The 144,179-nt window shown below is 38.5% G+C and overlaps 3 protein-coding genes across 5 annotated transcripts; 2 read left to right on the forward strand and 1 right to left on the reverse strand.

The window, feature by feature from the left end:
* Window positions 1-3,761: 3,761 nt before the first annotated feature.
* On the forward strand, window positions 3,762-6,871 carry LOC127101525 (receptor-like protein kinase HERK 1). Its single transcript, XM_051038966.1, has one exon. The coding sequence runs from the start codon at window positions 4,121-4,123 to the stop codon at window positions 6,647-6,649; it is 2,529 nt and encodes an 842-aa protein (XP_050894923.1). The 5' UTR covers window positions 3,762-4,120; the 3' UTR covers window positions 6,650-6,871.
* A 4,309-nt stretch (window positions 6,872-11,180) lies between these two features.
* LOC127100338 (histone H4) lies at window positions 11,181-92,034 on the reverse strand. 3 transcript variants are annotated; one of them, XM_051037468.1, is made up of 3 exons: window positions 91,899-92,034; window positions 32,059-32,097; window positions 11,181-11,549 (listed from the first exon to the last, which is right to left on the reverse strand). In XM_051037468.1, the coding sequence occupies exons 1-3, from the start codon at window positions 91,981-91,983 to the stop codon at window positions 11,362-11,364; spliced, it is 312 nt and encodes a 103-aa protein (XP_050893425.1). In that variant the 5' UTR covers window positions 91,984-92,034; the 3' UTR covers window positions 11,181-11,361. The 3 variants fall into 3 exon arrangements, with proteins under 3 accessions (XP_050893425.1, XP_050893427.1, XP_050893424.1); XM_051037470.1 differs by having other exon boundaries at window positions 32,059-32,163; window positions 91,965-92,032; XM_051037467.1 differs by lacking the exon at window positions 11,181-11,549 and having other exon boundaries at window positions 31,685-32,097; window positions 91,899-92,028.
* A 9,572-nt stretch (window positions 92,035-101,606) lies between these two features.
* Window positions 101,607-102,411, forward strand: LOC127106472 (NDR1/HIN1-like protein 10). Its single transcript, XM_051043760.1, has one exon. The coding sequence runs from the start codon at window positions 101,719-101,721 to the stop codon at window positions 102,409-102,411; it is 693 nt and encodes a 230-aa protein (XP_050899717.1). The 5' UTR covers window positions 101,607-101,718.
* The last annotated feature ends 41,768 nt before the right edge of the window (window positions 102,412-144,179 follow it).

Genomic DNA, 144,179 nt, shown 5'->3' on the forward strand with positions numbered 1-144,179 from the left:
TTTCAGAAAATAACTCTGTCAAGTTTTATAAGTCATTGATTCAAAATGACATGGAGACACAATACATGTTTCGTAACCATGAGTATTCTGGTTACGAATACATAGTGTTGTACATTGTGTTGGAACAATTTCAACAAGCTCAGAATATTCAGTCACAAGTTATTGATCCTGTGATTGATGACGAACAAGATGTTGAGCACCACGTTGAAGACGATGTGGTTGATGATGCAGAAGACGTGGTTGATGACTTGGTGAACCGTGACTCTGAAGACGAAGACCAAGTTCAAATACCTATAGCGCAACGCTACTCACCGCCTGCTCACTTCACAACCCTTAACTTGGGCGAGGATGAGCCCTCATCAGATATGTTCTACAACCCATATATGAGGTTTGATGAGGAGTTAAAGAAGGGTGACCAATTTCGGACCAAGGAAGAGTGTCTGTTAGCAATAAAGAACTGGCACTTGAAAAACTGTGTTGACTACGATGTTATCAAATCAAATCCGGAAAGATACGTTATTGTATGCAAAAATCCGGAGTGTGGGTATAGGTTGATGGCATCGTACAAGAAGAAACATAATGCGTGGGTGATAGGGTCCATTTCTCAAGCTCACACTTGCGTCAACACCAACATGAAACAGGATCATCGCAAACTTAGCCATGATATGATCTGCCATTCCATATTACCTCTAGTTGAGGCTAACCCGTCACTGAAGGTCAAAACTATTATCTCCCATTGTGTGGCTGTTTTCAAATATACACCGTCATACAGAAAGGCTTGGTTAGCGAAAACCAAGGCAATTGAACTGGTATACGGTAATTGGGAGGAATCATACAAACAACTTACGCGCTACCTGGCTGCACTACGATTGTATTCACCTGGGACGGTTTCTATAATGGAGACCTTGCCGGCACAATCCCCTGACGGAAATTGTCTAGAAGGTAATGGAATATTCCATAGACTTTTCTGGGCATTCCGTCCCTGCATCATCGGTTTCACATTCTGCAAACCACTTGTTCAAGTCGATGGAACTTGGCTGTATGGGAAATACAAAGGATCGTTACTGATGGCGGTCGCACAAGATGGAAATTCTAATATTTTCCCAATAGCCTTTGCATTGGTTGAAGGAGAAACGGCTGCTGCTTGGAGTTTCTTCCTTAAGAATCTCCGAACGCACGTGACTCCACAAGCTGGCATATGTGTGATTTTTGACAGGCACGCTTCTATAGACAGTGCATACAATAATCCAGCAAATGGTTGGCATGACCCCCCATCTACGCATGTCTACTGCATCAGGCATATTGCTCAAAATTTTGTGCGGGAGTTCAAAGATAATTTCTTGAAGCAACATTTGATAAACGCGGGGTATGCATTAAACCAACCTGGATTCCAATACTACCGCCGGGAAATAGTGTTGGCAAATTCTGATGCAGGGAGGTGGATCGATAATATCGACAAAGCGAAGTGGACTAGATCATATGACGATGGGGTAAGGTGGGGCCACATGACAACAAATCTTGTGGAATCAATGAATGGCATCTTTAAGGGCATACGTAACCTCCCGGTAACCGCTTTGGTGAGTGCGACCTATTTTCGGATGGCAACATTGTTCGTAACAAGAGGGAAGCGCTGGCATGAAGTGTTACAGACGAGTCAAGTATATAGTGATGCCTGCATAAAGTTTATGAGGCAGGAATCTGCCAAAGCCAGCAGCCATCGGGTTACGGAATTCGACCGCCATGGCCACACTTTTAGTGTCAAGGAAACAATTGACCACAACCAGGGGCTGCCGAGACAAGAGTATAGGGTCCTAATACCAGACCGTTGGTGCGACTGTGGTCAATTTCAGGCCTATCGAATGCCTTGTTCCCATGTCATTGCAGCATGTTCACACAGCCACTTCGATGCATTGTCGCTAGTGTCTCCCATCTACAAAGTTGCAACATTGCTAAATGTATACGACAATCCCTTTCCGGTGGTAGCATTGGTGGCATATTGGCCAGAGTATGACAGGGAAATTGTTTGGCACAACGAATCGATGCGGCGGAATAAAAGTGGTCGCCCAAATAGCAGACGCATTAGAACTGAAATGGACGTCGCAGAAAAAATGCAGAGGAAGTGTAGCATATGTAGACAACTAGGGCATAATAAGAACAAATGTCCATATCGTGGATCTAGTTCCACAACTTAGTTTTCATATTCATAAATCTGTGTACCAATGCTATTTATCATTAAAGTTTACTTTTTATTCCAAATAGAAGATGACACTTGAACAACAAACACAAACATCTAACATTACAACACCAATTACTAAAACAAAAACAAATACTGGAACAAAAACAAGTACTAAAACAAGAACAAGTACTAGAACAATAACAAATACAACAACAACATGACAAACAACCATTAAAATCTAAGAAATTACAACAGTTAACACTATGTCGTCTGATCCATGCGTCATTTGGATGCAATCAATGTCACTTTCAACTTCAACCCACCAACGTATCGTTTCTCCAGTTTCAAATGAGAACCTTGTTCTAAGCCTCTGAATCCTTCTGATGACTTCACCAGGTTGGTAATCTCCCTCTAACCAAGACATCAAGGACCTTTTTAGTTGGTCCAACGAACGGATGTTCCAAAATTTCATCTCCATTGGGGGTTTCAAAGGCGAGAAAATAACATGCCCATCCCTTTTTAAGATTACTGGTTCAGGATCCGGGCGCCTTGATGATGTTCGCTGCCATGACGACGGTCTTGGGGATGCCATGAACTCAACTTGATAGAGAAAGTGATAGGAAATAGTGGTGAAGAAAATGCAAGGAAATAACACTTTATTTATAGGAAAAGATCTCGGTTGTACACCAATCTACTTAACCCTAATTAGTGTCGCACTTGATTAATTAGTCTTATGGGGAATTAGGGTTTGAATTAGGTCATAACTACCAAACTCTAATTATAACCGATCAATAAACCCTAATTATAATTGATAAATTAACCTTAACATGATTAACCCTAATTCTCCCAAAAATTTATAAATAATATTAATTACTTAATAATAATTATATATATATATATATATATATATATATATATATATATATAATATATATATATATATATATATATATATATGTAAATAATTTTATTTATATATATTATTAATATATTTATAATAAATCTAAATTAAAAAATTAAAAAAAATTAAAAAAAAAATATATTAAAAAAAAAAAATTTAAGGGTAGGCGCCACTCCTAGTGGCGACTTGCCCTACCCTTTAAGGGTAGGCGCCAACTAAGGTGGCGCCCAAGTACAAAAATAGGGCAAAAAAATGTCCATTTTTGTCATTTTTTTGAAAAAATATGTATTTTTGAAATTTTTTTAAAAAATCTGGATATTAAAAAAAAAACTCTATTTTTGTCAACATGTATACAGTTCAAGCCATTAGAAAATGAGGAAAATAGCTTGTGCTTCCATGTGAGTGTTTAAAATAAATTAATCTTTGCTTATTCAAAACAATTACTACTTTAGATAAGTACACTTAAAGTAGCTGTCAAAAATAAAAAACATCAATACTAAAAAAATTCTTGATATGACAATAGTAATAGTATATATTACATTTACAGGTATGAGTATGACTTTACCAACTATTTTCCGGTTTTGATTTGATAGTCATTGCCAGCATCAAAACCAAACCTAACAAGCAACAAAATCAACCATATCTTAATACCTTAATTATATAAACAACAATAAACACTCATCCATATCCATCTGTTATTAATTTACTACTATATATTATAAATTATAATAACAGTACCATTAACTCTTGCTTTTATTGCTTCACAGTCAGTTACCAACTCACCTCTCTTCAATTTTGCACCAAAAACCCTTTCACCCTCTTTCATATTTTTTTTCCTCTAAAATAATAAAACTAGTACATACAAGAATCTAGGACTATATCAAACTTTTAAGGTTGTTTAGATCTTCCTAGCTCATGTGTTCTTATTTCTTGAGGTATAATATTCAAAGCTTTCTTCTTTCTCTATTTTTTCCACCTCTTTGTTATTGCATGTACCAGGATTCAATTGAAAGAGAAAAGAAAGTAGTTAATTCTTCTTCACTATGATGTGGAATCATAGAGAAGGTTGGTTATTTATTATATTCATCTATGTGTTGGTATTATCAATTTTTCCTTTGGTGTGTTTTTCTGCAAACTTTGTTCCTATAGATAATTACCTTATAGATTGTGGTTCACATGCAAATACTTCTATAGGTAATCTCAATTTCACTTCAGATCAATTCTATAAGAATTTTCTTTCCACACAAGATGATATTCTTGCAAATACTAGTTTAAATTCAATCAGTTCCACCACTGGTTATTCACCTCTTTATCAAACTGCAAGAATCTTCAATTCGCCTTCAAAGTATACTTTTCCTGTTAGCAAAAAGGGTAGGGTTTGGATCCGGCTTCATTTCTTTCCGTTTTTGTATCGAAATTACAATCTTAGTGCTGCGAATTTCGCTGTTGCGACTCAAGACAATGTGCTTGTTAGTAACTTTAGTGTGTTGGGAGAAAATGGTGTTATGAAGGAGTATTTAGTGAATGTGACCTTAGACGCGGTTGTTGTAACGTTTACCCCGGCGAAGAATTCAACTGCTTTTGTGAATGCGATTGAAGTTGTTTCTGTGCCGGATGACTTAATTGCCGATGATGCTATCGCGTTGAGTCCGAGGAGAAGTTATGCGGGGTTGTTGACACAGGCACTCGAGACGGTTTTTAGGGTTAACATGGGTGGTCCGAGTGTTTCTTTTGGCGTTGATCCGCTTCGTCGAACTTGGGTTCCTGATGTAAGCTTTCTTATACTACCTAACCTTGCTAGAAATTTTTCGAGTATAGGTGCTGTTAAATATGTAAAAGGGGGGCCAACAGAAAATATTGCTCCTGCTAGTGTCTATGGTACTTTAACAGAGATGAACTCGGATAGTGATCCGCGGAGCAATTTCAATGTGACGTGGAGGTTTGATGTGGAGCCGGAATTTCAATATCTTGTTCGACTTCACTTCTGTGATATTGTCAGTAAAGGTCTTAATGAACTCTATTTCAATGTTTACATTGATTCGTTGTTAGCTGAAAAGGATGTTGATCTCAGTGCAAAGACTAATAATGTTTTGGCTACTCCTTATTTTATGGATTTCGTTACACCACCGTCGGTCGACAATAAAATTCTTGTGAGTATTGGCCCTTCTGACGCAAATAGTGATTATCCTAATGCCATTTTGAATGGTCTTGAGATCATGAAAATGAACAACTCTAAGAGCAGTCTTAGTGCATCGACAGCCGTGTTTTTGACGAGTAATCATGGTTCGAACTCTAAGAAAGTTGGCGTGATAGTTGGTGTGAGTCTTGGGATACTTTGCGCGGTGGTTGGAGTTTTCTTTGTATTCTTCATGAGAAGAAGACGGTTGGCACAACAAGGGCATTCAAAGACATGGGTTCCTTTATCGATCAACGACGGAACTTCTCACACAATGGGAAGTAAATATTCAAACGCCACAACAGGAAGTGCTGCTTCGAACTTTGGGTATCGCTTCCCGTTTGTGGCAGTTCAGGAGGCCACAAACAGTTTCGATGAGAGTTGGGTTATTGGCGTAGGTGGTTTTGGTAAGGTATACAAAGGTGAACTAAACGACGGAACTAAAGTTGCTTGTAAGAGGGGGAACCCTCGGTCACATCAGGGACTTGCAGAATTCCGAACCGAAATAGAAATGTTGTCCCAGTTCCGTCATCGCCATCTGGTATCATTGATCGGATATTGTGATGAAAGGAATGAAATGATCTTGATATATGAGTACATGGAGAACGGAACTGTCAAGAGTCATCTCTATGGCTCGGGTCTGCCCAGCTTAAGCTGGAAAGAGAGGCTCGAGATATGCATCGGAGCAGCTAGGGGACTCCATTACCTTCATACCGGCTATGCTAAAGCGGTTATTCACCGCGATGTAAAATCTGCAAACATCCTTCTTGATGAGAACTTCATGGCGAAAGTTGCCGATTTTGGGCTATCAAAGATCGGACCGGAAATCGATCAGACGCACGTGAGCACAGCCGTCAAAGGGAGTTTTGGCTACCTTGACCCGGAGTATTTCAGAAGGCAACAGTTAACAGAGAAATCTGACGTGTACTCATTCGGGGTAGTTTTGTTTGAGGTTTTGTGTGCAAGACCTGTTATAGATCCATCTCTTCCTAGAGAAATGGTGAATTTGGCAGAATGGTCGATGAAATGGCAGAAAAGAGGGGAACTTGCACGAATCGTGGATCCAAATCTTGAGGGGAAAATCAGACCGGATTCCCTAAGAAAATTTGGAGAAACTGCTGAAAAATGTTTGGCTGATTTTGGTGTTGACAGGCCTTCAATGGGAGATGTATTGTGGAATCTGGAGTATGCTCTTCAACTGCAAGAGGCTGTTGTTCAAGGCGATCCCGAAGAAAACAGCACTAACATGATCGGTGAACTCTCTCCGCAAATCAATAATTTCGATCACGAAAAAAGTGTTTCGGTTGCGCAATTTGAAGCTTCGAGTCTTGATGATCTTTCCGGTGTTTCAATGAGTAAAGTATTCTCACAGTTGGTGAAGTCTGAGGGAAGGTGACATTGAATAATACATTTATATTCTGCATATTACACTACTTTTTATGGTTTTGGTGGCTTTTGTGTTCTAAACTGTAGTACTGTTATTCCTAACAATAGAGTTGTAAATAAAGACCAATTTGCTAAGTATGCAATTCTGTGAAATGGTCTTTTTCAGCATGCTGTAACTTGTTCTTTAATTACAAAACTTCATGTGCATATTTTGCTCATGATCTGTGTCAAATTTGAGAAAGGACAATTTTGCACTAGAGAGGCCAGTGAACCCTGGTCACCTTAGTTCTTGATTTTGAATCACGATTCCTCTGTTATCAAAGGGGGCTATTGTTTCCTATTTCTGCAAAATGCTAGAAAGATTTGACATGAAACTAAATGAGGGTGACATAGGATCTATATTTGTAATCCACCGTATGAACCTCGGTGAAAAAGACATAGACTACACCCTCACTTAATACTCAATTGCATCAGTTATGTCTCTCACCATTGTGCATGACGAGGAACCACAACAACTAGCAGTAATCGTAACGACGACAACGAGGCCTTAGCAGAGATGCAAGGTACTATGGAGGAATTCTGTCACTCCAACCAAGCTTTGCAGGATAAAGTCCTGATCATTCAGGGACAACATCGTGATGAAAACCCTCATGAAGACGATGAGGTCATGGATCACCATCCTTTCTCTGATGAGATCAAGAACACTCATGTACCAGAAAATTCCAAACCACAATCATTGGTGAAATTTGATGGGAAAAGCAACTCGATGAACACACTGCCACCAATAATACTCAGATGACGATGATTGTGTTGGACAAGTGACTTCAAGCACAAGAGAGATGGTGTGAATTGTGGTATTCAAAGTTCGTGATTAATTTTAAACTTTCTCGATTAAGATCGTATTAGTAAATTTTAGGTGAATAATCACATCGAAAATAAAATGTTTAAAGTAAATTGTAGAAAATAAAGAGATAAATTTAGAAGGATTGCACCAGAGATTTATATATGTTTGACTGAATGTTGGACTAATCTTGTCCCCAAGTGGTCTTCTTGAGAGTTTCATTATAGACAATGAGCTTTTAAAGATTATGCCCACGAACCTTAATACAGTCTAATCTTGAGATTTTAACAGGCTTATCCACAACCAAGTGATAGTTTTTATTCCAGGGTAAACTATCAAATTGTTTAGAGATTTATGGTAGATCTCAATAACCAAAACAAAGCTTTTTCGGACAAAGCTTAATAAACCAAGAAGAAAGATTTTATGACAAGTTGATATCAAGAACCAAACTCAATCTCTTAAAGGTATCGCATCCTTAAGAATATAAACGACTAGCACGACCACTTACAAAAATTATCTTCCTCACAAGTAAAGCTTCATTTAGTAGCACTAAGGAAATTTGAAGTGAATAAAAATATTTTCTAAAGAGAGGGAGAGAAATAAATTTTAAAGAAATATGAAAATATTGGAAAGTGGTGTGGTTTGAAATGAGGGTGAGCCTCTCTTATATAGTGGTTGGAAAATCAGAGAAAGGAAACAATTCATGGGTTGCATTGATTATCTAATAGATTGACAAAAATCTCCAATCGATTAGACAACTCATTTGCAAATGATTGGCAAGCCCAAATAGGAAGATTTTGATATAGAGTCGTTATAAGTCATTAATGTGATGTCCATATTGATTTTGTAATCGATTCACATTCTTCTAATTGATTGTCAAAATGCTCAAATCGATTGGCTGATTAGAAAAGTTTTACCAATCGATTGACACATCTTTCCAATCGATTAGATAGTTAAAATTCTTTGAAAAAAATTTTGGACAACTTTTTAATCACATAGTTTTGGCTTAGAAAATCATTTTCAGTATGTGATTTGTTTTAGTATTCTTAAGCTACTACTTTACTTTTACAAAACTTCATCCACTCAGACAGACAGACAAAACCTGACAAGCTTTCACACCTTTCTCAAAACAACTTCAAGACTTTTTGCTAGATAATTTTTGTTTGTATCGGAACTTTGATCTTCAGTCCTTTTGATGATTAATAATATACTTTCTTAGGTTATCCTATCATCATTGAGGTTGAAAGTTATTATCATGCGTTGTCGTCATCAAAACATCAGATGCAGATCTTCATCACCTGCAAGCACATAGATCCACAAATTGACACTTTTGACTCCATGAAACACAAGCTCTTGTCCAATACTTTCAAAGAGACAACTCTCAAGTGGTTCATGAACTTGTCCCATTTTCAGTGATCAGTTATCAAGATCTTTCGAAGAAACTGGTCCATCAATTTTCGACGAGTAAACACCTAAATGTTTCAACAACCTGCCTATTAAATGTCGGTTAGGGGAATACATCGTTCGGTTCAATGAGGTGGCTATAAAGGTAATACATTATGATAATTGATAGATGTTTGTGGGACAATTCTAAAATGGTTTGAAGGTCGTAGACTTTAATTTGTCTCTCGCACATAAGTCCTTTGTTTCCATGGATGAAATTATGGTGCAGACTGAGTGTTATATCAAGAAGGAAGAGTGCAACAAAAAAAATCTAAGGATGTCAAAGAGCATGTTGTCGGTGAGTCTGTCCTGTCATACTAACATCTTTAGAACCACTACACTTCACCCGTTAGGGATATGGGAACTTTCAAATGCAGTGGGAGACTCGCAGACAACTTCACGCCACCCACGACATCCCGCCTCTGCCAACTCATGGGGACCAAACCCAACAGGTGGTGAAAATACTACAAGGTTAAGAATCGTGAAACTGACGACTGCTACTAGCTCAAGAGGGAGATTAAGCGCCTTATTCAAGAAGGTCATTTGCTAAAGTATATTATAGGAAGCTCTCGATAAGTAAGGGACATTTCCATAGCCTAGGGGTGAGACCAACTCAGGAGCCCTGAGTCTAAACAAGACAAATAGGCAAAAAGAAAAGAAGAGGACAAACTTAACCCCTATACATTGAATACCATCACAGAAGGATTCACCATGACGGAGAATCTAGTTCCTCCCATAAAAGATATGTTTGTGAGGTCATGAAGGTGGAGGACTCAACCATTAAGCCAGATTCAGACCCAAAAGATGGTCTAGATCCTAAGATCACTTTCTCTCGTAAAGACGGCGTCAGGGTCCTCCCACATGAAAATGACTTTATGGTGATAAAGGTACAACTGTCAAACTGGGAAATCAAACGAGTGATAATATATGTTGGATACTTGGTTAATGTCTTATATTGGGACTCCTTTGAGAGATTAAAATTAGATCGAGACATTCTTCAATCATTCATGGGTTCCTTGGTCGGTTTCTAGGGAAAGGAAGTCCAAGTGAAAGGATATAATACTCTCAAAATGGTGTTCGGATTGAAGGAGAACACCAAAATTATAAAAGTCGGGTATTCCACCCACCAAGATGAGAACCTTCATGACAGAAGCCGGAGAAGAGAAGTTGATCACCCTACTATGAAAAATATTGATTTAGACCCCTCGGATATGTCAAGGATTAACACTAGAGTTAGATGCCATCACATGGACATAAACTCAACAATGAAGTAAGTAATGCAAAGAAAATGCAAAGTAAGGAAGGAGAAGTAAGCAGCCATTAAGGAAGAAGCTGGGAAATTAAAAAAAAATCGGTTTCATAGCTATAATTAAATGCCTAACTTGGTTGGTGAACATAGTGTTCGGTTTCATAGCTATAATTAAATGCCTAACTTGGTTGGTGAACATAGTGTTGGTTTGAAAGGCATCTCAAAAATGGTAGATGTGCATAAATTTCACTTATTTGAATCCGGCGTCCCTTAAGAACCCTTACATATTGCCAAACATTGACAGATAGATAGACGACTTATTGGAGTACAAAAGTTTGAGCTTCATGGATGCCTACTCCGACTACAACGGATCAAAATGGACCCCCTGGATGAGTTGAAAATTGCATTCATGTCAAATAACTACAACTATCATTATAAGATCACATCTTTTAGATTAAATAAAGTAGGGGCTACTTATTAAAGACTCATGCACCACATTTTTCCTAATCAAGTATGATGCAGCACATGGTCGTAAAGACCTCTAAGGAAGATAATCATTGTGGCGATCAGGAGGATATTTTGAAATCAGTCACTTAAGTCTATTAAAGAACCTAAATTATTTCAATATCATTAAAGATATCTCATTCCCGAACATCTATCCAAACCAATGACAGAATTAAAATTAGTCTTTTTGAAGCATCAAGTCAATTCAAAAACCTTTAAAATTGCAGTGTTAAATTAGGAAATATAATTGAATTAACACATGAAATTTCAGGGGACTTAATCGATAGGCTTTTACAAATTGAAGGACTAATATAGATTATCTTAAATCTGACAATTTAGCCAACGTTTTGCACTTAACTATAAGATAAAGGTGAAACAAAATTGTTTATTGAATTTGCTAAGCATGCAATTCGGTGAAATGGTTTTTTTCTATCTTCTCTGAAAATTGTTTATATGTAAGTGATAGTCAATTTCAACAGCTGAACTAAAAATACAGAAATATCATAACAGAAAACGAAATGAGCTGGTTGCAACATTAACATTATAGAAATTGGATTACAAAATGCCACAAGCAAAGTCATATCAAATTGATCTCTCCTAATGGCTGCAACATTTCAATCCCAGAATATACATAAATTGCAAAACCGACAGAAAATCGATTGAAAATGAAACCCTAACACTAACCCTAACCCCCAAATCCGTAAAGAGTTCTTCCCTGTCTCTTGAGAGCGTAAACAACATCCATAGCAGTAACAGTCTTTCTCCTAGCATGTTCAGTGTATGTAACTGCATCACGAATCACATTCTCCAAAAAGATCTTGAGAACACCGCGTGTTTCTTCATAGATCAGACCACTGATACGCTTCACTCCACCTCTGCGAGCAAGACGGCGAATAGCCGGCTTGGTAATACCTTGAATGTTATCGCGGAGAACCTTACGGTGTCGTTTTGCTCCTCCCTTTCCCAAACCCTTTCCACCTTTTCCACGCCCAGACATCTTGATTTCAGAGTGTAATTAACAAATTGATGAAGAATGATGAAGAAATGGATTTGCTGAGATTGATTATTGTGTGGGGTTTTTATTTATAGGTTTTTTATTTTTACGAGATTGTTTAGATCGTTTTAGATCGATCCGGGTGGGTTTCACGGAGCTGTTCTGGATCGTTGAGGGGAGGTTAATGTACGGTCTGGATATTAGATTAAACTGAGAACGGATCGATGACGTGGCGGAAGAAGTTAGTAATCCAATTTGCCATATTGCTACGCTCAGTGATTTTGGAATTTTTTGGCGCCTATAAAATTCCCAGCTTTTTCTTTTGTGTCATGTTTTCAGATAAATTTGTACTAATTACATTACTCATAATATATTATTCATGGTCTTATTTAGAAGAGAAATATGATTTTTTAAATTCATTGCATAATCAATGTATATAGTTCATTATACAGTTTAGTTGTATGGATTATTCAATAAATCTAAAAAAAAAATTTACTCTTATAAATAGGATCAAAGGGAGTACTTCTTTAACACTAAATTAACATCAATCAACCGTTTTAGAGATTGTTGCATTTATTGTTGGAGATGATGATACAGATTTTAAGAGGGATATTATATTTGAAAGACAGAGTGGAAGACTGAAAAGAATTAGTGAGTTTCATTCAGGTTATCTAGCGTTTTAGTATCCACTTCTATTTTCATACGGCGAATATGGTTTTAGACTTGGACTGATTTATAGGGAAACAATCCAAAAAAAGTAAGAGAGATGAATAGGTTTACCATTGGAGAATAACTTACATTAAGAATTCAAACTAGAACTAATGAAGCTCATACTTTGTTGCGGTCAAGGCAGTTGTTTCAACTATTTTTAGTTGATGGATTTACTATGACGGAGTTAGAGAAACTTAATTTGAATGAAATTGAACAGTCCGTCAACATTGAATGATCAAACAAAGGTAAAAGAGTGGTGCTATCGTCCAGTTATATTGGAAGTCGGAGGTTCATGGAACAATTTTATTTTGATGGAATGGTAATTTGTAGTCATATTGGTTTTCTAGATCTGTTTATCACATTTACTTACAATTCAAACTGACCTGAATATTCCAAGGTAAATTTATCTTCTAGGATTTAAAAATCATATTATATTTTATATTGAAGTTCAACACACACTTTTATTTGTCAAATAAAACAGGTACAAAATTGAGATGTATGTAAGCAATTGTGATGCAAAGTATCAATTTATTTTTTGGGATAATGATTGTACTACTATTATTGGTAAGACAGTCAACCGTATGCATAAGATAATGTTAGAGGTAACATTTTCTTGAATATTAAACCATTTTTTGTTAATAGCATATTGAATGTAATTCTAGATTTTAATCACCTCATTATATATATATATATATATATATATATATATATATATATATATATATATATATATATATATATATATATATATATATATATATATTATATATATATATATATATATATATATATATATATATATATATATATATATATATATATATATATATATTGAGGAAGAAAAAGATAATCATATGGTTTATCCTGATAACCTTGATAAGTAGTTAAATAAGAAAATAGCATAGAGAGTTAAGGTTAAGCTAGATTTCAATCAAGCATTTGTCAACAAGCTCTCAATGGAAGAGACATTTATTAAACAAATTGAGAATGACTTGAATATTGATGAGGTATATCAGAATAATAATTTGATTTATAATATATAATAGATTCATTTTAGTTATTTAATTTTTATAATATTGTTAGAATCAGTCTCAACTAGACACTTCAAAGGTTCTAACATGCAAGTTGAAGGTAACTTTCAGTTGACAGAAATAGAAAATGAAGATATACCATGGGAGCAAGCCACAAAAAGGAATCAACTTATAATAAGAGAGTGGTTAGCCTTTAGAATTCAATCGAGACCAAATGAGGCACAAAAAATATTGAGATCAAGAAGACTTTACCAACAACTTTTATTGATGAATTTACAATGATGGAATTTGAAAGGTTTAGGTGGCTTAGAAAGAATCAATCAAAATTAAGAGTTGAAAGTATCACATTTTTAGTGAATTTAACTCCAATGGTTAAACATAAGGTGCAAACACATGAAAGAGGATTGTGTTGCCTTCATCATGTGTTGGTAGTCGTAGATATATGGATCAACAATACTTTGACGGAATGGCAATATGCAGTTATGTTGGATTCCCTAATCTTTTCATTAGTTTCACATGTAATCCTATTTGGCCTAAAATTCAATATTTTCTTGGTCCGATGCATTTGAAAGCACATGACCGTTCATACATAATATCTAGAGTTTTTAAGATGAAATTCAATGAGTTGTTATCTGATTTGACGAAGCAATGTGCATTGAGAAAGGTGCTTGCATGTAAGTAAAGTAACTAGACTAAATGGTGAAATATTATTGTTAATGTTATGATAGTTTTTTTAATGTCTTACTCATTTGTTATTGCCAATCTTTTTACAAATATGTATATAATTGAATTTTAAAGGAGAGGGTTGCCTTATGCTCACGTTCTAATTTTTTTTCATCCATCAAATAAATATCCAACTCCAAATGATATTGATTGTATTATATCTACTGAAATTCCTAATCAAGGAACTGATCCAGGATTGTATAACTTGGTTAAACCTCACATGATTCATGGATAATATGGAAGTGCAAATCGAGTTGCACCATGTATGAAAGATGGAAAATATTCTAAAAAATTTCCAAAAAAAAATCAAACTGAAACAGTTGTTGACCAGGATCGGTATCTCATGTATAGAAGAAGGAACAATAGCCACACAATTACTAAAAATGGAAATCAAATGAATAACCGACATATTATCCCATATAATCCAAAGTTGTTGATAAAGTACCAAGCTCATATTAATAGGGAATGGTGGAAGCAAAGTACATCAATTAAGTACTTATTCAAGTACATCAACAAAGGGTATGACAGGATCACTCATACCATTGTACCAAATAAATATGGAAATTCCATTCAACAACGAGATATTGACGAGATCAAACAATACCTTGATTGTAGGTATTTTTCTCCAAATGAAACGTGTTGGAGGATATTTTCCTTTCCAATACATGGTAGAAAACCAGATGTAGAAAGACTGTTCTTTCACTATGAGGGTCAAAATTCTATATATTACACTGACTTTAAGCAAATTAATGTCGTTCTTTTGAAACCATGTGTGACTGATCAATGTTTACATCATGGTTTGAAGCAAACAAAATGTACCATGAAGCTCGAGAGTTAACTTACAACAAATTTGTTTCAAAGTTTGTGTATGTCAAGAAAAAAAGATAATGGAGACCCCATAAAAAAGGTTACATAATTGGTAGGCTAATTTGGGGTCCTTCGTGTATAAGTGAAATGTACCATCTGAGGATGATGTTAACACATGTGAAAGGACCACCAAGTTATGGTGAAATAAAAACTGTCAACAGCATCTTATATGATACATTTCAGAATGCATGTTTTGTTTTGGGATTCATAAGAGATGATAGAGAATTAATAGCAGCCATTAAAGAGGAAAATCATTGGGATTCTGGTCACTTTTTAAGGATACTATTTTCCATATGGTATTGTCAAGTAGCATGAATAGGTTAAACCATGTATGCAAGAGCACATGGCATATCTCAGCAGGTGGCATACTTTATGCTCAACAAAGAATTGCAAACAATAGAGGTATGACTAATATTCTGACATATTGTACATCTTATACTTCATTATGTTTTAATTGTACAATTATAATATCAATATTCTTATTCCATATCCTTTTGTTTAATTATAATTTTGGTTATGTGTTGCAAATGTCATAGATTTGAGGTTATCAGCTGAAGAAATTAGAAATCTAACATTGATTGAAATTGAAAGAATCTTCAAAGAAATCGCAAGAGTTTAAGGGAGTTTCCTGGAATGCCATATCCAAAAGGGTATGTCTTTGAACAGTTTGGGAACAAACTTATTTATGAAGAGTGTAAGTATGATCCAACTGAGCAACTTCAAGAATTCAATAAATTATATCAAAATCTTACAAATAGCCTTAAAGTCAATTGTTTTTACTATTTAAATTTGTTTTCTATTTTTTATGATTTCGTTTATCATCAAAGTTAATAAGTTTTTTCTTATTTTTATTATTAACAAGATAAGCAAAGAGATGTCTTCAAAAGAATAATGGAAGTGGTAAACAATAAAAAAAAAGCAGTGTGTTTTTTCTATATGGGTATGGTGGTACAAGGAAGACGCATATGTGAAGAACTTTAGCTTCTTACATATGTTAAAGAAAACATATTTGTTTGACCGTCACTTCATCTAGAATAGCATCATTGTTACTTCTGAGAGGTCGAACAACACATTTAAGTTCAATATTCCAATACCTACACTTGGGTAATTTACATGTAATATAAATAAAGAAAGTGATTGTGTTAAGCTTTTGAAATTAACCAAGTTGATAATATGGGACGAAGTTCCAATGGCTAACAAGTTTTGTCTTGAAGCATTGGATAAAACATTCAAAGACATAATGGCTGGATCCAAGACTTCAAACAAAATATTTGGAGGCAAGGTAATTGTGTTTTTATGGTGATTTTAGACAAATAGTATCATTTGTACCAAGAGGAAGCCTTTCAGATATAATTCATGTCACAATTAATACATCATACATATGAGATCACTATCAGGTGTTGAGACTTACAAAGAACATCTTCAACAAAATAGTCAGACTTCCAATGATTATGAAGTGGAACAATTTTCAAATTGGATTTTAAAAGTTGGAGATGGAAAGTTATTTAGCCTAATGATGGTTATGCAAATATTGATATACCAACTAAATTGTTAATCACTAATTTTGATGATCCACTTGAAGCCATAGTTCAAAGCACATATCCAAAATTTGACGAGAATTACAAGAATGAAAATTTCTTACAGTCTAGAGCTATTTTGGCAGGAACAATCAAGATTGTGGATGTCATCAATCAATATATTTTAGGATTAATTTCAGGTAATAGAATATTAGAAACTTTTGTATACATATAAGATTTAGTGTAAACAATAATGATAATTTCATATGTTTTGTAGGAGAGGAAAGAGAATATCTAAGCTCAGATTTTGTTGATAGATTTGAAGTTGATGGCAATGAAGCTTTTGATGTACTGATTCTAGATTTTTTAAATATATTGACAACTTCAGGGCTCCCTAATCATAAAATTAAGTTGAAGATTGGCACACCAATAATGCTCCTCATAAATATGGATCAATCATAAGGATTGTGTAATGGAACAAGACTTATAGTTATAAGATTGGCACACAATGTGATTGAAGCAAAATTCATATAAGGAAAGAACATTGGAGATATCATTTATATTCCAATAATGAATATTACTCCTACAGAGTCTTCATGGCCCTTCAAGCTAACTAGAAGACAATTTCCTATAATTTTCTGTTATGTTATAACAATTAACAAAGTTCAAGATCAGTCATTATATTATATTGAGTTATATTTACATAGGAATGTATTTAATCATGGTTAATTATATGTCTCAATACCGAAGATAAAGAGTAAAAAAGGATTCAAAATATTAATTCATGATAAAGAAAATCAAGCATTGAAGTGTACCACTAATTTTATTTTCAAATAAGTTTTTGAAAACTTATAGCATGTAAGTTATATTCTAATCTTAATTTTTCCATTAAAATTATGAGGTTATACTGCTATTATTTTTAAATAGAGATTTATCCAATATTGATATAGAATGATAATTTAGTGTAGGTTGAACTATATCCATAATAATTGGAGGATTGAAGTGACTTTTCTAATAATCTGTGTGAAATGTATGACAATATTTGAAAGAATTTTCAGCAACCATTTGGGAGTAATATAAATGATTTTTATACAAAGTCTGAAGCATTCTGTGAATCTTTTCCTCAAACTATGAAACTATTCATGATGTTTTTTTACTTTATGAAATATACTACTTTGTAAAAGAAATCGGTTGTGTTGTGCTGTATAAAAGACAAATTGGTTAGTTTTAATTGTGTTTCATCAAAATAAAATATTATTATATATTTCCAAAGTTATGTAACCATAAAATATTAAATACGAGCACAAAAAATATGTGTTTCTTATTTGTTATTAAAAATTTGTTCATCTTTTAGAAAAGTGTATTTCATAAACATATCATATTTATATAATATTAATGAATGTTAATTGATCAATTATTATTTATTAGAATGTTTCAATCCTCTAATAAAATTCTGAGAAATGCTTATACGTATTGCCAGTGCTATGCTTATTCAGAATTGAGTGGTTGACAATAATTTTTTTACAATATAATATACAGTACTTTCCGATTCCATCAAGTAAACATGCATGTAACACAAAGGTCTTTATTTTGTTCAGCACAATGCAATCTTTAAATCATTTGATACATCAGTCTTTTATTGTAATATATGTTATTATAAAGCAAAATAATTCTTGCTACATCTTCTTGCTACATCAACTTAAGCCACAATTTTAATTTTGAAATTAACATGATGAGAAAGTGTACTTATCTGTCAATCTAGTAATAAGAAGGAAAATTTCCAATATCGATCTTAAACACTGCATGACGATACACAGTCATGGATTAATTTCACTTAAACAAAAGTCTTTGGAGTTTTGGATTGATTTGTTGAGTTATGAGAATAATTGCAGATAAAGTAAACAAAGTAATTGACGGTTTAAACAAATATGAGTAATATGTTAGGGATATTGTATGATTCAATTATGTGACAACTTTGAACTCACAATGCAACAAAAGATTCTAGATAATTGATTACATGTTCTTACGAGTATTTACTCTTAAGTCCTTAGTGAGACAATTTTTAATCATTCAACCTAACTCTTATCTCCATAAAAAAGTACGAATGAAATTAAGCATTAATTTATCAAGAATAATCTGGTTCTTATATGGTATTCATAGTCCTAGGTAATATCAACTATAAAATATTCTCAAGCAGATCAAAAACAATTGCAGTCCAGCTTAATTGTTACTAATAAGTCAAACTCTGTTTTTCCGACAGAGAAAGCGTTAAAACAGTTAAGAGAATAAATCAAATATGATGAAATAAAATTGTCATTGCAAAGAGAAATTCGAGGTCATTACAGATCTGACTCAGGGACCCCCAAACATTGGGGGATTTAGCTACTTATAAAAATAAAATAAAACACGATAAAGAATGTTTCCATTACAGAAATTTTAGATGAATTGATCTTCAATCGCAAAAAGCTCCTGAAAATATGAATCCACCTTCAAAATCTGAGTTCTCCAACCTTCAAAACGTGTTTTTGCCGTCCAAAATCGTCAAACCCTCGAAAAATCAAATTTCATGATTAAATGGACATGTTTTGGGCTTCCTGAGTTTTTTTGGCCTCATTACGCGTAATGCCTTCCTGTTACTTGTAATGCCCTGTTCCAGGCATGTCATTCCGTGTAATGTCTTCTCTGTTACGCGTAATGACCTGTTCCAGACATGTCATTTCGCGTAATGCCTTACCTGTTACGTGTAATGCCATGTTCCAGGCATGTCATTCCGTGTAACGCCTTCCCTGTAACGCATAAGGGCAGAAGCTCATTTTTTCCTCCCTTCTGTTGGAACTCGCATCATACGCGTACGGGGATGAGGCAATACGCATAATGACTTGGCATTACGTGTACGAGCATACAATTACGAATAAGCCTTTGATGTCTTCATGAAAGTTGTAGCCATGGATGTTAGCTTTCATTTTTCTCTGGTTCCACGTCATTCCGAGTTACGATGCTCTAGTTATGATCAAAATACCACATGTATGTCATGCTGTAAAACATGCTAAAAAATAGACTTTTCCAATTTTTCTGAAAATTTCCCGTGTTCCTTTTCCAACCATATCATTGACTTTCTCCGACCTACAAAACACGTTAATCTTACCAAAAGATCAAAAATACCAGGAATGATTAAAACATAAATAAAGACGAAATTAAAGAAACCGACATATAAATCACTCAAACTATATGAAAAATGTGAATAACTCGCCTACTTTCACCTTTTAAAATGATAATAACTATAACATAAATGGTGACTGATCACAACCCCAAACTTTGCTTGTTGCTTGTCCTCAAGCAACTTTAAGTACAAAGAACTCATGTCACTCCCAAATAAAATAATTTTTTTTCCAGGTACCACAATACCTCTAAGATCTTCCAGTGCTCTAATTTGCTGCTACCTTCAGTTTTTTACTGGATTACCGAGCTCAATTAATTGGTCACACCTTCACTTGAAAGTACTGTTTCACCTGTCATCACAATTCACACTCTCACCAAATCTCTCGGGTGTTAATGTGTTTTACACTCAAAATTCATAGTACGCAATATCATACCATAAACTAGAATAAATTCTCTTTTTGATGACAAGGTGCACGATACACGCACTCTTTGAGGTCTTTATGGTTGTAATGGGCTAAGGTTAAGGTGCGATAATTTTGGAAAAGTAGGCTGAAGTTCAGAGTTAATATGATCGTTATCTATACTATGCTTATTCTAATGGATCAGTGCTAGAATTCTTTCTTGCACTAGTCCTTTAGGATCAATGTTATCGAGGATTTAACTGTTGGATTTGTCTTTATTTTCAATATCCGCTGACTTCTCCTTCTTTCGAGTGCCCTGATAATTATTTTTATTTTACCTTTTTCAATTTAATTTTTCAAATTTCCATCTTTTTCTTCTTCTTTTTTGTTCAATCATCAGGTGCCCTCATTTATACTAATGTTGCACAACTACCCCAAACTTAAAGGTTGTTGTCCTAACAACAACCCCAAACTTAGAATGAACATAGATCTGACAACTCACTTAAATACTATGAACATGGTGAGGAAGTGTTTGGGCCATGGGTTCATATGATGTGGTTTTTAAAATAAACAAATGGGTAAAGGCTCAAATGGGGTTGATAATGGATAATAATAAAAACGGTGGCTATAAAAGCACAGGGGTAAAAAAAACGTGCCTCAGTGTGTGTAATTATGCAACCGAAATAAGAAAAGAACGTACGCAAGTTCTTAATGATAAAGACATACCTGAATGCTCTCTTATGATATACAATGTGTTTGACTTTTTCTTCTCTCACCATGTTGGGTAAAGCTGACAACCTCCACAGTACCTCTTGCTCGATGTGGCTTCTCAATCAGTTATGGTAAACCTGCTCAACTTTCAGACCAACTTAATTAAACCAAACAAATCGTTTAGAAGTATATAAAATATATTTTGGCGAGTTAACATGCACAGAGGTCATACATGCCTTCCGTTTGGGTACTTTTCAGACAACCACTAAAGCTACCAGTATCATATTACTAGATGAAAGTAAACAACCGAAAATAAACCAACTTAAAGCAAATAAAACTTAGAAATTAATATAAAATTGAAACTATAAAATAAAAATTATGAATACTTTCCTTGGGTTGCCTCCCAAGCAACGTTATATCGTCATTAGCTTAACGCCCGTTCCCTTTTGTTATGGGGGATACTTCAGCTTCCACATCTTGTTGCTTGTCTTTTCCAAAATCAAGAAATCTTCTTTTTCATAGAAATGGGCTACTTTGTGCCACAAGTCACTTCTAACTTCAATATCCTTACCTCGACATTGCTTTCTCTTCTCTCTCATGGCTTTTGGAATGGAAATAAGAGCTTTTCCGCTCAGGGTTGCTAATGGAGGTGATACCAGTTGAGATGGCCTTTTTGAGACTTTTTCTGAAGTTGGCATGTTACTTTTGCCTTTCACATTTGTCCTAATCATGCCTACTTGATAGTGATTTTCTTTTTCTACCTCTAGCTTCCTCTTTTCAAGCACATTCAAGGTTATTTCATCATCATAAACTTTTAAAGTCAGTACCGTGTTCTATGTTGAAATTGCATTGACTTGTCTGCATCAATGGTAGACCCAAAATGATAGGTGTCTCTTCATCCTTAGATATGTCCATGATCACAAAATCAACAGGAAAGCTAAATTCCTCTATTGTCACCAGTACATTTTCCGTTATCCCATATGCATTCTTTATGGAGTGATACGCAAATTTCAAATTTGTCCATGTATCGCTGACTTTTCCAATACCAAGCCTTTGATAGATTGACAATGGCATCAGACTCACACTAGCTCCTGAATCAATAAGTAATTTTTTGAAAATCCTGTCTTTTATAGTGCATGGGGTTGTGACAGGTCCAAGATCATTCTGCTTGATTGGGATTCTCCTACTCTGTGATATTGCATTACATTTTTCATTAACGGTTACCGACCTATCTCCTATTCATCTCTTTCTAGAGATTACCTCTTTCATGAATTTTTGGTACATGGGTACTTGCTCGAGTGCTTCAAAAAAGGCATATTGATCTCTAACTTTTTGAACATTATGATGAATTTCTCAAAGTCTTCCTCTTTTGTATCCTTCTTTTTCACTCTCTGAGGGTAAGGTAACTTAATCACCGGTTTAGCCTTATTTTTATTTTTCTCTTCAATTGTCTTTAAGGTGTCTAACTTCTTCTGGTTCTTTTTTATTCTCCCTCACTTCCAGATCTACCTCTATGACATGGTCATGATTTGTTCTCTTCTTCATCTTTAGCAACCTTCTGACTTCTCGTTGTGACAATATTAACATTCTCATGATGTCTTAGATTTTGTATTGTTGCACTCTGAAGGGTGCCTTGAGCTTTATTTGTGAGTTATTGTGTTATCTGACCCATCTGAACTTCAAGATTTTTGATTGAAGCGGTAGTGTTCCTCTTATTATTTCTTGTTTCTTCTTGGAACTGGGAATTTTGAGCAGTCATATTTTCAATGGCAAGTTCCCAAATGGCCTTTTGGGGTGCTTGTTGTTGATATTGTTGTTGTTGTGGTGGATACTATTGTTGTTATTGATATTATTGTGGTTGGTTCTAATATTGAATGGGACCCTGCTTTTGAATATTCCCCTGTTAATCTTTCCAGGAGAAATTTGGATGATTCTTCCAGCCTGGATTATAAGTGTTAGAATAAGGGTTATTTTGCTTCAGAAATTTGATCTCTTCAATTTGTTGTGCGGTTGCAACACACTACATGGAAAAATGGGGTCCCCCACAGATCTCACAAATAACAGCTTGAACAGACTTGGGCTACTTATCGAGTACCTATATTCATAACCTTAAGTCTTCTCACAAATTTATCAACAACTTGGTCTTCCGTCTTCACACCCTGATTTTCAACTTTCAAACCAATCACACCTGGTTTACTCACACTTCGGTCATATAACTCTAGATGTTCATTTGCATCAATGGCTTCTATGATCTTATTGATATTAGTGGTTGTTGTAAAGTTGACTGAGCCATCGACAACTGTATTAATAAGTTGCTTAGTCTTCAATCTGAGGCCATTTATAAACATTTTCATATGTTCAATCTGATCCAAATTATGAGTCGGGCACGCAACCAGTAACCTTCAAAATCTCTTGTATGCATCACCCAGTGATTCCCCCTCCTTCTGCTTAAAATTCACACTATCATATCTTTTTCGAATATAAACCGAAGCAAGAAAGTACTCATTCAGAAAAGTTGTTTCCATTTGTTCCCACGTAGTAATACCTCCAATTGACAATGAATAAAACCATTCTTCGGTGTCTTCAACTAGAGTGAACGGAAACATTCAAAGTAGTGCTCATAGTAAGAAACCTTCGCAGATATTTAATTGCATCTTCATTTATTTTCCCTGTAAAAGGCCTCTTCTAAAGCTGACAGATAGTTGTTGGGTGCAACTGAAAATTTGGAACATTCACTAGTTGATTCACTATAGTAAAACGTCCCAATGGGGAATTTGCTCCTCAATAATCTCCAAGAAGTATTTCTTGTTGTTCAGCCATAATTGGATCTTCTCTCTCTCTGTCGGATTCTTTATCTGAGTGCTCATAAATTTCTGCTTCGGAGGCGGCCATCCTTTCTTTCCTAGCTTGTCGGAGCCTGGCGTGCAAAGTTCTTTCAGGTTCTGCGTCAAAAGTAAAGTCATTTGAGGGCTTTCCTCGCATAACAGGACTAGACAAATATTAGTAATAACAAAAAGTAGCCACAAAAATAAAGATAAAAATAAAAATTGAAAATAAAAAATTTAGCTGCAGAGCAATAAAATTTTAATTGAAATATATCTATGAACTCTATTATCTTTGGCAGTCCCCGACAACGGCGCCAAAAACAAGTGTACTAATCTGCCAATGTAGCAATAAGAGGGGAAATCCCCAGTATCGATCTCAAGGACTGCTTGATGATACATAGTTCTGGATTAATTTTAGTTAAACAAAAGTCTTTGGAGTTTTGGATTGATCGGTTGAGTTGTGAGAATAACTGCAGATAAAGTAAACAAAGTAATTGACGATTTAGACAAATATGAGTAATATGTTAGAGATAGTGTATGATTCAATTCTGTGACGACTCTGAACTCACAATGCAACAACAGATTCCAGATGATTGATTATCGGTTCTTATGAGTGTTTACTCCTAAGTCCTTGGTGAGAAAACATTTAATCATTCAACTTAACTCCTATGTCCATGGAAAAGTATGAATAAAATTAGGCATTAACTTATCAAGAATAATTCGGCTCTTATAGGTTATTCCTAGTCCTAGGTAATATCTACTATAAAATATTCTCAAGCAGATCATAAACAATTGTGGTCCAGCTTAATTGTTACTCATAAATCAAACTTTGTTTTTCCGACAAAGAAAGTGTTAAAACAATCAAGAGAATAAATCAAATATGATAAAATAAAATTGTCATTGCAAAGAGAAATTTGAGGTCATTACAAATCTGAATCAGGGACACCCCCATAGTATTGAGGAATTTAGCTACTCAGAAAAATAAAATAAAACATGATAAAGAATGTTTCAATTACAAAAAAATTAGATTAATTGATCTTCAATCGAAAAAAGCTCCTGAAAATATGAATTCACCTTCAAAATCTGAGTTCTCCAGCCTTTAAAACATGTTTTTGCCTTCCAAAATCGTCCAACCCTCGAAAAATCGTGTCTCCAGGTTAAATAGACATGTTTTGGACTTCATGAGTTTTTTTGGCCTCATTACGCGTAACGCCTTCCTGTTACGCGTAATGCCCTGTTCCAGGCATGTCATTCCATGTAATGCCTTTCTTGTTACGTGTAATGCCTTGTTCGAGGCATGTCATTTCGCGTAATGCCTTCCCTGTTACGCGTAAGGGTATAAGCTCATTTTTTCCTTCCTTCCGTTGGTACTCGTATCATACGCATATGAGGATAAGGCAATACACATAATGTCTTAGCATTACGCGTACGAACATACAATTATAAATTAGCCTTTGAGATCTTCATGAAAGTTGTAGCCGTGAATGTTAGCTTTCATTTTCCGCTGGTCCTACGTCATTCCGAGTTATGACGCTCATGTTATAATCAAAATACCACATGTATATCATGCTGTAAAACATGTTGAAAAATAGACTTTTCCAATTTTTCTGAAAATTCTCCGTGTTCCTTTTCCAACCATGTCATTGACTTCCTCCGACCTACAAAACACGTTAATCTCCCCAAAAAGATCAAAAATATCAGGAATGATTAAAACATAGATAAATACGAAATTAAAGAAACAGACATATAAATCACTCAAACTATATGAAAAATGCGAATAACTCGTCTACTTTCACCTGTTAAAATGATAATAACTAAAGCACAAATTGTGACTGATAAGTAGTCTATTTGGACTTCAAAAGAATATATGCAATAAGTGAAAAATTAAAACTGGTTAAATATGAATCACAATCAATTAAATTTTTAGACGTTATTACAATCCTTGTATGTATATTATTATAAGTAAGTTGGAGTGTAAGAATTATTTTTTATATGCTCTTTTTTGCAGACTTTAAACATTGATTTTGTTCAATACATCAGATGTTCAGTCTAAAGTGAGGTTGTATTGTATGTTGGAAATTCACAAAAATCTATGGAGAATTCCGCTGCAATCTTGATGAACAATATCCAATCACACTTATTGAATTCCTCTTGTTCTTTAATCTCCACTCGAGTGAATTAACCAACATTGATTGCAAGATTATTCTTGCTGCACATTTGTTAATGGAAGAAGAAAGAAAATATAAGTTTGGAGAAGAAATAAATTAGAGTTTAAGAAAAATAGGGGAAGAAGAAAATATTTTCTGCAGAGCTTCTCTCTACTCTCAAAGTGAGATTTTATTTTTTGCAACTACAAGTTATTCAATTGTATACAACGATAAAGGTTACTCCCTATTTATACATTTGGGTTTGCTTTCTCCTCAAGTAAAGCCCAAAATACGTAATTCTACTAACACTATAAAATTAGACCTAAGTTGAAATTCCTATTGAGGTACGCTTGTTCGATGTTTCGACATTTACACAGTTAGACATTTCCTTGCTTCTGTCGAGCAATATGCTTCGACGCAAGGAATTACAATTCAATACACCACATAATTCACCGTGTCTAAATTATCTATATTCATCATGGACCTTAGCTTTTTAAACACTTCGACCTGCATTCCTTTCGTCATAATATTTGCAATCTGATTCTCAATTTTGCAGTATTCCAAGTTCAGTTTTTCTCCTGCTAATTGCTCTCGAAGATAGTGTAACCTCATTTCGATGTGCTTGCTTCGTCCATGCCCTATCGGGTTCTTTGTCAGATTGATAACAGACATGTTGTCAATATTCATGGTAATTGCTCCATAATTCTTCCTTGTAATGTCTTCGACCAAATTCACCATCCATGTTGCTTGACATGCACAGAGAGAAGCATATATGTATTCTGATTTACATAACGACAATGTTATTATTGGTTCCTTTCTTGAACTCTAAGCAACTGGTGCACCACCTAGCATAAACACATAACTAACTGTGGATTTTCTATCCTCAACATCACTACACCAACTTGAGTTGGTGTATCCCACTAACTTGTATTTTTGCCTTCATCAGCTGAAGGATACAAAATGTCATAGTCGAGAGTTCCTTTCAGATACCTTAGTATCCTCTCTCTCACTGCTAGGTGTGATACATTTGGTTTCTGCATGAATCTACTCATCATACATACACTGTATGCTAGATCAGACCTTGTGTGACAAAGGTATCAAAGTGATCCAATGAGTCTTTTGTAATGCATTGGATCGACATCATCTTCATTTGTGTCTTTCGAAATTTACAATCTTGGCTCAGTTGGGTTGCAATCTTGCATCTAAAATCTCTTAAGTATTTCTCCTGCAAATCTTCTTTGGTGCATCATCAAGCCTCTACCACTCTTGTAGAATTCGATGCCAAGGAAATGTGAGAGATTTCCCAAGTCTGACATTTCAAACTCCTCACTTAGGTCATGTTTGAAATCTTCGATCTCCTTCTTGCAACTTACTGTTATCAACAGGTCATCGGTATAGAGACATAGTATAAGCAACTCACTATTGTTTCTTCTTACATATACTATATGCTAAGTTGTGAACTTCACAAATTAATCTCCCTTAGGAAATTGTCTATCTTCTTATTCCAAGCTCTTGGAGCTTGCTTAAGTCCATATAGGGTTTATGCATCCTATAGACTTTGTTTTCTTTGCCATGTTTCACAAACTCAGCTGGTTGTGCAACATACACTTCTTTATCTAAGGGACCATTCAGGAATGCACATTTCACACCCATCTGACATATGTACTAGTTGTTCATGTTTGCTAGACCAACAACCAACCTAGTTGTTGCGATCCTAGCAACAGGTGCAAAAACTTCGTCAAAGTCGATTCCTTCCTTGTGTCGAGTTTCTTCACCTTTGGGATTCAACTTTACCTTGTATACCCACTTTACATTGATTTCCTTATTGCATTGAGGAAATGTGACAAGTGACTAAGTGTTGTTCACTTTGATGTACTCGAGTTCCTCATTCATTGGTTTCACCCACTTCAAATCTCCAATGCTTCAACTGCATTGACTGGTTTAACATCTACATAGAAAGCATAGTGTATCAGCTCACCTTCATTATCGACCACATCATCTGATGTAATCATACATTATTGCAACCTTACATACATGTGTCTTGTGCTTTGAGGTCTGCTTGTGCCTGCTTGACCTCCGACTTCTTCTTGTTGAATTTCTCTTTCAACTTCACTTGTTAGTTCTTCACATAAGATTCTCATTGAATCTTTCTTGACATTTTCAGCCCAATCCCATTCCTTAAGCTCATCAATGATCACATCCTTGTTGATCAATACTTGCTTGTTCCCTAGGTCGAATAACTTGTAACCTCCAATTCAATGATATCTTATTAGGATCATCTGACTCAACTTGTCATCAAGTTTTCTTCTCAACTGATATGGAATATGTGTATGTGTTATTGATCCAAATACTTTCAGATGACTCAAGCTAGGCTTGATACCAGACCAACATTTTTCTAGCATGATTCCATCTAGCTTCTTCGTTGGACATTTTTTCAAAATATATGTTGTTGTGACACATATTCTCCCTATAATTATTTGGGTAGATGATTTCCTTTCAACACACTTTTTACCATATTCATGATGGTTCTATTCTTCCTTTCTGCAGTTCCATAATGTCGTGGAGTGTAGGGTGGCACCACCTCATGCATTGTCCCTTCTTTCTCACATAACATGTCGAAGTCTTTCGAAACATATTCTCCACCACCATCAGTCCTTAGAATCTTGAGCTTTCGACCACTTTGTCTTTTCAACATAGATTTTAACTTGGAAAATACCTCGATCACTTCATTTTTCTTCTTGATCAGGTAAATCCATATTTTTCGACTGAAATCGTCTATGAAAGTGTAAAGTATTTGTTACCTTCAATCAAATCCACCTGGATAGGTCCACAGACATCAAAGTATATGACTTCAAGGATTGCCTTCGACTTGCTTCTTGCATCCTTGTTGAAGTTGTTCTTGTGTTGTTTTGCCTGCACACATTCCTCACACATTTCATTTGGAATGTTGATTTCCGATAACTCTGAAACCATATTTCTTCTTTTTAGATCTCTAATGTCTTTGAAATTAAGATGTCCAAGTCTATAGTGTCATATTCATTCATCCATGCTAGTTGCAGTTGTAAGGAACATGTGCTCCAGCATATTAAGTTCAATCTTGAAGGTTCTATTCTGAGACATTAGACCCTTCAAGATTAGCCTTCCACCCGAGTTGAGAACTCTCACCATCTTGTTTTCAATCGACACTTTGTAGTTCTTTTCGACCAATTGCCCTATGCTAAGCAAATTATTTTTCATGTTTAGTATATACAATACAATAGAAATTACTGACCTCCTGTCATCTTTCCTCATAATCAGAACATCACCAATACCTTCAGTTGCTAGAGTATTATCATTTTCAAATTTTACCATGTTCTTCATTGAGGGTTTCATGTTGATAAACCAATCTTTCCTACCAGCCATGTGTGATGAGCATCCTGAGTCCAAGTACCATTGATCCTGAAATCTTTCTTCAAATCTTGTTGTGAGCATCAACAACGTCTCTTTTTCTTCATGCTTTGCAAACTTTGCATCAGTTTCCTGATTCTTTTGTTTTTCAAGACAATCACTTTAGTAGTGATCATACTTCAGACAATTGAAACATTGAATGCAAGTTTTGTCAGCTTTTTAACTATCACCTTTTCCTCTACCTGCAACACCACCTCTTTGGTTGCTTTGGTATGGGGACTTTCTCTGATTTTATCACCCTTCTTCTTGTTGATTTCGAACAATCGAATTGTTGTAGCCTCATCTACCTTTGTTATCGAGCCACTTTTCTTTACCTTTCTTTTCTCTTGCTAATTGCGCATGCGGCTCTTTCAGTCACCCTTTGTTCATGTGATTCAAGCATCCATTGAAGCTCTTCTTTTGTCAATGTTGACAAATCTTTCGACTCTTATATGGATACTACCACATGGTCGAACTTTGGAGTTAATGACCTCAAGATCTTTGCAACAACGGATCTTGATGTCAACATTTCTCAACATACCTTGATTTGATTCACCAGTTTTGTAACCCTAGTGAAAAAATCATGTATTCCTTCATTGTCTTCCATATGAAGCAATTCATACGTTCTTTTGTGAGTTTGTGACCTCACTTACTTTACCTTTTTTGCGCCTCCAAATGATTTTTCCATAATTTCCCATGCTTCTTTCGCTGATTCAACATTATTAACCTTTTCGAATTTGTTTGCATCAACGCATCGATGGATCATAAAGAGAGGTTTATAATCTTTCTTCTTCAATTCTTTATGTGCAACATTTTCTTCATCTGTCACGTTTGTTGTAAGCGGCGTCACTCCCTCCTTCACAAGATCCTAAAGATCGTGATAAAAAAAGACAACATTTATCTGCTTGCACAAATTCTCAAAATTATGATTCTTCATAATTTGGAGACTCGCCGAAAAATGCATGTTCAGATGATTCATCACCATTGTGTTTTGCTTTGCACGAATCGCTCAACCAGTGCTCTAGATACGATATATTGGAAATTCACCAAAATCTATGGAGAATTCCGTTGCAATCTTAATAAATAAGATTCAATCACACCTATCGAATTCCTCTTGTTCTTCACTCTTCACTCGAGTGAATCAACCAACATTGGTTGCAAGATTATTCTCGCTGCACAATTGTTAATGGAAGAAGAAAGGAAAGATAAAATTGGAGAAGAAAGAAATTAAGGTTTGAGAAAAATAAGGGAAGAAGAAAATGTTTTCTGCAGAGCTTCTCTCTACTCTCAAACTGAGATTTTATTCTTTACAACTGCAAGTTATTCAATTGTATATAATATATGACTTACTCTCTATTTATACATTTGAGTTTGTTTGCTTCTCAAGCAAAACTCAAAATACATAAATTTGCTAACATTGCAAAATTAAACCTAAATAAAAATTTCTATTGAGATATACTCCTTCAACGATTCGAGATAATAACTTGTTTCGACATAAAAAATTACAATTAAACACTATATGGCTCTCAAAGAGATGGAGTATGATGTACTATTTCAAAATGGAAATAAAAACAAACAAACAAACGAAGATCGGAAGAGAATGGATGTTTTTGTGTAGCATAAACAACCTTCGTTGAAAACTTTTATGTCCAATTTATTCGTAATCAAGTATTTTGTTTCTAATCTTTTCTTATTAAATGTATTTTTATTTACTTAGTACAGTATCAATATTTAATAAAACATAACAATCTATAAAACAATTAAATTATTAAAAAATAATAATTAATTTTTTTTAATAAAAAACACACTGAAAAAAATTGCTTAGTCATAATAATAAAAATTATAAAAATTTAAAAAAATATCAATTTTTTTTAATAAAGTGACAAATTAATATATAATATTTATTATAGATAATTTAAAATTAATATAAAAAATAGGATAATTTTATTAATATAATTAAAAATATATTTTATTATAATTCCTTTCTCTTCTCCCCTCCAAAAAAGTCTCAATTTTAAATGAATCAAAAAAAAATTCAAGAAAAATTTAGATTAACCTTCACTTCTCTCCTCATAAAAAATTATTGAATAAAATATATTTAATTGAAAATATTTTTTCTCCATTTTAATTTTTTAATAATTCATTCTACTTTGACTTCTGTGCAAGAACATTCTACCTATACTGTGTAGATACGGTGTATGGAAATGCATTTTAGGAATAGCACATCTCAAAACAAAACAAAAAACACTCCAACAAAACGTACCCTAAGTGGACCATTGTGATACGTAAAGGGAAGTAGAAAAATACAATTCGGTACCTACCCAACAAAATTGAAGTATGTCATTATGCTCATCATCATCTAAACTCATTCATTTATAATTTTCTCCAACTATCTTTTGTTGGTGTTCATTATATTTAAAAAGCTAAAAAATAAATACAGAAACAATGATACAGATCCGAAATTCATAGCTAGAATAAAACCATAACTAGAAAATATAGAGCAAAAATATATGGTTGCAATACTGGAATTATAATTAACAGATTACAGAATTGTTGAAAGCAAAATAATAACTTACCTATCCTACACAAACTATTTTCCCAGACTGCTGTAATATTTCAATCCCATAATAATTAACAGCTTTTACAACCAACAGCAAACAGATCAAAACAGAAGGCCTAACCCTAACCCCCAAATCCGTAGAGAGTTCTTCCCTGTCTCTTGAGAGCGTAAACAACATCCATGGCAGTAACAGTCTTTCTCCTAGCATGTTCAGTGTAAGTAACTGCGTCACGAATCACATTCTCCAAGAAGATCTTGAGAACACCGCGTGTTTCTTCGTAGATCAGACCACTGATACGCTTCACTCCACCTCTGCGAGCAAGACGGCGAATCGCCGGCTTGGTAATACCTTGAATGTTATCGCGGAGAACCTTACGGTGTCGTTTTGCTCCTCCTTTTCCCAAACCCTTTCCACCTTTTCCACGCCCAGACATCTTGATTTCAGACTGTAATTAACAAATTGATGAAGAATGATGAAGAAATGGATTTGCTGTGATTGTTTATTGTGTGGGGTTTTTATTTATAGGTTTTTTAATTTTACGAGATTATTTAGATCGTTTTAGATCTAGTTGGTGGATTGGGGGAGAATGTATATTTTGGATCGTTGATGGGAGGTTAATGTACGGTCTGGATATTAGATTAAACTGAGAACGGATCGATGACGTGGCGGAAGAATTTAGTAATCCAATTTGCCACATTGTTTGGGCGCTCGTGAGTCGTGATTTTGGAAATTTTGGCGGGTTGGGGTTTTCAGGGTTTTCTTTTCTTTCTGTTGTGTTTTATTGCCCAAAGAAATAGAAATGAGAGCTATGGTGAATAAAAAAATATAAAAATAAGTGATTTGTTTGATTCAATTTTAATTATTTTTTTTAAAAACTGTTTTATAAATTAGTTTTAAGAATTATTTTTAGAATGAAAAAAAAAGTAAAAATTCATTTGGAAATTGTATTTTGTAAAACTATTTTTGAGATGATAAAAGAAAAAATTCGTTAATTGATTTATTTTTAAACTAATAAATAGTGTAATTATAAGTAAATGATAAATAATTATCTATATTAAATAATAATAGTAATCACAAAATAAATACACAAAAGAATAATAATTATATTTTATTAAAAAATAAAAAATAGACAAATATATAATTTACATGTTATAGACATGAAGATATTTAACCAATTAAAATGTGTTCACTTATGTAAACACAATATTTTCCATTTGTTGAATTCTTCATAAACACAACAAAAACATATTTTCTATTACAAATTCATATTTAACAAATCAATATAATTATAAGCATATCATTAATAAAAATTTACAATTTCCCACGTGTTTTCAGTTTTGGTGTTTTAGAAATTCAAAAGCAAAACAGCTTTTACAAGCTTTAATTTTTAAAACTAAAAAACAAAAACAGTTTTCAATATCACTCTTTTAAAAACTATTTATCAAATAATTTTTTAATTTTCAAAAATTAAAAAACTATTTTTATAAAGGGAATCAATCATGCCTTAAATATCTTTTTTTCCGTCTTCATAGCACTTTGTAATCTATAGAAAAAAATGATGCATGTTAACAAATATTCAAATCATTTCCTCTAGTACATTTTAAAACTTATTTATGCTCGCCTTTTCTAAGTATTCCATTTGTTCCTTTTTAAATATATTTTTTAATTTTTTACAAATATCAAGAAGAGTTAATTATTATTATTACTTTTTAAATAATAATTCTTTTTTTATCTATAATATCCTTCATTATTTATTACATTTATTTTATTTTTTATCTAAAAATGAACGGATGGAGTATATATCAAAATTTATTAGTCAAATTTGGGCAATGACATTTTCAAAACTCTATGTATCGAAGATAATTATGCATGTCTCGTACTCAACACATGTTTTTTTAGAGATAGAGCAAATGACAAGTTTTACTAGTACTTACAAAGTCTAAATTAGAGTATTCAACGAAAATACAATACAATGCATCTCTTTAAGATATTATAAACTCATGTGTTGTATGATAATAAGGTACTTCATGATATGTTTGATCGCATAGTGGTTTGATTCTTTAGGATTCGCTTGAAAATGTTAACACGTGCAAAAATAAATAAATAAGATATTAAAATGACTAACATTAGGATAAAAGAAACAATTGTTCATACTTATGTACTTGTTTTATTATAACGATTTGATTCCCTCATATTTGTCTAGGTAATAGAAAGTGCTCATGCAAGTTGATATATATTCTACATTTTGCATTCTACGTCTTTTGAGAAGCTTTTTGTCTTATTTTAATTCATTTATTCAAAAAAAAATCTTTGTTTGATGAATTTCTAGATTAAGTAAATAAAGAAGCTCATTCATCATAGAAATTTTAAATTCATTTTGCATGATGTTAAAAAAAATCTTACAAAAATTCATTAGAAACAACAAAGATGATATCATACTGATATAGTTGAACAAGAAGAATATCATACTTATATTTTTTACATTTTCATCTTTCAAAATTGTTTCTAGAAGATATTTTCTCAAATGATCATGCCTACTGAATGAGGATTGCATTGCTAAGGCAAGTTATAGCTTACGACTTTAGCTCATTATAAGAAAGTGAATAAGGGATGAAATCTAAACTCCAAGGGCTACAAGAAAGTTTTAGAGCAGGACGAAGCTCTATTAACGCCGACAAGAAAATCCTATCATTTGTGAAGAATTAAAACTTTATTCTTCGACGTGTTTTTGAGGAAAATGTGAGTGTAACTTTCTGTTAGATATATTTTGTATGATGTCAAAATTAGGATACTTTAGCATTTATGTATATTGGACGGTATCCTCTGATTCTTAATGTGCATCTTAACATTAGGAAGCATAAAAATATTTTGAAATGAGTTAGAAAAGGTTGCATGCATTAAAATAAGTTTTTATGAGGAAAACAGTGTACAGGTCGATGCATACGTGTTATAGGTCGGCACATAGAAGAAAACAATTCCTATGTGTCAACACATATGAGTTACAGGTCGACACATGTACCTCGTTTTTAAAGCATGTAGCTTCTGTTTGATGTGTTGCCTTCATAGGTCGACATATGACTTGTACAGGTCGACACATGCATCGAATCTAAGTATTTCTAAGCTTGATTCTATTAATGAATTATCTTATTCTCAATTACAAAAAGCTTTTGAAAATCTACAGAGAGAATCCGTATATGCTTTTAAGAGGTTAACTTCACACAAAAGAATATTTTCAGACTTAGAAGCTAAAGTTTTAGAAACCAAAAATAAGATGGAAGCTCTTAAGAAATCTATGGTAGATATTCAAAAAGACATGAATGAGGATGAAAAACTTTTATGGTTTGGTTGTGAAACTTGTCACATTTGATAAAAAGAGGTATGAACAGAATTATCTTATTCTCACATTTGGACAAAGCATTAAACCCAAATATTGAATTTGCTATTGATCCATCAAAGTACGAACGGTCTTTGAACCCTTCATATAAAAAGTATAAAAATGTTCAAAAGGACTCAAATAGCAAAAGTACATCTCATCGTAACTTTTCTTGTCACTATTGTTGCAAGAAAAGTCATACTATTGAAAAATACAAGTTTAGGAGATTGTTTGTTCCTAAAGGTGTTGTTCAATTGTTGCCTAAATGCAACTTTGATTTCAATCACTCTTAAGGATTCAATAAAAATTAGGTACCTATTTCTCTTGTTTGATTCTATAGGTTGAATGTCTTGACTGTACAGAGAAAATGTGGTTTCTCGATAATGGATGCTCAAGACATATGACGGGTGACATGTCTTTATTCATTGACTTTGTGAAATTCTAGTTATCAGACTTTGGATGTCACACTGGTTGTTATGACATCCAATTCTGCACAGACAGGGATTATGCAGATCTTAACAGTAAGTGCAGTAAATAACACACGTAATTGTTCATCCAGTTCAATCCAACATGACCTACGTCTGGGGGCTACCAAGCCAGGGAGGAAATCCACTATTAGTAGTATCAATTCAAAGCTAAACTCACCCGTTTACAACTTATCACTTAATCCCTACCCAATGCAATTTCAATCTTACTCTAAGATCAGAGTTCCTACTCACTCCCTCTCAATCACCTCAGTGATTACTATCTTTAAACAATATTAAAGACAAGTTGAAGTCACACTTCAAACAACTCTTGATTGTGCTTCACAGATTTAATCAAGATACACATCACTCACGCTTAAAAGCTTTGAGTGACACAACACTTACAACTCAATGAACACCCTATGCCAAAGCTATCATCTACTTGATAATGACTTGGCTTACAAGATACGTCTAATACAAGACTCACAAAAATACAGCAGTGAAGTATGATGGACACACAAAATCTTCACGCCTCAAAATCCCTGAAACTGAATGAAGGAACGCCTTCCTTTTATATTGCAGTATCCTGGGCTTTTGCACCTGTATTCTCCTGAATTTAAGGTCACACAAGTTCCCATAAATTCAACATTTAGGTTACTAACAAATAGGCTATTTGTTAGGTTCATTGAATGTAGATTGGTTGTTGATTTCCTGGTTTTTCTCTAAGCTGTTGACTTCCTGAAGAATAGCCTGAGAAAAAGCTGAAACAGAAAACTGAACAACCTACAATATAGCATATGCTGTCAGGCATGAATGTCACGACATTCAGCTTGACATCAAGGTCCATATGCTGAGTCTGTTTTTCCAGAAAACAGACTGTACAATTTTGCTGACCTGTACATGATCAAAATGACCATACTACAGTGAAAGCTTACATTAATAAATGTCAAAGTGTCCAACTTAACATTTACACAATTGGCCTTAAGTTAGTTCTGTTATTCTTTTGAAGAACAAACTAAGTTACATGCTGAAGTATAGCAGAACCCCACTCTGTCTAATCTTCAGCAGCTGCTGTCAATGATGAATGTCATAACATCCAGTTTGACATTCAGTCAGTAGGCCTTATGCCAGGTCTGGTCTTCCCTTGATAACCAGACTGGAAATAGATACTACATTCTAACAGAACACCTGCTGTTCTATTCCTTAGTATCCGTTGACAGGTATGAATGTCACAACATCCAGTTTGACATTCAATAAATCCTGTGTTAGCTAGTCCTGCAGTAACTACATTGTAGTCACACATACATGTCATGACATCAGTCAAGACATTAGTAACCATCTAGTGTTTTACCATATAATGCAGCCAATTAAACACCTACAAACTCCCCCTTTGGCAAATTTTTGGCTAAAACACTTTGATCCCCATAACAGAGTTCACAGCAGCGGAATCACACACCTAGCAGGAAATAATACTAGCTAATACACTCAGAGTGGCAGCACACTCACACACATACAGAAGTTAAATAAAAACTTCACACAGCAGCACACACATACAGAAGTTAAGTAAAAACTTCACACACAATAACTGCAGGGGAGGAATCTGTCGTCCTGAGAGTCTGTTGTAGAGACCCATGAGTGTCTGTTGAAGAGACACCCACTTTGTTTGTTCAGGGGTTACTCCCCCTTTTTGTCAAAAATGTTGCCAAAGCCAACAACATAACCAGAGACTAACGACAGAGTTACAGACTTGGTTTTACTTCACAGTTTCAACCAAGTTACCATCCACTTGATCTTGCTTCACAGCTTTGATCAAGTAATCACCCACTTTTGCTTTACAGTAGGTACCACCATATCAGATGCCATGATGTTGTTTCTGACATCCATAACCACTCCTGCATGAACAGCATCCTTGAACTCCTGCAGATACCTTGGCCTTCTCACAGTAGGGTGTCTCCTTGCCCTCCTGTAACCACCCTTGTTGCAGGTAGCATAGCTATGATTTGGTGACCAATCATAGCCTAGTACAAATTGTTTAATAGGCAGAGATATCAAACAATTTATCCCAAACATCAGTGGTTGCTATAAGGCCTCAGAGAGACATATTCCCAGTTTGCTCCTTAAGTTTTCAAACTGAGCAGCATCCAGAGCCTTTGTAAATATGTCAGCCAGTTGAAGCTCCGTGGCTACATGTTCCAAAGTGATCACCTTGTCTTCCACCAGATCTCTGATGAAGTGGTGCCTAATGTCAATATGTTTGGTCCTGCTGTGTTGGATGGGATTCTTGGAGATATTGATGGCACTGAGATTATCACAGAACAATGTCATGACATTTTGAGTGACATTGTACTCAGTGAGCATCTGTTTCATCCAAACCAGTTGGGAACAACTGCTTCCAGCTGCTATGTATTCAGCCTCTGCAGTGGACAGAGAGACACAGTTCTGCTTCTTACTGAACCAAGATATGAGGTTGTCTCCTAAGAAGAAGCATCCACCTGATGTGCTTTTTCTGTCATCAGCACTCCCAGCCCAGTCTGCATCACAATACCCAGATAGGACCGGCTCAGACCCATGTGAGTACAGCATCCCATAGTCACATGTCCCATTGATGTACTTGAGGATCCGTTTGACTTGATTCAAGTGGCTCACCTTAGGCTCTGCTTGATATCTGGCACACACTCCAACTGCATAAGAAATGTCAGGTCTACTTGCAGTTAGGTACAGCAGGCTACCTATCATGCTTCTATACAGGCATTGATCAACACTAGGCCCTCCATCATCTTTGGTTAACTTCAGATGAGTGGGAGCAGGAGTCCTCTTGTGCCTAGCATTATCCATACCAAACTTCTTAACTATGTTCTTGGCATACTTGCCTTGGGAGAGAAACATAGAGTCCTCCATTTGGTTTACTTGCATTCCAAGGAAATAGGTCAGTTCTCCCACTAGACTCATTTCAAACTCAGACTGCATCTGGTGAACAAATTGTTGAACCATTTGTTCTGACATTCCACCAAAGACTATATCATCAACATAGATTTGAGCTATCATGATTTTGCCTTCTTCATCCTTCACAAACAAGGTTTTATCTATGCCACCCTTTCTGTATCCATTTGAGGTCAGAAATTCGGTTAACCTTTCATACCATGCTCTAGGTGCTTGTTTCAACCCATACAAGGCTTTCCTCAACTTGTATACATGCTCAGGTTGGTTAGGATCACAGAACCCTTTAGGTTGTTCCACATAGACTTCTTCATTCAGGTAGCCATTCAAGAATGCACTCTTCACATCCATTTGGAATAGCTTAAACTTCAGGATGCATGCTACCCCCAACAGCAATCTGATGGACTCAAGTCTAGCCACAGGAGCAAATGTCTCATCAAAATCTACCCCTTCTACTTGAGTATATCCTTGAGCTACTAGTCTTGCTTTATTCCTAGTAATTACTCCTTTCTCATCAGATTTGTTTTTGTAGATCCACTTGGTACCAATGATGTTGGTCCCTTCAGGTCTTGGAACTAGCTCCCAGACTTCATTCCTTTTGAACTGCTCAAGTTCCTCTTGCATGGCAGTGATCCAGTATTCATCAGTCAGGGCTTCCTTCACATTCTTTGGTTCAACCTTGGATACAAAGCAGGAATTTGAGTTTATTCCTCTTGACCTGGTAGTTACACCACTGGTGGGATCCCCTATGATAAGATCCTTAGGGTGGTCTTTCTGAATTCTGATAGATGGCACTTTGGTGGTTGCATCTACTTCACATTCAGGAGGAGGTTCCTGTACTTCTTCAGACTTGACTGGACTGTCAGTTGAACTGTCAAGGAATGTTTCAACATCCTCCATGACATCGGTTCCTTCCTCTTTATCGTCCACAATAACATTTATGGATTCCATCAGGACATTGGTCCTGTAGTTGAACACTCTGTAGGCTCTGCTGTTTGTGGAGTATCCCAAAAATATACCTTCATCACTTTTGGGATCTAGCTTCCTTCTCTGTTCACGATCTGTGAGAATGTAGCATTTACTTCCAAAGATATGAAAGTACTTCACAGTGGGTTTTCTGCCTTTCCATATTTCATATAGAGTGGAGGAGGTTCCTTTTCTCAAGGTGACTCTGTTGTGAACATAGCATGCGGTGTTCATTGCTTCAGCCCAGAAGTGCATGGGGAGCTTCTTTGCATGAATCATTGCTCTGACAGATTCCTGAATAGTTCTATTTTTTCTTTCAACTATTCCATTCTGCTGAGGAGTTATAGGTGAGGAGAACTCATGACTTATTCCTTCAGACGAGCAAAACTCATCAAACTTGGAATTCTTGAACTCCGTACCATGATCACTTCTAATCCGGACCACACAACTGTCCTTTTCCCTTTGAAGTCTTATGCACGGGTCTTTGAAGACATCAAATGTATCTGACTTCTCCCTGATGAAGCTTATCCACGTGTATCTGGAATGGTCATCCACCACCACGTATGCATATTTCTTCCCACCAAGACTTTCAACCTGCATAGGTCCCATTAGGTCCATGTGCAACAGTTCCAGAACTCTGGAGGTTGTGGGATGTCCCAGCTTTGGATGTGACATCTTGGTTTGCTTGCCCACCTGGAATTCTCCACAGACTCTTCCTTCAGCAATCAGGAGCTTTGGAATTCCTCTGACAGCTTCCTTGGATATTATCTTCTTCATTCCCCGTAAGTGAAGATGTCCAAGACGTCTATGCCACAACTTCACATCCTGTTCTTCCTTGGCTGAGGAGCATGTTGTGGAAAGGTTTGAGACTTCAGGTTCCCACAGGTAGCAGTTATCTTTGGACCTGGTTCCTCTCATAACTTCATGATTGTCACCATTTGTCACAATGCATAGCTCCTTAGTAAACTGAACATGAAACCCTTGATCACACAGCTGACTTATGCTGATGAGGTTTGCAGTTAGTCCTCTTACTAACAGCACATTATTCAGTTTTGGCACTCCAGAACAATCCAGTTTGCCCACACCTTTTATCTTTCCTTTGGCACCATCACCAAAGGTCACATAGCTGGTAGTGTGAGGTTGAATATCTACCAGTAGATTTTCCATACCAGTCATGTGTCTTGAGCATCCACTGTCAAAGTACCAGTCTTCTCTGGAAGAGGCCCTTAGAGCAGTGTGTGCTATCCTAGCATACCATTGTTGCTTCTTAATGGAAGTATAGGGCTTATGTGTTTTATGCTTAGGCTTAACATGCAAGGCTTGGTTGGGGAAACCTTGAATCCAGTAGCAGAAGGCTTTTATATGACCAAGCCTACCACAGTGGTGACACCTCCACTCCTGGTATTTCCTCTTCTGATGATCATTCATCCTAGTTCCTCGATGTTGAGACATTGGCTTTGACTTCCGCTTGAACTTCTGAACTTTAGCCTTTGGGCGTTTGTGTTCAGTTGAGGATCTTTTCCCAAATCCAAGGCCAGATTTGGTTCCACACTGCTGTCCCACCTTTAGAATCTCCTCCAAGGTGTCAGTTCCCTTATTCATCATTCTGATGGATTTAGTCATCTGATCCAGCTTGGAGGTCAGCAGGGTTATCTCACCATTTAGACCCTCTATGACAGATAGTTGCATCTGTCTCTCATCTTCCAGTTCCTTGATGAGTTTCTTTTGCTTTTTTCCTTGTGCACGCACTTCTGCACTGGTGGAACACAACTTCTTATAGGCTGCAGCAAGTTCATCAAAGGTCAGTTCATCTACACTTGAGTCATCTTCAGAGGCACATACACTGGTTAGTGCAGTGACATGTTTGGCAGATTCTCCTTCAGATTCACTTTCAGAGTCTCCTTCAGACCATGTGATAGCTAACCCCTTATTTTGCAATTTGAGGTAAGTAGGGCATTCAGCTCTGACGTGTCCATACCCTTCACAACCATGACATTGGATTCCCTTGCCGTGATTGAACTTCTCATCAAAAGTTGATCTTTTCTTAATGTCAGACGGGATGTTCTTGACATTGGGTCTACCTCTTTGATCAATCTTCTTCACGAACTTGTTGAACTGTCTCCCAAGCATGGCTAAGGCTTCTGATATACTTTCATCACCTCCAGTATATCCTGCTTCTGACTCCTCTTCAGCATTAGATACAAAAGCTATGCTTTTGTTCTTCTTCTCAGCATACTCACCCAAGCCCATTTCAAAGGTTTGGAGGGAACCAATGAGTTCATCCACCTTCATGTTGCAGATGTCCTGCGCCTCCTCTATGGTTGTGACCTTCATAGCAAATCTCTTAGGCAAGGACCTGAGAATCTTTCTTACAAGTTTCTCTTCAGCCATTTTCTCACCTAGTCCACCAGAGGTGTTTGCAACTTCAAGAATATTCATGTGAACGTCATGAATAGTCTCATCCTCTTTCATCCTCAGATTTTCAAACTTGGTGGTCAGCATCTGAAGTTTGGACATCTTCACCTTGGAAGTACCTTCATGAGTTACCTTGAGGGTATCCCAAACTTCCTTAGCTAGTTCACAGTGGTGTACCAGCCTGAAGATGTTCTTGCTGATTCCATTGAACAATGCATTCAAGGCCTTGGAATTTCCAAGAGCTAATGCCTCTTGCTCCTTGTCCCACTCTTCTTCAGGAATCTGCACACTGACTCCATCTTCACCTGTCCTCATTGGATGTTCCCATCCTTTGTTGACAGCTCTCCAGACTTTGCTGTCTAGAGACCTTAAGAAGGCTATCATACGAGGCTTCCAGTCATCATAATTAGAGCCATCCAACATGGGTGGTCTGTTTGAGTGTCCTAACTCCTTGTCCATGGTACTAGAAAGTAACTTCCCTAGATCTCACCCAGAAGTTCACAGGCAGGGTGCCTGCTCTGATGCCAATTGAAATTCTAGTTATCAGACTTTGGATGTCACACTGGTTGTTATGACATCCAATTCTGCACAGACAGGGATTATGCAGATCTTAACAGTAAGTGCAGTAAATAACACACGTAATTGTTCACCCAGTTCAGTCCAACATGACCTACGTCTGGGGGCTACCAAGCCAGGGAGGAAATCCACTATTAGTAGTATCAATTCAAAGCTAAACTCACCCGTTTACAACTTATCACTTAATCCCTACCCAATGCAATTTCAATCTTACTCTAAGATCAGAGTTCCTACTCACTCCCCCTCAATCACCTCAGTGATTACTATCTTTAAACAATATTAAAGACAAGTTGAAGTCACACTTCAAACAACTCTTGATTGTGTTTCACAGCTTTAATCAAGATACACAGCACTCACGCTTAAAAGCTTTGAGTGACACAACACTTACAACTCAATGAACACCCTATGCCAAAGCTATCATCTACTTGATAATGACTTGGCTTACAAGATACGTCTAATACAAGACTCACAAAAATACAGCAGTGAAGTATGATGGACACACAAAATCTTCACGCCTCAAAATCCCTGAAACTGAATGAAGGAACGCCTTCCTTTTATATTGCAGTATCCTGGGCTTTTGCACCTGTATTCTCCTGAATTTAAGGTCACACAAGTTCCCATAAATTCAACATTTAGGTTACTAACAAATAGGCTATTTGTTAGGTTCATTGAATGTAGATTGGTTGTTGATTTCCTGGTTTTTCTCTAAGCTGTTGACTTCCTGAAGAATAGCCTGAGAAAAAGCTGAAACAGAAAACTGAACAACCTACAATATAGCATATGCTGTCAGGCATGAATGTCACGACATTCAGCTTGACATCAAGGTCCATATGCTGAGTCTGTTTTTCCAGAAAACAGACTGTACAATTTTGCTGACCTGTACATGATCAAAATGACCATACTACAGTGAAAGCTTACATTAATAAATGTCAAAGTGTCCAACTTAACATTTACACAATTGGCCTTAAGTTAGTTCTGTTATTCTTTTGAAGAACAAACTAAGTTACATGTTGAAGTATAGCAGAACCCCACTCTGTCTAATCTTCAGCAGCTGCTGTCAATGATGAATGTCATAACATCCAGTTTGACATTCAGTCAGTAGGCCTTATGCCAGGTCTGGTCTTCCCTTGATAACCAGACTGGAAATAGATACTACATTCTAACAGAACACCTGCTGTTCTATTCCTTAGTATCTGTTGACAGGTATGAATGTCACAGCATCCAGTTTGACATTCAATAAATCCTGTGTTAGCTAGTCCTGCAGTAACTACACTGTAGTCACACATACATGTCATGACATCAATCAAGACATTAGTAACCATCTAGTGTTTTACCATATAATGCAGCCAATTAAACACCTACACTTTGTGCCAAAGAATAAGGGTTTTTTACTTATGGAGACAAGACAAGGGAGAAATACTTGGAAAAGGTAGTTTAGGTAATCCCCCATCTACTACTATCTCTGATGTTATGTTAGTTGATGGTCTTAAACATAAACTCCTTAGCATTAGTCAACTATGCAACAAGGGCTTTAAAGTTACTTTTACAAATACTTGTTGCTTGTTTGAACGTAATGAAAAGAAGGATTGTAATAACACCTATAATCTTAACTTAGATGACATATCCTTGGTAGGAACTAAATGTCTAGTGACCATGAGTGAAGACTCTTAGTTATGGCATAGACGCCTAGCTCATGTCAACTTTGATTTACTAAACAAAGTGACTTCAAAAGATTTAGTAATCAGTCTACCAAAAATAAAGTTTTCAAAAGATCATCTATGTTATGCATGTCAAATGGGTAAGCAAACAAGAGTCTCATTTAAATCGAAAAACATTGTTTCAACTTTGAGACCTCTTGAGATTCTTCATATGGATCTCTTAAGTCCCTCAAGGACTAAAAGCATAAGTGGTCATTACTATGTTTTTATGATAGTAGACGATTACTCAAGATTTTTTTGGGAAAATATTTTTGTATAGTAAATATGAGACTTTTTCAACTTCCAAACAATTTGCAAGATTATCCCAAAATAAGATGAATTTGAAAATTGTTATTATCTGAATCGATCATGAAGGAGAATTTGAAAATTGCCTCTTTGAGAAGTATTGTGATAAACATGGAAGTGAGAATAATTCCTCCGCTCCAAGAACTCCACAATAAAACGGTGTTATGGAGCGCAAAAAGCATGTTTTAGAGGAGTTGGCTAAAACTATGCTCAATGAGGGTAATCTACCTAAGTATTTCTAGGTCGATGCCATTAGCATGGCATGCTTTGTCTTAAATAGGATACTAATACATTCTATTTTAGACAAAAATCCTTATGAACTACTAAAGGGTAGAAAACCTAATCTATCACATATTCACATTTTCTGGTGCAAATATTTTGTTTTAAATAATGGAAAGGATAATCTTGGTAAGTTTGATGTGAAAGCTGATGAAGATATCTTCCTTGGATACTCTCAATTTAACAAAGCTTATAGTGTTTATAACAAAAGATTATTTATTGTTGAAGAGTGGGTACATGTCACTTTTCATGAATCTTATCCGAGAAATGTCGGGAAAGGTGTTTACTTTTATGATGTAGGTGTATCTTCATAAAACATTCTCAAAGAACTTGAAGAAGGAATTGGTCAACCTAAAACGGTGGAACATGAGAAAGAAGAAGATAGCAATTATGAAGAGGAGAAAATTGAAAGTCCAACTTCAATGGACGATCTACCTTTATCTTGGAGAACCTCCAAAAATCATCCTATCCACAATATACTTGGAGACATCACCAAAGGAGTGACAACACGCTCCAAGATAAGTAATTTTTATTCTAACTTTGCATTCGTTTCACAAGTTGAACCTAAAAACGCCAAAGATGCATTACTTGATGAGCATTGACTTATGACCATGCAAGATAAATTAAACTAGTTTAAAATAAACAAAGTTTGGGACATTGTTCCTCATCCGAGAACTCATCAAGTTATTGGCACCAAATGTATTTTTAGAAATAAATTCGACAAAAACAGAGTGATAACTAGGAACAAAGCCTAGCTAGTGGCTCAAGGTTATAATCAAAAGGAGAGAGTCGATTATGAGAAAACTTATACTCTGATTACTTGCCTCGAGGCTATACACCTTTTCCTAGCTTATTCCTGCTCCAAAGATTTCACGTTATTTCAAATAGATGTGAAAAGTTCTTTCCTTAATGGATATATTAATGAGGAAGTGTATGTTGCTCAACCTCCCGATTTTGAGAATCATGAGTATCCTGACCATATTTACAAACTAAAACGAGCTTTGTATGGTCTCAAACAAGCACTTATGGCTTGGTATGAGCGACTTAGTAAGTTTTTAAGCGATCAAGGATACTCTAGGGTAAGGTAGATACTACACTTTTCATTAAACGTCAAGGAAAACATACTCTTCCAGTTCAAGTTTCTGTCGATGATATCATTTTTGGTTCAACAAACATGTAACTTATAAAGGAGTTTTCTAAGCTTATGCAGGGTGAGTTTGAGATGAGTTTCATGAGGGAGTTGAATTACTTCATTGGTCTTCAAATCAAGAAACTCAACAAAGGGACATTTGTGTGTCAAATAAAATGTTACAACGAATTGCTAATGAGATTTAGTATGGAAGATGCAAAATCAATTGAGACTCCAATGCCCACAAATGGAAACTTGGAAAGAAATGAAAGTGGTAAGGATGTTAATGTCAAAAATTATAAATATATGATTGGTTCTCTTATATATCTTACTGCATCTAGGCCAAAAATTATGTTTAGCATGTGTATGTGCGCTCGTTATCAATCGACTACTAAGGATTCACATTTAAACGCCGTAAAACGCATTCTTAGATACTGTCATACGGTGAACTGGACCTTATTGGATTTGTAATCGCAATGTCGCGGTTAGCAAGAGTCGCCACCGACTTTTCTTTTATCCCATAAGGAAAGGCGGAAAAGAACAGGAAAGACCTTAATTTAGATTCTTAGGTTCGGGAGGTACTTTATACAAAGGGAAGGGGTAAGCACCCTTTGTATCCATGGTTATCCATGGGCTCTTAATTGCTCAATCATTTATGTTTTTTTAGTTTGAAAAAGGTGGTTGAAAAATGTATAAAAAGGTTTTGAAAATGAGAATTTAACTTTGTAATGATTCTAGCATGAATGTATACAAAGTGATTATCTCGTTTAATTTTGCAAATAGTTTAGAAAAATATAACTTGGCAATGATCCTAGTACGGATGTATGCTAAGTGGTGATTTTCTAAAAAAGGATGTTTGAAATGTGTGAGGTGTGAATAGTATATTTTTTTTGTTATGAATGAGCAATTAAGGGTTGTACCTGTCCGAGGTCTTTCCGGGCATTTCCTATTCTTATGAGGGTAAAACTGTCCTTACTATTGAGAAGTAAGTAGTTTTATCCTGGGGATGTAGAAGGGTCATCGTAGGGTCATCGGCTGGTCATTGAAGGCAACAGTTGTGAGGATACCTTAGCATTCGAAGGGACTATCATCATTTAACCGTAGGCTACACCGAAGGGTCATCGAGGAACAAAATCGTGCTTTCGAAGGCAACGTCCGAGGGACTATGATGATTTTACCGAAGGGTCTTTGCTAAGGATATCCCCATATTCGCGGGACATGACCGTAATATTGTAATCGTGGGGTAATAAAGAGAGGTCCGATATCATTTATTTAAAGTCCATGTTTTAAGTTCATTAGGTAATTATGGTGATACCGCGTTAAATCGATACATTAAAATCAACACATTAAGGATCACTACATTAAAATTAATTAGGCAATCAATATGAATTTTCACATTCAAGTGAAATAATTTAGAATCCCTCTCCATGAAGGCTTCCCATGCATAAAGCGGAGTACCTAGCCGGCTATTTCTTCGGAAGTATGCTAGCCCTTACACCATGAACACACGGATTAAAGCATCGAGGTAAAATACAATTGGAAATTGCACCATAAGATAAATATAACAGCCAGGACTTTAAGCCAAATAATGCAGAATCATCATCAGGTAAACATGAACTGGGCAGCAAAAAGGCAAAGCAGCCCCTGGCCCGGTCGCCTCTGCTTCGCCTAGCGAAGGCTCAGCGAAGGCTCGCTGCGGGCTCGCCTAGCGATGAGCTAGCGAGCGGCCACGGGTTTGAAATTTGAGAATATGACCTCAACCTGCAGCATGGCTTATGGCATCCAACACATAATTATATGGTTCAATTTCACAATATTCAAGCACATTTAAATTCTCATGCAAAACTTCAAAAGGTTTATGAATTCAATTATAATATCCTCCACAAATTAAGAACATGGAGTGGTACCATATGCCAAATGAGAGTACAAAACGATATCACATGCAAATTAAGGCACTAAAGCGGTACCACATGCAAAATAAGAACACCAAGTGATAATCATATGTAGATTAAGACCCTAAAATGATATCATATGCCAATTAAGAAACTAAAGCGATAATAATGATGCAAACCTGTTTGCAAATCGAGTTGCAACCTTGAATTGGCGAGCCGGATTGAGTTGGGCGGCGGTAGCTTCGGAGCGGGTAAGCGGCCTTCAGGGTTTCCGCCTTCTGAACTCTTTGAATCAGCAGGGTTTCGGTGCTAGGGTTTCCTCCGGGTCTCTGTGTGAGTGTCTCCGTGTGGGTGAGTCCCTCTCTGTCTCCCCTTTTTCGTGGCAGAAGAGCAGGTATTTATAGTAGTGGTAGTAGTGACCTAATGGGCTTAAAATGAGGTCCAAAAATTCAAATTCTCGCAAGCTTCGCTAGGCGAAGGAATTGCTCGCCTAGCGAGCAAGCTAGGTTTGGGCTTTTTCTGGACCTGATGCTTCGCTGGGCGAGTGGCATGCTGAGATATTCGCTAGGCGAAGGGAATGCTCGCCTAGCGAGCAAGCTATTTTGGGCCGCTTGTGGATTAGGCCTGTTGTGAGCTGGGCTTTTGTCCATTTGATATCAGTGCCTTGCAGATCAAGTCAGAGGGTCTTGGAAAATGCTTTGTAATACCAACGGGCAAATTTTGGGGTATGACAGCTGCCCCTGTTCAATATTCTTGAACCGAGAGAATAGAATGGTATGTGCTGTTCGTGATCTGGAGGTGAAAGATTATTGAACACTAGAATGCCCCAAAAATTTGCGCTTGTCCATTAGGAGCTAGTCTTGATGGAGATGGGCTTAGAGATGCCATCCGGGAAACTTGATGAGGAGATTACCAGATTGCGTCGTACGTTAGACGATATCTGGAGACATGGGTGTCACACCGGGTCGTACATCAGACCGTATAGTGAATCATCTATCCTGCTGTTGACTTCGTTGGGGAGTCAGAGTATGTTATATACTGCTGGGGATAAGGGATCAGAATGGACCGTATATTAGACCGTGTCTGAATGCCAGAGTGAGTTATTCATTAGGCGGATGACTTTGCTGGGGATGAAAGATCGGAATGGATCGTACGCTAGATCGTATCTGAGTTGCAGAATGAGCCGTACGTTAGGCTGAAGCTGCTGAAAAGGGAGTAGTCGTATACTAGACTACCATTCAGAAATGTACCTGTCCGAAGGTAGCATCTGAGGGGATGAAGGTCTAACTTGGTCGTACATTAAACCATATCTGAGCAGAATGAGCCGTCAGTTAGGCTGAATTTGCTGAAAAGGGAGTAGTCGTATACTAGACTACCATTCAGGAATGTACCTGTCCGAAGGTAGCACCTGAGCAAGGGAGTAGCCATATACCAGACTACCATTCAGGAATGTACCTGTCCGAAGGTAGCACCTGAGCAAGGGAGTAGCCGTATACCAGACTACCATTCAGGAATGTACCTGTCCGAAGGTAGCACCTGAGCAAGGGAGTAGCCGTATACCGGACTACCATTCAGGAATGTACCTGTCCGAAGGTAGCACCTGAGCAAGAGAGTAGCCGTATACCCGACTACTATTCAGGAATGTACCTGTCCGAAGGTAGCACCTGAGTAAGGGAGCAGCCGTATACCAGACTACCATTCAGAAATGTACCTGTCCGAAGGTAGCATCTGAGGAGGGAGTAGTCGTATACCAGACCACCATTCAGAAATGTACCCGTCCGAAGGTAGCATCTGAGGAAATGAAGGTCAGAATGGATCGTACGCTAGATCGTATCTGAGTTGAAGGAGTCATATGTTGGGCTGAATCAGAATGAACCGTACGCTAGGCTATATCTGATAGTATTTGTGTATGCTGTATTTGCAATAAATGTCTGGGATGGGCTTATAGATGCCATCGTTAGGAGGATGTCTGAATGAATGTTGTCATGGAGTGTATCTGAAAGATGTATCTGAAGAAGAAAGTAGTCGTACGCTAGACTGCACCTCGGAATATACCGTACGCTAGGCAGTATCTGAGGGATATAGTTAAATCTTGCATGTAATGGATAAAGATGCCCGTCTGAATGGACCTTTGTTTTGACTGTGTCAGGAGGATAACTGACCTGAAAAATAAAGTTAGCTTCATGCCGTGTCATGATGCATGAGATGCAAATGTTGTATGCATGCGTGGGCTGTGAAATGATGTAATGAGTGAATTATGCGTCTGGAATGAATGAGAGCATTGTATACATGTATATGTTATGAAATGATGTAATGTATATGATGCGGAACGAAAATTGTATGTAGGTATGTGATGTGAAATGATGTAATGAATGCACTATGTGTCTGAAACGTTCTTCCAGGGGACTCTACTGGGGAAACAAATCTCAGTCTTCGGGTCGGAGATATTTGTATTGATGACCCTGTCTCAGCTGGGGGATTCTTGATTTCTGTCTGATGGTAGAAATGTTCAACAGAAGCCTGGATGGGGGATAGAAGAGATGCCCAATATGTCTGATGATGCCGACCTCTGCTGGGAAATAGCTGGTTCTTGTTGGGGAATAGAATGATCAACGGATCCATTGGAAAGCGTGATTAGACCTTCTCCTCGATCCTAAAGTCTTTTCGTAATTGCTATTGCCATTTTAGGCATGCATTTTTTTGTAAACATTGATCATATTCAAATGCATATATCAATTCAAGTTAAATCAATGGACGTTTACGCAAACAAAACAGAGAAAGTAAAACAAAAGCATCTTTTTGGAATGAAATTGTATTGATTTTGAAAGAGGGCCTATAAATAGGCAATCTGTGTACAAAGAGACAGAAATCCTAATAAGAGGAAATTGTCAAAACAACAAAGAGACAGCTATGCAGAAAAAGTCCTATTGATTTTAATTCCACTACTATCATTATGTCTTCAAGCATCTCATCTCCTGCTGTCGGATAGAGGTGATTGGCTTGTTCAGTCCCTTGAACTTGGTTGAAGCTGACAGAGAACGGGACATAGTCATACGCTTGAATCCCTACTTTTTGCCTGGACCGCCTTTTCAGGTTTTCAGTCCACCAGGATACCCTTTTTTGCCCAAGCCGCCTTTTCAGGTTTTCGACTTGCCGGGTGTACATTTTTTTTTTATATATCCCTAATTTTTGCCCGAACCCTTTTGGTTCGCCGGGATGCCCTTACTTTTGCCTAGCTACGTCGATCTAGCGGGTCTCTTTTATGCGTAGTATTTTTTAACTGTGTCCGCGTTCACGGGATGTGGGAAGTCTTCACCATCCATTGTAGCGAGTATCATGGCTCCACCAGAGAATACCTTCTTAACCACAAATGGCCCTTCGTACGTGGGAGTCCACTTGCCTCTGGGATCCCCTTGTGGTAGAATGATACGCTTGATCACCAAGTCACCAACTTGATACACCTGTCTCTTGACTCTTTTGTTAAATGCCTGGGTCATGCGCTTCTGATATATCTGTCCGTGACAAACAGCCGCAAGTCTCTTCTCATCAATCAAGTTTATCTGATCGAGTCGAGTCTGAATCCATTCGTCTTCATCTAAGCCCGCCTCTTTCATGATCCTTAGAGAGGGAATCTGAACTTCCACTGGTGAAACGGCTTCCATTCCGTAGACTAAAGAGAAAGGAGTTGCCCCTGTCGAAGTTCGCACGGAAGTACGATAACCATGAAGAGCAAATGGTAACATCTCGTGCCAGTCTTTGTACGTTACCGTCATCTTTTGTATGATCTTCTTAATGTTCTTATTAGCAGCCTCCACGGTGCCATTCATCTTTGGCCGGTACGGAGAAGAGTTATGGTGCTTAATTTTGAACTGCGTGCAGAGTTCAGTAATCATCTTGTTGTTCAAATTAGTACCATTGTCAGTGATAATCCTTTCAGGGATGCCGTATCGACAAATAAGGCTATTCTTGACGAACCGTGCCACCACATTCTTGGTGACAGAAGCGAATGAGGCTGCCTCTACCCACTTGGTGAAGTAATCAATAGCGACGAGGATGAAGCGATGTCCATTAGAAGCCGTAGGTTTAATTTCTCCAATCATATCGATGCCCCACATTGCAAAGGGCCAAGGAGCTGTCAACACGTTCAATGGAGCAGGAGGCACATGTACTTTGTCCGCATAGATCTGACACTTGTGACAGGTTCTGGAGTGATGGTGGCAATCAGCTTCCATGGTAGACCAATAATACCCTGACCTCAGAATCTTCTTGGCCATTGTATGTCCATTAGAATGAGTCCCAAAAATACCGTCATGCATGTCTTCCATAATCCTTTCTGCTTCCTTTTTATCCACACAGCGAAGCAGAGTCGAGTCATGATTACGTTTGTATAATACTCCATTACTCAGAAAGAATTTAGCGGAGAACTTCCTCAGGAATTTTCTGTCATTGATGGATGCCCCTTCAGGGTATTCCTGAGCTCCTAAATATCTTTTTACGTCGTGGAACCAAGGTTTCCCCTGTACCCTTTCAGTGTGAAGTTCATAACAGCGTGCTGGTTCATCTAATCGTTCGATGGTGATCCTGGGAGCTTCACCGTCCCATCTGACTCTGAGCATAGATGACATGGTAGCTAATGCGTCTGCCAACTGATTTTCTTCCCGTGGAATATGTTCAAATGTAATCTCTTCAAAGTATGGGATTAATATCATCACCCGCTCTCGATAAGGGATGAGATTCGGATGTTTGGTGTCCCACTCTCCTTTGATCTGACTGATTACTAATGCTGAGTCTCCGTACACACTCAAAAACTTGATTCGCCAATCTATAGCAGTTTTGAGTCCAAAAATACATGCTTCATACTCAGCCATATTATTGGTACAATGAAAACATAGTCTAGCCGTGAAAGGCGTATGGTAACCCTCGGGAGAAATGAGTACAACCCCAACACCATGGCCCAGTGCATTAGAAGATCCATCGAAGACCATAGTCCATCGGGATCCCCATTCAGATCCTTCATCTGGTTCAGGCTTTTCGTAATCCGTAACAAGCATGACATCCTCATCTGGGAACTCAAAATTCATAGATTGATAATCGTCCACCGCTTGATGAGCCAAATGATCAGCGAGCACGCTTCCTTTGATGGCTTTCTGGGTAGTATACTGGATGTCGTATTCTGTTAAGATCATCTGCCATCTCGCTATTCTTCCGGAGAGGGCAGGCTTCTCGAACATGTATTTGATGGGATCCATCCTAGAAATCAACAAAGTGGTATGATTCAACATATACTGTCTTAGTCGGCGAGCAGCCCAGGCCAAAGCACAGCAAGTTCTCTCGAGCAGTGAGTATCTTGTTTCACAGTCGGTGAACTTTTTGCTCAGGTAGTATATGGCATGCTCTTTTCGACCAGACTCGTCATGTTGCCCCAACACGCACCCCATTGAACCTTCTAGCACGGTCAAATACATGATCAGAGGTCTTCCTTCAACTGGTGGTATCAGAATTGGAGGTTCCTGGAGATATTTCTTGATTTTGTCAAAAGCTTCTTGGCATTCGTCATTCCATATCATCGCTTGATTCTTCCTCAGTAATTTGAAGATGGGTTTGCAGGTGGCGGTCAAGTGGGAGATAAATCGGGCAATGTAGTTCAAGCGTCCCAAGAAACCTCTGACCTCTTTCTCCGTATGGGGAACTGGCATTTCTTGAATAGCTCTTACTTTAGCTGGGTCAACCTCGATTCCTTTACCACTGACAATAAAGCCCAAGAGTTTACCGGATCTTACCCCAAAGGTGCATTTGTTCGGATTCAATCTCAACTTGTACTTCTTCAACCTCTCGAACAGTTTGTATAAATGATCGAGATGTTCCTCTTCAGTATGAGATCTGGCTATCATGTCATCCACATATACTTCTATCTCATGATGAATCATGTCATGGAACAAAACCACCATAGCACGCTGGTACGTTGCCCCGGCGTTCTTTAGACCGAATGGCATTACTTTGTAACAGAAAGTGCCCCATTGCGTCACAAACGTAGTTTTCTCCATGTCCTCAGGTGCCATCTTAATCTGATTATAACCCGAGAATCCATCCATGAATGAGAATACTTTGTGTTGAGCGGTGTTATCTACCAGAACGTCAATGTGCGGGAGTGGAAAGTCATCTTTGGGACTCGCTTTATTCAAATCTCTGTAATCTACGCACATTCGCACCTTACCATCCTTCTTTGGCACTGGCACCACATTAGCAACCCATTGAGGATAAGAAGTAACGGCTAGGAAACCGGCATTGAATTGTTTCATAACCTCGGCTTTGATTTTCTCAGACATTTCAGGACGCATGCGGCGAACCTTTTGCTTGACGGGACGACAGTCTTCCTTCATGGGCAGACGATGCACTACTATGTCAGTATCCAATCCGGGCATGTCTTCATAAGACCAGGCGAAAACCTCTACATAGTCATGTAACATCCGAATCAATCTTTCTTTGACACTGTTTTCCAATCCTGCTCCTATTCTGACTTCTTTTCTTTCCACTCCAGTACCTAGGTTTACGACGTCGAGTGACTCTTCATGCGGCTGTATAGTCCTTTCCTCTTGCAGTAATAGTCTGGCAAGCTCTCCAGGGACTTCACAATCTTCCTCACTTCCATCTTCGGCTTGGTAGATCGGATTTTCAAAGTCATAATGAACAGTAGCGGAATTATTGTCAATAGGATCCAGAGTGGATACGGATCTGCGCTTTGTGACGTGAGTGTGTGTAAGAATGCATAGCTTGTTTGAAAGACAACAGGAAAAATAAAGAGCGCAAAAAAAGTCCATTGATTTATTGAATATGAATATGCTTATGAAATGACAAAACCCTTAACAAATTAGCTATTGTGCCCCGGGCGTAGACACAATGCCTTAAGAAGTTCAATTGAAAAATTAAAATTTGCAATACTAAATGGATAATAACAATTACTCCTGACTAAAGGAGATCGGGATAGTGTCTTCAGCCCTCCAATTATTGAGTCCGTCGCCAATTGTTGGGTAGATCCAGCTATCCAGGTCGCAATCACTGTCAGCATCCTCTACAGCATTGATTTGATCTTTGACCATCTTTTCAGAGCTAAATCCCAGACCAGATTTATCAGACTTGTAGGGTATGTTGATCAGTTGACCCCAGCCAGTACAGCCACCATCTTCAACCACAGCTTGAGCGTCCTTCAGGGAAACCATGGCAGGAGAAGCTCGAATAACCTCAGGCACAAGGGAAGTCGGCTTAAGGACAGGATTGGGCGGAGGAACCACTTCAAATGACTGAGACGGAGTCTCGAAGAATTCACCATCCATCTCGACATATCTGAAGGTATGCACACTACTGACAATGTATTCTTCTTCCCCACACACAGTGACAATCTTTCCCTCTATTGGATATCTCAGCTTTTGATGGAGAGACGAAGCTACAGCACCTGCCCCATGAATCCAGGGGCGTCCCAGCAAGCAGGAATAGGCGGGGCGAATGTTCATTACATGAAAGGTAGTGTTGAAGACTTGAGGTCCTATCTTGATAGGGAGAACAACTTCACCGTGGACAACACTCTTTGCACCATCGTAAGCACGCACCACAATGTCACTAGGCTTCAATTCAATGCCTTTACAGTCAAGTTTATCGAGCATGACTTTCGGTAGCACATTCAAGGAAGAGCCATTATCGATCAACACATGAGCCAAAGTGATTCCCTTACACTCAATAGAAATATGCAGGGCCTTATTGTGGTTCTTTCCTGCTGGTGTCAGGTCAGCATTGGAAAAACCTAGGCCGTCGTCAACAGTCAGGTTAGCAACATAGTTTTCGAACTGATCGACGGAGGTCTCTTGAGGTACATGAGCAGTCTTCAAGAATCTTATCAAGGCATGGGCATGAGATTCAGAGGATAACAACAAGGACAACATCGAGATTTTAGACGGGGTATGCCCCAACTGTTCTACCACATCAAAATCACTCTTGCGGATGATTTTCAGCACTTCTTCCATTTCTCGTTTGGCAACGTCTTCAGTAGTAGCTTCGATCGGTGTCTCTGACTGAGAAGGGTTGACTGGTTCCTTTCCTCGGTTTTCGGGAACCGGATGTGAGATCTCTGGAGAGAAGATCCTTCCGCTTCGAGTAACTTTACTAGTCCCAACAATGTCATTAGGATTAGCAGGATCACCAACTTGCTTTACGCCATGGACATACACATCACCTCCATAATTCCACGGAATAGCTTTGCTTGAGGAATACGGGATCGGGCCAGGTGCAGTAATGATCAGGGGAGCTACTCTGGGCTCAGCAATAATCTTCACAGGTATTCTGGGAGCAGTAATCTTCACTGGCACCTTGGACCTTGCAATCACAGATACTTCTTCAACAGGGTTTTCCGTCTTAGAAACCCTTTCAAAGAGAATTGTACGATCGTCCATCAGCTGTTGAATACCATTCCTCAACTTCAGACAGTCCTCGGGCCGGAGTATGCAGAGATTGCAATCTTCAGTACAACCTGGAAATAAACCAGCTCGCAATAAATTCCTCTTTATGATCGGGAGAGGAGATGTTAAGTCCGCTATAGTAGTGATGAGAGAATCGTCATCGAGAGCATTAACAGCCTTGTCATGATTAGGCATAGGAGCAGTGATGACATTAGGAGTCTCCGGAGGCTCGAACTCAATTTCCCCAGCGTCGATCATGTCCTGAATTTTATTCTTTAACAGCCAACAATCGTTTGTATCATGCCCGGGGCTATCGGAGTGATATGCACACCTGGCATTGGGATTATAACGAGGCGAAGCAGTGTTGACATTTGCAGGAGGACCTCTGAGAGTGATTAAATTTACCTTCAGCATGCTTTGCAGTGCTTGTGCTAAAGTCATATTGAGCTTGGTAAACTGCCTTCTTGGTCTGTCTTGTCTTTGCTGGAAGTTTTGAGCTGGCGGGGCTGCGATTGTCACTGCTCCAACGGCATGGTCACCATTTTTCTTACTATGATTCTTTTGACCATACACAGCGTTCAATTCATTCTTCCCATGGTAGGACTTTTTACCGCTTGTAGAAGTAGCCGCCTGTAACTTTCCACTTCGAATGCCGCTCTCCACCCGTTCACCTGTCAGTATAAGTTCAGTGAAGCCTGATGAAGAACTCCCCAGTAGGTGGCTGTAGAATGGGCCAGTCAGGGTACCCATGAACAGGTCTACTAATTCTCGGTCAGTCATAGGGGGTTTGACCCTGCCGGCCAAATCTCTCCATTTCTGGGCATACTCTTTGAAACTTTCTTTAGATCCCATAGCCATATTCTGCAACTGTAGCCGAGTAGGTGCTAATTCAGAATTGTACTGGTACTGCTTATAGAAAGCCGTTGCTAAGTCAGTCCAGGTGCGGATGTCAGAGCTCTCGAGCTGATAATACCATTCCAACTGAGTGCCAGACAGGCTCTCTTGGAAGAAATGAATCCATAGTTTCTTATCAGTGGTATGCGGCTGGATCTTTCTCACATAAGCCCTTAGATGCATCTGAGGACAAGATGCACCATCGTACTTAGTGAAAGTGGGGATTTTGAATTTGCGAGGAATGGTCACATCGGAGACCAGACCCAAACTTTCGAAATCCAGACCAGGTGTCTTCTGACCCTCCATGGCTAGCATGCGTTCTTCCAGCAGTTTGTACTTATCATCTCTTGGAGAGTACTGTTCATTTTCATACTCTTCATCCTCATCCTCAGGGTTAGAGAAATCAGCATTCTCCTCCTCTGAATCATTTTCCGCCCCCTCTTCTGGACCATTCAGGATTCCAAATTTGATTCCCGTAGCCTGTCCTTTACGCCTTCTGCCCGGGTTAATGAAGCTCACAGCTTTCTTGTCCTTCTTCTTTTCGGCCAAAAGAGCCTTCAGTTCCTCCTGCCCCTTGGATAAGCTCAGCATCATCTCCTTGAATTGAGCATTCTGAGTCTGGAGATCTTTGACAGTCTGTTCGAGATCCATTTTTCTGTTTAAGAGGCAGACCGTGAGAATATGGTCCTTTGGAATACCTGTTATGCAATGTTATGTTATGCGATGCAATGCATGAAATGTTTTCAAGGACTTTTGGAATTTAACTTTGCGTAAATCACCAGCAAGGGAGAAATATTTATTGCTAAATTTTTTTTTGTTGATCAATGTTCATTACAAAAGGAATAATAATAAAATACAATGAAAGCTCAAGTCTCCCAGGGGCGACTTCCTTTTGGGCGAAGATATGCATTGAGTCTTCGTTCCTCATTAAGCTGACTGGTGAGCTCTAGTACTTTCTTCCTTTCTGCATTGAACTGAGCTTCGAAAGTGTCTCTCTCCTCTCTCAACTGGGTCCAGGATCTTTTCAATTCCTCAGCATCAGTAGGCATGTCTGGATAAGGAATGATCTGGGAAGTACCTCCTTCGACCTCTGATTCAACAATCAATGGTCCGACTGCAAGATATGGCATGACAAGTTCGCGAGCTCTGGCGCGCACCCATCTGAGATAAGGTTCCAAAGGAATAGAATTTTTCTTCCCTAAATTGCTTCTTTTCACCATGCCCCAAGCTCGTACAAACTTTTGGCGGAGACCTTGAGGGTCATTGTCATAATCGAACGCTGTACCTTGAATAATCATTTCATGTGGACCATCCCTTCGAGCATACCCAAACTGACGTAGGGCTAAGGCAGGATTATAAGTAATACCTCCTCTTATCCCCATGAGTGGTACATTAGGGAATTCTCCACAACGGTCGATGATGATACCATTTTCTCTGAGGTTAGAACACCACCGGATGTCTGAATGGGAGAGTGCCATTATCCTTTGAGACCACTTCAGATTTTGATCATTCTTGAAGACTGATTGAGGAAGGTGCGAAATAAACCACCTAGACAATAGAGGTATGCAACACATGAGAGTCCCTTGCCTCTTCATAGTACGAGTGTGAAGGGAATGCAAAATATCTCCAAGCACGGTAGGCACAGGGTTATGAGTGAGGAATATCTTAATAGCATTCACATCTATGAATTGGTCCGGATTAGGGAATAGCACCAAACCATAGATCAACAATGCTATAACATCTTCAAAAGCATGGGCATTCATAACTTTTAGGAATTCTCGGGCCTTACTTATCAGAAATTTGGCCAGTAAACCTTTCATTCCACTCCTTGTTACCCAATTAGCTTCAATGTCGGACTTCGTCATGTGTAAAGCTGCGGCAACTTCTTCAGATTTTGGCATCTTTTCCAGACCACTGAAAGGTATTTGATCCAGGATAGGTATCCCAAGCAGCTGGGAGAATTCTTCTAATGTGGGTACCAACTGATAATCTGGGAAAGTGAAGCAATGATGTTTAGGATCGAAGAACTGGAATAGGACTCTCATCATATCTTCCTTGAAACCAGTGGTAACTAAGTTGAGAAGATGACCATGTTTCTTGTTGAACTGAGCATGATCGGGGAGTTCTGACACCAAATCCTTGAGTTAAGGAGAGATTGCTACAAGATTGATCCGGATAGTCTTCCTGGAAGCCATAACCTGTTCAACAGAGCAAAGCTAAATCCCTAAGTCCTTGAAATGGTTAGTATGATGATGCTATGATGTCATGATGTTATGCAAGCACAAGCATGTCACACAACAATTCCTCCTAGGTTTTAAGGCTTGCATGAGTTCCATAGGTAAGTACCCTCCCCACTGAAGTTTGGTTGGTTCAACCTGTCCTAGAATAGTAACCGGGTTCTAGAAGGATCTCAGATCATCGACCTTTCTTTAGGTCCACTTCAGTGCAACACCAAGTGGTTGACCGAAGCTTTCCTAAAGTCCAATCTCAAAGAGTGTAGTATCGAGTATCAACCAACCTCAGTCGGAACCGAAGTCAGTTATCTCACTACTTTCTAATGGCTAGGATGAGTCAATTAGGGTTCTAAAGGTCTGGTTAATGCTTTGATGACACCACGCGGAAGCCAAATTTTTCCTCAAGTAACATGAGGAACATCAGGACAACCAAAGTGTCGCATTAACCGTAGCTATCATTTTAACCATTCCAGTATACGCCGGATAGTCGCGATGATCTATTGCTACTTACCTAAGGTACACTAGATCCGGGTGTAGGATCTTTCACTCAAAGCCCCCCTTAAAAGAAGGAATAATAAAACATAAATGATATTTTTTTTTTAAGATGGACCTCTCTTTTTATTCCCCAGCAGAGTCGCCAGTTCTGTCATACGGTGAACTGGACCTTATTGGATTTGTAATCGCAATGTCGCGGTTAGCAAGAGTCGCCACCGACTTTTCTTTTATCCCATAAGGAAAGGCGGAAAAGAACAGGAAAGACCTTAATTTAGATTCTTAGGTTCGGGAGGTACTTTATACAAAGGGAAGGGGTAAGCACCCTTTGTATCCATGGTTATCCATGGGCTCTTAATTGCTCAATCATTTATGTTTTTTTAGTTTGAAAAAGGTGGTTGAAAAATGTATAAAAAGGTTTTGAAAATGAGAATTTAACTTTGTAATGATTCTAGCATGAATGTATACAAAGTGATTATCTCGTTTAATTTTGCAAATAGTTTAGAAAAATATAACTTGGCAATGATCCTAGTACGGATGTATGCTAAGTGGTGATTTTCTAAAAAAGGATGTTTGAAATGTGTGAGGTGTGAATAGTATATTTTTTTTGTTATGAATGAGCAATTAAGGGTTGTACCTGTCCGAGGTCTTTCCGGGCATTTCCTATTCTTATGAGGGTAAAACTGTCCTTACTATTGAGAAGTAAGTAGTTTTATCCTGGGGATGTAGAAGGGTCATCGTAGGGTCATCGGCTGGTCATTGAAGGCAACAGTTGTGAGGATACCTTAGCATTCGAAGGGACTATCATCATTTAACCGTAGGCTACACCGAAGGGTCATCGAGGAACAAAATCGTGCTTTCGAAGGCAACGTCCGAGGGACTATGATGATTTTACCGAAGGGTCTTTGCTAAGGATATCCCCATATTCGCGGGACATGACCGTAATGAAGGTGAGAAAAACAAGAAAGGGGGGGTTTGAATTGTTTGAAAAATAAGCGCTTTTGCAAATTGAAATCACACAATGATTTTATACTGGTTCGCTTATAACACAAAGCTACTCCAGTCCACCCGGCCAAGGTGATTTCGCCTTCAACAAGGACTTAATCCACTAATCTTGAAAGATTACAAACAACCCCTAAGAGAGAAGAAAATCTCTTAGTCCTCTCAAGTCTACAGACTACAAAGAGTCACTTGAGGAAATCAAATAAAAATTAGATACAAGATGTGTAATCTAGAGTGCTTCTAAGAAAGCAAATATTACAAACTTAAGAACAAATTTTTCACTTGATAAGCAAAAGCTTAGTGAAATTCTTTGAAGAACAAAGATGTTTTTCTTGAGCGTGATATAATTTCAGTATAGTTTTGGCTGGTGATCTCTTGTTTTCTGAATGTTGATTTCTTCTCTATTTATAGGAGTTGAAGTAGAGTTGAAGTAGCGTTGAATCTGTTGGATATTGAGATGTAGTTACGCCATTCCATTAATAGCTTCTGCAGTAGACTTTTTCTCTTAGAAGTGACTACTTACCACAAGTAGTATCTTCTCTCTTGGAAATGGAGATTAACGTCTCTTTCTAATTGAGGAAATCCATTTGCAGAACTTTAACTTGGCTTAAACGTTACTTCATCATGATTAACAATTCTGATTAGAGTCTTTGTGTATCTGGAGAAACTTGCTTCTGATGTTATCTCTTGAAAGTTCAGATGGCGCTGATAACTTCAGAATTTACAGAGGGCATTAGTTCAGATTCAGAGCTTCTAGACTTTACTTCATGTTCAGATGCTTCTGATACTTGAGATTTTGCATCTGATCTTGTTTTGCATCTGATGACATCATCAGATTTATTTCTTCTTTCTTTAGAACCCTGCACACTTAGAAACTTTTCGTTAGGGTGCCATTTTTGGTTTCATCCTTTGTTATCATCAAAATCATGGAATCTATTGTAGAACTATTTTTGTTCTTACAATCTCCCCCTTTTTGATGATGACAAAACAAACAAAATTATCATATGAAACATGAAAAATATTAGATCAGATAGACAAAAGCTCCCCCTGAGTTAGCGCTAGGGAGTTCAGAAGTTCTTACCAGAGCTTTCCAAGCAATAAGATTTCTGAAAACTTTCTGCAATTTCTTAATTTTAATGTTAGAGTTATTTAATCAGAGCTATTATTTAATCAGAGCTATTTATATAATTGTTGCAGAATGCTTAAGGTTTTAGACATAATTTTCATCAGAGCTATTTAATAATTTCTCCCCCTTTTTGGCATAATCAAAAAGGCATAAAAAGAATAATAAAGAGAAAAACACTTCATTAAAAAGCACAAAGGCAAACAACAGTCAAAAACATCAGATTCAAGGACAAATATCAGAGCTAAAAAGAAGTCAGAAGCAAAAACACTAGGCAAGCAAACAAAATAAATCCTAAGTGCCTAAGGGTTTGGAGGTTGAGGAAGTCTCTGAAGCAACATGGCAAACATGTTCTGGATGTTTTCATTCAAAGCATCTTGCTTGTCCATCCTGGCACGAAGCTCATTCTGATCTTTCTTGATCTCTTGCTGATCTTGCTTTATCTCTTTCAGAGTGTTAAGAATCAGAGGGATCGCAGAGGAAGACTCCCCCTGAATCAGAGCCTGCTGAGCTTCAGCTTCAGCAGCAGCTTGGGCTTCTGCATCTGCCTGAGCCTTGGCTTCAGCTTCCTTAATCCTTAGAAGTTCTGCTTCCTTTGCCAGTCGTTCTTCTTCCAACCTCTTTGCTTCTTCCTCAGCTTCCTTAGCCAATCTTTCTTCCTCTAATCTCTTGGCCTCAGCTTCTCTAGCCAGTCTCTCTTGGAGTCTTTCCTCAGAGTCTCTGATGTAGCCATTTCTGACTTGTTCAGAGATACTCTTCAGCCTATAAGACTCAGAGGTCATCCAACTAATGACTCTGTTCCAGTGTGTCCTAACAGATTTAGGATCATCACTAACTTCAGAGTTTTTAGCCAGAGACTTGATCTTCTGGACTGAGGCTTCTGCAACCTGTATAATGGCCTCCTCAAGGGTAGGTATGGTAAGTTCAGGTTCAGGTTCAGGTGAATGAGGTGGAGAGTTTTGAGGGCTGAGATTTAGAGGTTGAGGTTCAGTTTGTTGAGGTTCAGATTCTGCTTGAAGTTCAGAATCTGCGTCTGGTTGAAGACTAGGAGATGAAGCATATAGTGGATTTAGGTCTAAAGGGTCAGAGTCTGGTCCAGGTACAGCGGGAATAAATGGTGGAGTGATATTAGAGGTGATGGGATCAGATGGTTGAGTTTCAGAGGGTAAGGTTGTTGTTTGTTGTGGTGGAAGTGAAGTTTGGAGGGGTGAGGTTACTTCAGATTGTTGTGTGGGTTGTGGAGCGAAATTTTTAGCATAAATTTCAGCTATTGTTGGGGAGTTAGGGTCAGAGTGTTCTTGGTCAGAGGACTCTTGTTCAGAGAACTCTTGATCAGAAGAAGGGGAAAGGTAAGGGGGTGATTCATATTCAGAGGATGAGGAAGAGCTGTGGTGATATAGTTGATTAGGGTCAGAGGTTGTTGTGAAATTACGAGCAATTTTTAGAACAGGTGGAGGTTGAGAGGTTCTGATGGTTGAAGGAGGGATTTCAGAGGTTGTAAATATGGGAGGTGTTGGGAGAGGAGTAGAAGAGGCCATCATAGGTATTACAGAAGTAACAGGAGGAATAGACTTACCAGAAGAAGAGATTTTCAGAGGAGCTTTGGTTCCAGAAGATTCTCCAAGTCTGGGTTTCTTTGCCTTCCTTGCTTCCTCAGCTATCTTCTTCTCAGAAAGACCTCTTTTGTATCTGACCAAATCTTCTACAGAGTCCAGACAGTCTTCAAGGCGGAAATCAGAAATATCAATGCCTTCATCCAGACGATCCTGAAGGTAGATAGCAATGGCATCTCTGGGTTCATTCTTGAAGAACCTTTCAAGGCCATGAGGCATCTTCCTCTGATCTTTCAGAGCTTCCCAGGTCACATCCATAGTGGGCTTGACTCTAATGTCTTTGATGATTCCCATGCTCCTCAGGTTTTTGGCATTCAGAGGCTTTCCAACGTCAATTGCCAGATCATCCATACATCTGGTCTTCTCCAGAGCATCTACCAGCCCATGCTCAATGAAGATGTCAGAGAGCAATCTACCCAGAGGAATGTAAGATCTGGGCTTCATGTTATTCCTGGTTTCTCTGACTGAATCCCTCAGATATCTGAAGAGGAGAACAGGGAGGTTGATCTGGATACCCTTCTGAATACAGTAAAGGATGCATTTCTGATCAGCATTTATGTAATCTGAAGAGTTGGAGGCTGGACGATGATGGATTGTTCCCAGAATAATCTTCAGCCAAACTCGGAGGTTCTGATGAAGCTCCTTGTTCTTAGAGGGGTTTCCTTCAGCGTTTGCTTTGAAGATTGTAGGGTTAATGACTTCTGTGATGCGCTTGGACCTTAGAGGAATATTGTAAATCCTTTTACCTCCAGCTTTCTCCATGTTTAGCAAGGAAGCAATTGATGCTTCAGTGATGACAATCTTCACACCCAGAACAAACGAGACAATGAACTGGTCATCAGCATCTGCACATCTCCAGAATTCCTTCACCAGAAGAGGATAGATTGGACCATAAAGCCTGTCGAAGTAGGTTTCCCAACCTTGTTGACGAAATTCCCTAGTGAGATCAACGCCATTTCTTCTTAAATTCTCAAAATCTACCAGCGATTCACACAGTACATCTAAACCTTCAAAGGGGGTTGAAAGGTTTATGTGTTGTTCACGTTCAAGAATGTGAGGTTCTTTGTAGACTGGGGTCGTGGTGACGCCTATAACCATGGGTGTTTGAGTGTTTGAGGTTTGGGGATTAGAAGCGGCTTCCATTTGTTGGGAGAAGTTAAAAACTTCTTGCTCTTGAGGATTCATGAAGAAAATTGATGAAGAAGATGAAGAACTGAAGGAGTTGCAGAGAAAACTTCGAGAGAGGGTTTAGGGTTTAAGAGTGAGTGAGAGTGATAAGTGTGTGAAATGTGAGAAAAGTGTTTATATACCTAAGTAAAAAACGCATGCAAAACGACACACATACCAGCGTTAGACACAAAACTCAAAAAGGCACGCTTGGGGGAAAAATGATTACAGCTCATAAATGAATGTCTAATCCCACAGTTTGCACACTGCTCGAGGAAAAACTCAAACGTCTGCCTTTTGAATTTCTTGACAGCTGTCTAGAATTTCTAAGGTTTGACGCTTCAGAGTTCCACGTGTTGATGTATCTGATCTTCAGGAATACCAAGAGATTGGTTCTGAAGATTTCTAACTCAGATATCTTCTTAACAATGTAGAAGTATCAGAGTCAGAGGCAGAAGTGTATTTGTTTTTATCAGAGTCTTATTTTACATGTTCAGAGCCATATTTTACTCAGGGCAATTTTTAATGTTCAGATTTTCTAATATAAAACGAAATCTATCTTCAGCCAGAGGCTTAGTAAAGATATCTGCCCATTGATGTTCTGTATCAATGAACTTCAGCGTTACTATTCCTTTCTGAACATAGTCTCTAATAAAATGATGTTTAATTTCTATGTGTTTGGCTCTGGAATGTAAAATAGGATTCTTACTCAAACAAATAGCAGCAGTATTATCACAAAGGATAGGAATGTTACTCTCAAAGATTTGAAGATCTTCTAGCTGATGTTTCATCCAGAGCATCTGAGTTGTGCACAGTGATGCTGAGATATATTCTGCTTCTGCAGTTGATAGAGCGATAGTTGACTGTCTTTTGCTAGCCCAGGAGATTAGATTGTTTCCCAGAAGCTGGCAATTTCCAGATGTGCTTTTTCGTTCTATTCTATCTCCTGCATAATCTGCATCACAATAACCAGAAAGCCTATACTCTGATGTTTTCTCATACATCAGGCCCAGGTTAGGAGTTCCTTTCAGATACTTAAGAATTCTCTTAACAGCTGTTAAATGAGATTCTCTAGGATCTGATTGGAATCTGGCACAAAGACAGACGCTAAAGAGAATATCAGGACGAGTAGCAGTCAGATAGAGAAGAGAGCCTATCATACCTCGATAGAGCTTCTGACAAACCTTGTTGCTTACCTCTTCCTTTTCCAGAATGCAAGTTGGGTGCATAGGAGTTTTTGCAGAGTTGCATTCAGACATATCAAACTTCTTCAGAACGTCTTTAATGTACTTGCTTTGATGAATGTATGTGACTTCTGGAGTTTGATTAATTTGAATTCCCAGAAAGAACTTTAATTCTTGCATTAAACTCATTTCAAATTCTGCCTGCATTAACTTAGAAAATTCTTGGCAAACAGAGATATTAGCAGAACCAAAAATAATGTCATCAACATAAATTTGGCATATCATGAGATCATTTTTATGATTTTTACAGAAGAGTGTAGAATCAACTTTCCCTCTGATAAAATTTTGTTTCAGAAGAAAATTGCTCAGACGTTCATACCAAGCTCTGGGAGCTTGTTTAAGTCCATATAGAGATTTTTTAAGTTTGAAAACATGTTCTGGAAAGTTTGAATTTTCAAAACCTGGAGGTTGATTTACATACACTTCTTCTGAAATATAACCATTTAGAAATGCACTCTTGACATCCATTTGGTATAATTTTATAGAGTGATTAATAGCAAATGATACAAGAAGACGAATAGACTCTAACCTTGCGACTGGAGCAAAAGTTTCATTATAATCAATACCTTCTTGTTGACTATAACCTTGAGCTACCAGTCGTGCTTTGTTTCTGACAACTTCTCCTTTCTCGTTCAGTTTGTTTCTGAAAACCCATCTGGTTCCAATGACATGAGTGCCTCTGGGTTTAGGAACGAGATCCCAGACATCATTCTTGGAGAATTGATCTAACTCTTCTTGCATAGCTGCCACCCAATCATTATCTTGAAGAGCTTCATCACAGGACGTAGGCTCAATCAGAGACACTAGTCCCAGAGGAATATCTTCAGAAGTTCTGAAGGTAGATCTGGTTCTAACAGGTTCATCTTTGTTTCCCAAAATCAAATCTTCAGATACGTTGCTACGACTCTTGACTTTCCTTGGAATTTCTGGAGATTTAATTTCTTCAGAGTCTGGAGTGACAGTTGCTTCTGGAGTTTTCTCAGATTCTACCAGAGTGATCTCTAAATCTGCAAACTTTTCAACTAGCTTTGACTTTTCAGGGTCAAGCTTATCATCAAATCTAACATGAATTGATTCCTCCACAATTTTGGTTTCTGTGTTGTATACTCTGTAGCCTTTAGAGCGTTCTGAGTATCCTAACATAATACCTTTTTGTGCTTTGGAATCAAACTTGTTCAGATGTTCTTTAGTATTTAATATAAAGCAAATGCATCCAAAAGGATGAAAATATGAGATGTTGGGTTTTCTTCCCTTACACAGTTCATAGGGAGTCTTATCCAGAATAGGTCTAATAGAGATTCTATTCTGAATGTAACACGCTGTATTTACAGCTTCTGCCCAAAAGTGCTTTGCTACATTTGTTTCATTGATCATGGTTCTGGCCATCTCCTGGAGTGTCCTATTCTTCCTCTCTACAACTCCATTTTGTTGTGGAGTTCTAGGGCAGGAGAAATCATGGGATATTCCATTAGAATCAAATAATTCTTCAAAATCTTTATTTTCAAATTCTCCACCATGATCACTTCTGACTCTAACAATTTTAGAGTCAAATTCTTTTTGCACTTTAGAACAGAAACTGGTGAATACAGAGTGAGACTCACTCTTGTGCTTTAGGAATTTTACCCATGTCCAGCGGCTGTAATCATCAACGATTACTAGTCCATACTTCTTTCCATTGACTGATGCTGTTTTCACAGGACCAAATAAGTCAATGTGAAGAAGCTCCAGAGGCTTAGAGGTAGAAACAACATTTTTCTTTTTAAAAGATGTTTTTGAAAACTTTCCTTTCTGACAAGCTTCACACAGAGCATCTGAAGAAAACTTCAGTTTAGGCAGGCCTCTGACTAACTCAAGTTTAGTTAGCTGAGAAAGTTTCCTCATGCTAATGTGGCCTAAGCGTCTATGCCATACCCATTGCTCTTCGTGAACTGACATTAAACATTTAACATTTTGATCTTTTAAATCAGAAAGATTTATTTTATAAATGTTGTTTTTCCTCTTGCCTGTGAAAAGGACAGAGCCATCGTTCTGATTAATGGCTTTACACGTTTTTTGATTAAAGATTACATCATAACCGTTATCACTTAATTGACTTATGGATAACAAGTTATGCATTAATCCTTCTACATAAAGAACATCAGATATAGAGGGAAGAGTACCGTTACCAATAGTTCCGGAGCCTCTGATCCTTCCTTTCTGATCTCCTCCAAAGCCTACGAAGCCAGCGTCTTTAAGTTCCAGGCTTTGGAACATAGACTTTCTTCCCGTCATATGTCGCGAGCATCCAGAGTCCAGGTACCATGACTGGTGTCTGAACTTTGCTGCATAGGATATCTGCAACATAGATAATCTTATCTTTCGGTACCCAGAATCTCTTGGGTCCTTTCAGATTAGTTTTCCCAGAGTTTCTTACAACTTTGGGTCTTCTAGCATTTTTAAATTTGTGTTCTTGTGTGTGTGTGTAGTGGTATGAAAAAGGCGATTTAATTTGGTTACTGGTAGAGGTTTGATTTTCCTCAGAATCATACCCAATTCCCCTTTTATTATTCTGACCTACTCCATAAATCATGGATGCCATAATACTCCTATTTATCCCATTCTTCAGAAATTGTTGAAAGGCTTCTTCATATTTATAAATAATTTCATTTGAAGTTTGTGGTGCTTGAGACAACACTTCTTCTAATTCTAAGCTTTTCGTTTTAGCTTCATCTCTTTCTAACGTTAAAGATATGATTGTATCATCTCTTGCTAGAATTGTTGTCTCAAGTTTACTACACTCTTCAGATTTTGCTTTAAGAAGGCCTTTAATGTTTTTAACTTTTTGTTTTAATTTCTGAAGAGAGGTAAGAGTTTCTGATAAACATGATTCTAAGTCAGATCTAGAAAGTTCAGAAAATACCTCTTCAGATTCTTCATCTGAGCTGCTGGATGTGGTAGCCATAAGAGCTACGTTGGCCTGTTCATCAGAGTCAGATTCTGATGATTCGGATTCACTATCGTCCCAGGTGGCCATTAATCCCTTCTTTGTTCTGAAGGCATTTTTCTTGAAGCTTTCTTTCTTAGAGTTATCTTTCTTCAGCTTGGGGCATTCATTTCTATAATGACCTGTTTCTTTACATTCAAAACAGGTAATATCTTTATTAGGTTTACCTTTTGAAGTTGACTCTGATCTATCCCCTCTGGGTCTTGATCTTCTGAAGTTGTTGTTGTTCCTTCTTTTCCAGAGTTGCTTAACTCTTCTGGTTAGTAAGGACAGTTCTTCTTCATCATCAGAGTCTTCAGGTTCAGAGTCGTCAGTATCTGCAGTTTCTGCCTGGAGAGCTTTGGTTCTGTCTGACTTCCGTCTTTCAGGTCTGGACTTCAGCGCCACTGACTTGTTCCTTTTCTGAGGCTCATCCTCCTCTAGTTCTATCTCATGGCTTCTGAGAGAACTAACAAGTTCTTCAAGGCTGATACTGTTCAGATCCTTTGATAACTTCAGAGCAGTAACCATAGGTCTCCATTTCTTTGGCAGACTTCTGACAATCTTCTTAACATGATCTGCAGTCGTGTATCCTTTGTCTAGCACTTTAAGACCTGCAATAAGAGTTTGGAATCTGGAAAACATAGCTTCTATAGCTTCGTCATCTTCCATCTTGAAGGCTTCATATTTCTGGATCAACGCCAGAGCCTTCGTCTCCTTGACTTGGGAGTTTCCTTCATGGGTCATCCTCAGAGAGTCAAGTATATCTTTAGCCGTCTCTCTGTTGGTGATCTTTTCGTATTCGTTGTATGATATAGCATTTAGAAGTATTGTTCTGGCCTTGTGGTGATTCTTGAAAACACGTTTCTGATCTTCTGACATTTTGCTTCTGGGAACTTCAGCTCCATTTAAGGTTGGAGGTTTGTATCCATCTGTGACAATGTCCCAGAGGTCAGCATCATAACCCAGAAAGAAACTTTCGATTCTATCTTTCCAGTAATCAAACTTTTCTCCATCAAAAACAGGAGGCTTGGCATTGTAAGAATCTTTCTCATTTGAGTGGGCCATTTGTTTTTCTCGCACTGGATCTCTCTACACGGTTAAGTGTTTGATTTGAAAATCAATAACAGAGCCGGAGCTCTGATACCAATTGAAGGTGAGAAAAACAAGAAAGGGGGGGTTTGAATTGTTTGAAAAATAAGCGCTTTTGCAAATTGAAATCACACAATGATTTTATACTGGTTCGCTTATAACACAAAGCTACTCCAGTCCACCCGGCCAAGGTGATTTCGCCTTCAACAAGGACTTAATCCACTAATCTTGAAAGATTACAAACAACCCCTAAGAGAGAAGAAAATCTCTTAGTCCTCTCAAGTCTACAGACTACAAAGAGTCACTTGAGGAAATCAAATAAAAATTAGATACAAGATGTGTAATCTAGAGTGCTTCTAAGAAAGCAAATATTACAAACTTAAGAACAAATTTTTCACTTGATAAGCAAAAGCTTAGTGAAATTCTTTGAAGAACAAAGATGTTTTTCTTGAGCGTGATATAATTTCAGTATAGTTTTGGCTGGTGATCTCTTGTTTTCTGAATGTTGATTTCTTCTCTATTTATAGGAGTTGAAGTAGAGTTGAAGTAGCGTTGAATCTGTTGGATATTGAGATGTAGTTACGCCATTCCATTAATAGCTTCTGCAGTAGACTTTTTCTCTTAGAAGTGACTACTTACCACAAGTAGTATCTTCTCTCTTGGAAATGGAGATTAACGTCTCTTTCTAATTGAGGAAATCCATTTGCAGAACTTTAACTTGGCTTAAACGTTACTTCATCATGATTAACAATTCTAATTAGAGTCTTTGTGTATCTGGAGAAACTTGCTTCTGATGTTATCTCTTGAAAGTTCAGATGGCGCTGATAACTTCAGAATTTACAGAGGGCATTAGTTCAGATTCAGAGCTTCTAGACTTTACTTCATGTTCAGATGCTTCTGATACTTGAGATTTTGCATCTGATCTTGTTTTGCATCTGATGACATCATCAGATTTATTTCTTCTTTCTTTAGAACCCTGCACACTTAGAAACTTTTCGTTAGGGTGCCATTTTTGGTTTCATCCTTTGTTATCATCAAAATCATGGAATCTATTGTAGAACTATTTTTGTTCTTACACGTAATATTGTAATCGTGGGGTAATAAAGAGAGGTCCGATATCATTTATTTAAAGTCCATGTTTTAAGTTCATTAGGTAATTATGGTGATACCGCGTTAAATCGATACATTAAAATCAACACATTAAGGATCACTACATTAAAATTAATTAGGCAATCAATATGAATCTTCACATTCAAGTGAAATAATTTAGAATCCCTCTCCATGAAGGCTTCCCATGCATAAAGCGGAGTACCTAGCCGGCTATTTCTTCGGAAGTATGCTAGCCCTTACACCATGAACACACGGATTAAAGCATCGAGGTAAAATACAATTGGAAATTGCACCATAAGATAAATATAACAGCCAGGACTTTAAGCCAAATAATGCAGAATCATCATCAGGTAAACATGAACTGGGCAGCAAAAAGGCAAAGCAGCCCCTGGCCCGGTCGCCTCTGCTTCGCCTAGCGAAGGCTCAGCGAAGGCTCGCTGCGGGCTCGCCTAGCGATGAGCTAGCGAGCGGCCACGGGTTTGAAATTTGAGAATATGACCTCAACCTGCAGCATGGCTTATGGCATCCAACACATAATTATATGGTTCAATTTCACAATATTCAAGCACATTTAAATTCTCATGCAAAACTTCAAAAGGTTTATGAATTCAATTATAATATCCTCCACAAATTAAGAACATGGAGTGGTACCATATGCCAAATGAGAGTACAAAACGATATCACATGCAAATTAAGGCACTAAAGCGGTACCACATGCAAAATAAGAACACCAAGTGATAATCATATGTAGATTAAGACCCTAAAGTGATATCATATGCCAATTAAGAAACTAAAGCGATAATAATGATGCAAACCTGTTTGCAAATCGAGTTGCAACCTTGAATTGGCGAGCCGGATTGAGTTGGGCGGCGGTAGCTTCGGAGCGGGTAAGCGGCCTTCAGGGTTTCCGCCTTCTGAACTCTTTGAATCAGCAGGGTTTCGGTGCTAGGGTTTCCTTCGGGTCTCTGTGTGAGTGTCTCCGTGTGGGTGAGTCCCTCTCTGTCTCCCCTTTTTCGTGGCAGAAGAGCAGGTATTTATAGTAGTGGTAGTAGTGACCTAATGGGCTTAAAATGAGGTCCAAAAATTCAAATTCTCGCAAGCTTCGCTAGGCGAAGGAATTGCTCGCCTAGCGAGCAAGCTAGGTTTGGGCTTTTTCTGGACCTGATGCTTCGCTGGGCGAGTGGCATGCTGAGATATTCGCTAGGCGAAGGGAATGCTCGCCTAGCGAGCAAGCTATTTTGGGCCGCTTGTGGATTAGGCCTGTTGTGAGCTGGGCTTTTGTCCATTTGATATCAGTGCCTTGCAGATCAAGTCAGAGGGTCTTGGAAAATGCTTTGTAATACCAACGGGAAAATTTTGGGGTATGACAGCTGCCCCTGTTCAATATTCTTGAACCGAGAGAATAGAATGGTATGTGCTGTTCGTGATCTGGAGGTGAAAGATTATTGAACACTAGAATGCCCCAAAAATTGCGCTTGTCCATTAGGAGCTAGTCTTGATGGAGATGGGCTTAGAGATGCCATCCGGGAAACTTGATGAGGAGATTACCAGATTGCGTCGTACGTTAGACGATATCTGGAGACATGGGTGTCACACCGGGTCGTACATCAGACCGTATAGTGAATCATCTATCCTGCTGTTGACTTCGTTGGGGAGTCAGAGTATGTTATATACTGCTGGGGATAAGGGATCAGAATGGACCGTATATTAGACCGTGTCTGAATGCCAGAGTGAGTTATTCATTAGGCGGATGACTTTGCTGGGGATGAAAGATCGGAATGGATCGTACGCTAGATCGTATCTGAGTTGCAGAATGAGCCGTACGTTAGGCTGAAGCTGCTGAAAAGGGAGTAGTCGTATACTAGACTACCATTCAGAAATGTACCTGTCCGAAGGTAGCATCTGAGGGGATGAAGGTCTAACTTGGTCGTACATTAAACTATATCTGAGCAGAATGAGCCGTCAGTTAGGCTGAATTTGCTGAAAAGGGAGTAGTCGTATACTAGACTACCATTCAGGAATGTACCTGTCCGAAGGTAGCACCTGAGCAAGGGAGTAGCCATATACCAGACTACCATTCAGGAATGTACCTGTCCGAAGGTAGCACCTGAGCAAGGGAGTAGCCGTATACCAGACTACCATTCAGGAATGTACCTGTCCGAAGGTAGCACCTGAGCAAGGGAGTAGCCGTATACCGGACTACCATTCAGGAATGTACCTGTCCGAAGGTAGCACCTGAGCAAGAGAGTAGCCATATACCCGACTACTATTCAGGAATGTACCTGTCCGAAGGTAGCACCTGAGTAAGGGAGCAGCCGTATACCAGACTACCATTCAGAAATGTACCTGTCCGAAGGTAGCATCTGAGGAGGGAGTAGCCGTATACCAGACCACCATTCAGAAATGTACCCGTCCGAAGGTAGCATCTGAGGAAATGAAGGTCAGAACGGATCGTACGCTAGATCGTATCTGAGTTGAAGGAGTCATATGTTGGGCTGAATCAGAATGAACCGTACGCTAGGCTATATCTGATAGTATTTGTGTATGCTGTATTTGCAATAAATGTCTGGGATGGGCTTATAGATGCCATCGTTAGGAGGATGTCTGAATGAATGTTGTCATGGAGTGTATCTGAAAGATGTATCTGAAGAAGAAAGTAGTCGTACGCTAGACTGCACCTCGGAATATACCGTACGCTAGGCAGTATCTGAGGGATATAGTTAAATCTTGCATGTAATGGATAAAGATGCCCGTCTGAATGGACCTTTGTTTTGACTGTGTCAGGAGGATAACTGACCTGAAAAATAAAGTTAGCTTCATGCCGTGTCATGATGCATGAGATGCAAATGTTGTATGCATGCGTGGGCTGTGAAATGATGTAATGAGTGAATTATGCGTCTGGAATGAATGAGAGCATTGTATACATGTATATGTTATGAAATGATGTAATGTATATGATGCGGAACGAAAATTGTATGTAGGTATGTGATGTGAAATGATGTAATGAATGCACTATGTGTCTGAAACGTTCTTCCAGGGGACTCTACTGGGGAAACAAATCTCAGTCTTCGGGTCGGAGATATTTGTATTGATGACCCTGTCTCAGCTGGGGGATTCTTGATTTCTGTCTGATGGTAGAAATGTTCAACAGAAGCCTGGATGGGGGATAGAAGAGATGCCCAATATGTCTGATGATGCCGACCTCTGCTGGGAAATAGCTGGTTCTTGTTGGGGAATAGAATGATCAACGGATCCATTGGAAAGCGTGATTAGACCTTCTCCTCGATCCTAAAGTCTTTTCGTAATTGCTATTGCCATTTTAGGCATGCATTTTTTTGTAAACATTGATCATATTCAAATGCATATATCAATTCAAGTTAAATCAATGGACGTTTACGCAAACAAAACAGAGAAAGTAAAACAAAAGCATCTTTTTGGAATGAAATTGTATTGATTTTGAAAGAGGGCCTATAAATAGGCAATCTGTGTACAAAGAGACAGAAATCCTAATAAGAGGAAATTGTCAAAACAACAAAGAGACAGCTATGCAGAAAAAGTCCTATTGATTTTAATTCCACTACTATCATTATGTCTTCAAGCATCTCATCTCCTGCTGTCGGATAGAGGTGATTGGCTTGTTCAGTCCCTTGAACTTGGTTGAAGCTGACAGAGAACGGGACATAGTCATACGCTTGAATCCCTACTTTTTGCCTGGACCGCCTTTTCAGGTTTTCAGTCCACCAGGATACCCTTTTTTGCCCAAGCCGCCTTTTCAGGTTTTCGACTTGCCGGGTGTACATTTTTTTTTTTATATATCCCTAATTTTTGCCCGAACCCTTTTGGTTCGCCGGGATGCCCTTACTTTTGCCTAGCTACGTCGATCTAGCGGGTCTCTTTTATGCGTAGTATTTTTTAACTGTGTCCGCGTTCACGGGATGTGGGAAGTCTTCACCATCCATTGTAGCGAGTATCATGGCTCCACCAGAGAATACCTTCTTAACCACAAATGGCCCTTCGTACGTGGGAGTCCACTTGCCTCTGGGATCCCCTTGTGGTAGAATGATACGCTTGATCACCAAGTCACCAACTTGATACACCTGTCTCTTGACTCTTTTGTTAAATGCCTGGGTCATGCGCTTCTGATATATCTGTCCGTGACAAACAGCCGCAAGTCTCTTCTCATCAATCAAGTTTATCTGATCGAGTCGAGTCTGAATCCATTCGTCTTCATCTAAGCCCGCCTCTTTCATGATCCTTAGAGAGGGAATCTGAACTTCCACTGGTGAAACGGCTTCCATTCCGTAGACTAAAGAGAAAGGAGTTGCCCCTGTCGAAGTTCGCACGGAAGTACGATAACCATGAAGAGCAAATGGTAACATCTCGTGCCAGTCTTTGTACGTTACCGTCATCTTTTGTATGATCTTCTTAATGTTCTTATTAGCAGCCTCCACGGCGCCATTCATCTTTGGCCGGTACGGAGAAGAGTTATGGTGCTTAATTTTGAACTGCGTGCAGAGTTCAGTAATCATCTTGTTGTTCAAATTAGTACCATTGTCAGTGATAATCCTTTCAGGGATGCCGTATCGACAAATAAGGCTATTCTTGACGAACCGTGCCACCACATTCTTGGTGACAGAAGCGAATGAGGCTGCCTCTACCCACTTGGTGAAGTAATCAATAGCGACGAGGATGAAGCGATGTCCATTAGAAGCCGTAGGTTTAATTTCTCCAATCATATCGATGCCCCACATTGCAAAGGGCCAAGGAGCTGTCAACACGTTCAATGGAGCAGGAGGCACATGTACTTTGTCCGCATAGATCTGACACTTGTGACAGGTTCTGGAGTGATGGTGGCAATCAGCTTCCATGGTAGACCAATAATACCCTGACCTCAGAATCTTCTTGGCCATTGTATGTCCATTAGAATGAGTCCCAAAAATACCGTCATGCATGTCTTCCATAATCCTTTCTGCTTCCTTTTTATCCACACAGCGAAGCAGAGTCGAGTCATGATTACGTTTGTATAATACTCCATTACTCAGAAAGAATTTAGCGGAGAACTTCCTCAGGAATTTTCTGTCATTGATGGATGCCCCTTCAGGGTATTCCTGAGCTCCTAAATATCTTTTTACGTCGTGGAACCAAGGTTTCCCCTGTACCCTTTCAGTGTGAAGTTCATAACAGCGTGCTGGTTCATCTAATCGTTCGATGGTGATCCTGGGAGCTTCACCGTCCCATCTGACTCTGAGCATAGATGACATGGTAGCTAATGCGTCTGCCAACTGATTTTCTTCCCGTGGAATATGTTCAAATGTAATCTCTTCAAAGTATGGGATTAATATCATCACCCGCTCTCGATAAGGGATGAGATTCGGATGTTTGGTGTCCCACTCTCCTTTGATCTGACTGATTACTAATGCTGAGTCTCCGTACACACTCAAAAACTTGATTCGCCAATCTATAGCAGTTTTGAGTCCAAAAATACATGCTTCATACTCAGCCATATTATTGGTACAATGAAAACATAGTCTAGCCGTGAAAGGCGTATGGTAACCCTCGGGAGAAATGAGTACAACCCCAACACCATGGCCCAGTGCATTAGAAGATCCATCGAAGACCATAGTCCATCGGGATCCCCATTCAGATCCTTCATCTGGTTCAGGCTTTTCGTAATCCGTAACAAGCATGACATCCTCATCTGGGAACTCAAAATTCATAGATTGATAATCGTCCACCGCTTGATGAGCCAAATGATCAGCGAGCACGCTTCCTTTGATGGCTTTCTGGGTAGTATACTGGATGTCGTATTCTGTTAAGATCATCTGCCATCTCGCTATTCTTCCGGAGAGGGCAGGCTTCTCGAACATGTATTTGATGGGATCCATCCTAGAAATCAACAAAGTGGTATGATTCAACATATACTGTCTTAGTCGGCGAGCAGCCCAGGCCAAAGCACAGCAAGTTCTCTCGAGCAGTGAGTATCTTGTTTCACAGTCGGTGAACTTTTTGCTCAGGTAGTATATGGCATGCTCTTTTCGACCAGACTCGTCATGTTGCCCCAACACGCACCCCATTGAACCTTCTAGCACGGTCAAATACATGATCAGAGGTCTTCCTTCAACTGGTGGTATCAGAATTGGAGGTTCCTGGAGATATTTCTTGATTTTGTCAAAAGCTTCTTGGCATTCGTCATTCCATATCATCGCTTGATTCTTCCTCAGTAATTTGAAGATGGGTTTGCAGGTGGCGGTCAAGTGGGAGATAAATCGGGCAATGTAGTTCAAGCGTCCCAAGAAACCTCTGACCTCTTTCTCCGTATGGGGAACTGGCATTTCTTGAATAGCTCTTACTTTAGCTGGGTCAACCTCGATTCCTTTACCACTGACAATAAAGCCCAAGAGTTTACCGGATCTTACCCCAAAGGTGCATTTGTTCGGATTCAATCTCAACTTGTACTTCTTCAACCTCTCGAACAGTTTGTATAAATGATCGAGATGTTCCTCTTCAGTATGAGATCTGGCTATCATGTCATCCACATATACTTCTATCTCATGATGAATCATGTCATGGAACAAAACCACCATAGCACGCTGGTACGTTGCCCCGGCGTTCTTTAGACCGAATGGCATTACTTTGTAACAGAAAGTGCCCCATTGCGTCACAAACGTAGTTTTCTCCATGTCCTCAGGTGCCATCTTAATCTGATTATAACCCGAGAATCCATCCATGAATGAGAATACTTTGTGTTGAGCGGTGTTATCTACCAGAACGTCAATGTGCGGGAGTGGAAAGTCATCTTTGGGACTCGCTTTATTCAAATCTCTGTAATCTACGCACATTCGCACCTTACCATCCTTCTTTGGCACTGGCACCACATTAGCAACCCATTGAGGATAAGAAGTAACGGCTAGGAAACCGGCATTGAATTGTTTCATAACCTCGGCTTTGATTTTCTCAGACATTTCAGGACGCATGCGGCGAACCTTTTGCTTGACGGGACGACAGTCTTCCTTCATGGGCAGACGATGCACTACTATGTCAGTATCCAATCCGGGCATGTCTTCATAAGACCAGGCGAAAACCTCTACATAGTCATGTAACATCCGAATCAATCTTTCTTTGACACTGTTTTCCAATCCTGCTCCTATTCTGACTTCTTTTCTTTCCACTCCAGTACCTAGGTTTACGACGTCGAGTGACTCTTCATGCGGCTGTATAGTCCTTTCCTCTTGCAGTAATAGTCTGGCAAGCTCTCCAGGGACTTCACAATCTTCCTCACTTCCATCTTCGGCTTGGTAGATCGGATTTTCAAAGTCATAATGAACAGTAGCGGAATTATTGTCAATAGGATCCAGAGTGGATACGGATCTGCGCTTTGTAACGTGAGTGTGTGTAAGAATGCATAGCTTGTTTGAAAGACGACAGGAAAAATAAAGAGCGCAAAAAAAGTCCATTGATTTATTGAATATGAATATGCTTATGAAATGACAAAACCCTTAACAAATTAGCTATTGTGCCCCGGGCGTAGACACAATGCCTTAAGAAGTTCAATTGAAAAATTAAAATTTGCAATACTAAATGGATAATAACAATTACTCCTGACTAAAGGAGATCGGGATAGTGTCTCCAGCCCTCCAATTATTGAGTCCGTCGCCAATTGTTGGGTAGATCCAGCTATCCAGGTCGCAATCACTGTCAGCATCCTCTACAGCATTGATTTGATCTTTGACCATCTTTTCAGAGCTAAATCCCAGACCAGATTTATCAGACTTGTAGGGTATGTTGATCAGTTGACCCCAGCCAGTACAGCCACCATCTTCAACCACAGCTTGAGCGTCCTTCAGGGAAACCATGGCAGGAGAAGCTCGAATAACCTCAGGCACAAGGGAAGTCGGCTTAAGGACAGGATTGGGCGGAGGAACCACTTCAAATGACTGAGACGGAGTCTCGAAGAATTCACCATCCATCTCGACATATCTGAAGGTATGCACACTACTGACAATGTATTCTTCTTCCCCACACACAGTGACAATCTTTCCCTCTATTGGATATCTCAGCTTTTGATGGAGAGACGAAGCTACAGCACCTGCCCCATGAATCCAGGGGCGTCCCAGCAAGCAGGAATAGGCGGGGCGAATGTTCATTACATGAAAGGTAGTGTTGAAGACTTGAGGTCCTATCTTGATAGGGAGAACAACTTCACCGTGGACAACACTCTTTGCACCATCGTAAGCACGCACCACAATGTCACTAGGCTTCAATTCAATGCCTTTACAGTCAAGTTTATCGAGCATGACTTTCGGTAGCACATTCAAGGAAGAGCCATTATCGATCAACACATGAGCCAAAGTGATTCCCTTACACTCAATAGAAATATGCAGGGCCTTATTGTGGTTCTTTCCTGCTGGTGTCAGGTCAGCATTGGAAAAACCTAGGCCGTCGTCAACAGTCAGGTTAGCAACATAGTTTTCGAACTGATCGACGGAGGTCTCTTGAGGTACATGAGCAGTCTTCAAGAATCTTATCAAGGCATGGGCATGAGATTCAGAGGATAACAACAAGGACAACATCGAGATTTTAGACGGGGTATGCCCCAACTGTTCTACCACATCAAAATCACTCTTGCGGATGATTTTCAGCACTTCTTCCATTTCTCGTTTGGCAACGTCTTCAGTAGTAGCTTCGATCGGTGTCTCTGACTGAGAAGGGTTGACTGGTTCCTTTCCTCGGTTTTCGGGAACCGGATGTGAGATCTCTGGAGAGAAGATCCTTCCGCTTCGAGTAACTTTACTAGTCCCAACAATGTCATTAGGATTAGCAGGATCACCAACTTGCTTTACGCCATGGACATACACATCACCTCCATAATTCCACGGAATAGCTTTGCTTGAGGAATACGGGATCGGGCCAGGTGCAGTAATGATCAGGGGAGCTACTCTGGGCTCAGCAATAATCTTCACAGGTATTCTGGGAGCAGTAATCTTCACTGGCACCTTGGACCTTGCAATCACAGATACTTCTTCAATAGGGTTTTCCGTCTTAGAAACCCTTTCAAAGAGAATTGTACGATCGTCCATCAGCTGTTGAATACCATTCCTCAACTTCAGACAGTCCTCGGGCCGGAGTATGCAGAGATTGCAATCTTCAGTACAACCTGGAAATAAACCAGCTCGCAATAAATTCCTCTTTATGATCGGGAGAGGAGATGTTAAGTCCGCTATAGTAGTGATGAGAGAATCGTCATCGAGAGCATTAACAGCCTTGTCATGATTAGGCATAGGAGCAGTGATGACATTAGGAGTCTCCGGAGGCTCGAACTCAATTTCCCCAGCGTCGATCATGTCCTGAATTTTATTCTTTAACAGCCAACAATCGTTTGTATCATGCCCGGGGCTATCGGAGTGATATGCACACCTGGCATTGGGATTATAACGAGGCGAAGCAGTGTTGACATTTGCAGGAGGACCTCTGAGAGTGATTAAATTTACCTTCAGCATGCTTTGCAGTGCTTGTGCTAAAGTCATATTGAGCTTGGTAAACTGCCTTCTTGGTCTGTCTTGTCTTTGCTGGAAGTTTTGAGCTGGCGGGGCTGCGATTGTCACTGCTCCAACGGCATGGTCACCATTTTTCTTACTATGATTCTTTTGACCATACACAGCGTTCAATTCATTCTTCCCATGGTAGGACTTTTTACCGCTTGTAGAAGTAGCCGCCTGTAACTTTCCACTTCGAATGCCGCTCTCCACCCGTTCACCTGTCAGTATAAGTTCAGTGAAGCCTGATGAAGAACTCCCCAGTAGGTGGCTGTAGAATGGGCCAGTCAGGGTACCCATGAACAGGTCTACTAATTCTCGGTCAGTCATAGGGGGTTTGACCCTGCCGACCAAATCTCTCCATTTCTGGGCATACTCTTTGAAACTTTCTTTAGATCCCATAGCCATATTCTGCAACTGTAGCCGAGTAGGTGCTAATTCAGAATTGTACTGGTACTGCTTATAGAAAGCCGTTGCTAAGTCAGTCCAGGTGCGGATGTCAGAGCTCTCGAGCTGATAATACCATTCCAACTGAGTGCCAGACAGGCTCTCTTGGAAGAAATGAATCCATAGTTTCTTATCAGTGGTATGCGGCTGGATCTTTCTCACATAAGCCCTTAGATGCATCTGAGGACAAGATGCACCATCGTACTTAGTGAAAGTGGGGATTTTGAATTTGCGAGGAATGGTCACATCGGAGACCAGACCCAAACTTTCGAAATCCAGACCAGGTGTCTTCTGACCCTCCATGGCTAGCATGCGTTCTTCCAGCAGTTTGTACTTATCATCTCTTGGAGAGTACTGTTCATTTTCATACTCTTCATCCTCATCCTCAGGGTTAGAGAAATCAGCATTCTCCTCCTCTGAATCATTTTCCGCCCCCTCTTCTGGACCATTCAGGATTCCAAATTTGATTCCCGTAGCCTGTCCTTTACGCCTTCTGCCCGGGTTAATGAAGCTCACAGCTTTCTTGTCCTTCTTCTTTTCGGCCAAAAGAGCCTTCAGTTCCTCCTGCCCCTTGGATAAGCTCAGCATCATCTCCTTGAATTGAGCATTCTGAGTCTGGAGATCTTTGACAGTCTGTTCGAGATCCATTTTTCTGTTTAAGAGGCAGACCGTGAGAATATGGTCCTTTGGAATACCTGTTATGCAATGTTATGTTATGCGATGCAATGCATGAAATGTTTTCAAGGACTTTTGGAATTTAACTTTGCGTCAATCACCAGCAAGGGAGAAATATTTATTGCTAAATTTTTTTTTGTTGATCAATGTTCATTACAAAAGGAATAATAATAAAATACAATGAAAGCTCAAGTCTCCCAGGGGCGACTTCCTTTTGGGCGAAGATATGCATTGAGTCTTCGTTCCTCATTAAGCTGACTGGTGAGCTCTAGTACTTTCTTCCTTTCTGCATTGAACTGAGCTTCGAAAGTGTCTCTCTCCTCTCTCAACTGGGTCCAGGATCTTTTCAATTCCTCAGCATCAGTAGGCATGTCTGGATAAGGAATGATCTGGGAAGTACCTCCTTCGACCTCTGATTCAACAATCAATGGTCCGACTGCAAGATATGGCATGACAAGTTCGCGAGCTCTGGCGCGCACCCATCTGAGATAAGGTTCCAAAGGAATAGAATTTTTCTTCCCTAAATTGCTTCTTTTCACCATGCCCCAAGCTCGTACAAACTTTTGGCGGAGACCTTGAGGGTCATTGTCATAATCGAACGCTGTACCTTGAATAATCATTTCATGTGGACCATCCCTTCGAGCATACCCAAACTGACGTAGGGCTAAGGCAGGATTATAAGTAATACCTCCTCTTATCCCCATGAGTGGTACATTAGGGAATTCTCCACAACGGTCGATGATGATACCATTTTCTCTGAGGTTAGAACACCACCGGATGTCTGAATGGGAGAGTGCCATTATCCTTTGAGACCACTTCAGATTTTGATCATTCTTGAAGACTGATTGAGGAAGGTGCGAAATAAACCACCTAGACAATAGAGGTATGCAGCACATGAGAGTCCCTTGCCTCTTCATAGTACGAGTGTGAAGGGAATGCAAAATATCTCCAAGCACGGTAGGCACAGGGTTATGAGTGAGGAATATCTTAATAGCATTCACATCTATGAATTGGTCCGGATTAGGGAATAGCACCAAACCATAGATCAGCAATGCTAGAACATCTTCAAAAGCATGGGCATTCATAACTTTTAGGAATTCTCGGGCCTTACTTATCAGAAATTTGGCCAGTAAACCTTTCATTCCACTCCTTGTTACCCAATTAGCTTCAATGTCGGACTTCGTCATGTGTAAAGCTGCGGCAACTTCTTCAGATTTTGGCATCTTTTCCAGACCACTGAAAGGTATTTGATCCAGGATAGGTATCCCAAGCAGCTGGGAGAATTCTTCTAATGTGGGTACCAACTGATAATCTGGGAAAGTGAAGCAATGATGTTTAGGATCGAAGAACTGGAATAGAACTCTCATCATATCTTCCTTGAAACCAGTGGTAACTAAGTTGAGAAGATGACCATGTTTCTTGTTGAACTGAGCATGATCGGGGAGTTCTGACACCAAATCCTTGAGTTAAGGAGAGATTGCTACAAGATTGATCCGGATAGTCTTCCTGGAAGCCATAACCTGTTCAACAGAGCAAAGCTAAATCCCTAAGTCCTTGAAATGGTTAGTATGATGATGCTATGATGTCATGATGTTATGCAAGCGCAAGCATGTCACACAACAATTCCTCCTAGGTTTTAAGGCTTGCATGAGTTCCATAGGTAAGTACCCTCCCCACTGAAGTTTGGTTGGTTCAACCTGTCCTAGAATAGTAACCGGGTTCTAGAAGGATCTCAGATCATCGACCTTTCTTTAGGTCCACTTCAGTGCAACACCAAGTGGTTGACCGAAGCTTTCCTAAAGTCCAATCTCAAAGAGTGTAGTATCGAGTATCAACCAACCTCAGTCGGAACCGAAGTCAGTTATCTCACTACTTTCTAATGGCTAGGATGAGTCAATTAGGGTTCTAAAGGTCTGGTTAATGCTTTGATGACACCACGCGGAAGCCAAATTTTTCCTCAAGTAACATGAGGAACATCAGGACAACCAAAGTGTCGCATTAACCGTAGCTATCATTTTAACCATTCCAGTATACGCCGGATAGTCGCGATGATCTATTGCTACTTACCTAAGGTACACTAGATCCGGGTGTAGGATCTTTCACTCAAAGCCCCCCTTAAAAGAAGGAATAATAAAACATAAATGATATTTTTTTTTTAAGATGGACCTCTCTTTTTATTCCCCAGCAGAGTCGCCAGTTCTGTCATACGGTGAACTGGACCTTATTGGATTTGTAATCGCAATGTCGCGGTTAGCAAGAGTCGCCACCGACTTTTCTTTTATCCCATAAGGAAAGGCGGAAAAGAACAGGAAAGACCTTAATTTAGATTCTTAGGTTCGGGAGGTACTTTATACAAAGGGAAGGGGTAAGCACCCTTTGTATCCATGGTTATCCATGGGCTCTTAATTGCTCAATCATTTATGTTTTTTTAGTTTGAAAAAGGTGGTTGAAAAATGTATAAAAAGGTTTTGAAAATGAGAATTTAACTTTGTAATGATTCTAGCATGAATGTATACAAAGTGATTATCTCGTTTAATTTTGCAAATAGTTTAGAAAAATATAACTTGGCAATGATCCTAGTACGGATGTATGCTAAGTGGTGATTTTCTAAAAAAGGATGTTTGAAATGTGTGAGGTGTGAATAGTATATTTTTTTTGTTATGAATGAGCAATTAAGGGTTGTACCTGTCCGAGGTCTTTCCGGGCATTTCCTATTCTTATGAGGGTAAAACTGTCCTTACTATTGAGAAGTAAGTAGTTTTATCCTGGGGATGTAGAAGGGTCATCGTAGGGTCATCGGCTGGTCATTGAAGGCAACAGTTGTGAGGATACCTTAGCATTCGAAGGGACTATCATCATTTAACCGTAGGCTACACCGAAGGGTCATCGAGGAACAAAATCGTGCTTTCGAAGGCAACGTCCGAGGGACTATGATGATTTTACCGAAGGGTCTTTGCTAAGGATATCCCCATATTCGCGGGACATGACCGTAATATTGTAATCGTGGGGTAATAAAGAGAGGTCCGATATCATTTATTTAAAGTCCATGTTTTAAGTTCATTAGGTAATTATGGTGATACCGCGTTAAATCGATACATTAAAATCAACACATTAAGGATCACTACATTAAAATTAATTAGGCAATCAATATGAATCTTCACATTCAAGTGAAATAATTTAGAATCCCTCTCCATGAAGGCTTCCCATGCATAAAGCGGAGTACCTAGCCGGCTATTTCTTCGGAAGTATGCTAGCCCTTACACCATGAACACACGGATTAAAGCATCGAGGTAAAATACAATTGGAAATTGCACCATAAGATAAATATAACAGCCAGGACTTTAAGCCAAATAATGCAGAATCATCATCAGGTAAACATGAACTGGGCAGCAAAAAGGCAAAGCAGCCCCTGGCCCGGTCGCCTCTGCTTCGCCTAGCGAAGGCTCAGCGAAGGCTCGCTGCGGGCTCGCCTAGCGATGAGCTAGCGAGCGGCCACGGGTTTGAAATTTGAGAATATGACCTCAACCTGCAGCATGGCTTATGGCATCCAACACATAATTATATGGTTCAATTTCACAATATTCAAGCACATTTAAATTCTCATGCAAAACTTCAAAAGGTTTATGAATTCAATTATAATATCCTCCACAAATTAAGAACATGGAGTGGTACCATATGCCAAATGAGAGTACAAAACGATATCACATGCAAATTAAGGCACTAAAGCGGTACCACATGCAAAATAAGAACACCAAGTGATAATCATATGTAGATTAAGACCCTAAAGTGATATCATATGCCAATTAAGAAACTAAAGCGATAATAATGATGCAAACCTGTTTGCAAATCGAGTTGCAACCTTGAATTGGCGAGCCGGATTGAGTTGGGCGGCGGTAGCTTCGGAGCGGGTAAGCGGCCTTCAGGGTTTCCGCCTTCTGAACTCTTTGAATCAGCAGGGTTTCGGTGCTAGGGTTTCCTCCGGGTCTCTGTGTGAGTGTCTCCGTGTGGGTGAGTCCCTCTCTGTCTCCCCTTTTTCGTGGCAGAAGAGCAGGTATTTATAGTAGTGGTAGTAGTGACCTAATGGGCTTAAAATGAGGTCCAAAAATTCAAATTCTCGCAAGCTTCGCTAGGCGAAGGAATTGCTCGCCTAGCGAGCAAGCTAGGTTTGGGCTTTTTCTGGACCTGATGCTTCGCTGGGCGAGTGGCATGCTGAGATATTCGCTAGGCGAAGGGAATGCTCGCCTAGCGAGCAAGCTATTTTGGGCTGCTTGTGGATTAGGCCTGTTGTGAGCTGGGCTTTTGTCCATTTGATATCAGTGCCTTGCAGATCAAGTCAGAGGGTCTTGGAAAATGCTTTGTAATACCAACGGGCAAATTTTGGGGTATGACAGATACCTTCACGGTCCATCTAAGTATGGGCTTTGGTATTCCAAGGGAATCAATTGTAATTTGGTTGGTTATACCAATTCTAATTTTGCTGGTTGCAATTCGGATAGGAAAAGTACTAGTGGAACTTGGCACATGTTTTTAAACTCCTTAGTAAGTTGGCATAGCAAGAAGATGTTTTCCGTTGATTTGTCAACTACCGAGAAGGAATATGTAGCATCTAGTAGTTGTTGTGATCAAATTTTGTGGCTGAAACAACAATTACTTGATTTTGATAATAAACTATAATGTATTCCTATTATGTGTGACAACACTGGTGCTATTAATCTAATCAAAAATTCGGTGTTACACTATCGCACTAAACATATTAATATGCATCACCACTTCCTAAGTGACCATGTTGAAAAATGAGACGTTGTATTTGAACATGTTTATAGAAAAAATCAACTTACAGATATATTTACAAAACCTCTTGCGATTGAACCGTTTTTCAAATTCAAAGGGAAATGGGCATTCTGATCATCTCAAATCGTGCCTAAATATGATTTGTTGCATGCATTTTATATACTTTTGGTTTAACTTTCCTTGGAAGTTCAATAATATATGAGTGCATCCATCATCAATTCATACGCGATGTAATATTGTTATATTTTCCCGCTTTGAAAGTAAGTCTTTTACTTATGCATGTTGTTTATGTTCCAAATGCTGGATATGCTCGATGCACGAACTAATTCATGAACGTTCACATATAAAAATTTCAATTGATATATATTAATTTATATGCTTATGGTGACTTCATGGTATTCTTCTTCCATAATTGAAATACGTTGTTACTGTATAAGCTTGGTATCTATTATTAATTCTTGCATGATGTATATGAGATTACTGTTTATCTATTCCAGCATGAAATATGTTTGAACATGTTATAATTTAAATTTGTTGTGTGTCATGGTTATGATAACATTTCTGTTTTAGGTTTGAGTGGTAATAAATCATATTTTCGTCTTGCTAGAGCACATGCGTGTGCATCATTCAGAAGCACCAACGGTATATGTCACATGAACATATCTCTTTTGTAGTAACTCGAGAGTTTTTTTATTGCATTTTACCATTCATCTTTCATGTTTATTATATATGTTATTTGGCATGAATTATGGCAACTATGTTATATTATTTCTTTAATTGCTTTTATATATGTTTAGGCATTTTCAATATTTACATCATTCTTCGTGAGTGATGTTTTATTGATGATCTTATCTTCGTAAATGATTTTGTGTGGTATATTGGTATATGTGTGATATAAGATACTTATCAAGGATTATTGTGTCTCTTTTTGATGCTGTTAAAGGGGGAGAAGCATTTGCAAGATGAAGTTGGGATGCATACATTCAGGGGGAACCTTCAAGAAGACACGAAACACATCATCTCAAGTTTTGCCATCATCAAAAAGGGGGAGTATGTGAGTGCAACTTTCTGTTAGATGTATTTTGTATGATGTCAAAACTAGGATACTTTAGCATTTATGTATATTGGACTATATCATTTGAGTTTTAATGTGCTTTTTAGCATTAGAAAGCATACAAACATTTCAAATTGTGTTAGAAAAGGTTCCATGCATTAAAAACAAGTTTTTATGGGAAAAACAATGTACATGTCGACGCATACATGCTATAGGTCGACATATAGAAGAAAATTTGTCGTATGTGTCGACACATACGAGTTACAGGTCGACACATGTACCTATGTTTAAAGCATGTAGCTTATGTTTGATGTGCCACCTCCATAGGTCGACACATGACCTATATTGGTCGTCACATGTATCGAACAGGTCTACACATGACTTACATAGGTCGACACATGCATTAAAAATCTTAAAATTTGCATTCCTTTTCAAATACTTTGCATTCCTTTTTGCTTCCAACTTGCCTCTACAATTCGACAAAATCTAGGCAACACATCATGAGCATGATTTAACTGTGTCTGCTCCTCTAGTATCTCCGGATGAGTTAGCATTGGTGGATCTCCTGGAGTTGCACCATATATGGATGTGACACCCTGAAGAACCACCTGATGTACCCGTCGACATAGCTACAGTCGCTCTCAGCTTTTGGTACTATGTGCCTCCTCCGATACCAGATGACTAATATAATCATCAAACATGACATTCATATCTCTACGTGTCATGGTAGGAGGAGTAGAGACAACAAGGTGTGTGCGAATAGTTTGGGTGTAGTCGAACTGCCACATGACCCGCTCAGACATATGAGGAAATGTTAGACGTGAATTGTAAGTTAACCATCTGAATATAACACCATGTCGTCAAATGGTCGCGTCTCACGGTGATCGACATAACTGTTAAAGTGCATATCCTCGACTACCAAGCGATTAAGATACACTTAAAATAGATCTATCGTTCGGTTCCCTCTGAGCGGGAAAAATTTAGAAGCACACGACATATCCTCAATATAGGTCGGTACATACAACCAGTCGAAGATGCTTGGGAAAGGCTGGAGGATCCAAGTCTGAAAAGTGTTAGAACATATGAATCATCAGTAAGGGTGTTGAAAAATATAATGAAAATGACACACAAAAACTAAAATACCAATAAATATTACTATCAAAAGTGTGATGTTACCTATCACATGCTTCGTCTTCCACCTACAACCATCAGATAACTTCGAGTACATGTAGACAAAACATCTGGCCCCTTAGTTGTACTCATGGATCCGATCAAAGTTCTCAAAGTATTGTAGGTAGACGACATCCACATAAGTGGCACTATTGTCCATAAAAAAACATAGTGCCAACCAAATATAACAGGTATGCTCTCATAGCATACGCTCTATGCAGCCCCACTTGCTCGTCATCATCTCTAGTCTACTCTGCTCTAAGGAACTCATATGTATATACCTTTTTCAGGAATTCAAACCTAGCATGATCCCCTCTGATTTTTTCCATCTCCCTCAAGGCAACCTCTGGGTCAACTCCTAGATGGTCTACCATTAACTCGAGTGTCTTATCTTTGCTAATTGTCCCATGATCTAAAAGCTCCCTCCTAATCAGAATATGCAACAGACACGATACATCATCGAGTGTGATAGACATCTCACCAAGTGATAAATGAAATGATGAGGTCCCAATGTGCCATCTATCCACGAATGCATTAAGCATCTTGTGGTTCACTGTAACATAACATGTATTGCACAAGTCCTTCATCCCATATAGGGACAAAGCAGCATGAAACCACTCGTCATTAGGCTGATGTAAGCCAATAATCTTCCACCCATGGTTAATGAATTTCAGCGGATCACGATCCTATAGAAAAATAAATCATCGTCAAAAACTTGTAATATAATAATAAACGTAATTTAAAAAAATCAATCCAACTAATTTTACCTCACTGTCTCAGATATGTCTGGCAGTATGGTTCGGGTAAAGTGACAGCAATGACAACTCTAACGGGCCTCCTCCAAATATGTGAGATGGCACTGGCTCATCAGCCTCATTAGACTGAGGTGGCAATGGATCATCATCATGAGGTCCCTCCGATGCCTGGGATGACACTGGTGACTCGGGTATCTCTGGCGCTTAAATAGGTGAGACATGTCGCCTACGGAAAGATGGGGGCAGTGATGCGTCACTAGGTGACACCTGTCTTATACGGGAAGAAGAAGGTGAAGAAACATAAGCCCCAAAAGTTGACGCATCTGCATGAACCGGGTTAGAGGGAGCATGAGCCTCTAGAACTTGACTTTTTTCCCTCAGGACAGATGTATGTTGTACAATCCTCTCGTGCCTCAGTCTGTCGTATTTATCAGTCATAATGTTTGTAAGTAAACCAGACAAGTGTCACACGTTACTACAAGCAACCCTATAAGCAAGAAAAGAAAAAAATAGACAGATAAATTATGGATATGCATCTCCGTTTCCTAGGAATTTAAACGTTGAAAAATCATGAAGATACATCTCCGAAATTTCTTGCAACTTTCTTCTTCGTCAATGGCAGCAATGCATAACTCCAAACCCCCCAAAAATAATGCACGGATTGTTACTTTTAACTAGGGGTGACAAACGGGCATGCCCGCCCCGTTTAGGCCCGCCCCGCAAAAGCCCGCAAAAAAACGGGGCGCGGCGCGGCGCTCATAGTTAAGGATGCGGGCTTAAAACTTAGACCCGCCCCGCAAAAAAGTGAGGGCGGGGCGGGGAAAGCCCGCGGGCACTGCACTCTTTAAGCCTAAAAATGCAAAAAAATTATGTAAATACATGTGCCCGCAAAAGTCCGCGAAAAAAACGGGGCGGGACAGACACATTTGAGGGTGAGGGCCTAAATCCTTGACCCGCCCCGTACAAAAACGCGGGCAAAACGGGCTCGGCCCGCGGGCCGAACCCGTTTTGCCACCCCTACTTTTAACCATCAAACACGTTTCTCATTATGTGCAAAATATCAATCATGTAGAAACTATCTATTTCATAACCTAATCATCAATTTATACAAAAACTCAAAAGTTTACAAAAATAAAAATCTTACAAATTGAATTTACTTCAGTGTTGTATGATCTATTTGTTGTACTTGATGTTGGTGGAAGAAACTTTGAATTTAGTTTATTGATTCTGAGAGAATGTGAGTTGGGAGTTTAAGAAAGGTTTAGAGTTATTTTTTTAGAAGTGAAGAATGAGAATGGGTTCTGACACATTTTAGAACAAATAAATTAAGTCAAAATTTTAGAAGCGAAATATTGAAAAAATCACAAAGATATATCTCCCTAAATTTTAAATTAAGTCAAAAATTTATTTATTAACTCATAGTCAAACGTGGACTATAAATTTCTACTTAACTCTTATAGTTTACTAAACTAGTTTTGGGACAAGTTAGCTAAGTGTGTAACAATCATAACTAGCTTAAGCTAACAATATCATAGTTTCATATAGACAACAAATAACAGATAAATGAAATAAAATCATATTCACTAAGATGGGTTGCCTTATGAATATAATACGCCCTCACTCTTCACTCTGAGAATCAATATCAAGTACTTCATTTTTCATTCAAAAAATACTTCCTTCATTTATAACAATTATGCATAACTATTTTACATGGCAATGTTCTTCATGTATCTCAGGACAACAAATAAAATAGCCTTCCTTAACAATAACAGCCTCGTTGATGATATCTTAACCTCCATAATTTTGTTTGAATACAATTTACTCTATAATTAACAACTTATATTACTGAAATTCAAGATTCTTAAAAGAAAATCATAGAACTGAGTTACTCAAATTTCAAAATCAGAAATAATAATAAATATCCAAAATTCAGTTAGATGGTTGTAACACTAGCATTATAATGAACTGATAACACGATCATTTCCAATCAATACTACACATTCTCTCTTTTCTCCTAAATTGCTGTCAGAATAATCATCAATTACAACCAACAGAAAACCAAAAAGAAACCCTAACCCTAACCCTAACCCCCAAATCCGTAGAGAGTTCTTCCCTGTCTCTTAAGAGCATAAACAACATCCATGGCAGTAACAGTCTTTCTCCTAGCATGTTCAGTGTAAGTAACAGCATCACGAATCACATTCTCCAAAAAGATCTTGAGAACACCACGTGTTTCTTCGTAGATCAGACCACTGATACGCTTCACTCCACCTCTGCGAGCAAGACGGCGAATCGCCGGCTTTGTAATACCTTGAATGTTATCCCGGAGAACTTTACGGTGCCGTTTTGCTCCTCCCTTTCCCAAACCTTTTCCACCTTTACCACGGCCTGACATTTTTTTCCTTTTTCAATGCGTGATTCGAAAGTTTCTTGAAGAAGATTGACTTGTGTGTGGTTTATTTATGGGTCTTGTTTGGGGTTTGATGAGAGTGCGTGCCCGGGTGAGTTTCGATGGGTGTTTTAGACCGTTGATGGGATACTAAGCTACAGTTGAGATATCAGATTAGACTGTTAACGGATCGATGACGTGGCGCCTTTGAAATTTTAGAAAATGTGATTTTTGAATTTTTGGCGCCTTTGAAATTTTTGAGATGGTATCGCGCCTACTAAAAATACTAATGTCATTTGTCCCAAAATAAAAAATGGAGAAAGAAATTCCGAATAATTTTGTTTGCTGAAAATAATTTGTAATCCAGGGAACATTAAAATGCTAATAACATCCTAGTCATTGTTTTCAGAATTTATGATAAAAAATACTAGTAGAATGAAGATCCCTTTTACTTCATAATTTTTTTTGTGAAATTCAATTTAATCATTAACAAACTTAAATTAACTTTTAATATTTGACAAAACTAAATTAGAACAATTTAACGTTTCTACGTTTATATTCTATTTTTGGTGATGAATGGAAGGGAAAAAAAGAGTTTATGAAAAGAATAATTATTGTTGTGAAATAAATTTTTATTTTGTAATAATTATTGATTATTAATAATATTTTATTTTTATTCTATCTATTTTTTTTAAAAAATTATTCTGAATTGGAAATGCGAGAATAATATATTATTTCTAGATTTTCTTTTTTTTCTCTTACAATTCGATTGAATAATTTAATTCTTTTGTTAGATAATACTCCCTCTGTTTCTTTTTAAGTATCATTTTTTTACTTTTTACACATACTAAGAAAGTTAATCATTATTGTTATTTTTCACACAATAATTATTCTTTTACCTATAATACCCTTAATTATATATTACATTTATTTTACTTTTTCTCTCTGTAATAATTACCTAGGGTAATTTTAACAAAAGAGCAATTAATACTACTTTGAATTTTGCAAGTGACAATTAAAAAGAAATATTTTTTTCTCAAGAAAATGACACTTATAAAAGAACGAAGGGAATAATAAAGATTTATCACATAAATTATTAACTCGCTCACCTCCATTTGAATCACTTCGAATAGCAAGGATATGCCAACTATCTTCAAACAATGAAAAAATAGTTACATGTTCATAATATTTAGAGTCAATGTTCTATTTGATAAATATGTACTCATTAAGAATTTTAGAGAGAAAATAATATTTTTTGTTCAGTTTATTGCAACATAAAGAGAGCATACAGTTGGGAAATGGTGTATTGCAAGGTTTTAAAGTGTTAGTGGATGGCACGGAAAAAATAAAGGTCTTAGGTTGAGTTAGAATTTTGATTGGTTATTAATGGGATTCAATTGGTAGATCTGTATATTCTCAAGAAGAAATCATCTCGGCTAAATTTGTCAAATTTCACAAAAATATGCTTCACGTGTTCATGAAAAGAAATATTAGATTTGACCGTGAAGGTTATGGATTTGGCTATGAAGCTTTTTAGGTTTAAACATGAAGATGTTTTTTGTTTAAATTAAATTAATTTAGGATTTTTGCGTCTATTTAAAAATGAATAAAATGTTTTATTTTAGAAAACAAATCAATTAATATCAAAACAAATTTTTAGAAAGGAGTTGTTTTAATTATTTTTAAGATTATTTCTATAATATTGATTGAAATGTTTTAAAATTTAAGTATAATTTATAATTAATATTAAGTGGTGTGGAATCACTTGCTTCCATGAATCTAGGTGGGGCCGGACAAAAAATCGAATAAAAAAAACAAAACAAAGACATTTTGGGTGGGTTCACGCGGGCCTTTGATTTATTGGGTTACAAAAATGATTTGTAGCATGTTTAGTTTGATTTTTGGAAGAGTCAAAAACAATTATAGAGATGTAGAATCGTCACTAGAGTGATTTTGAAGTATTTAATTTTCTAAACATATAATTGATTTCTCCTATAGAATTTATTTTATTTAAAACTATAATTTAAAAATTTTTAATTTAAAACTTTTTTTTACATTAAAACTTATTGTTTAACTTATTTTTATATAAAAATATTGTTGGGAAAGGTAACACAAAAACAAACGCCTAAAACAAGGTCGGCGGATAAATGATTATCCCTGGATCAAACTTTCCCACTATAATAACTATATAACAATAACAATGGAACAACAAGTATATCTCCTGTTTAAAATGAATAATAACACAATGATTATTACAACTCTCACCAACAAATATGGTGGATAAACTCTCTTTTGGATATGTATCTCAAAAAAAAACTTTTCACTCTCTGATATTAGAAAATGAAATAAAATGAAATATTTATAATGAATATGCATGCTACAATGGTTGGCTATAATATCAAGAGAAAATTTCTCTTTCTTCCATCCATAAGTTCACCAAAAAATACTCACGTACTTTCAATTCTATTTTCTATAATTGTTAATGTTTCTCCTTCTTTCTCTCTCCAACTAAAGAGGAATTCCTTTCAATCTCCCCCTTCCGATTTAGGTGAAGGGCTCCATCAATCCAGCAGCTCTCCTGCAGAACTCGTACTTGTCCTTGGGTAAGGACTTGGTCATCATATCTGAGCAATTGTCATCAGTATGGATTTTCTCAAGCTGCAGTTGCTTGGAATCCAACATATCACGTATCCAGTGATATCTCACATCAATATGCTTTGACCTTGAGTGAAAACTTGAATTCTTGCTTAAGTGGATTGCGCTCTGACTATCACAATGCACGACATACTTCTGTTGTTCTTGTCCTAATTCATGCAAGAACTGCTTCATCCATAACATTTCCTTGCAAGCTTCTGTTGTTGCAATGAACTCTGCCTCTGTGGTAGACAAAGCAACACACTTTTGTAGCTTTGACTGCCATGATACAGCTCCCCCTGAAAATGTAATCAAGAATCCAGAAGTTGATTTCCTAGAATCAATATCTCCCGCCATATCTGCATCTGTATAGCCAATTAGTTCAGGTTCTCTACTTCCAAAACACAAACTCATTTTGGAAGTTCCTCTTAGATATCGCAAGATCCACTTCACAGCATTCCAATGCTCCTTTCCTGGATTTGCCAAGAATCTACTAACAACACCAACCGCGTGTGTTATATCTGCTCGTGTACATACCATTGCATACATCAAGCTTCCAACAGCTGAGGCATATGGCACTTTTCTCATATCCCGCCTTTCAATTTCATTTAGCGGACTCTGCTTTGAACTAAGACAAAAATGACTAGCAAGTGGAGTAGCAACTGGATTTGCCTTTTCCATGTGGAACCGCTCCAACACCTTCTCGATATATTTTTCTTGTGATAGCCACAACTTCCGTTCCTTCCGATCACGACGGATGGACATACCAAGAATATATTTTGCAGGTCCCAAGTCTTTCATTGAAAAATACTTCTTCATTTCATTCTTCAATGTGCTTATCTTCTCACTATTTTGTCCTACGATCAACATATCATCAACATACAAGAGTAATATGATGAACTCACCATCATCAAATCTCTTCACAAACACACAATGATCAGAATTAGTTCTTCGGTATCCATGATCAATCATGAATGCATCAAACTTCTTGTACCATTGACGTGGTGCCTGCTTAAGTCCGTATAAACTCTTTTTCAGCTGACATACCAAGTTTTCTTTACCTTTGACTTTGAATCCCTCTGGCTGCTCCATGTAAATTTCTTCTTCTAAATCACCATGAAGAAATGCAGTCTTCACATCTAGTTGTTCCACTTCTAGATTAAGACTAGCAGCCAAACCAAGCACTACCCGGATTGATGACATCTTAACCACGGGTGAAAAAATCTCTTCAAAGTCAATGCCTTTCTTTTGACTAAATCCTTTCACGACTAACCTCGCCTTGTATCTAGGTCGTGAGTTATTCTCATCAGACTTTAACTTGTACACCCATTTATTTTTGAGTGCCCTTTTACCTTTCGGTAAATCTACCAACTTATAAGTCATGTTCTCATGCAAGGATTGCATTTCTTCCTGCATGGCTTTCAACCACTCTCCTTTGTGGTTATCCATCATGGCTTCTTCATAAGACTCTGGTTCTCCCCCATCAGTAAGTAACACAAATTCTGTTTCAGGATATTTGGTTTGCGGTTTTGGAATCCTGGATGACCTTCTTAATTGGGGCTCTTCAACCATATCTTCATTTTCATCATCAACTGCTATTTCTTCAGCTGGATCATTATCAACTGGAGGTTCATTCTCTGCATCTCCAATATCTTCTATTTCTTCTCCCTCGTAATCTTCCAAAGGAGGAGTCATATCTAAGTTGATTGGATGTTCTTCAGAAATAACAGGCTTAACTCCCTTCTGAATATCTTCAATATTCTGGTCTTCTAAGAAGATAACATCTCTGCTTCTGATAATCTTTTTCTCTACAGGATCCCATAACCTGTACCCGAATGCTTCATTACCATATCCCAAGAAGATGCATTCCTTCGACTTCGAGTCGAGTTTCGATCTCTCATCTTTTGGAATATGAACAAACGCTCTACAACCGAACACCTTCAAATGGTTGTAGGATACATCTTTACATGTCCAAAAACTATTTGGAACATCACCGTTCAATGGAGCTGAAGGGGATAGGTTGATTAAATCAACTGCAGTCATCAGAGCCTCACCCCAAAAACTCTTGGGTAACTTAGCATGAGATAACATTGTTCTCACTCTTTCAACAATAGTCCTGTTCATTCTCTCAGCCACTCCATTGTGCTGAGGCGTCTTCGGGACAGATCTTTCATGCCGAATTCCATTACTAATACAATAATGTTTGAAATCTCCCATAAACTCTCCTCCATTGTCAGTGCGAACACATTTTAACTTCTTTCCAGTTTCTCGCTCAACGCTAGCATGGAACTGTTTGAATACTACAAACACCTGATCTTTTATTTTGAGTGGATACACCCAAACCTTCCTGGAGTGGTCATCAATAAAGGTAACAAAATACCTTGCACCTCCATGAGTACTAGTGCTCATTGGACCACAAACATCAGAATGCACCAAATCTAAAACATTTGGTCTTCTTTGTGGAGCCTTATATTGAAATGAAGCTCTATGTTGCTTTCCAGCCAAACAATGTGTACATGGCTTAAGCGACATTTCCAATCCTTTCATACCGGCCAAAATACCTCTTTTGGCTAGGATTTGAAGTCCCTTCTCACTCATATGTCCGAGCCGTTTATGCCATAGCTCGACCGAGGAGTCTTCTTTGAGAGCATTAACACACCCATTATTGACTTTGGCTTCTATCACATAAAGGGTGTTTTCTTTCTTGCCTCGGGCTATTACCAAGGAACTTTTTGACAACTTCCATTTCCTATCTCCGAACACACTAGTATAACCTTCTTCGTCTAGAAGTCCGGTTGATATTAGATTGAGACGCATGTCAGGAACATGTCTCACATCTTTCAACGTTACGCGAAAACCGCTGTTTGTTTCTAGGCAAACATCACCTTTGCCCACAATCTTGGATTTATCATCATTCCCCATCTTCACACAGCCAAAATCACCGCTTGTATAGGAATAAAAGAAATCCCTTTGTGAGGTTACATGGAATGATGCACCAGAATCCACAATCCAACATGTATCTTGTGATGTCAAATTAACATGACCGTCATCAGCAACAAAGATTACCTCATTGCCTTGAAAGATGGTAGCGGCTCTGTTACTCGCATCACCATTTTCTTGTTGCTCTCTTTTGAGCTTTCTACATTCTTTCTTCATGTGACCTTTCTCGTGACAATAAAAACATTCTATGTCTTTTCTTGTCCACGACCTACCCCTGAACTTATCTCCAGAATTTCCCCTTGACTTGTCTCTAGTATTGAACTTCTTGTGGATACTTCTTCCACGATACTCAGTAACAAGCGCCTCAGACTCAGTCGTCAATCCTTGTTCCTTCCTTCTAGATTCTTCATTGAACATGCTATCTTTTACTATGTCCAATGTTAGAACACCTTGTGGTGCTGAGTTACTCAATGAAACCACAAGCGTATCCCAACTATCAGGCAAGGAACTTAGTAATAATAATGCTTGCAATTCATCTTCAAGCACCATCTTCATATTGGTGAGTTGATTTATCAATCTTTGAAAATCGCTCAAGTGTTCAGAAACACTCCTAGTTTCTCTATACTTGAGGTTCACCAATCTTCGAATAGTAGAGGCTTTATTCTGGGCTGTCTTTCTCTCGTACAAAGCTTCTAGTTTCTTCCATAATGTGTACGCAACTGTTTCTTGCGCAACATGATGAAAAACGCTTTGATCGATCCATTGTCGAATTTGTCCGACAGTTTTCCTGTTCATGATATTCCAGTCTTCATCAGACTTTCCGGTAGGCTTCGTCCCCTCATTTTGCAAAGGTTGATACAACTCTTTGCAATAGAGTATGTCTTCCATTCTGGGTTTCCAAATGGAGTAATTTGAAGAAGTTAACTTGATCATTGTTGATGATCCCACAGAGGTTGACTCGTCCATTGTAATAATAAAAGTTAAAATGTGTGGTGAGCCGAAGCTCTGATACCACTTGTTGGGAAAGGTAACACAAAAACAAACGCCTAAAACAAGGTCGGCGGATAAATGATTATCCCTGGATCAAACTTTCCCACTATAATAACTATATAACAATAACAATGGAACAACAAGTATATCTCCTGTTTAAAATGAATAATAACACAATGATTATTACAACTCTCACCAACAAATATGGTGGATAAACTCTCTTTTGGATATGTATCTCAAAAAAAAACTTTTCACTCTCTGATATTAGAAAATGAAATAAAATGAAATATTTATAATGAATATGCATGCTACAATGGTTGGCTATAATATCAAGAGAAAATTTCTCTTTCTTCCATCCATAAGTTCACCAAAAAATACTCACGTACTTTCAATTCTATTTTCTATAATTGTTAATGTTTCTCCTTCTTTCTCTCTCCAACTAAAGAGGAATTCCTTTCAAATATAAATCAATTAATCAATTATGAGAAACTTAAGATACTCCGAATATTTGTGTTGTTGTGGGGTAAAATTGCGAAACGACTAAGATTTTGAATATTTTACCATAGTGAACATGCACTTGATTGCAATGTTTATCCAAATGCCTCATAAATTGAAAATGACAATCACAAATAAAAACAAAAGGTATATGTTATTATTCCCTGTGTATAATTCTTATTTTCACGGTCTTGATCTTGTATAATTCTTAAATAATAAATGGTGATGGTCAAATTAAAAAGGATTATATGTATAAGGACTAAATTGAAAACCATCTTAATTTGAGGATAAAATAAAAAATGAGAAATAACAATTTTCTACTAAAGAATTATTTCCTCAAAAGATAATATCCTCTTAGGAAATTTATAATTCACCCTTCGCCCAAATTAACAATCTCACTTAAATTAAAAAATACTCTCGAAATACTATAATTAAATATATGTGAAAAAATGAGAGATTTAAAGAAATGAAGAGAGAAATGAAAAAAGAGATTTAAACTCGTGTTTTGGATGCGAAAAGTGATAGAGAAGTTTTCTATTTATAGGCTAAGGCGTGGTTGGAAACAATTCACGAGTCTATCCAATGTCATAACCGATTAGGATAATATATTAGACACCCTAAATAATAGATTGTTAAGGCCACAAAGGAAAGATTTTGATATAAAACTGTTACCAATCACTAAGAGATTTCCCTAATCAATTTTATACTCAACCAAGCATTATCTAATTGATTAGGTAATTAGTCTAATTGATTATTCAATTAGAACATGTCTTCCAATCAATTAGACATTCTCCTAATCAACTAGTTAGGTCTTAAAATATTTTAGGTGGTTTAAATAAATATGAGAGGCTTCTTAAATATTTTTAGTGTGCGTAATTTACAAAATATTGGTCACTCACACAGATACGACCAAACGAGCTTTCAGACTTTCTCTCTTTCACAACTCTGAAATTTCAAGTCTTGAAATATTTCTCTATCTTTGTTGATGTAAAAATCAATTAAAACATTATATTTCTGTTAAAAAAAACATCATCTGGCAATTTGCTTGTGTTCGTATTGAAATATGACTGCTAAGGTAAATACAAACATATTTTTTATATTTGTTTGAAATTAGTTATTAAGATTTACCTATTTCGAATAAAATATAATTTGGATGTTAAATTTGATTTCAATTTGGAAATTAGGATTATGCTTGAATTATTTTATGTATATTGACAACCCTTCTAAAAGACTTGAAAGCTCTTTAGCTCTAGTTTCATCTGGCAATAAATATGTGAGAATTTTCCTCTGTCATGAATGAAAACCTATGTGTTTGATCAAAATACAAAGTAAGTTCTCACATATAAACCGAAATCATATTCATATACTTTTTTTCCTACGTAGTTAGACGTGTTATCGATTGCACCGATTGAACATCCAATTGTGGAATCATGGTGTATAGTGGAGCTCCGTTATGCAATAGTCTGGTGCGGTTGTCTTTAACGGTACGACAGTGAAGCAGAAATCGCGCTCGATGAAATTGGATCCTCACGCGTCACTAGAGGGAAGGGAAAGATAACCTAGAATAATTTCGTACTATTTCTGACGACCAGTAATCTCCGGCTAGATTTTGCTTTTACGCCTAAGTTAAGAACTTACATGTATGTTCAAGTGAGTTTTGTTATCCTAAGATTTTAATTGTTAGAAAAATAAATAAATAAATAAATTTGATTTTTTTTAATCTCAAATATATTAGTTGATAAATTTATCTAGTTACGATGAAAAATAAATTAGTTAAGTAAAATTGTCATTTTAATTGCAATTAATTTTGCAAATAAAAATCATTATAAATTATCATCTCATTTAAATTTAAATAAAAATTATTTTTAATTTGTAAATTATTATTAACTTAATAAATGACTGATATACAATAACTAAAAGTTTCATATAAAAAAGGACTCGTTATAAATTTTCTGAAGTATAACTCCGATGGCATCAGCTGATATTTTATTGGCTAATTAAAGTGATTTCACTAAAATAAAATAAAAAAAGTCAAGTGTGTGGCTTCATATAATCTCAATAGGTGAATGTTGAATGTCCAAAGAGTGTAACCCAAGTTCCCTCAGGTTTGTCTTTGGTTGCCTCACCTTTCTTACTATTCTTACTAGATTCAAGAATTTCCATAGGTTGTTTACCGATGGAGCAGGCATTAGGTTAACAGTTACAATGTTGTATGTATTAAAATCATGATATCATTAAAAAAAACACTTATTCCGTCTCTTATCAACTATGCATAAAACATATTTATAAACTATACCCATGTTTTGACAAAATCAAATGTCAAAGTATTGTAATAATCATCATATCAGCAGTCATTAACGAAGAGGAGGCCACAATACCAACTAATATATTTTTAGGACTCTCGTCAATCTGCCATTGATCTTTTCCTTAGCCGACAGCTTTTTATTCAATTATTAAATCTTAACTACCTCGTTCTTATGCATGCATACATTCATGTCTTCCCTTTCTGTCTCTCTCTATATATGCACACACCATATATTTCTTCTTCATCTCACAATTCACAACAATATCTCTTCTCTTCCTTAATTTCTCTGTCCCTCTCCTTTGAAAACAAAACAAAAATTCTTCATCACATTCACATCACATACATATACCTCGTGTTCGGTTTACTCATTAGCAAGTATGGCCGATAACCAACCTCAGTTGAACGATTCTTACTATGGACCTGCGATTCCGGCTGCACGAGGGCGATCCAGCACCCGCCACAACCGTAGCAGTAGCGGTTGTTGTTCTCTCTTTAGTTTTCTATGGAAACTTCTAGTTGTACTTATTGTCCTCTTCGGCCTCATAATCCTTATCTTCTATCTCATTGTTCAACCCCAGGCCTTCAAGTTTTATGTCACGAAAGCCGAATTAACGCAATTCGACTATACCGACAGCACACTGCACTACAATATGGTGCTCAATTTTACGGCCCACAATCCAAACAAAAAACTTGGTATCTATTACGATAAAGTTGAGGCTCAAACGTTCTATGAAGGGGCAAGGTTTGCAACCGTCGATGTGATCACACGCATGAACTCTTTCCGCCAAGACAAGAAAAGCAGTGACCCTATGAGTGGTGTTTTCTTAGGACAACAGTTGTTGGTGCTCCATGATGATCAAGTCTCTGAATTCAACAGAGACAAGAGTGTTGGAGTTTATAATATCAAAGTGAAACTCTACTTTACGATTAGATTCAGACTTGGAGACTCCATATCCAGAAAGTACAAACCTAAGGTCAAGTGCGACCTCACTGTTTCTTTTGGTAACAACAATGGAACTGGATTTACCTTTATTCGACTTATACCCACCAAGTGCAATGTTGAGTTCTAGATTCTAAGCTTGTAATTTCTTGTAATTGTTTTTGGATTTGATTTGATTTGATTTACTTTATTTATTTTGTTTTTTATGATTTTAATATTTATTAAGAGTTTTTTTCTCAATGTTTGAACTCTGAACCACAATATTGGTGCTCATGTGTAATTGGATTCTTAGTAAGATTAATCGCGGAAACGTTGTCAATTAGGAGTGTAACAGCCTCACCCTCAATGCTGCCTAGCTCCTCTAATAAATTCATAAGCCATACGGCTTGATACGCACATAACGAAGCGACAATGTACTCAGTCTCACAAAACGAGAGTGCAAGTAGCGGTTCCTTATTCGAACACAATGGTGTTCCACCGAACATAAAGATGTATTCAGTTGTAGACTTTCGACCATCTTTATCTCCGCACAATTTGAAATCGATAAAATTGAGCAAATTGCATTTTCTGCCTGTATCCGTTGCGAGAAAGAGAATTTTGCAACCAACACAACATTTAACACATCTTAGGACCCTCTTGATGCTGTCAAATGAGACACCTTCGATCTCCCCCATGAAACTACTCACAACACCGACATTAAACGCCAAGTCTAGTGGCGTATTGCATAAATAATACAAGGATCCAATCAACTTCCTATATTGAGTTGGATCAACATCTTGCTCATCCTCATTCTTTGACAATTTTAGTCTTGGTTCAACATGAGTAATGACAGTGTTATAATGCTCCATTTCAAACTTATTCAATATCTCAAACACATATCTTCTTTGGTGCATGAGCAGTCCCCTTTTGGACTTGTGGAATTCAATGCCAAGGAAGTATGTCATGAGGCCAAGGTCGGTCATCTCAAATTTTGTCATAAGTTCACTCTTGAACTTAGAAATACACTTTTCGTTGCTGTCTGTTATCAACAAGTCATCTACATATAGACAAAGGATAATCATTCATTCACTTGTATCAGTCTTCACATACACTTCATGCTCGGTGTTTACGCTAAAATTTCATAAACAACCGCTAGTCTCTTAATTAAAGGTTACATGCAGGATCGACTAGTGAATCCTAGGACACGGGGCTAAAGTTTTTACCTTTTAATTTTCTTTGAAAAAAGAGATGATTTTGACTGGGTCGAAAGAGTTTTAAAGAACGCATAGAGATGTAATCTCGACAAAGATAAAGCAAAATGTTATAGTAAAACAAAAGTAAAAGAAAATGATAATGATGTATGGATGAAAGTAACTGGACAAACAATGTAAATTGAATTGAAAGAGGCTTTGCATTAAAGTAAAAGAATGGTGTTTCATGGTTCATACATTCTCTCCATGAAAACTCTTTTCTCTTAGCGTTGGTACTTCGAGTGTAAGTGAGATCTTGTAATAAAATGAACACCCCGAATTCTACAAATGAAATTCTTATATATACTAGTAGGAAATAACTACTTTTAATGTTCACATCTTCAACTTTCGCCACGTAGAAGCATGCATGCCCTTCACTTTGCATTTTCTCCTTGTGTCCTTCAAAAGGCAACTTAAAAGTAGTTATCCATATTTGGACGTGGTATTTGCGTGCCCAAATAACCGCTTCTTCAACGCACTTGATGCTGTTGAGAATTTTGTTGTAGAAATGTTTCCACAATATTCCCCAAAAAATACTAAGTCTCGATTTCTCTTCGCTTGAGACTTAAAACCGTGTACACGTAATCAAAAGTCAATATGTCTCTAACTTTGACCTGTTTGCTGAGGTATTTTTCCTTGTCAAAAATCCCAGCTAACGAATTGACCCCAAAAGACCTTTTTCGACGAACTAGGAGATAAAGGCTTTTTTGACATTATTCAGCTAGTAATATGACATCATAATCATCATAACCTTTCCATCATATGTCACCTTGAAAACATGTATTTTCCACCATCCCATAACTTTCATCGTCATGACTCCACTTTCGTAGGGTGGCGTGGCTACGTGCATCAGATCGCTTCGATCCTTCCTCTAAGGAAATGACACTTGCCACCCACTTCACGCCATTTCTCAAGTGTAAAGACTGAAGAGTCTTTTTATTCTTCACTATAAATATCACTTTTTATTCTCTTTTCCTTCATTGTCTTCAGAACTTCCATTTCAAAGCTTTCTTCTTCTAAAACAAGATTTCTCAAAAATCTCAAGATCACAACAATGGCATCCAAATCCAAGAACACTAAAGCTACCAAGGATTCTCTCCCAATGAATAACATACTCCTCTGTGTTAATGTGATTGGGAACCAAGAGTATGTTCCTGAACCTCCCAACTATGAGGAAAAACTACGCATTTACAAATCTCAGGTAATAATTCCATACCCTATCTCTGAGAAAACTCACGCACTAGTGGGTCATATGTATGATCCTTATGCAGACCTTACCAATATCAAGGATTACTTCCCTTCCTACCATAGGACAAAAAACATAATTAGTATTATAGGCCCTTTAAACTTATAGTACATGACCACTTCTTTACGTGTCTTTCGTTCAGCTCCCCCACTAAGAAAAATGAGGATTACACCCTCATGCTGAACAAGATTGAGGGAAAAAAGAGTGAATTCTGGAAGGAAAGAGGTATTTTCGACCTTATCCAATTGCCGAGAGTTGGTCTCGCCTATTGCCAAAATATATTGGTCGTTTCTCTGAACTTTTGAGAAATCACAACTAATACTTTTCAACTCCCTTGTGGGATGCTGACACCATACTTTTTGATGTGGTGGCCATCATTGGCCTTCGCCCAACTGGTGAAACCTTCGACCCAAACGAGAGTGACCAAGAAACCATAAACTTCGATGATAATTATACCAATTTTAGCCGATATATTGAGGATTACCATGTCACTAACGACGACGAAGTTTCGAATGAAAAGCACATCGCATTTCTTTCGTTGGGGTTGTCGAGGTGTATTTTCTGCTGTGGGTCTTTAAAAGTGGTGAAAAGGTATATCACCCTAGCCAACAAGATACACGAAGGCAAAGACGTTACCTTATCTAGTTGATCCTAGGATCCCTTTTATGAATCCCTAAGGTTAGCAACTGAAGCCTTAAGGAACATCCAACCTAAATATGGCTCAATGTTATTTGGATCTTTCTGGATATTCAACTCTGGCTCAACACCACTTTTAGGCTTTCTCTATATGTTAAACCTCCTAATGAAGCCGAAAAAGCCATTAAGGAACGTCGCGTCGAAGGAACTCAGTTGAACATACTGACTCCGACTGATAAGAATAGATCAGATTGAGAAGCCTTTGTGTCTTATTTCTTGATGTTCACCAATCTATGCCACTTCAATGCAACAATGGCTCTTTTTTCTAAAAGGACACATGGGCCTGAATGGTTCATCTGTGAGTTCCCATCAACCAGCGAACGTGAAGTTGAATCGAAGAAAATATGGGCGGCTTTTTTGACTCCTAGACTTCTTTCTACCCGACTTGGGTCTTCTAAGGAGGTTGTGAAGATTCTATGTTACCAACCTAACTTGGTGTCGCACCAGTTTGGGATCAGTCAAACCAAATCCAAATCCTTTTTCAGTCGAAAAAGTGACTTGTGCCTCTGTATGATCGACTACTCTGAAAATGACTACCTTCGACGGATCACTCAACATACCAGCGATCGCCCCAAGCTGACCCTATTTTCCTTCCAACTGTCCTTCTACTATACTCCAAAAATCAACACCTGGTAGAAGGCATATCATGAATATTCTCATCATCTTTCATCTTTAGATTCTCAAATCTGGTAATGAGAAGATGAAGTCTAGACATCTTCACTTTGGATGTGCCTTCATGAGTAGTTCTGAGGATTTTCCAGCTTCTTTAGCTACAGTACACGTATTAATCATCCTGAATATATTTTTGTCCACCCCATTGAATAAGGCATTCAAGGCTTTGGAGTTTCCAAGAGCCACTTCATCTTCTTCCTTGGACTAGTCCTCTTCAGGTTTCAGTTCAGTAGTAGCCTTGTCATCCTTTCCATTCACAACAGGATGTTCCTATCCTCTAATGACAGCTTTCCATGTCCTGTTATCCATGGATTTTAAGAAATCCACCATCATTGTCTTCCAGTAGTCATAGTTGGATCCATCTAAGATAGGGGGTCTGTTGATAAATCCTCCTTCCTTATCCATGGAGCCAAAAAGTATCTTCCCTGAATCTCACCCAGAAAATAGAGCAAGATGCCTGCTCTGATACCAATTGAAATTCTGGAAAGCAGATCACTTATGTCGTACACGATGTCACGACCTCAGGGTCTGCATATTACCATACCACAAATAATAGCAGGATAAATATAACAATATAACAGTAAATAACACAATCAATTGTTAACATAGTTCGGTGCAACATCACCTACATCTAGGGGCTACCAAGCCAGGAAGGAAGTCCACTATCACATAATTAATTTGAAGTCCTAAACAACCTTAGGTTTTAAAGACTTCTCACCTAATCTTTACTTGTGGACGTTTCTATCTAGGACACACTGTTAGGGACCAATTAGTACTACTTTTTATATAATTTTATTGGTCCCTTTTACCAATTTTTGATGTAATTACACACTTTTATTCTCACTATTTTGTATAAATGCAATTAGGTTTAATTGATGTTGTTTTGAGTAGTTATTTCACATATTTGTTAGTTTTGTAGATGTCATACCCCAAAATTTACCGGTTAATTTTTATGTTAAATTGATTCATGCATGACATTCATTTCACATTTGCATTCATTCATTAACATACATTCTCATATAAATTATAAATTTTAATTTATTTATTATGTGATACAGATATAAAAAATAATAATAATTTTGGTTATCTGTATGATATAAATAAATTATATATAGATATAAATAAAATAGTTTTAATTTAATGATAAATAAAAATAGATTTGAATTTTAATTGTATAACTAAAATTTTAAATTAATTTTATTTTTTAAAGCTCATTAAATTATAATAACTATTTTTTATAATTTAGTGACTCATGTTTCATTTATTCATTATTTATAAATAGTATTTATTTAGTAATTCACGTTTTTTACTTAATAAAATTTATTTACAAGAGTAACATTTTTTTAAGCCCATAAATTATAAAATAATTTTTGGTTGATATAAGTAAGAATAATTTTGATTTTTTTTAAATGATGAAAGTAAAAATAGAAATAGGTTTAAATTTTAATTCAATTATGTAACTAAAATTTAAATTAATTTTTATTTAAATTATTCATTATTTATAATAATATTTGTATTTAATAAATATTTAGCAAGGTTAAACCCTAACTCTCCTAAAGTATAGGAAGGATCCAAATATTTAGCAAGGTTAAACCCTAACTCTCCTAAAGTATAGGAAGGGATCCAAATATTTAGCAAGGTTAAACCCTAAAGTATAGGAAGGGATCCAAATATTTAGCAAGGTTAAACCCTAATCCACACAATTTATAAATACTTCATATGGCTGCAGCGAGGAAAAGAGACGGAAAAAGAGGAGAGATACAACAGAAGAAGATACACAAGGCAAGGCATAAGCAAGAAGATACACAAGGCAAGGCAGAAGCAAGAAGATTCACGGGCAGGGAAAAGAGAAGCAACCATAAAGCACTCATAGCCTGAATAAGAACAACACACATACAGTGAGCAAGCTAGAAGAATCAAATCCCCAGTAAGTGTTCATTAGGGAATTTGCATCCAGCATGATTACCTTGCAATACTCCTTAATTCATGCATGAATAATATATATATATATTGAGATGATGTATTCATGGTTTGGTGGATGTTGATATTGCTTTATTCAAGTATGCATCTGTTCTTGATATGTCATAGCATGTTGGAGAAATTCTGTTTGCATGATTAAAGAATTATATCTGCCATTTAATTATTATTATATGAGTGTTGTTTCTAGCATGATTATGTTTATTTCACATGCTGTTATTACATAATAATGATGATGATATAATGGTGATAATATAAATCCTTGGTTGTCTTTAACATGTATGTGTAGGGTTTGTTTTTATCATTATCACTTGCAGTAAAGAGAACTAATACATGAGTAAAATAATATAAGCCTCTTGATTTGTGCATGACTATTTTTATTATTGCATGATGATTACAAAAGATCTTATTTTATGTGTGTGGTTTGATATAAGATGAAGTTACAGATTTGTTGTATTCACATGAAAGAAACAGCATGAGAAAAAAATAAAATAGCTTGCCGTAAGAGAGAAAGTTGTAACATGCATGGTGGTGTTGCGTCAAAATGGAAAAATCCATGTAGAATTAATATATATTTTAATGAAGGCGAATAAATAACGAATGGACCAACATGGCTCGTTGGTAGCTCTTTTAAGTGTTTTTACTATGTTTACTCCCATTCCACTATAATTAATTCACCACTATTTTTCTATTATTAAAATAAAACCCATTAATTAATTTTCTAATTAATATATTATATTAGTTATTTAAACTAGGATATAATTTAATCTAGTTTATTAATTAAATTTTCATATATCACTTAATTAATTAAAATGGGCTATTTTGAATAATAAAAATCTAATTATATATATATATATATATATATATATATATATATATATATATATATATATATATATATATATATTTTATTTCTTTCTTTTTAGTTTAATTAGGTTTTATTATTTTGTATGCCCTTTTAATTTTGTACTCGTTAATTAAGATTTAGATATTTTATATCCCCTTTTAAATTATGTACCCCATCCCGAAACCATGTAATAACGTAGTCTTATTTTTCGCACTTTAATTTTTCCATACTATGAATATAACTGTCTACATGTATGCTAATAGGATTGCATGGAAAGATAAATAATCGAACTTAGATAAATTAATTCAAGATAATATATCCGAATCCAATCATTTCCACACTTGCACCTCTAGGGTAACCCTCTCTTTGTTGCCTTACGATATTACGGTCATGTGCCGCGAATGTGGGGATACCCTTAGCAAAGACCCTTTCGATTAAATCATCATCATCCCTAAACAGATAAGTCATAGTCCCTTCGATCAAAAGGTCAATGTCCCTATAATTTTCTAATTAATATATTATATTAGTTATTTAAACTAGGATATAATTTAATCTAGTTTATTAATTGAATTTCCATATATCACTTAATTAATTAAAATGGGCTATTTTGAATAATAACAATCTAATTATATATATATATATATATATATATATATATATATATATATATATATATATATATATATATATATATATATATATATATAATATATATATATATATATATATATATATATATATATATATATATATATATATATATATTATTTCTTTCTTTTTAGTTTAATTAGGTTTTATTATTTTGTATGCCCTTTTAATTTTGTACTCGTTAATTAAGATTTAGATATTTTATATCCCCTTTTAAATTATGTACCCCATCCCGAAGCCATGTAATAACGTAGTCTTATTTTTCGCACTTTAATTTTTCCATACTGTGAATATAACTGTCTACATGTATGCTAATAGGATTGCATGGAAAGATAAATAATCGAACTTAGATAAATTAATTCAAGATAATATATCTGAATCCAATCATTTCCACACTTGCACCTCTAGGGTAACCCTCTCTTTGTTACCTTACGATATTACGGTCATGTCCCGCGAATGTGGGGATACCCTTAGCAAAGACCCTTTCAATTAAATCATCATCATCCCTAAACAGATAAGTCATAGTCCCTTCGATCAAAAGGTCAATGTCCCTACAAGATAAATCATAGTCCCTCGAACGTTGCCTTCGAATATATGACCTTGTCCCTCGAACGTTGCCTTCGAATATATGACTTTGTCCCTCGATGACCCTTCGTTGTAGCCTACGATTAAATGATGATTGTCCCTTCGAATGCTAAGGTATCCTTACAAATGTTGCCTTCAATGACCAATCGACGACCCCACGATGTCCCTTTACATCCAAAGGATAAGACTACTTACTTCTCAATAGTAAGGACAGTTTTACCCTCATAAGGATAGGAAATACCTATAAAGACCTTGGTTAGGTATAACTCTTAAATGCTTGCTCACAGCTTAAAATACTTTTCACACCTCACACTTTTCATAACATCTTTTAGAAAATCACCACTTGGTATACATTCGCACCAGAATCATCGCCGAGTTATATTTTTCTAAACATCTTTCAAAATCAAACGAGATAAACACTTTGTATACATTCGTACAAGAATCATTACAAAGTTAAACTCTCCTTTCAAAATATTTTCTAAACACACCATATTTCTCAAACACTTTCTCAAACAAGGAAAACATAAGTGAGTTAAGCAATTAAGAGCCCATGGATAACCATGGATACAAAGGGTGCTAACACCTTCCCTTTGTATAATGTACCTCCCGAACTCAAAATCTAATCAAGGTCTTTCCTGTTCTTTTCCGCCTTTCCTTATTGGATAAAAGAAAAGTCGGTGGCGACTCTTGCTATCCGCAACATTGCTTTTCAAAGCAAAAACACAAAGTCAGTTCACCGTATCACAGAACTGGCGACTATGTTGGGGAATCTTAAAAAGAGAGGTTACCTTAAAGATAAGATCACTTATGTTTTCGAATTGTTTCTTTGTCTGATTTACTTTTAAGGGATTGTTTGGGTATTCTATGCTTGAGTGAAAGATCCTACACCCGGATCTAGTGTACCTTAGGTAAGTAGCAAGAGATCATCGCGACTGTCCGGCGTATACTGGAATGGTTAAAATGATGGCTACGGTTAATGTGACACTTTGGATGTCCTGATGTTTCTCATGTTTACTTGAGGAAAAATTTGGCGTCTGCGTGGTGTCATCAAAGCATTTACCAGACCTTTAGAACCCTAATTGACTCATCCTAGCCATTAGAAAGTAGTGAGATAACTGACTTCGGTTCCGACTGGGGTTGGTTGATACTCGATACTACACTCTTTGAGATTGGACTTTAGGGAAATTTTGGTCAACCGTTTGGTGTTGCACTGAAGTGGACTTAAGGAAAGGTCAATGATTTGAGATCCTTCTAGAACCCGGTTACTATTCTAGGACAGGTTGAACCAACCAAACTTCAGTGGGGAGGGTACTTACCTATGGAACTCATGCAAGCCTTAAAACCTAGGAATGATTGTGGTGTGACTTGTTTGTGCTTATTACTTACTTGACATCATAACATCATAACATCATGACATCATGGCATTGTACTAACCATTTCAAGGACTTAGGGATTTAACTTTGCTCTGTTTTGTAGGGCTATGGCTTCCAGGAAGACCATCCAGATCAATTTTGTAGCGACCTCTCCTCAACTCAAGGATTTAGTGTCGGAACTGCCCGGTCATGCTCAGTTCATCAAGAAACATGGTTATCTCCTCAATTTAGTTACCACCGGTTTCAAGGAAGATATGATGAGTTCTATTCCAGTTCTTCGATCCTAAACATCATTGCTTCACCTTCCCAGATTATCAGTTGGTACCCACATTAGAAGAATTTTCCAGGTTTCTTGGGATACCTATCCTTGATCAAACACCTTTCAGTGGTTTAGAAAAGATTCCGAGGTCTGAAGAGGTTGCCGCGGCTTTCCACATGACAAAGTCCGACATTGAAACTAATTGGGTAACAAGAAGTGAAGTTAAGGGTTTACTTGCCAAATTTCTGATAAATAAGGCCCGAGAATTCCTAAAAGCTATGAGTGTCCACGCTTTCGAAGATGTTCTAGCATTACTAATCTATGGTTTGGTTCTATTTCCCAATCCGGATCAGTTCATAGACATGAATATTGTTAAGATATTTCTCACTCATAACCCTGTGCCCACCTTGCTTGGAGACATTTTGCATTCCCTTCACACTCGTACTATGAAAAGGCAAGGGACTCTCATGTGCTGCGTACCTTTATTATCTAGGTGGTTTATTTCGCACCTTCCTCAATCAGTCTTGAAGAATGAGCAAAATTTGAAATGGTCTCAAAGGATAATGTCGCTCTCCCATTCAGACATCCATTGGTGTCCCCAACCCAAAGAAAATGTTATCATCATTGACCGTTGTGGAGAATTCTCTAACGTACCACTCCTGGGGATAAGAGGAGGTATTACTTATAATCCTGCTTTAGCCCTACGTCAGTTTGGTTATGCTCGAAGAGATGGTCCACATGAAATAATTATCCAAGGCACTATGTTTGACTATGACAATGATTCTCAAGGTCTCCGTCAAAGGTTTGTACGAGCTTGGGGCATGGTGAAAAGAAGTACTTTAGGATAGAAAAACTCTATTCCTATGGAACCTTATCTCAGATGGGTACGCGCCAGAGCTCGTGAGCTTATCATGCCATATCTTGCAATCGGACCTATGATCGTGGAACTAAAAGCTGAAGGAGGTACCCCTCAGATCATTCCTTATCCAGATATACCTACCAATGTTGAAGAATTGAAGAAATCTTGGATCCAGTTGAGAGAGGAAAGGGATACTTTTGAAGCTCAATTCTGTGCTGAAAGGAAGAAAGTATTAGAGCTCACCAGCCAGCTTAATGAGGAACGAAGTCTCAATGCATATCTCCGACCAAAAAGAAGTCGTCCCTGGGAGACTTGAGCTTTCATTTTTTCTTGTAATGAACATTGATTAAAGAAATTATTAATAAAAGTTCCCCTTCTTGGTGGTTTACGCAAAGTTAAATTCCAAAAGTCCTTGAAAACATTTCATACATTGCATAACATAACATAACATTGCATAACAGGTACTCTAAAGGATCAATGTTATCACGGTCTTCTTCTCAAACAGAAAAATGGCCCTTGAACAAACTGTCAAGGATCTCCAGGCTCAGAATGCTCAATTCCAGGAGATGATCTTGAACTTATTCAAGGGGCAGGAGGAATTGAAGACTCTATTGCTCGAGAAGAAGAAGGACAAGAAATCTGTGAGTTACATTAACCCGGGAAGAAGGCTTAAAGGACAGGCTCCAGGAGTCAATATTGGAATTCCGAAGGATAAAGAAGATGAGACAGAAAATGATTCGGAAGATGAGAATGTTGATCCCTTCAACCCTGAGGACGACTATGAAAATTATGAAAATGAAAAGTACTATCCGAATGATGATAAGTATAAGTTGTTGGAAGAACGTATGCTAGCTATGTGGGGTCAGAAGGCGCCCGTATGGATTTCGAAAGCTTAGGTCTGGTCTCTGATATGGTCATTCCTCGAAAAATTCAAGGTCCCCGCTTTCACTAAGTATGATGGTGCGTCTTATCCTCAGATGCATCTGAGAGCTTATGTGAGAAAGATCCAGCCGTATACCACTGATAGGAAGCTATGGATTCATTTCTTCCAAGAGAGTCTATCTGGCACACAGTTAGAGTGGTATTATCAGCTCGAGAGCTCTAACATCCGCACCTGGACTGATTTAGCGACAACTTTCTATAAGCACTACCAGTATAATTCTGAATTAGCCCCTACTCGGCTACAGCTACAGAATATGACTATGGGCTCTAAAGAAAGCTTCAAAGAATATGCTCAAAAATGGAGAGACTTGGCTGGCAGAGTCAAACCCCCTATGACTGATCGAGAATTAGTGGACATGTTCATGGGTACACTGACTGGCCCATTCTACAGCCATCTATTGGGAAGTTCCTCATCGGGTTTCACTGAACTTATATTGACGGGTGAACGTGTTGAAAGCGGCATTCGAAGTGGAAAGATACAGGCGGCTACCTCTGCAAGCACCAAAAAGTCCTATCAGGGGAAGAATGAATCAAATGTTGTGTACGGTCAAAGGGGTCATAACAAGAAAAATCGTGACCATACTGTTGGAGCAGTTACGATTGCAGCACCGCCATCTCAAAACTTCCAACACAGACAAGACAGGCCAAGAAGGCAGTTTACCAAGATCAATATGACTTTAGCACAAGCACTGCAGGGTATGCTAAAAGCAAATTTAATTACCCTCAGAGATCCTCCTGCAAATCCCAACACTACTTCTCCTCGTTATAATCCCAATGCCAGGTGTGCATATCACTCTGATAGCCCCGGGCATGATACAAACGATTGTTGGTTGTTGAAGAATAAGATTCAGGATATGATCGACGCTGGAGAAATTGAATTTGATCCTCCGGAGACTCCTAATGTCATCACTGCTCCTATGCCTAATCATGACAAGACTGTTAATGCTGTGGATGACAATTCTCACATTACTAATGTAGCTGACTTAGCATCTCCTCTCCTGATCATCAAGAAGAATTTATTGCAAGCTGGTTTATTTCCAGGTTGTGCTGAAAATTGCGATCTCTGTATACTCCGACCCAATGATTGCTTGAAGTTGAGGAATGGTATTCAACGGCTGATGGATGATCGTACAATTCTCTTTGAAAAGATTCATAAGGTGGAAAACCCTATTGAAGAAATATCTGTGATTGCTAGGTCCAAAGTTCCAGTGAAGATTACCACTACTAGAGTGCCTGTGAAGATTACTGCTGAGCCCAAGGTAGCTCCCCTAATTATTACTGCACCTGGCCCAGTACCGTATTCCTCAAGCAAAGCCATTCCGTGGAATTATGGAGGTGATGTTTACATCCACGGCATAAAGCAAGATGATAATTCTGCTAATCCTAATGACGTTGACATTGTTGGGACTAGTAAAATTACTCGAAGTGGAAGGATCTTCTCTCCAGAAATCTCACCTCCCGCCCCTGAAATTCGAGGAAAGGGACCAGTAATCAATCCTTCTCAGTCAAAGACACCAGTCGAAGTTACTACCGAAGATGTTGCCAAGCAGGAAATGGAAGAAATGCTGAAAATCATCCGTAAGAGTGATTTTGATGTGGTAGAACAGCTGGGGCATACTCCGTCTAAAATTTCGATGTTATCCTTGTTGTTATCTTCTGAATCTCATGCCAGTGCGTTGATAAAATTCTTGAAGACCGCTCATGTACCTCAGGAGACATCTGTCGATCAGTTAGAAAATTATGTTGCTAACTTGGCTGTTGATAATGGCATAGGCTTTTCTGATGCTGACCTGACACCAGCAGGAAAGAATCACAATAAAGCTCTGCATATCTCCATTGAGTGTAAGGGGATCACCTTGTCTCATGTGTTGATCGACAATGGCTCTTCTTTGAATGTGCTACCGAAAGCTATGCTCGATAAGCTTGACTGTAAAAGCATTGAACTGAAACCTAGTGACGTTGTGGTGCGTGCTTACGATGGTGCGAAGAGTGTTGTCCATGGTGAAGTGGTTCTCCCTATCAAGATAGGACCTCAAGTCTTCAACACTACCTGTTACGTAATGAACATTCGTCCTGCCTATTCCTGCTTGCTGGGACGCCCTTGGATCCATGGGGTAAGTGATGTAGCTTCGTCTCTCCATCAAAAGCTGAGGTATCCAATAGAGGGCAAGATTGTCACTGTGTGTGGAGAAGAAGAGTATATTGTCAGTAGTGTGCATACCTTCAGATACGTCGAGATGGATGGTGAATTCTTTGAGACTCCTTCTCAGTCATTTGAAGTAGTTCCTCCGACCAGTCCTGTCCTTAAGCCAACTTCCCGTGTGCCCAAGGTTATTCGTGCTCCTCCTGCTATGATTTCTCTGAAAGATGCTCAAGCCGTGGTTGAAGATGGTGGTCGTACTGGCTGGGGTCAACTGATCGATGTACCGTACAAGTCTGATAAATTTGGCCTGGGGTTTAGCTCTGAAAAGATAGTCAAAGATCAGATTAATATTGTAGAAGATGCTGATAGCGATTGCGACTTGGATAGCTGGATTTTCCCAACAATTGGTGACGGACTCAATAATTGGAAGGCTGAAGACACTATCCCGATTTCCTTTAGTCAGAGTAATTGTTATTGCTTATTTTAGTGTTTCAAATTTTGTAATTTTTATTATGAACAATTGAACTTCTTAAAGCATTGTGTCTATGCCCGGGGCACAATAGCTAATTTGTTAAGGGTTTTGTCATTTTCATAAGCATATTCACATTCAATAAATCAATGGACTTTTTGCATTCAAATATTGCGCTCTTTATCTTTCCTGTCATCTTTCAAATAAGCTATGTTTTCTTACACACACTCACGTAACAAATTGCAGATCCATATCCACTCTGGATCCTGTTGATAATAATTCTGCTACTGTTAATTATGGCTTTAAAAATCCGATCTACCAAGCCGAGGATGGAAGTGAGGAAGATTGCGAAGTGCCTGGAGAGCTTGCCAGACTGTTACTGCAAGAAGAAAAGACTATACAGCCGCATGAGGAATCAATTGAAATTGTAAATCTGGGTACTGAAGTAGACAAGAAAGAAGTCAAAATAGGAGCAGGCTTGGAAAACAGTGTCAAAGAAAGATTGATTCAGATGTTACATGACTATGTAGAGATTTTTGCTTGGTCTTATGAAGACATGCCAGGACTGGATACTGATATAGTAGTACATCGTTTGCCGATGAAGGAAGATTGTCATCCTGTTAAGCAAAAGGTTCGTCGCATGCGTCCTGAAATGTCTGAGAAAATCAAAGTCGAGGTTATGAAACAATTTAATGCAGGTTTTCTAGTTGTTACTTCTTATCCTCAATGGGTTGCTAATGTGGTACCAGTGCCAAAGAAGGATGGTAAGGTGCGAATGTGTGTAGATTACAGAGATTTGAATAAAGCAAGTCCCAAAGATGACTTTCCACTTCCGCACATTGATGTTCTGGTAGATAACACCGCTCAACACAAGGTATTCTCATTCATGGATGGATTCTCAGGTTATAACCAGATTAAGATGGCACCTGAAGACATGGAGAAAACTACGTTTGTGACGCAATGGGGCACTTTCTGTTACAAAGTAATGCCATTCGGTTTAAAGAATGCAGGGGCAACATACCAGCGTGCTATGGTGGTTTTGTTCCATGATATGATCCATCATGAAATAGAGGTATATGTGGATGACATGATAGCCAGATCTCATACTGAAGAAGAACATCTCGATCATTTATACAAACTGTTTGAGAGGTTGAAGAAATACAAGTTGAGATTGAACCCGAACAAATGCACCTTTGGAGTAAGATCCGGTAAACTCTTGGGCTTTATTGTCAGTGGTAAAGGAATTGAGGTTGACCCGGCTAAGGTGAGAGCTATTCAAGAAATGCCAGTTCCCCGTACAGATAAAGAAGTCAGAGGTTTCTTGGGACGTTTGAATTACATTGCCCGATTTATCTCCCATTTGACTGCTACTTGCAAACCCATCTTCAAATTACTGAGGAAAAATCAAGAGATAATATGGAATGATGAATGTCAAGAAGCTTTTGACAAAATCAAGAAGTATCTCCAAGAACCTCCAATTCTGATGCCACCAGTTGAAGGAAGACCTCTAATCATGTATTTGACCGTGTTAGAAAATTCAATGGTGTATGTGCTGGGGCAACATAACGAGTCTGGTCGAAAAGAGCATGCAATATACTACCTTAGCAAAAAGTTTACCGACTGTGAAACAAGATACTCACTGCTTGAGAAAACTTGTTGTGCTTTGGCTTGGGCTGCTCGCCGACTAAGACAGTATATGTTGAATCATACCACTTTATTGATTTCTAAGATGGATCCTATCAAATATATATTTGAGAAACCTGCTCTCTCCGGAAGAATAGCAAGATGGCAGATGATTTTAACAGAGTATGATATCCAGTATACTACCCAGAAAGCAATCAAAGGAAGCGTGTTAGCTGATCATTTGGCTCATCAAGCAGTTGATGATTACCAATCTATGAATTTTGAGTTCCCTGATGAGGATGTTATGCTTGTTACTGATTATGAAGAACCTGGACCGGATGAAGGACCCGAACTGGGATCCCGATGGACTATGGTTTTTGATGGATCTTCTAATGCATTGGGTAATGGTGTTGGTGTTGTAAGTATTTCTCCCAAGGGTTGCCATATGCCTTTCACTGCAAGACTATGTTTTGATTGTACCAATAATATGGCTGAGTATGAAGCATGTATTTTGGGACTCAGAGCTGCTATAGACCTGAGAATCAAGTTTTTGAGTGTGTACGGAGACTCAGCCTTAGTAATCAGTCAGATCAAAGGAGAATGGGACACTAAACATCCGAATCTCATCCCTTATCGAGAGCGGGTGTTGACATCAATCCCATACTTTGAAGAGATTACATTCGAACATATTCCACGAGAAGAGAATCAGTTGGCAGACGCATTGGCTACCATGTCATCTATGTTCAGAGTCAGATGGGACAATGAAGCTCCCATGATCACCATTGAACGATTAGATGAACCAACATATTGTTATGAACTTAATGCTGATGAAGTAGAAGAGAAACCTTGGTTCCACGAAGTAAAAAGATATTTAGAAACTCAGGAATACCCTGAAGGGGCATCCATCAATGACGGAAAATTTCTGAGGAAGTTCTCCACTAAATTCTTTTTGAGTAATGGAGTATTATACAAACATAATCATGATTCGACTTTGCTTCGCTGTGTGGATAAAAAGAAAGCAGAAAAGATTATGGAAGACATGCATGACGGTATTTTTGGGACTCATTCTAGTGGACATACGATGGCCAAGAAGATTATGAGATCAGGGTATTATTGGTCTACCATGGAAGCTGATTGCCACCATCACTCCAGAACTTGTCACAAGTGCCAGATCTATGCGGACAAAGTGCATGTACCTCCTGCTCCATTGAACGTTTTGACAGCCCCTTGGCCCTTTGCAATGTGGGGCATTGATATGATTGGAGAGATTAAACCTACTGCTTCTAATGTACACCATTTCATTCTTGTTGCTATTGATTACTTTACGAAGTGGGTAGAGGCAGCCTCATTTGCTTCTGTCACCAAGAATGTGGTGGCACGGTTCATCAAGAATAGTCTTATTTGTCGGTATGGCATCCCTGAAAGAGTTATCACTGATAATGGTACTAATTTGAACAACAAGATGATTACTGAACTCTACACGCAGTTCAAAATAAAACACCATAACTCTTCTCCGTACCGGCCAAAGATGAATGGCGCTGTAGAAGCTGCTAATAAGAATATTAAGAAGATTATACAAAAGATGACAGTAACATACAAAGACTGGCATGAGATGTTACCATTTGCTCTTCATGGTTATCGCACTTCAGTACGCACTTCGACAGGGGCAACTCCTTTCTCTTTAGTCTACGGAATGGGAGCCGTTTTACCAGTGGAAGTTCAGATTCCCTCTCTAAGAATTATGAAAGATGCAAGCTTAGATGAAGATGAATGGATTCAGACTCGACTCGATCAAATAAATTTGATTGATGAAAAGAGACTTGCGGTTGTTTGTCATGGACAGATATATCAGAAGCGCATGACCCAAGCATTTAATAAAAAACTCAAGAGACAGGTGTATCAAATTGGCGACGTGGTGATAAAGCGCATCATTCTACCACAAGGTGATCCTAGAGGCAAATGGACCCCCACATACGAAGGGCCATTTGTAGTTAAGAAGGTATTCTCTAGTGGAGCCATGACGCTTGCTACAATGGATGACGAAGATTTCCCGCATCCTGTGAACGCGGACATAGTTAAAAAATACTACGTATAAAAGAGACCAGCTAGGTCGACATATCTAGGCAAAAGTAAGGGCATCTCGGCGAACCAAAAGGGTTCGGGCAAAAATTAGGGATAAACATACAAAAATGTACACCTGGCAAGTCGAAAACCTGAAAAGGTGGCTTGGGCAAAAAAGGGTATCCTGGTGGACTGAAAACCTGAAAAGGCGGTCCAGGCACAAATTAGGGATTAAAGCGTATGACTATGTCCCGTTCTCGGTCAGCTTCACCAAAGTCAAAGAGACTGAACAAGCCAATCACTTCCATCCGACAGCAAGAGATGAGATGCTTGAAGACATAATAGCAGTAGTAGAATTAAAATCAATAGGACTTTTTTTTCATAGCTGTTTTTTCTTTGCTTTCTTGACAATTTCCTCTTACTAGGATTTCTGTCTCCTTGTATTAAAATTGCTTGTTTATAGGCCCTCTTTCAAAATCAATACAATTTTATTTCCAAAAAGATACTTTTGTTTTACTTTCTCCGTTTTGTTTGCATAAACGTCCATTGATTTAATTCGAATTAATATATGCATTTGAATATGATTGATGTTTACCGAAAATACATGCATAAAATAGAAATAACAATTACTAAAAGACTTTAGGATCAAGGATAAGGTTTAACCATGCGTTCTAACAAATCCGGTTGCAAATCCTGTTCCCCAGCAAAACCAGTTATTCCCAGAAGAAATTGGCACTACTAGACAGACTGGTCATCTCTTTTATCCCAGTCAGGTTCTGTTGAATATTTCTACCATCAGACAGAAATCAAATATCCCCAGCTAAGAAAGGGTCATCAATACAAATATCTCCAACTAGAATATCGGGATTTATTTTCCCATGGCAAAAAAATTCAGACGCATAATTCATTCATGCATCATTTCACAGCATATACATGCATGCAATGTTCGCATTTATTTTCAAGAGCATAAAACATCTCATGCATCATGACATGGCATGAGGCTAACTCTTTTATTTCCAAGTTAATTATCCTCCTGATACAGTCAAAATAAAGATTCATTCAGACGGATATCTTTATCGATTACATTCGAGATTCAGATACATCTTTCAAATATAATCCATATGAATATTCATTCTGACAAGCATTCTGGTATCCTCCTAATGATGGCATCTTTAAGCCCATCCCAGACATTTATTGCAAATACAACATATACAAATATTATCAGATATAGCCTAACGTACGGCTCATTTTGATTCAGCCTAACGTATGGTTCCTTCAACTGTTCCAATACGGTCTAGCGTACGACCCATTTGGATATTCATCCCCTCAGATGCTACTTAGTGTACGGTACATTTTGAAATGTAGTTTAGCGTATGACTACCCCTTTTATCATCAGATACAGCCTAAATGACGGCTCATTCTGCTACTCAGATACGATCTAACGTATGATCTATTCTGATTTTTTATCCTCAGATACAGCCTAATGGACGACTCATTCTGCAACTCAGATACAATCTAGTGTACGACCCGGTCTGGCTCTTCTCATCAGATACTACCTAGCGTATGGTGCATTCTGAAATGTAGTCTAGCGTACGACTACTTTTTATCGCCAGATACAGCCTAGCGGACGACTCATTCTACTACTCAGATACGATCTAGCGTACGATCCATTATGATCTCTATTTCTCCAGATACATCCTAACGGACGGCTCACTCTGCTACTCAGATACGGTCTAGCGTATGACCCATTCTGATCCTTATCTCATCAGGTTCGGCTCACCCTAATATCACCTAATGGATGACTCATTATACGGTCTAGCGTACGACCCAGTGTGACACCCATGTCTTCAGATATGGTCTAATGTACGACGCACTCTGAAGCTCTCATCATCAAACTTTCTGGATGGCATCTTTAAGCCCATCTCCATCAAGACTATCTTTTAATTAACAAGTGCAAATTTTTGGGGCATTCTAAGTGTTCAATAATCTTCCACCTCCAGATCACGAATGGCGTACATACCATTCTAATTCTCTCGGTTTAAGAATATTGAACACGGGCAGCTGTCATACCCCAAAATTTGCCTGTTAATTTTTATGACAAATTGATTCATGCATGACATTCATTTCACATTTGCATTCATTCATTAGCATACATTCTCATATAAATTATAAATTTTAATTTATTTATTATGTGATACAGATATAAAAAATAATAATAATTTTGGTTATCTGTATGATATAAATAAATTTTATATATATAAATAAAATATTTTTAATTTAATGATAAATAAAAATAGATTTGAATTTTAATTGTATAATTAAAATTTTAAATTAATTTTATTTGTTAAAGCTCATTAAATTATAATAACTATTTTTTATAATTTAGTGACTCATGTTCCATTTATTCATTATTTATAAATAGTATTTATTTAGTAATTCACGTTTTTTACTTAATAAAATTTATTTATAAGAGTAACAATTTTTTAAGCCCATAAATTATAAAATAATTTTTGGTTGATATAAGTAAGAATAATTTTGATTTTTTTTAAATGATGAAAGTAAAAATAGAAATAGGTTTAAATTTTAATTCAATTATGTAACTAAAATTTAAATTAATTTTTATTTAAATTATTCATTATTTATAATAATATTTGTATTTAATAAATATTTAGCAAGGTTAAACCCTAAATCTCCTAAAGTATAGGAAGGGATCCAAATATTTAGAAAGGTTAAACCCTAAAGTATAGGAAGGGATTCAAATATTTAGCAAGGTTAAACCCTAATTCACACCATTTATAAATACTTCATATGGCTACAGCGAGGAAAGAAGACGGAAAAAGAGGAGAGATACAGCAGAAGAAGATACACAAGGCAAGGCAGAAGCAAAAAGATACACAAGGCAAGGCAGAAGCAAGAAGATTCACGGGCAGGGAAAAGAGAAGCAACCATAAAGCACTCATAGCCTGAATAAGAACAACACACATACAGTGAGCAAGCTAGAAGAATCAAATCCCCAATAAGTGTTCATTAGGGAATTTGCATCCAGCATGATTACCTTGTAATACTCCTTAATTCATGCATGAATAATATTGGTTTAATATATATATTGAGATGATATATTCATGGTTTGGTGGATGTTGATATTGCTTTATTCAATTATGCATCTGTTCTTGATATGTCATAGCATGTTGGAGAAATTATGTTTGCATGATTAAAGAATTATATCTGCCATTTAATTATTATTATATAAGTGTTGTTTCTAGCATGATTATGTTTATTTCACATGCTGTTATTACATAATAATGATGATGATGATATAATGGTGATAATATAAATCCTTGGTTGTCTTTAACATGTATGTGTAGGGTTTGTTTTATCATTATCACTTGCAGTAAAGAGAACTAATACATGAGTAAAATAATATAAGCTTCTTGATTTGTGCATGGCTATTTTTATTATTGCATGATGATTACATATGATCTTATTTTACGTGTGTGGTTTGATATAAGATGAAGTTACAGGTTTGTTGTATTCACATGAAAGAAACAACATGAGAAAAAATAAAGTAGCTTGCCGTAAGAGAGAAAGCTGTAACATGCATGGTGGTGTTGCGTCAAAATGGAAAAATCCATGTAGAATTAATATATATTTTAATGAAGGCGAATAAATAACGAATGGACCAACATGGCTCGTTGGTAGTTCCCCCTCACTGCAACGTAGAGGTCTTGGGGGTTCGGTCCCCCAGGACCTATTTTTTAACTTTTCAGTGTTTTTACTATGTTTACTCCCTTTCCACTATAATTAATTCACCACTATTTTTCTATTATTAAAATAAAACCTATTAATTAATTTTCTAATTAATATATTATATTAGTTATTTAAACTAGGATATAATTTAATCTAGTTTATTAATTAAATTTTCATATATCACTTAATTAATTAAAATTGGCTATTTTGAATAATAAAAATCTAATTATATATATATATATTTTTTTTTTATTTCTTTCTTTTTAGTTTAATTAGGTTTTATTATTTTGTATGCCCTTTTAATTTTATACTCGTTAATTAAGATTTAGATATTTTATATCCCCTTTTAAATTATGTACCCCCCATCCCGAAGCCATGTAATAACGTAGTCTTATTTTTCGCACTTTAATTTTTCCATACTGTGAATATAACTGTCTACGTGTATGCTAATAGGATTGCATGGAAATATAAATAATCGAACTTAGATAAATTAATTCAAGATAATATATCTGAATCCAATCATTTCCACACTTGCATCTCTAGGGTAACCCTCTCTTTGTTGCCTTACGATATTACGATCATGTCCCGCGAATGTGGGGATACCTTTAGCAAAGACCCTTTCGATTAAATAATCATCATCCCTAAACAGATAAGTCATAGCCCCTTCGATCAAAAGGTCAATGTCCCTACAAGATAAATCATAGTCCCTCGAACGTTGCCTTCGAATATATGACCTTGTCCCTCGAACGTTGCCTTCGAATATATGACTTTGTCCCTCGATGACCCTTCGTTGTAGCCTACGATTAAATGATGATCGTCCCTTCGAATGCTAAGGTATCCTTACAAATGTTGCCTTCAATGACCAATCGACGACCCCACGATGTCCCTTTACATCCAAAGGATAAGACTACTTACTTCTCAATAGTAAGGACAGTTTTACCCTCCTAAGGATAGGAAATACTGTCGCTCCCTAGGATTTCCCGAATCCAGGTACAAACGCGAAAAAGAGTGGCGACAAACAAAAAGGGTAGAGTCGCCAGCTATGTACTTTTATCCCAATAGGAGGTAAAGGTAGTACTGCATAACCTAGAGGGAACGAATAAAACGAAGTCTCGAACCAAAGAAACTGAGTAAGGGGGCCGGTTACGTGAAGGGAAGGTTATCGCACCCCTTCACGTCTGTGGTACTCCACAGGATCCACGATTGCTATTTATGTCTAAAGTGTGTGTAAAAGTCCTACATGCAATGCGAAAGAGAGAAAATCAAAGTAGGGAAAATAAAGAGTTATTGCTCGCACAGGCCCTACCCTGCTGCATACGTATCTCAAGAAGGATTGAGAATCAGAGCACCGTAGCTCGGCTAACCTATTTCTGTTTGTTTTGTGTTTTTTAGGTGAACGACGCTACTACGCAATCTACCGGATGCTCGACCTTGGGAGACTTACTCGCCTGTAGTAGAAGGAGTCAACGTGTCCTTAAGAGAAGATAGAGTTTGTTTGTCTTTTAGGAATGCTCATGCAAAAAGGAAGTCCTAGTCGAAGGAACCGTGCTACCTCAATTGACATGCAAACGAGAGACTGTACGAAGTCTAGCAATCCTATGGGGAGGCGATCACACCATACAAAAACATAAGGCATAGAGTAAACACATCAACAAGGGGGCTCAAACATACAAGGGTAAGGCTTTAGTCAAGAGGGGTCATATCAACCTCGACAAACAAGCCAGAATGCAAAGGTAAACAGGAGCTCTTAACCACTGACATTGAACGTCAGGGTGAGCAGATCAAATGGTACTGAGGATGAGACCTCATGCTCTTAACCCTGGCCTGGGTGAGCTCAAATCAAAGAAGGCATGGGGATCCAGAAAGAGGGACCCTATTCCACTTGACTGACTCTATACAAGATCTTGGGTGTTTATTCAAAAGCATCAGCACGTAATGCGAGCATAATGAAAGACTCAACTGAATAACAGGGGATTGATTGCAAATCCCTTCTATATGTCAATTGCCTCTTCACTTAGGAGGACTTAACAAGTAACATGCCTCACTTGGAGGTCTTTAGCACAAATGTAAACATACACAATCATGGCCTCTTAAGGAGGACTTCAGCCAAATGCTTGCCAAAAAGGTGACAGGACTTCCAGACTACATGGAGAAAGAGAGTGGTTACCTAAGTGGTATACCAACCACAAACCAAAGCAAAACTCAAGCAAGAGCTAAAAGCGACTAATGTACCTGTACAAAAGCCAAACAGTCAATATCTCAGACAGAAAAAACCAACAGGCAATAACAGTGGAACTTTCCAATATCTACACAATGCAAGTCACAAATGCAAGCACTCAAGTGAGTTCATCACATCAATGGACCTACAACACAACAAGAGTTAGTGATCAAAGCAAATGGCATCTCATGTAATGAGATCACATCAACCATTAGTGTTAAATGCTCAAGCCTGAAACACAAAACACAATTGGTAAGTACAAACCACTAGTACAAAGACTAGGGTCAAAGGCAAGTCAAATAGTCAAAACAGAAGTCAATATTTCACATGAAGCACATTCAATCAAACAAGAAAGAGTCCTCAAAAGGACCAAAGCCAATTCATAATGCAAATCCATCACATGAACAAGATAAGGCAAAGGCAAGCAATGCGATTAAAATTGGACATCAAAAATAGAAAATCCAAATTAAAATAGAAATGTATCCAATGATCATGAATTTTTTTATGTGAATTCAACATGTTAAGAACAAGCATCATACCAAATATTAGGTCCAAAAGAGCTCAATTGACATGTAAATGAAAATGCACAAGTGTAAGGCACAAAATGTTACACCAAATGTCATAACATATGTTCATGTGTCCAAAACAGTGGTATCAAATGATAAAAATGCCAAACAAAAGCCAAAACATCATGTCACATGTTATGATCAAGCATGTCAAATTTCAAAGCAATTGGATTAAAGATGAGCATTTCACAAAACAATTTGCACAACTTAGCAAATTGGCATGAGGTTCAAACAATCAAGCACAATTAAAAATCCAGAAGCACAAAAATCATGAGATTAACATAAAAAAATAATAGACATCAACACAAGCACGTGGAAAAAATTTTGGACCAAATTGGACATGTTTACTATTTTTTATGATTTTTGGAAGTTGATGAAAATAATAGGAAATAATATGAAAATGATATGGAAAATGAAATAAAATGAAAATCAGCAACATTCATCATCCAGGATCGAACTCAGGTAAGGCAAGGTAAATGAGAAAACAACAATTAAATTCAGAAGTACACAGGCCAAGTATCGAACCCACGCTGGCCAGGATAAAGTGCGCTCAAGTAAAAAACAATTGGAAATCAGAAAAATGCGCAAGCCAGGTTTCGAACTCAGGTACGCACGGTCCAAGAAGCGCTCAATTGGAATTTTAAAACAAAATATACAAACGAAGGTTCGAACCCGCGCCAGCTAGGGTCAAAAACACCAAAACGCAGCGTTTGAAACACAAACCCTAAGCCACCAAACCAGACGCCGGAACAGTAATTCCGGTCGTCTTCTCCGACCGTGTCCACGACGGAGGTTAAATTTTTTTCTCCAGAATTCATCATGCTATACACCATTGGAACCGTCTTGCAACGTAGATCACAAATATCCTAATCATTTCGCCTAATTCCTAATGAATCAACCGGATCGATCAAAAACATGTGGAACATCAAAACTTCATTTTCACATATCTCACTCGATTCTTAACCAAATCAAATTCTAAAACTATCAGCATCATCAGCACAAAAGGATCTATCTAATCATGTACATGAAAAGGCAAAACGTGAGGATCGAATTTCACTTACTTGGAACTTGCAGTGATGGAATTCGCGTGTTCAAGGCTCCAAAACGTCCAGATCTTCTCCTCTACTTGTATCTTGAAGCTTTGTGTATGAAGAAGCACTTGAAATCCACTAGATCTTGTTCAATTTCAATCTTCCATCAATGTATGAATGTTCATGAACTAGCTCAAATCTCACTCAATTCTCCAAACCAGGCGTGTATTCCTACTCAAAACTCCATGATTAACCAAAATATGCAAAGAAATTGAGGACTTGTGTGAAGAAATTTGAAGTTTGAAGTGAGAGAAAAAATGGAGGGAAGCTTGAATATCATATCTAGAATGTGTTGTTATGAGCAAATTCTGTTATGATTAGGCTTATATATGGTGTGTTAATGACTTTGCTAATCCCACTTAAGCCTTGGCTAAACATGATTAGGGAAAATTGAAGTGAAGTGCAAAAATGAAAATGAGGTTATGCATGGCCATGTGTACGTGAACAGTGCATGCAATGGCTTAAATCTCACTTAAAACCAACCAATAAACATGATGGAATGATCAAATGGCTTGCATAATCAACCAAATTCAAATTATGGATTTTCCCTCCAAAAAGCACATGTATGAACACATGGTCATATGAACTTTTTTCAAGCAAGGCAATGATTCATTTGGAATCTCTTGGTCACAAGGAGCATTTTGCAAAAAGAGTGGACCAATTTGGAGTTTTGAAGCAAAAGTTATGCCATGTTAAACTTCCATGCATACTTTGTGATCATTTGGCCATAACTTCTCAACCATTCATCAGATGATCATGATCTTGGACTTTTTGAAAAGAGGAGAGAAAGGTCTTCAACTTTCATGTTCACCAAAAATCCATTTGAAGCTTATTTGATGTTGAAAAGTCAAGTTGAATGTGTACCAAAAACTTGCCATTTTTGGAAACTTTCAATTACAGGTCACTTTCCATTTTGGGAAACTTTTGCCATGACTTCAAAATCTTCAAGATAGATGTTTAGAATGACAAATGGACCTCTTTTGAACATGATTGAGGTGTCTCAACTCATTTCCCCACCTCATAGCCCTCAGTTGACTGCACAGTTGACTTTCTAGGGTCCTCAGATGCCCTTGACATGCTCTGATCAGCTTGAGCCTCTACCACTTGGGGAAATGGCTCAGAAATGAAACCCTAGCTCATGTAAGCTCCTCATGATAACCATGTGATCTCCATCTCAATATAATGCCTCATCTCCTTGAGAAACCCTGGTTGAAAGAATGCAATTGATTAGGGTTGACCAGAGGTCAAAACCCTAATCCAAAGGAACTTGAGAATGAACAATGAAGCCCTTGAGGATGATAGAACCATGATGATGATAATATACCCTTGCAAAAAAGATAATGCTCAAGACCTTTGAAGGATCAGAAAACCCTAATTGAAGTACAAACCCCTCAGATGGTTGATCACCAATTCATAGCAACCCTCATGCTTGAATCATGCACCTTCTCCATCTTCTGAAAAGACTTTGGAGGATGGCTTTCTTATTTTCATATGATATGCAAAAATGCAAATGCCTAATTTCCTAAAATATGAAATGCAATGTGTCAAACTAGTCCCAAGAAGAGGAAGACAAATTTTGAGGTGTTACAGCTGCCCCTATTCAATCCATTGTGAACTTGTCGATATGAACAACCTCGACTTTCAGATGATCAGCGTGAAGAGTGGTTGAATACCAAAAACAGACGAACAATTTGCGCTCCGCTGGGAATTATTATCTCTTTTTTTTCTTGAACCCCAAAACTTCTTGATTGATTTTTTTTTTGCTTTTCTTGAACCCCAGAATTTTTTGCGCGAGTGATCCCGGATCACCGCATTTGAATCCCGACAACTTCGTCACTCTTGCTGCCAAACAAGAACCCCGTTCTCCATTTTCCCATGCTAATTCTGTTGGCAACGCCGGAAATAACACCAACCACCACTCTGATGGCGACATATCAGAGGGTACACCTTCACAACAGGAAGGTAATCATGTGCATTTCTTCCCTCGAAGACACCCATAACGACTTCTCTGGGCCTCGCTAAAGTCTAAGGTGACACATGATCTGAAGACAATCCCGAGGACCTCATCCCGGATACAATCTTCAACTCCACTCTCCAGTTGAACCCCGTTCTCCAGAAAATGCCCCGCACTTCCTTTTCTCCATTTGAACCTCGTTCTCCAGAAAATGCCCAGCACTTCCTTTTCTCCATTTGAACCTCGTTCTCCAGAAAATGCCCCGCACTTCCTTTTCTCCATTTGAACCTCGCTCTCCAGAAAATGCCCCGCACTTCCTTTTCTCCATTTGAACCTCGCTCTTGAGTCGCGCTGCTCGCGTAACGTCCTCCAACTTCCATCTCCGTATGACGGAACTTCTTCCTCCAATATCGCACTACTGGGGAATATTGTTGATTCAACGTCATAATGCTAAACTCCTCAGAATAACATCTTCCAACTTCCATCTCCGCACGACAGAAATCTTCCTCCAATATCGCACTACTGGGGAATACCGTTGACCCAACGTCACGATGCTAAGCTCCTCAGAGTAACATCCTCACCAACTAGCTAAACCAATTCTCAAACGGTAACCACGGCTTGAGACTAGCTTATGCTTGCAATGCTGATGCATGAGTTTTTTCTTTTTTACAGCGTAATGCTCCATAACCATGGAAATGCTACGCAATGAGTTATGCAATATGCTATGCTTCTCTAAATGATGAATGCATAAAAAGTATCCCCCTCAGGGGACTCTACTGGGGAGCTCGAGGCACTCGATATCGCTCTAATCTCCAATCCTGCTTGGGAATAGCACTGTTGCTGGGGAAAGGATAATCCTCACTGGGGATGACCTCCACTAAACCTGATCCGCTTGGGGACTTCGCTGGGGAAACGGCTACCAACGCACATCTCCGCTGGGGAAACAACAACCTTCCGACTTACTGGGGATATAACAATCTCACCCTGCCAGGGGAGATAACCAACCTTAGGCCTGGCTGTCGAGGAAATACCGATCTCGAACCTGCTGGGGAGATAAAAATCCCGACCTTGCTAGGGGAGATACGGAAAATTTGACACAGAACGCCTGTCGACTCGTCGAACAAGGGTATTCACCATCTAACCCTAGTGTCAATTTTCCATTCTTGAGACTTTGAAGAGTCTTCTTGATTCACCACCTTGTATTCTCGACTTCTCTCTACTCCGAGACAATCGATCTCCTCAGATTCGGGCCAACTCTCCAGTCCTCAGACTTTGAAGAGTCTTCTTGATTAATCCTCCAGGATCGTCGCAATTCTCTCGCCGTCTTTACACCATCCTTCAACTTCTTGTCCCTGATTGGACCTCCAAGGATTCTTTTGTCAAAAAGACTTCACATCACGACCTGCAAGTGAGTGAAAATATCTAACAGCACCTGCAAAAGAGATCGTTAGATAAAAACGCGCCCCAGGCGTGCCAAAATTTCAACACCTGGGTCACTCTACCTTCCGAATAAGATTTCAAATTCTCAATCCTATAAACATGTATTGGAAGGGACCCCTATGTCTCAAAATGCAAAGATTCTTATCAAAATAAACGGATGTTTTTGCAATCAAAGCGGTAATGAAAACAAAAACAAAACTATTTGACTGAATATGCATTTTATTGATTGAAAAGGGTGGCTCATAACCGAGCAATACACAGGAAGCAATTCCTGAAAAGAGGTAATTGCGCACAAAAAGAAAATCTATCCTAATGGCAATGTGAACCCGTGATCTCATCGAGTTCCAACTCGGTTACACCCCATATGTCCTCAAGACTCTCTGCACTTTCTGCCTTCTGAACAAGACGCTTCCGACCGATCCCTGTCGGGGATTATCCACGTGTCTTAACCAAAACACAAACGATCATGCTAGACGCAGTTGTTCGTTTCACTCCCTCTTTTCCCTGGACCTCCCTTTCGGGTTTTCAGTCCACCGGGATACCCTTTTTAGCCCAAGCCGCCCTTGTGGGGTTTTCGACTTGCCGGGTGTACAATTTTTCCTTTTTATCCCTAATTTTTGCCCGAACCTTTTTCATTTTTTTTTGGTTCGCCGGGATGCCCCTTTTTGCCTGGACTATTTTATTCTTTTCGTCTAGCGGGTCTCTTATACGAAATATTTTTTTAACTGCGTCCGCATTCACAGGGGATGGAAAATCCTCACCATCCATGGTCGTCAACAACAAGGCTCCACCAGAGAAAACCTTCTTGACCACGAATGGACCTTCATAATTGGGTGTCCACTTGCCCCGACGATCGTTCTGAGGAGGAAGGATCCTTTTCAACACCATGTCTCCCACATGATACACGCGAGGTCGCACCTTTCGGTCAAAAGCACGTTTCATTCGCTGCTGGTACAACTGCCCATGACAAATGGCTGCCAGCCTTTTTTCCTCAATCAGGCTCAACTCTTCATACCGAGTCCTTACCCATTCAGCCTCTTCCAGTTTCACATCCATCAGGACTCTCAACGACGGAATCTGGACCTCAACCGGTAGCACGACTTCCATTCCATACACAAGCGAAAAAGGCGTTGCCCCAGTAGATGTACGCACCGAGGTTCGATACCCATGCAATGCAAACGGCAACATCTCGTGCCAATCTTTATAGGTCACGACCATTTTCTGTACAATCTTCTTAATATTCTTATTGGCTGCCTCGACCGCCCCATTCATCTTAGGACGATAAGGAGAAGAATTGTGATGTTCGATCTTGAACTCCCGACACAGTTCTGCCATCATCTTATTGTTGAGATTAGAACCATTATCAGTAATGATTCTTTCGGGAACCCCATATCTGCAAATGATGTCTCTCTTCAGGAACCTGGCAACAACCTGTTTCGTCACATTTGCATAAGACGCTGCTTCCACCCACTTGGTGAAGTAATCGATAGCCACTAATATGAACCAGTGCCCATTCGAAGCCGTAGGCTCGATCTTTCCAATCATACCGATGCCCCACATAGCAAACGGCCACGGAGATGACATTAAACTCAACGGGTTTGGAGGCACGTGCACCTTGTCAGCATAAATCTGGCACTTATGACACTTCCGCACGAAGTTGAAACATTGAGCCTCCATTGTCATCCAATAATAACCAGCCCTTAACAATTTCTTCACCATCGCATTCCCACTGGCATGGGTACCAAACGACCCCTCGTGCACTTCTTTCATCAATTGGCTTGCTTCTTTGTCATCGACACACCTAAGCAAAACCCAATCGAAATTCCGCTTGTACAAAACCCCATCCTTGTTCAGATAAAATACCATGACCAACCTCCTCAGAGTCTTTCGATCCTTTTTAGACGTTCCCTCGGGATACTCTTGGGTTTCCAGATAGCGCTTGATATCATAATACCACGGCTTTTCATCATCAGGCGCTGCTTCAACAGCAAACACATAAGCCGGTCTATCCAGACGTCCCACCTCAACACTAGGGAACTGATTCCACCACTGCACCTTAATCAAGGCAGCCAGCGTAGCCAAAGCATCTGCCAAAGGATTTTCTTCTCTCGGCACATGGTGTAATTCCACCTTGGTGAAGAACGTCAACAATCTCCTCGTATAATCCCGGTATGGAATTAAGTGAGATTGATGCGTATACCATTTCCCGTTAACCTGGTTTACCACCAAAGCTGAATCTCCATAAATGACAAGGTTTTTGATCCGCAAATCAATCGCCTCTTCAATACCCAAGATACAAGCTTCGTATTCAGCCACATTGTTGGTGCATTCAAATGTTAGCCGGGCAGCAAAAGGAATGTGGGATCCCTTCGGCGTAACCAAAACAGCACCAACTCCACTACCATTCACGTTAACGGCCCCATCAAACATCAAAATCCATTCGGATTCAGGGTCAGGCCCCTCCTCCGGGATAGGTTCCTCACAATCTTTCGATTTGAGAAACATGATGTCCTCATCAGGGAACTCAAACTTCATCGGTTGATAATCCTCAATGGGTTGCTGTGCGAGGTAATCAGACAATACACTCCCCTTGATTGCTTTCTGAGAAGTATACTGAATATCGTACTCAGTCAAAATCATTTGCCATCTCGCAACCCGTCCGGTCAATGCTGGCTTCTCAAATATATACTTGATCGGATCCATCTTGGAAATCAATAAAGTGGTATGAACCAGCATATACTGTCTTAGTCGGCGAGCAACCCATGTCAAAGCACAACAAGTTTTCTCGAGCAGTGAATATCTTGTTTCACAGTCGGTAAACTTTTTGCTAAGGTAGTAAATTGCATGCTCTTTTCGACCAAACTCGTCATGTTGCCCCAATACACACCCCATAGACCCCTCGAGGACTGTCAAGTACAGGATTAACGGTCGTCCCTCCACAGGAGGCATCAGAATCGGAGGCTCCTGCAAATATTCTTTTATCTTTTCAAATGCCGCTCGACAATCATTATTCCACCTGACCGTTTGATCTTTTCTCAACAACTTGAATATAGGTTCACATGTGGCTGTTAGATGAGATATGAACCGTGAAATATAGTTCAATCTACCTAAGAAACCACGAACCTCTTTCTCTGTTCTCTGTTCAGGCATTTCTTGTATCGCTTTTACTTTAGCAGGATCAACCTCGATTCCTCTTTCGCTTATAACAAACCCTAGCAACTTACCGGACCGCACTCCGAAAGTGCACTTATTCGGATTCAACCTCAATCTGAATTGTCTCAACCGGTCGAACAACTTGGCCAAATCCGTCAAATGCCCCTCTTCTGTTTGGGACTTTGCTATCACATCAACATAGCATTCAATTTCATGATGAATCATATCATGAAACAAAGTCACCATAGCTCTTTGATACGTGGCACCGGCGTTCTTGAGACCGAATGACATCACCTTATAACAAAAAGTGCCCCACGATGTGATGAACATTGTTTTCTCCATATCATCTGGCGACATTTTAATTTGATTATAGCCAGAAAAGCCATCCATGAAGGAAAACACCGAGAATTGAGTTGTATTGTCTACCAACACATCAATGTGAGGTAATGGGAAATCATCCTTCGGGCTAGCTCTGTTCAAATCCCGGTAGTCCATACATATCCTTACCTTTCCATCCTTCTTCGGCACCGGCACAATGTTCGCGACCCAAGGCGGATAATTAGTGACAGCTAGGAAACCAACATCCAACTGCTTCTGTACTTCCTCTTTAATTTTCATGGCCATCTCGGGTCGAGTTCTGCGCAACTTCTGCTTCACTGAAGGACAATCTGCTCTCAATGGCAACCTGTGCACAACAATATCGGTATCCAACCCTGGCATATCCTGATAGGACTAGGCGAAGATATCAACATACTCTTTCAATAGTGCTACCATTCTGCTCTTGACATTCACCTCCAAAGCAGCCCCAACCTTTACTTCTTTTCTAACCTCCTCGGTGCCCAGATTCACAACCTCGACTTGCTCCTCGTGCGGCTGAATCATCTTCTCCTCTTGCTTCAACAACCTGGCTAATTCTTCCGGCAGTTCACAATCTTCTTCGCCTTCTTCTTCGACATGATAGATCGCATTGTCGAGGTCATATGAAGGTGTAACAGGATTGTTATCAATGAGATCTGGAGAATGATCGCATCTGCATGAATGTTGATTCATGCATTGCTTTAGAGCCGGAACGAGACAAATTGAAAAGGAAGAAAAAATGAAAATAAACATTGCCATTTTTTTATTTTATTTAAACTGCAAAAATAAATGAAAAACAGAGAACACCGCTTTTAATGTGAAAAACATCCTTTTATTGATGATGCAAATATTGCAAAATGAAACACATGAGGTGGCCCCTACAATGAACCATTACGTTTCGGGCAAAACGCATGGTTTTCATGCAGACAGAATTGAAAAACAGAAATATTACTCTTCATGTAGAGTGACAGTGATGATCTTTTCGGCCTTCCAGTTCTGGATCTCCATCCCCGGTACGCACGGTTTTATCCATGAGTCGAGCTCGCAGTCACTGTCAATCTCTTCACCCACCGCACAGATGTGATCTGGATCTAGCATTCCAGCACTGGTGAACGTGAACGGCTGACGACGTCCTCTGCTATGCCCAGACGAGCCTCGGCCTAGCTGATAACCAACCCCAAACCTGTCTTCCTTTGCCGCGACGTCTATCATCCTTCCCCAACCTGGGGCTTCTCCATTCTTTGCCACCTCAGCGGCCTGTTTGTAAGAAGAAATGGACGACTTCTTCTCTTCCTTAGCAAAAATGGCATTCTCCACCTTAACGGTTTCAAACGCCTGACTTGGTGTTTCAAATATTTCACCGTCCATTTCAACGTACTTGAACGATGACAAGTGGCTGACAAAAATGTCCTCTTCCCCACACACCGTTACAACCTGCCCGTCCCAGATATACTTTAATTTCTGGTGCAAAGTCGAAGTCACTGCCCCAGCAGCGTGTATCTATGGTCGACCCAACAAGCAACTGTATGCCGGCTGAATATCCATGACATAAAATACAGACTTGAACACCTCGGGCCCGATCTTCACAGGGAGCTCCACTTCCCCAAACACAACCCTCTTAGAGCCATCAAATGCTCTAACAACCAGGTCAGTGGGTCTCAACACCACTCCTTCATAATCCAGCTTTGCCAGGGCCTTCTTTGGCAACACATTGAGTGACGAGCCGGTATCCACCAAAACGTGCGAGAGCACTGCTTCTTTACACTCCATTGAGATGTGTAATGCCATATTGTGATTACGCCCGTCCACCGTAAGATCAAGATCTGTGAAACCCAACCCATGGCTGGCATTGACATTAGACACCACTGTCTCTAGCTGATTTACCGTAATCTCTTGCGGGACATAGGCTCTCTTCAATATTTTCAACAAAGCCTCTCTATGCCCTTCGGAGCTTAACAACAATGACAGGATTGAAATCATAGACGGAGTCGGCTGCAGATGGTCAACAAGCTTATACTCAGACTTCTTGATGATCCTCAGAAACTCCTCGACTTCATCATCAAGTTCTTTTTCCGACCCAACAGGCGCCGACATCGCTACAGGAGTACCCTCACTCACCACCTGCTTCCCTCTTGCCCTGGCTAAAGCCCCGGCCTTATCTTTCTTTTCTTTTTCTCCATCCCCACTCCTCAATGCGTCGGGTGCAAACAATCTTCCACTGCGAGTGAAACCACTAGGTCCGGCATTATCCACCTTTAAAATGGTGGTTTCACCTGCAGCCTGTTCCTCCTGCTTCTCTCCATTACAATATACCTCCCCACCATAATCCCACGGCACATCATCGTCGTTTTCATATGGGATAGGCCCCGACACCGTAATGGTAACTGGAGCTGCATCGGCCGGCGCTGACAAGTCGATCGAATCAAAATAAATGGTTATGGTAGAAACATCCTCCCTCTCCAAACCAGCTTTCTCAAACCTGAGGCTTCCCTCATCCATCATCCTTTGCACTGTATCCCTCAGTACAACACACCCATTGGTAGTGACAGTGCAAGCAGCACAACAGTCATCACAACCCGGAAAAACCCCATTCTTCAACAATTGTCTCTTGACCTCAGTCAATGGAGTCCTCAACTGATCTACATTCATCACCTCAACTTTCCTCTTATCCTCGGAAATCGCATTCACCCCCATCTGACCATGCGCCGGCATGGGATTAGCATTAACATTCGGCGATGGTGCAAAATTGATGGCCTTGGAGTCTACCAGATCCTGAACCACATGCTTGAAGGCTTTACAATTCTCAACATTGTGTTCAGGGGCACCAGAATGGAATTCGCACTTGGCGTTCTCATCATAATTTGCAGGCCTCTGATCCGGTCTCAACGGAGCTAATGTTCTCAGCTGAACCAACCCCAGATCTTTCAGCTTCTTTAACAGAAATGAATACGTCACGGATGGCCTATCAAATTGACGATCAGTCATCCTCCCTCTCACTTGATACCCGACCCGCTGTGTTCTCTGTTGAAACGGTTGTCGTTGCTGTGGCTGTTGCTGTTGTGCAGGTTGAATATCAGCAGGAATTGTTACTGCAACGGTGTGCTGGTAGTAACGATCCCTACCATATGCCCTATGGGCATACACAACACTCGTGTCACCCTCCTTCTTACGCTGACCGCTTCCGAATGGCTTCTTCGACCCAGACGACGAAGCATTACCCTGTATCTTCCCCATTTTCAGCCAGCTTTCAATTCTTTCTCCAGCCACTACGATATCTGCAAAACCAGTGACGGGACAACCCACCATTCTCTCAGCAAAAGTCCCCTGCAGGGTACCCATGAACAGATCAGACATTTCCCTATCCACCAACGGAGGTTGAACTCTGGAAGCCGACTCCCTCCACCTTTGCGCATATTCTTTAAACCCTTCATTTGGCTTTTGAGACATACCCTGCAGCTGGGTACGGCTAGGAGCCATGTCAGCGTTGAACTGGTACTGTTTAAAAAAAGCTTCTCCCAAATCCTGCCAGCTCTTGATATCGGATGATCTCTACTTGGTGTACCACTCTAGAGACCCACCAGACAGGCTGTCCTGAAAGAAGTACATCCAGAGCTTCTGATCCATAGTATAGGCAGAAATTTTTCGGACAAAAGCCTGGAGATGAGTTTCCGGGCAAGAACTCCCATTATATTTATCAAACGTGGGCACTTTAAACTTCTGCGGGATCACAATCCCCTCAACTAGCCCCATGTTCGTCATATTAATAGCCCCAAGAGAGGTATGGCTTTCCAGAGCCCTGATCTTCTCTGCCAGTACCTGAATTTCTTTATTCGGTGGTTGAACACCCCACTGACCAAACTGTTCGTTCAACACAGAGAACTGATCTTCCTCTTTATCCTCCATGGCCCCAAAGAAAGGAGGAAACTGATTATCCTTCACAGGACCTGGCCCACCACCCGCAGCGAAACCAAAACCTCCACCATTGTTGATCACTACACCAGCAGTAGTCGCCTTCCTCCTGGGATCACCACCATCCCTAGAACCACCAAGACCATCGTTGGAAACACCCTCTTGATTATTGCCACTATTGGCAGCCGAAGCCCGCTCAAGTTTTTCCACCTTCTCAACAAGTGCCTTCTGCCCCAAGGCGAACCCTTGCATGACGTTGATCAACTCTCCCATCTTCTCTTTCAGCTCGAGAATATCAGTGTTGGGTAGATCCATCAGTTTGGATTTGTTGCGCCTGGTAGGGTATCTGTGCGGACGAGCTACGTGCAAAGGAATGATTCTACGTGCACGAACAATGATTCCTGTAACAATCAAACACGTTAGAAACCGACACCTGCAAAATAGAAGACAAGTTATTATGATTCATGCATGAATGCAATGTCTATCCATATGAGGAACACTCTGTCTTTCGATCCTGGTTTCATCGAGACAGATAATAATCTGACAATAACATTCTGACGTCAATCATTTGGTTTCACCATACAGAGCAGAGAATTATGATTTAGCAAAGATATCACCCGACCATGTGTGTGTCATGTGAGTGCACACAGAAAAGAAAATAAAGCTTGAAGATCAATCACTGAATGATAATAACCACTGCATATCAAAAGTGCACCACACGTGCAAGAGTCATACATTAAGCTTGATACAAATCAATTTTACAATTCTCCAGAATCAGAAAGAAAATACAAGCAAGTGAATTCCGTCAACATGCCTGACGGTAATCCAACACATGATAATAACTGCGACAAAAGTCTAAACTGAAGAAGGTCCCACAGAAGGCTCTGCATCATCAACCATCTTAGTAAACTTCACAGCGAACCTGAGCTCAGTGTTCTCCTGCTGAAGTCTTCCCACCTCTTTCTGATGAATCTTCATCTGTCAGAAATAATGGTCCCTCTCATCCAGATAATGATCTCTCTCAGCCACAATCTTCACTTGCTCTTCTCCCTTAACCTTCAGCTTTGCTTCCCATTCGGCGGTAAGGGCTTTGGCTCTAACTTCTCTCTGAGTCTTCACAAGGATTTGTCTTCTCTTCTCATCTTCAATGACCTTCAAAGCTCTAGCCAACTTCTCCTTGGTAATGTCGTGCTCCTTCGTAGCTGACTCTAACGCTTGGTTGATCTTGCGGTAATAGGCGGTGTCTATCTCAAAGCACTTCACCTCCAGAGCATGTCTCTTAGCCTGGTCTTGTGCTTTCCCCTTGACTTCCTGATTAGCCATTTGAATTCTAGCAACACTCATTTCCAACTCAGTCTTCTCTGCTTGCAGTTGATCTCTTTCCCTCTTCATCTCAAGGAACTCTTCCATACTGACAGAAGAACGGGATTCCTCAATCAACGGATACCAAGGATCACCCACAGGAAATGGTAGATGCGTGAGCTCAACCCTCTTTCTGAGCCAATCATTGAATGGAGGAAAAGACCTACTATCAACCCTACCAAAAGGAACCTTGCCCTTCCTTTGAATGTCGCGCCAGGCATCAGACACTTGCCTCATCGATGTCTGATTACCCTCAACCAGGAAGTAGAAAGACTCGTGAATCTCACGCTCCAGGGGAGGACCCTCCATGGCAAATCCCATTTGTCTCTTAAGAAGCACCGGGTTATAATTAATACAACCTTGAACTCCTATAAGAGGCACATTGGGGAAACTCCCACAACTGCAAATGAAATCTCGTCCAGCCCCACCATTGTGAGTCCAGGCTATGTCCTTGGCTTGCAAACCCATCAACTTGGTTGCCCACTTGACAGTATGATCAAGAAAGACAAAATCACCTCTGGAAGGCAAATATCCCATGAACCATTTGTATAACAGTTGAGCACAACATCTAATCAATCCCCCATGCCGCTTCTCATTCCGATTATGGACCGAGTAATAAACATCCCCGACCAAAGTAGGAATAGGATTCCTCTGCACAAGCACCCAGATGGCATTAATGTCTACAAAGTTCTTCTGATTAGGGAACAAGATGATTCCATAAATGCTTACAGCAAGCAGACCACAGACAACCTTCCAATTACCCAAAACAACATGCTCCTTGGCTTTAGCCTCCAAGAAACTCAGATGAAAACCGGGTAACTTTCCCTTCTCCTTCAAACCTTCCTTAGTCACTTCGGGGCTCAAATAAAGAGCATGAGAGATCTCACTAACATCAGGTTCTTCCTTAGTAGCAACGAAAGGAACCTGGTTTATGATCTGAATACCCAGGATACCAGCATAGTCCTCCATCAAAGGTCCCAACAAGTAATCCGGGAAGACAAAGCATCTCAAACCCGGATCATAAAACTGGAGAAAAGTATGGATGGCACTCCTATCCCCATCTGTAATCCTGAAAACCATCTTCAGAATACAACCATAAGCCTCACGGAACATCCCCACATGGTCAGGCGTAATCAATGCTATCATATCTTTCAGCACGTCAATCTCTGGATCAAAGAAACTGTAGACAACATCAGCTTTCAAGCTGACCTTCATGCTTGGAACAAAGAAGTCTCTCAACCAGGATCTTAATCAAGAATGTCCCCTGCATATGGGTAAACATGAGTTAGATGCGAATAAATGCAAAATGAGAATGATGCTGATGCATGAATGCAATGCACTGTGCCATCCTCCAAGTCATCTGAACATCAACTGTACTGGATTCCGGTCTCTGAATTGATCTCAACCATCTGAGGGATTAAGTAACCATAAATCCAATTCGGGAGTTCCGAAATAAACGGAACGGAGGATACATCACCATCATCACAGGTAAATCACTGACCAAATAGCAACAAGAACCTCTGAACAAGCAACCCCAAATTCAACCCGGGGATCCGAAATAAACGGAACCCGCTGATAAATACCACGGACAGAACTTCAGTGTCTCAGAAATAAATCCATAAATCCAACTGAACCAAAGTCACCATCAAATAGTCACCAACATAATCTGTACTGTAGGAATCAACCCTCCCCTCACAGGTGAATTCTATAAGGTCATCCTAAGGCGGATAATGGTCTCGACAATCGGACAAGATACTCAACGGGTTTGCCCTTGCGGGTGTGCCGTTGCAGCTCTCATAAGATCATCTAAACCAAAGATCTGGGAAAGAACGGTCACCGGAGTCAACAACTCAAAAGAGGTAACCCAACCGTAGTGGATACTCCACAAGGAGGGGCTCTCTCAAAAGAACCTCGTCCGGCTGTGGTATGTCACGTCGCCAAAAACATGTTGACCTAACATGAGAGGCAACATGAGACCATGCTAATCCTAGGTGTATACTCGGGCCTGGGTTTTAGCCCCACTCAGAACACCCACCCCAAATCAAAGGAACCACACCTGTCCAGAATCCAGCACAGTAATAATATGATGCATGCAAACATATATGCAAAAATAGCACACAATAGACTATAAACAAACAAACGCTAGGAAAGGCCCGCTAGGGAAGATGGACCAGCAAGAGGTCAACTTCTGTAGTCGCCAGCAGAGTCGCCAGCTGTCGCTCCCTAGGATTTCCCGAATCCAGGTACAAACGCGAAGAAGAGTGGCGAGAAACAAAAAGGGTAGAGTCGCCAGCTATGTACTTTTATCCCAATAGGAGGGAAAGGTAGTACTGCATAACCTAGAGGGAACGGATAAAACGAAGTCTCGAACCAAAGAAACTGAGTAAGGGGGTCGGTTACGTGAAGGGAAGGTTATCACACCCCTTCACGTCTGTGGTACTCCACAGGATCCACGATTGCTATTTATGTCTAAAGTGTGTGTAAAAGTCCTACATTCAATGCGAAAGAGAGAAAATCAAAGTAGGGAAAATAAAGAGTTATTGCTTGCACAGGTCCTACCCTGCTGCATACGTATCTCAAGAAGGATTGAGAATCAGAGCACCGTAGCTCGGCTAACCTAGTTCTGTTTGTTTTGTGTTTTTTAGGTGAACGACGCTACTATGCAATCTACCGGATGCTCGACCTTGGGAGACTTACTCGCCTGTAGTAGAAGGAGTCAACGTGTCCTTAAGAGAAGATAGAGTTTGTTTGTGTTTTAGGAATGCTCATGCAAAAAGGAAGTCCTAGTCGAAGGAACCGTGCTACCTCAATTGACATGCAAACGAGAGACTGTACGAAGTCTAGCAATCCTATGGGGAGGCGATCACACCATACAAAAACATAAGGCATAGAGTAAACACATCAACAAGGGGGCTCAAACATACAAGGGTAAGGCTTTAGTCAAGAGGGGTCATATCAACCTCGACAAACAAGCCAGAATGCAAAGGTAAACAGGAGCTCTTAACCACTGACATTGAACGTCAGGGTGAGCAGATCAAAATGGTACTGAGGATGAGACCTCATGCTCTTAACCCTGGCCTGGGTGAGCTCAAATCAAAGAAGGCGTGGGGATCCAGAAAGAGGGACCCTATTCCACTTGACTGACTCTATACAAGATCTTGGGTGTTTATTCAAAAGCATCAGCACGTAGTGCGAGCATAATGAAAGACTCAACTGAATAATAGGGGATTGATTGCAAATCCCTTCTATATGTCAATTGCCTCTTCACTTAGGAGGACTTAACAAGTAACATGCCTCACTTGGAGGTCTTTAGCACAAATGTAAAATACACAATCATGGCCTCTTATGGAGGACTTCAGCCAAATGCTTGCCAAAAAGGTGACAGGACTTCCAGACTACATGGAGAAAGAGAGTGGTTACCTAAGTGGTATACCAACCACAAACCAAAGCAAAGCTCAAGCAAGAGCTAAAAGCGACTAATGTACCTGTACAAAAGCCAAACAGTCAATATCTCAGACAGAAAAAACCAACAGGCAATAACAGTGGAACTTTCCAATATCTACACAATGCAAGTCACAAATGCAAGCACTCAAGTGAGTTCATCACATCAATGGACCTACAACACAACAAGAGTTAGTGATCAAAGCAAATGGCATCTCATGTAATGAGATCACATCAACCATTAGTGTTAAATGCTCAAGCCTGAAACACAAAACACAATTGGTAAGTACAAACCACTAGTACAAAGACTAGGGTCAAAGGCAAGTCAAATAGTCAAAACAGAAGTCAATATTTCACATGAAGCACATTCAATCAAACAAGAAAGAGTCCTCAAAAGGACCAAATCCAATTCAAAATGCAAAGCCATCACATGAACAAGATAAGGCAAAGGCAAGCAATGTGATCAAAATTGGACATCAAAAATAGAAAATCCAAATTAAAACAGAAATGTATCCAATGATCATTAAATTTTTTATGTGAATTCAACATGTTAAGAACAAGCATCATACCAAAAATTAGGTCCAGAAGAGCTCAATTGACATGTAAATGAAAATGCACAAGTGTAAGGCACAAAATGTTACACCAAATGTCACAACATATGTTCATGTTTCCAAAACAGTGGTATCAAATGATAAAAATGCCAAACAAAAGCCAAAACATCATGTCACATGTTATGATCAAGCATGTCAAATTTCAAAGCAATTGGATTAAAGATGAGCATTTCACAAAACAATTAGCACAACATGGCAAATTGGCATGAGGTTCAAACAATCAAGCACAATTAAAAATCCAGAAGCACAAAAATCATGAGATTAACATAAAAAAATAATAGACACCAACACAATCATGTGGAAAATTTTTTGGATCAAATTGGACATGTTTACTATTTTTTATGATTTTTGGAAGTTGATGAAAATAATAGGAAATAATATGAAAATGATATGGAAAATGAAATAAAATGAAAATCAGCA

The sequence above is a fragment of the Lathyrus oleraceus genome, chromosome 7, assembly GCF_024323335.1.
Source record: "Lathyrus oleraceus cultivar Zhongwan6 chromosome 7, CAAS_Psat_ZW6_1.0, whole genome shotgun sequence".
Classification (NCBI taxonomy): domain Eukaryota; kingdom Viridiplantae; phylum Streptophyta; class Magnoliopsida; order Fabales; family Fabaceae; genus Lathyrus; species Lathyrus oleraceus.

Excerpts from the sequence above, each read along its gene's own strand:
- LOC127100338 (XM_051037468.1), bottom strand. The coding sequence starts at position 91,983 with ATGTCAGGCCGTGGTAAAGGTGGAAAAGGTTTGGGAAAGGGAGGAGCA. Across the intron at positions 32,098-91,898 it reads TCTCCGGGATAACATTCAAG|GTATTACCAAGCCGGCGATT; the intron begins GTATTACAAAGC and ends ATAACATTCAAG. Across the intron at positions 11,550-32,058 it reads TCGCCGTCTTGCTCGCAGAG|GTGGAGTGAAGCGTATCAGT; the intron begins GTGGAGTGAAGC and ends TTGCTCGCAGAG.
- LOC127101525 (XM_051038966.1), top strand. The coding sequence starts at position 4,121 with ATGATGTGGAATCATAGAGAAGGTTGGTTATTTATTATATTCATCTAT.
- LOC127106472 (XM_051043760.1), top strand. The coding sequence starts at position 101,719 with ATGGCCGATAACCAACCTCAGTTGAACGATTCTTACTATGGACCTGCG.